The sequence below is a fragment of the Symphalangus syndactylus genome, chromosome 4 (assembly GCF_028878055.3).
Source record: "Symphalangus syndactylus isolate Jambi chromosome 4, NHGRI_mSymSyn1-v2.1_pri, whole genome shotgun sequence".
NCBI lineage: Eukaryota > Metazoa > Chordata > Mammalia > Primates > Hylobatidae > Symphalangus > Symphalangus syndactylus.
Window position 1 is genome coordinate 18,770,861 of NC_072426.2, and position 144,179 is coordinate 18,915,039.

General features: G+C 37.9%; 1 long non-coding RNA gene across 2 annotated transcripts; it reads left to right on the plus strand.

Annotated features, from left to right (window-relative positions):
• Positions 1 to 2,142: 2,142 nt before the first annotated feature.
• On the plus strand, positions 2,143 to 107,681 carry LOC134736449 (uncharacterized). 2 transcript variants are annotated; one of them, XR_010120454.1, is made up of 6 exons: positions 2,143 to 2,511; positions 3,050 to 3,286; positions 47,313 to 47,350; positions 101,447 to 101,540; positions 102,039 to 102,163; positions 107,609 to 107,681. It is a non-coding gene; the product is annotated as an uncharacterized lncRNA (long non-coding RNA). The 2 variants fall into 2 exon arrangements; XR_010120455.1 differs by lacking the exons at positions 2,143 to 2,511; positions 3,050 to 3,286 and adding an exon at positions 38,098 to 38,180.
• Positions 107,682 to 144,179: the final 36,498 nt, after the last annotated feature.

Sequence of the window (144,179 nt, forward strand, 5' to 3'; positions counted from 1 at the left end):
CAGGTGTGAGCCACTGTGCCCTGCTCAAATCCATGAACTTTTGAGAGTGGAGATGTATGTGACTTTCTTATCAGAAAGCTAAGACCTGTTCCATGTCTGAGTTTCACTGCTCATAATTTCTTTGAGTCATTTGCTGACATGATCCTGCTCACACACAGTGAAAGCCGCGTGGCACTGTGGAAGGAATCGTGGAGTGAGAGCCCAAAAACATAAGGTGTAGACTGTCTGGGCCCTGTGAGCAGCTAGTGATAGCCCAGACGCTGGAATTCCCTGCTTTATTTTATCTGTAAAACAATCTTAATAGTATCTACTTGTGTTAGCTTTCTATGGCTGATGTAACAAATAACTACACACTTTATTTTATTTTATTTTATTTTATTTTTTTGTGTGTTTAGGGAATCTTTTTTTTATTTTTTTCTTATTTTTTTATTATTATACTTTAGGTTTTAGGGTACATGTGCACAATGTGCAGGTTTGTTACATATGTATCCATGTGCCATGTTGGTTTGCTGAACCCATTAACTTGTCATTTAGCATTAGGTATATCTCCTAATGCTGTCCCTCCCCCCTCCCCCCACCCCACAACAGTCCCTGGAGTGTGATGTTCCCCTTCTTGTGTCCATGAGTTCTCCTTGTTCAATTCCCACCTATGAGTGAGAACATACGGTGTTTGGTTTTTTGTCCTTGCGATAGTTTACTGAGAATGATGGTTTCCAGTTTCATCCATGTCCCTACAAAGGACATGAACTCATCCATTTTTATGGCTGCATAGTATTCCATGGTGTATATGTGCCACATTTTCTTAATCCAGTCTATCGTTGTTGGACATTTGGGTTGGTTCCAAGTCTTTGCTATTGTGAATAGTGCCGCAATAAACATACGTGTGCATGTGTCTTTATAGCAGCGTGATTTATAATCCTTTGGGTATATACCCAGTAATGGGATGGCTGGGTCAAATGGTATTTCTAGTTCTAGATCCCTGAGGAATCGCCACACTGACTTCCACAATGGTTGAACTAGTTTACCGTCCCACCAACAGTGTAAAAGTGTTCCTGTTTCTCCACATCTTCTCCAGCACCTGTTGTTTCCTGACTTTTTAATGATGGCCATTCTAACTGGTGTGAGATGGTATCTCATTGTGGTTTTGATTTGCATTTCTCTGATGGCCAGTGATGATGAGCATTTTCTCATGTGTTTTTTGGCTGCATAAATATCTTCTTTTGAGAAGTATCTGTTCATGTCCTTCGCCCACCTTTTGATGGGGTTGTTTTTTTTCTTGTAAATTTGTTTGAGTTCATTGTAGATTCTAGATGCTAGGAATCCAACTTAGAAGGGATGTGACGGACCTCTTCAAGGAGAACTACAAACCACTGCTCAATGAAATCAAAGAGGATACAAACAAATGGAAGAACATTCCATGCTCATGGGTTGGAAGAATCAATATCGTGAAAATGGCCATACTGCCCAAGGTAATTTATAGATTCAATGCCATCCCCATCAAGCTACCAATGACTTTCTTCACAGAATTGGAAAAAACTACTTTAAAGTTCATATGGAACCAAAAAAGAGCCCGCATCGCCAAATCAATCCAAAGCCAAAAGAACAAAGCTGGAGGCATCACGCTACCTGACTTCAAACTATACTACAAGGCTACAGTAACCAAAACAGCATGGTACTGGTACCACAACAGAGACATAGATCAATGGAACAGAACAGAGCCCTCAGAAATAATGCCACATATCTACAACTATCTGATCTTTGACAAACCTGACAAAAACAAGCAATGGGGAAAGGATTCCCTATTTAATAAATGGTGTTGGGAAAACTGGCTAGCCACATGTAGAAAGCTGAAACTGCATCCCTTCCTTACACCTTATACAAAAATTAATTCAAGATGGAATAAAGACTTACATGTTAGACCTAAAACCATAAAAACCCTAGAAGAAAACCTAGGCAATTCCATTCAGGACATAGGCATGGGCAAGGACTTCATGTCTAAAACACCAAAAGCAATGGCAACAAAAGCCAAAATTGACAAATGGGATCTAGTTAAACTAAAAAGCCTCTGCACAGCAAAAGAAACTACCATCAGAGTGAACAGGCAACCTACAGAATGGGAGAAAATTTTCACAACCTACTCATCTGACAAAGGGCTAATATCCAGAATCTACTACACACTTTAAAACATGAATTTATTACAGTTTTGTAGGTCAGAAATCCAACAGAAGTTGCTTGAGGCTAAAATCAAGGTGTCCACCGGGCTGTGTTACTTTCTGGTTGTACTAAGAGAAAATCTGTTTCCTTGTCTTTTCCAGCTTCTAGAGCCTGCTCACATTCACTGATTTGGGGTCTCTTTCCTCCATTTTCAAAGCTAGCAATGTAGCTTTGATGATGCTTTTGTTGTTATATGTTTTTCTCTGACACTCCCTCTTCTATTTCCCTCTTTTTTGAATGATCCTTGTGATTACACTGGACCCATTGGATAATCCAAGATAATCTCTCTATTTTAAGGTGAGCTGATTAACAACTTCAATTTCCTCTGCAACCTTAATTTCCCTTTACCATGTAACCTAACATATTCATAGGTTCTGGGATTAGAATGTGAACATTTTGAGGAGTCATTGTTATGCCTTGAAAGTGGCTATGCCCACTTTAGTTGGTAAAGGAATCAAATATAAAGGTACATCATCATTATGAATTACCATAATATATACTATTGGCTGGGTAAAGTATTTTCATATGCTTCAAGATAACTTAAAAACTCATTGCAGTCAACATTTGATATGCTCCGGTTTTTGTTTTAATGTTAGCCATTTGGGGGATATTCAGTAGTATGTCATTATGATTTTAATTTGCGCTTTCCTGAAGACTAATGGGAATAAGCACCTTTAAATGTGTTCCTTGACCATTTATATATCTCATATTGCTAAAGGTATATCTAAAGCTTTTATTCATTTGAAAATTGCATTTTGTCTGCATTGTGTTGTATGAGTTTGTGGTGAATTTGCTATTGTGTCACCTTAACTAAACTGGATCTACTTTTTTCTAGGATTTCCCTCTCTGGTTGTTTTGAGCCTCAAAATTTATGCACGATTTGGAATGCAGACGTAAAGCAGCAACTATATTTTTTTTATTCATGGAAAGTTGGAGCAAGGCAGGTGGCACTGTTGCAGCTCACACACACTGTTGCTAATTTGCTGGTCACCCTGTGAGCATGAGGCGGCATCTGAGTTCATTACTCCACCAGCCAGACTTCCTCTTTACTTTGTGCTGAATCCTTGGCCAGGTACATGCTTATCTCCTGTAGTCAGTTGAATTTGTGTCTCCCCCAAAAAATATATGTTGGGATACTAGCCTTCAGTACCCCGGAATGTAATCTCATTTAGAGATAGATTCTTTATCGAGACAAAGGTAATCAAGTTAAAATGAATCATTAGAGTGGGCCCTAATCCAAATAAAGTGGTGTCCTTTTGAAAAGGGACAATGTGAACAAAGAGACACACACATTCACAGAGAATGCCATGTGAAGATGAAGGAAGAGATTAGGGTGATGTAGCAGATACCAAGGAATGCCAAAGATTGCCAGCAAACCACCAGAAGCTAAGCAAGAAGAATGGAAGAGGTTCTCCCTCACAGCTCTCAGGAGGAACCAACCCTGCTAACATCTTGATCTGAGATTTCTAGCCTCTAGAACCAAGACAATAAATTTCTATTTTAAGCTATCCAGTTTTTATCATGTTGCTCTGGCAACTCTAGCAAACTATTACATCTCCCTAATCACTGAAGTTGGAAGCTGCATTGAAGTTGGTGAGAGATTGGTAGTCTGTCCTTGGAGATTTCAGCCCATCCTTATAGGTGAGTTTCTTCTTGCTTCTCTCATATTGCATTTAATTTCTCTTCCTGACTGCTTTATTAGCAGATCTCAGACTCTAGTATCAGATGTAGGGACAACAGTTTCACAGAGACAGTCTCCCATAAATGTATGAGATCAAATCCATATAATGAAATCTGTCTATGTACATATGTATATATACATACACACGTATGTATGGAACTCTTAGTAGTTCTGTTTTATTAATCAAACCCTGATTGATACAGAGTTCTTTGTATATCTTTAATACTAGTCAGATACATGTTTTGGAAAGATTTACCCCCCAATCTGTGGATCACCTTTTCATTTTCATAATGGTGTTTTTGAATAGTAATAATTTTTAATTTTGATGAAGTAAAGTTTATTATTTAAAGTTTATGGATATATATATATACACATATACATGCACAGACACATATTTTGGTCTAGTGTAAACAAATCTTTACTCCAAAGTCACGAAGATATTCACACCCCCCCCCTTTTTTTTTTAGCATGGTAAGAGGTAGTGGTCAAGATTCTTCTTCTTTTCTTATGGAGATTCAGTTGTTCCAGACCATTTATTAACATTATCTTTCTTTCTTGAATTGCCTTAGTATTTTTGTTGAAAACCAATTGGCCATATATAGGTGGGCTTATGGCTGGACCTCATCTTGTTCCATTGATTTACTTCTCTATTCTTGGCCAAAGATCACATTGTAAAAACTACTACAGCTACTATGAAATCAGGGAGCGTAAATCCTACAACTTTGTTGTTTTTCAAAATTGTTTTGGCTATTCTAGATTCTTTGAATTTGTATATAAATTGTAAAGTGAGTTCAACAGTTAAAATGTGTTTCTTTGGGATTTTTTGGGATAGTTTAATAGTGTTGAATCTTCAAATATATGATCAGAGCATATATATACTTAAATTGTCTTCATTTACTTAGATCTTCTTTAAATGTTCTTAAGAAATAGTTTTTAGTTTTCAGTGTTTTCATTACATTTATTATTGTTTTTAGGCTATTGTAAATAGCATTTTGAAATATCATTTTCTTAGGCACGCTTTTACAGTGTTGGTAGGAGTGTAAATTGGTTCAACCATTGTGGAAGACAGTGTGGCAATTCCACAAGGACTCAGGACCAAAAATACAATTTGACCCAGAAATCCCATTACTGGGTATATACCCAAAGGATTGTAAATCATTCTACTATAAAGACACATGCACATGTATGTTTATTGCAGCATTATTTACAATAGCAAAGACTTGGAACCAACCCAAATACCTATCAGTGTTAGACTGGATAAAGAAAATGTGGCACATATACACCATGGAGTACTATGCAGCCATAAAAAGAATGAGTTCATGTCCTTTGCAGGGACATTGATGAAGCTGGAAACCGTCATCCTCTGCAAATTAACACAGTAACAGAAAACTAAACACCACATGCTCTTACTCATAAATGGGAGTTGAACAATGAGAACACCTGGACACAGGAAGGGGAATATCACACACCAGGGCCTGTCAGGAGGCTGGGGGGAAAGGGGAGGGAGAACATTAGGACAAACACCTAATGCATGCAGGGCTTGAAACCTAGATGATGGGTTGATAGGTGCAGCAAATCACCACGGAACGTGTATACCTATGTAACAAACCTGCACGCTCAGCATGTGTATCCTAGAACTTAAAGTAAAAAAAAAAAGAATATATATATATATATATATATATATAAAATAAAATATCATTTTCTAATTGTTTGTGGCTAGTATATAGAAATACAATCTATCTGGTCCTGGACTTTTTTTGGTTGGTAAGCTATTAATTGTTGCCTAAATTTCAGAGCCTGTTATTGGTCTATTCAGAGATTCAACTTCTTCCTGGTTTAGTCTTGGGAGAGTGTATGTGTGGAAGAATTTACCCATTTCTTCTAGATTTTCTAGTTTATTTGCGTAGAGGTGTTTACAGTATTCTCTGATGGTAGTTTGTATTTCTGTGGGATCAGTGGTGATATCCCCTTTGTCATTTTTTATTGCATCTATTTGACTCTTCTCTCTTTTCTTCTTTATTAGTCTTGCTAGCGGTCTATCAATTTTGTTGATCTTTTCAAAAAACCAGCTCCTGGATTCACTGATTTTTTTGAAGGTTTTTTTGTGTCTCTATGTCCTTCAGTTCTGCCCTGATCTTAGTTATTTCTTGCCTTCTGCTAGCTTTTGAATGTGTTTGCTCTTGCTTCTCTAGTTCTTTTAATTGTGATGTTAGGGTGTGAATTTTAGATCTTTCCTGCTTTGTCTTGTGGGCATTTAGTGCTATAAATTTCCCTCTACACACTGCTTTGAATGTGTCCCAGAGATTGTGGTATGTTGTGTCTTTGTTCTCGTTGGTTTCAAAGAACATCTTTATTTCTCTCTTCATTTAGTTATGTACCTAGTAGTCATTCAGGAGCAGGTTCTTCTGTTTCCATGTAGTTGAGTGGTTTTGAGTGAGTTTCTTAATCCTGAGTTCTAGTTTGATTGCACTGTGGTCTGAGAGACAGTTTGTTATAATTTCTGTTCTTTTACATTTGCTGAGGAGTGCTTTACTTCCAACTATGTGGTCAATTTTGGAATAGGTGTGGTGTGGTGCTGAAAAGAATGTATATTCTGTTGATTTGGGGTGGAGAGTTCTATAGATGTCTATTAGGTCTGCTTGGTGCAAAGCTGAGTTCAATTCCTGGATATGCTTGTTAACTTTCTGTCTCATTGATCTGTCTAATGTTGACAGTGGGGTGTTAAAATCTCCCATTATTATTGTGTGGGAGTCTAAGTCACTTTGTAGGTCTCTAAGAACTTGCTTTATGAATCTGGATGCTCCTGTATTGGGTGCATATATATTTAGGATCGTTAGTTCTTCTTGTTGAATTGATCCCTTTACTATTATGTAATGGCCTTCTTTGTCTCTTTTGATCTTTGTTGGTTTAAAGTCTGTTTTATCCACGACTAGGTTTGCAACACCTGCATTTTTTTGTTTTCTATTTGCTTGGTAGATCTTCCTCCATCCCTTTATTTTGAGCCTATGTGTGTCTCTGCATGTGAGATGGGTTTCCTGAATACAGCACACTGACGGGTCTTGATGCTTTATCCAGTTTGCCAGTCTGTGTCTTAATTGGAGCATTTAGCCCATTTACATTTAAGGTGAATATTGTTATGTGTGAATTTGATCCTGTCATTATGATGTTAGCTGGTTATTTTGCTTGTTAGTTGATGCAGGTTCTTCCTAGCCTCGATGGTCTTTACAATTTGGCATGTTTTTGCAGTGGCTGGTACCGGTTGTTCCTTTCCATGTTTAGTGCTTCCTTCAGGAGCTCTTTTAGGGCATCCCTGGTGGTGACAAAATCTCTCAGCATTTGCTTGTCTGTAGAGGATTTTATTTCTCCTTCACTTATGAAGCTTGGTTTGGCTGGATGTGAAATTCTGGGTTGAAAATTCTTTTCTTGAAGTATGTTGAATATTGTCCCCCACTCTCTTCTGGCTTGTAGAGTTTCTGCCGAGAGATCAGCTGTTAGTCTGATGGGCTTCCCTTTGTGGGTAACCTGACCTTTCTCTCTGGCTGCCCTTAACATTTTTTCCTTGATTTCACCTTTGGTGAATCTGACAATTATGTGTCTTGGAGTTGCTCTTCTTCAGGAGTATCTTTGTGGTGTTCTCTGTATTTCCTTAATTTGAATGTTGGCCTGCCTTACTAGATTGGGGAAGTTCTCCTGGATAATATCCTGCAGAGTGTTTTCCAGCTTGGCTCCATTCTCCCCATCGCTTTCAGGTACACCAATCAGATGTAGATTTGGTCTTTTCACATAGTCCCATATTTCTTGGAGGCTTTGTTCGTTTCCTTTTATTCTTTTTTTCTCTAAACTTCTCTTCACTCTTCATTTCATTCATTTCATCTTCCATCGCTGATACCCTTTCTTCCAGTTGATCCCATCAGTTACTGAGGCTTGTGCATTCGTCACGTAGTTGTCATGCCATGGTTTTCAGCTCCATCAGGTCCTTTAAGGACTTCTCTGCATTGGTTATTCTAGTTATCCATTTGTCTAATGTTTTTTCAAAATTTTTAACTTCTTTGCCATTGGTTTGAACTTCCTCCTTTAGATCGGAGTAGTTTGATCTTCTGAAGCCTTCCTCTCTGAACTCGTCAAAGTCATTCTCCCTCCAGCTTTGTTCCATTGCTGGTGAGGCGCTGCCTTCCTTTGGAGGAGGAGAGGCGCTCTGATTTTTAGAGTTTCCGGTTTTTCTGCTCTGTTTTTTCCCCATCTTTGTGGTTTTATCTACCTTTGGTCTTTGATGATGGTGACGTACAGATGGGTTTTTGGGTGGATGTCCTTTCTTTTTGTTAGTTTTCCTTCTAACAGTCAGGACCCTCAGCTGCAGGTCTGTTGGTGTTTACTGGAGGTCCACTCCAGACCCTGTTTGCCTGGGTATCAGCAGAGGTGGCTGCAGAATAGCGGATATTGGTGAACCACAAATGCTGCTGCCTGATCGTTCCTCTGGAAGTTTTGTCTCAGAGGAGTACTCGGCTGTGTGAGGTGTCAGTCAGCCCCTACTGGGGGTTGCCTCCTAGTTAGGCTACTCAGGTGTCAGGGAACCACTTGAGGAGTCAGTCTGCCTTTTCTCAGATCTCAAGCCGCATGCTGGGAGAACCACTACTCTCTTCAAAGCTGTCAGACAGGGACATTTAAGTCTGCAGAGGTTATTGCTGTCTTTTGTTTGTCTGTGCCCTGCCCCCAGAGGTGGAGCCTACAGAGGCAGGCAGGCCTCCTTGAGCTGTAAACCACAATGAGATACCATCTCACACCAGTTAGAATGGCCATCATTAAAAAGTCAGGAAACAACAGGTGCTGGAGAGGATGTGGAGAAATAGGAACACTTTTATGCTGTTGGTGGGATGGTAAACTAGTTCAACCATTGTGGAAGTCTGTGTGGTGATTCCTCAGGGATCTAGAACTAGAAATACCATTTGACCCAGCCATCCCATTACTGGGTATATACCCAAAGGATTATAAATCATGCTGCTATAAATACACATGCACATGTGTGTTTATTGCGGCACTATTCACAATAGCAAAGACTTGGAACCAACCCAAATGTCCAACAATGATAGACTGGATTAAGAAAATGTGGCACATAATACACCATGGAATACTATGCACCCATAAAAAAATGATGAGTTCAAGTCCTTTGTAGGGACATGGATGAAGCTGGAAACCATCATTCTCAGCAAACTATCACAAGGATAAAAAGCCAAACCCCACATGTTCTCACTCATAGGTGGGAATTGAACAATGAGAACACATGGACAGAGGAAGCGGAACTTCACACACCAGGGCCGTTTGTGGGGTGTGGGGAGGTGGGAGGGATAGCATTAGGAGATATACCTAATGCTAAATGACGAGTTAATGGGTGCAGCACACGAATATGGCACATGTATACATATGTAACAAACCTGCATGTTGTGCACATGTGCCCTGAAACTTAAAGTATAATAATAATAAAAAAAAGAGGCAAAAAAAAGAATGAAGTGAATGACCAACGAAAAATGCATTCTGTAAGGATACAGTGATGTGTTATTAGCTTAAATCCTCTACCCCTGTACACATATAACTGCTAGGAGAGGCCCTGTGGCCTCAGAACCCTTTTCATTCTAGTGTGAGAAATCCTGGGATGACGTTTGCACCATGGTTCGGAGAGCCCTGAGTACATAAAAGCCTCCCTCTCCTTTTATTCCTCTTAGCCTCCTGCATTTCTTTATCCCTTCTTTACATCAAAATATGAGCTAGGAGGGAGTTTCTGTAGTAAGCAGAGGCCCAGAAATTCCATACACAGCAAAGAAATAAAGTGGTGGAGAGGAAGGAGGGAGCTACCATTCATTGGATGTTTACCACGTGCCAAAGATTTATCTTTAGAATATGCATGTAAGGGATTATGAATCCCATTTTCACAGCAGAGGAAGGTGAAAATCAGAACAATTAAAGTCATTCATCCAATCCCTAGAAATGGTGGAGCCACAGTTTGGACTGAGGCCTAGTTGACACCAAACACCATGCCTTCCCCCACAGAGCTGGCTGTTTCTCATGATCCAGGTAGACAGAAAGGTCTGACAAAGTAGACACTGGGGCACCTGGATAGAAATAAAATGAATAAATAGGAACTATTTATTGGGCAGCCTTAAATATAAAATGTAAACAATAATGGCTAACATGTGCCAAGCATTGTCAAAGTATTATATTACTTTGAAACTCTGTGTGCCAAGCCTGAACTTATTCAATCCTCCCAATAATCCTAGGAGTGCATATTTTTGTTCATCCCATTTCCAGATGATGGACTTGAGGGCTCAGAGACGTCAATAAGTTAGCCCAAAGTTCCACAGCCAGCAAGTGGCACAGCTAGGAAGCAGCCCTGAGTAGCTGATTCAGAGCCTCCCCTGGCTCCGTCTCACGTCTTTTCAGCCTAACCTCAAAGAAGGAAACAAGAACTTGCCTGGGACAAAAACGCTTCAATGGCAGCCTCTTGGTTCATCATAAGAAAAGGCTATCTTTAAGAAAATCCCTTCAGGAACAGCAATGAAATAGCTCCATTTAAATAATACACCCATTAAAATAAAATATTATTTGTCCTCTAAAAAAAAAAAAGAAATACAGTTTATTTTTGTATACTGACCTTGTATCTTACAAGTTTGCTAAATTCACTTGTTTGTTCTAGTAGTTTTAGAAAATAGATTCCTACATAAAATACAGAATACTGACACTACCAAATACTGGTGAGGATGTGGAGCAGGAGGAAATCTCATTCATTGCTTATAGGAAGGCGAAATGGTACAGACTCTTTGGAAGAGTTTGGAAGTTCCTTATAAAGCTCAACATAGGCTTACAGTATTATCTAGCAATCATACCCCTAGGTATTTACCCCTAAAACTGCACATGAATGTCTATAGCAGCCTTATTGCTAATTGCCAGAAACTGATCAAGGTGTCTTCCATTTTGGTAAATGGATGAACAAATTGCGGTTCATACATACAGTGGAATACTACTCAGCAGTAAAAAGGAATGAGTTTGTCAAGCCATAAAAAGACATGGAGGAACCATAAAGGCACATTGCTTAATGAAGGAAGTCAATCCAAATTAGCTCTACACAATGTGATTTCAACTATATGATATCAGGGAAAAAGCAAAACTGTTGAGACAGCAAAATGAGCAGAGCTTTCTAGGGCTTTGGGAGGAGTGAGGGAGAGATGAATAGGTAGAGCACAATGTAGTTTCAAGGAGGTGAAAATGTTCTGTATGATACTGTAAATATGGATACTTGACATGATGAACTTGTCCAAATCCATTGAACTTACACAACACAAAGGGTGAAACTTAATGTGAACTGTAGACTAGTTAATAACGTATCAAGATGAGTTCAATTGTAACAAGTGGAGCACATAAATGGAAGATGTTAATAGGGAAACTGTGTGTAGGGGAGTGAGGGGGTATATGGGAACTTTCTACATTTGCTGCTCAATTTTTCTGTAAACTTAAAAGTGCTCTGACAAGGTCTATTAAAAAGGAGATTACTTAGGATTTTGAAATCTTAGTATACCATCATGTCATCTTTGAATAAATACTGTTTTATATCTTCCTTTGTAATCTGTATCTGTCTGTGTCTCACTATCTTTTCAGATTGTCTCCTGACCCTTGCTGAGACCTCTGTATACTGTCAAATAGTAGTGAAAGTGTACACATTTGTTTGTTTTTGATCTTAGGAGAAACATTTTATCTCCTTTACTGTGGCAATAATGTTAATTACATCGATAAGATTTTCTTATGTTAAACCAATCTTGCATTCCTGGAATGAATTTCACTGAACCATATCTTATTATTATTTTGTATATATTGCTAGGTTCAATTTGCTACTACTTTGTTGAGTATTTTTGTCTATGTTCTTAACGGTTTTGGTCTAATTTTTTGCTTATAATGTTCTTATAGTGTTTTGGATTCAGGGTTATGCTAACCTTATAAAACAAGTTGGAAGTATTCTTTCCTCCTAGGTAATCTGAAAAAGATTGTGTAATTTTGATATTATTTCATCCTTAAATATTTGATAGAATTCACCAGTGAAGTGATTCTGGCCTGAAGACTTTTTAGGAAGAAATTACAAATTCATTTACTTTACACAGTTTAGATTTTATGCTTCTTACGTCAAGTTTTTTTTAAAGGATTTTAATCTAGTTTCATCTAAGTTTCTTATATATTGGCATAAAGTTCTTCATAATATTCACTTGTTATCCTTTTATTGTCCGTAGAGTCAATTATAAAGTCCCTTCTTTCATTCTTAATAGAGTCATGTGGTGCAGTGTATGTAAGCTTTTTCCATTGGTGAGTGGTTGTTCTTATGTAAGTGGCCATTTTAATATGGGTCAACATGGCCATAAATAAATACTTCTCAGTTCCTATCTAAATCAAAAGCAAGATATTCGGCCAGGCACAATGCCTCACGCCTGTAATCCCAGCACTTTGGGAGGTGGAGGCAGGCGGATTACCTGAGGTAAGGAGTTTGAGACAGGCCTGCCCAACGTGGCGAAAATCCATCTCTACTAAAAACACAGAAATTAACCAGGTGTGGTGGTACACACCTGTAATCCCAGCTACTTGGGAGGCTGAGGCAAGAGAATTGCTCGAACCCAGGAGGCAGAGATTGCAGCAAGCCAAGATCGTACCACTGCACTACAGCCTGGGCAACAGAGTAAGACTGTCTCAAAAAAAAAAAAAAAAAAGCAAGATATTCAGTAAAGGTGAGGGTTGGAAGCTTTGGCAAATATAAGGTGGATTTGACAAGTACGGGAGCCATGTAATGCAGACCTCAGCAACATGGTGGCTGCAGGTGAGGAGAGGTCTCATTAAATTCTGTCACACCAAGCTTAAGAGAGTCTCAGGCCTAATGGTGGTACAACTGATGCAGGTTATTCTAGAACTATACAGCCTTTGGCTTTAGCAGTGTGTTTGGACCAAGTGGGGCCTGAAATGACAGTGGACCCCAGAAGGCTTAGTGAGTAGGTACAGCTGATGCAATGGGGAAGAGAGTTTTTCCATATGTAGGACTTTTAGATATTAGGACATACAAAGGTTATATGATGCTTGCTCTGTAAAAATCTACAGGTCAGAACTTAAAACTACAACTTGGTTTCATGTGTGGCTCAGAGCATTGATGTGTGTTTCTAACAGGCTGAGTTAGGCAGAGAAGACAGATGACTTAAAATTGGTTCCTCTTTATGTCATTTTCAATTGCACTCCTGGCCAACGAAGGATTATGTGGACAGACTAATTGCTTGTGCTGTTGTATGTGGCAGGTCAATAAGTCAATAAGCTTGTAGGGGATATTCTTCCCATCACTTAGTTGGCTCTGGGCTTGTTAATTATATAATCCCTGACTATGATTTTAGAATTTAACACAAATTATGGCTTCATTCATAAATGTAGCTTTTTTTTTTCATCCTTGACTCTGCTAGACCTTTATTTTCAGGCATGAGTCACATACCAGCCCTGTGTGTCCCCCAAGCTTGAAGAGTCACAAATTAGTTTTTTTTAAATCTCTTTTTTCCCCATAAGTTATTGGGTTACAGGTGGTATTTGGTTACATGAGTAAGTTCCTTAGTAGTGATTTGTGAGATTTTGGTGCACCCATCACCTGAGCAGTACATACTGCACCATATTTGTAGTCTTTTATCCATTGCCCCCTGCCACTCTTCCCCCTAAGTCCCCAAAGTCCATTGTATCATTCTTATGCCTTTGCATCCTCATAGCTTAGCTCCCACATATCAATGAGAACATATGATGTTTGGTTTTCCATTCCTGAGTTACTTCACTTAAATAATAGTCTCCAGTCTCATCGAGGTCAGTGCAAATGCTGTTAGTTCATTTCTTTTTATGGCTACGTAGTATTCTATCATATATATTTACCACAGTTTCTTTATCCATTCATTGATGGACATTTGGGTTGGTTCCATGATTTTGCTATTGTGAATTTTGCCACTATAAATGTGCATGTACAATTATCTTTTTTGAATAATGACTTCTTTTCCTCTGGGTAGATACCCAGTAGTGGGATTGCTGGATCAAATGGTAGTTCTACTTTTAGTTCCTTAAGGAATCTCCACACTGTTTTCCATAGTGGCTGTACTAGTTTACATTCCACCAGCAGTGTAGAAGTGTTCCCTGTTCACCACATCCACGCCAACATCTACTGTTTTTTGATTTTTTGACTATGGTCATCCTTGCGGGAGTAAAGTGGTATTGCATTGTGGTTTTGATTTGCATTTCCCTGATCATTAGTGATGTTGAACATTTTTTTCATACGTTTGTTGGCCATTTGTATATCTTCTTTTGAGAATTGACTGTTAATGTCTTTATCCCACTTTTGGATGGGATTGTTTGTCTTTTTTTCTTACTGATTTGTTTGAATTCATTGTAGATTCTGGATATTAGTTCTTTGTCAGAAGTATAGATTGTGAAGATTTTCTTCTACTCTTTGGGTTTTCTGTTTACTCTGCTGACTGTTCCTTTTGTCATGCAAAAGCTCTTTAGTTTAATTAGGTCCCAGCTATTTATCTTTGTTTTTATTGCATTTGCTTTTGGGTTCTTGGTCGTGAAATCTTTGCCTAAGCCAATGTCTAGAAGGGTTTTTCCAATGTTATCTTGTTATCTTCTAGAATTTTTATAGTTTCAGATCTTAAGTTTAAATCTTTAATCCATCTTGAGTTAATTTTCCTATAAGGTGAGAGATGATGATCCGGTTTCGTTCTCCTACATGTGGCTAGCCAATTATCCCAGCACCATTTGTTGAATAGGGTGTCCTTTCCCCATGTAATGTTTTTGTTTGCCTTGTTGAAGATCAGTTGGCTGTAAGTATTTGGGTTTATTTCTGGGTTCTCGAGTCTGTTCCATTGGTCTATGCACCTATTTTTATACCAGTACTACACTGTTTTGGTGACTATGGCCTTATAGTATATTTTGTCATCAGGTAGTGTGATGCCTCCAGATTTGTTCTTTTTGCTTAGTCTTGCTTTAGCTATGTGGGCTCCTTTTTGGTTTCATATTAATTTTAGAATTGTTTCTTCTAATTCTTTGAAGAATGATGGTGGTATTTTGATGGGGATTGCGTTGAATTTTTAGATTGCTTTTGGCAGTATGGTCATTTTCACAATATTGATTCTACTCATTCATGAGCATGGGATGTGTTTCCATTTGTTTGTGTCATCTATGATTTTCAGCAGTGTTTTGTAGTTTTCCTTATAGAGCTCTTTTGGTTGCTTGGTTAGGTATATTCATAAGTATTTTATTTTTTTGCAGCTATTGTAAAGGGGGTTGAGTTCTTGATTTGATTCTCTGCTTGGTCATTTTTGTATAGAAAAGCTACTGATTTGTTTACATTAGTCTTGTATCTGGAAACTTTGCTGAATTCTTTTATCAGTTCTAGGAGCTTTCTGGAGGAGTCCTTAGGGTTTTCAAGATAAATGATCATATCATCAACAAACAGTGACAGTTTGACTTCCTCTTTACCTATTTGGATGCCCTTTATTTCTTTCTGTTGTCACACTGCTCTGGCTAGGACTTCCAGTAATGTGGTGAAGAGGAGTGGTGAGAGTGGGCATCCTTGTCTTATTCCAGTTCTCAGAGGAAATGCTTTCAACTTTCCCCATTCAGTATTATGTTGGCTGTGGGTTTGTCATAGATGGCTTTTATTACATTAAGATATGTCCCTTGTATACCAATTTTGTTGAGAGTTTTAATCATAAATGGATGCTGGATTTTGTCGAATGCTTTTTCTGCATCTATTGAGATTATCATGTGATTTTTGTTTTTAATTCTGTTTATGTGATGTATCACATTTATTGACTTGTGTGTTAAACCATCCCTGCATTCCTATTATGAAACCTACTTGATCATGTTGGATTATCTTTTTGATATGTTATTGGATTCAGTTAGCTAGTAATTTGTTTAGGATTTTAATATCAATGTTCATCAAGGATATTGGTCTGCAGTTCTCTTTTTTGGTTATGTCCTTTCCTGATTTTGGTATTATGGTGATGCTGGCTTCATAAAATGAACTAGGAAGGGTTCCGTCTTTCTTTGTCTTATGGAATAGTGTCATAGTGTTGAAAGAACTGGTACAAATTCTTCTTTGAATGCCTGGTAGAATTCTGCTGTGAATCTGTCTGGTCCTGTACTCTTTTTTTTGTTGGTAGTTTTAAAATTACCATATCAGTCTTGCTGCTTATTATTGGTCTGTTCAGGGTATGTAATTTTTCCTGATTTAAGCTACGATAGTTTATGTGCATAAAGGTGTTCATAGTAGCCTTGGATGATCTTTTGTATTTCAGTGGTGTCAGTTGTAATATATCCTGTTTCATTTCTTAGTGAGGTTATTTGGATTTTCTCTCTTCTTTTTTGCTTAATGTTGCTGATGGTCTATCAATTTTATTTATCTTTTCAAAGAACCAGCTTTTTGTTTCATTTATCTTGTATGTTTTTTTTCAATTTCATTTAGTTCTGCTCTGATCTTGGTAATTTTCTTTCTTCTGCTGGTTTGGGTTTGGGTTTGGTTTGTTCTTTTTTCTCTAGTTCCTTGAGGTGTAAACTTAGAATGTCAGTTTGTGCTCTTTCAGTCTTTTTGATGTAGGCTCTTAGGGCTATGAACTTCCCTCTTAGCACTGCCTTTGCTGTATCCCAGAAGTTTTGATACATTGTGTCATTATTGTCATTCAGTTTGAAAAATTTTTAAATATTCATTTTGATTTCATTTTTGACCCAATGTTCATTCAGGAGCAGGTTACTTAATTTTTATATACTTGCATGGTTCTGAAGATTCCTTTTGGAGTTGATTTCCATTTTTATTCCACTATGGCCTGCGAGAGTGCTTGATATAATTTCAATTTTCTTAAATTTGTTGAAGCTTGTTTTATGGCCTATTACATGGTCTATCTTGCAGAAAGTTCCATGTCCTGTTGAATAGAATGTGTATTCTGCAGTTGTTGGATGAAATGTTCTGTGTAAATCTATTAAGTCCATTTGTTCCAAGGTATAATTTAAATCCATTGTTTGTTTGTTGACTTTCTGTCTTGATGACCTGTCTAGTGCTGCCAGTGAAGATAGGGCCTCAATCCCTTCTAACTTAAAGGGTTTCTCCTGAGAAATCTGATACTTTTTTTTTTCAAAATATATAGATTACCTGTTGCTTCTGTCTCACAGCTCATAAGATTCTTTCCTTCATCTTAACTTTGGATAACCTGATGACAATGTGCCTAGGTGAAGATCTTTTGCAGTGAATTTCCCAGGTGTTCTTTGTGCTTCTTGTATTTGGATGCCTAGGTCTGTAGAAAGGCTGGGGAAGTTTTCCTCTATTATTTCCCCAAATATGCTTTCCAAGCTTTTAGAATTCTCTTCTTCCTCAGGAACATGGATTATTCTTAAGTTTGGTGATTTAACATAATCCCAGACTTCCTGGAGACTTTGTTCATATTTTTCTTATTCTTTTTTCTTAGTCTTTCTTGGATTGGGTTAATTTGAAGACCTTGTCTTCGAGCTCTGAATTTCTTTCTTGTACTTGTTCAATTCTATTGCTGAGACTTTCCAGAGCATTTCACATTTCCAAAATTGTGTCCAGAGTTTCCTGCATTTTTGATTGTTTTTTCTTTATGCTATCTATTTCCTTGAATATTTCTCCCTTCACTTCTTGTATCATTTTTTTGGATTTCTTTGCATTGGGGTTTGCCTTTCTCTGGCCCCTCCCTGATTAGCTTAATAACTAACCTCCTGAACACCTTTTCAGGTAAATCAGGAATTTCTTCTTGGTTTGGATCAATTGCTGGTGAACTAGTGTGATTTTTGGGGGGTGTTGAAGAACCTTGTTTTATTATATTACCAGGTTGGTTTTCTGGTTCCTTCTCATTTGGATAGGCTCTGTCAGAGGGAAGGTCTAGGGCTGAAGACTTGTTCAGATTCTTTTGTCCCATGGGGTGTTCCCTTGATGTAGTACTCTCCCCCTTTTCCTATGAATGTGGTTTCCTGTGAGCCAAACTGCAGTGATTGTTGTCTCTCTTCTGGGTCTAGTCACCCAGAGAGTTTACCTGGCTCTAGGCTGGTACTGGGGGTTGTCTGCACAGAGTCCTGTGATATGAACTGTCTATAGGTCTCTCAGCTGCAGATACCAGTGTCTGTTTCAGTAGAGGTGGCTGGGGGGGTGCAATGGACTCTGTGAGGGTTCTCAGCTTTGATGGTTTAATGCTCTACTTTTGTGCTGGTTGGCCTGCTGCCAGGAGGTGGCACTTTCCAGAAAGCATCAGCTGTAGTAGTATAGAGAGGGACCGGAAGTGGTTGGGACCCTAGAACTCCCAAGATTATATTCCCTTTGTGTTCCACTACCAGGGTGCATAGGGAAGGACCATCAGGTGTGGGTGGGGGTAGGCGTGTCTGAGCTTAGACTCTCCTTGGGTGGGTCTTGCTGTGGCTGCTGTGGGGGATGGGGGTGAGATTCCTAGGTTACTGGAGTTGGGTACCTAGGGTGATTGTGGCTGCCTCTGATGAGTCATGCAGGTTGTTGGGGAAGTTGGGGAAAACCCAGCTTCCATGCAAACTGAAGGGCTGGTCTCACTCCCACCATGCTCTCCCCAACAGCCCTGAGTCTGTTTCCAGGCGGCGGGCAAGAAGGGCTTGAAAACTTCCTCCAGGCTACCTGCCTTCCAGCTGCTAAAGAAAAGGGGTTGGTTTTTCCACTGCCTGTGGAGTCTGCACACTGGATTTGCACCTTCCCTTGATTTCTGGCCATTGGGCTTCTTACCTTGTTCAAATTGTTACAAAGTTCAGCTAGAGACTTTCTTCTCCCTGTGGAATTTTATCCCCCTGCTCCTCTGGTCACCCTCCAGATGGATTCCTGTTGTGCCAGGCAGGAATGGCCTGCTAGAGGATGCAGTGAGCTCCCAGGACCTTTCTGCTGCTTCCTCTACGCATGTATTTTGCTCGTCTCTCTAAACTGACTCAGTTCCAGGTAAAGTCAGAAACTTCTCCCACAAACCTTCAGCTTCTCCAATGTGGGTGTGTGTTCCGGAGACGAGGGTCTCCCTTTCCAGCTTCCGCAGTTGGGGCACTCACGGTATTTGGGGTGTTTCCCAGGTCCTGCAGAAGCAGTCTGCTTCCTTCAGAGGGTCTATGGGTCCTCTCGGGATTGATGGTTTGTTCTTGCAGTCAATCTAGAGCTAAAATTTACAATGCAAACTTCCACAGGCTGCTCTGAACAGAGCTGCAATCTAGTCCTGCCTCCCATCCTCCGTGATTGCCTGTATCTCTCCAAGTGTAACTTTTTGTAAAAAGCAAATGAGCAATATCAAGGCTTTTGGTTTTTATGAAGATAATGAATCAACCAAGGTTGTTGGCTTGCTTCCTCAAATAAACTTTGGAGAAATGGTAGAATCAAAGAACAGAAATGGATTCAAGGAACTGACAACAACAAAACTCCACGAAGAAACCCTTGGAGATACTGAAGTCTGTTCTCACCTACTATGCATATGCTTATGGAAGGTAGATGGCTGCAGCCCAGAGTAGAATATGTCAGTAGGATAACTTGTTGGAATAATGCAATGGATAAGATAAGCAATAGCTTAGAAATATGTGGAAGATGATTGTCCAACCTAAAGAAATGTGGTGAAATAGATTCCACAGGACTAAGCAAATTCATAGCAAGGGGCTGAAATTTCACCGTAGGGCTCAATGCACTTGCTCACAAGAGTATAGTCATGGAGCTGAGAAACACAGGACTCAAAGGAGAAGTAGAAATGAAGAGGTTTTGAATGTGTAAGAAAAGTCACTTCACATCAGACCCAGTGACTACGGGTGACATCGTTGCAAATTTCTAAACTTTGCAAGAAGACAGTAATATCTCAAATACTAGTTCTCTGAGACAGGTGAATTTTCTCTACATCTATACTACATATAGAGTTATTATTATTATGAGAATTAAATGAGAAGATGAAATGAAAGTGCTAAGCCCAGAACTAGGAAAATAGTGAGTGCTCAATAAATATTGGTTATCATTTAAAATTAGATTCAAGATCAATCTAATGTGTAGGGTACTCCTTGAGTGGCTAATTGAACTTACTTGATAAAATCTCTGTTTTGCTGCTCATTTCCTTCAATACGACTATCAAAAGAAAAGGTGTTATGATGCAGGAAAAAATAAATAATGCCTATGAAAATGATGTATACTTGCATGAACATCAATGAGTTGACAAGCAGAAGTACCCAGGAAATCCTGTGGGGGGAATAAACATAAATGATCTTTTTGGAGAGTATTAGAGGTTGCTGGGTGTGATACATAGAACATGTATGATGTCTTCTTGAAATAGGCTACATAAATGCACAGAGGCAAAGGGTAATGAAGACAGGGCTTTTCCTTATGTGAACATGTATTGGTTGGCTTATTCAGTTAAAATCAGACACTACTTTAACAATTTATTTTGTAAAAGGTAAAGAGAGTAATAAAGTGAATTGCTTTGCTAGTACTAATTCTGGCTAAAAAAGGGTCATTAATTGGTGAAATGGGAGTGATTAAAACTTTGGGATAAAACAGCTTTTTATTATGTCAAGTTAGAAAAAGACAGAAAAGTAGAGAGAGTGCTATAACAAACATCCAAGTATTGGATCGTTGGATCACTTGGATTTAATAATTGCTTACATTTTGCAAAAAATTAGTTCTCTCTTTGGTTTTCTAATACCGCCAAATGCCAATATGAAAAATAGGAAGTTAGCAATAACACTTCGATAACTCAAAAATGAAGGAATGGAGCTATTATCAGGATACTACTTCCTTCTCGTAATTTCATATCATACCTGATGTTTATTTTTGAAATTCCATTGCCTATTGTGGGTGGATTCCTTTTCAAGTTTTTCATAAGTAATCTACATCTGTGTAATTTCCCCCTTTGAAACAAGTGGGTGGCCATTTATTCTCAATGGGATGCACTATTTTCAATACTGAAAATAGATCATTTCAATGAAATATTTTAGCTCTGAGGACTCATTACAGAGAAAAGAATAGCAATCAATAATATAATTTTATTGAGATGGAAAGTAATGATTCTGGGAAATATCTATATATACAATAAAATGCTCCATTTCAAAATATATATTGAATTTGTAAATAAAATAATACTTCATCTTTATATACTGCTCTTCCTTCTAAGAGCTAAAAAATTCTTTCAAATTTATTTATTTATTGCCATCATAACTCTATGACGTAGACAAGAAGGTATAGATATAATTTAATCATTAACATTTTAAGGGGAAAATGTATCTTTTGAAATTTTATTTGAAAGTTGAGAGGATGTATCTTATGGCTCTTGCTAAGAATTGTGAAGATCATAAATATATTGAAGCATATAAATATAAATTTATAGTGCATGTATCCATTTTTTCTTGAAAATTTATATATTGATGCTTATAACCCATAAAGTAGAAAAAAAGAAACATATAAAAATGCAATATGTTTTGTTTTATGACTATAGATGGTGTGATATGTCACTATATCTCTGAAAGCCATGAGTTTGTCTGTGGTAAATCCTGAAATCATAAAATCAGCTTAACTATATCCCTGGATGGAAAGTGATTAATAGAGAAGAATGTTGCAGGCTTGAAGAAGCCCTGTTAGATAACAAATAAGAAAAATCATTAATGTTGTTTAAGATAATACTCTACTAGGTTTCTGACAATTTAAACCCTGTGTATATAATTCTCGTTACAACGTTTGAAATAGTATCTTTCATTGAATAATATATTCCAAAGTATTATTAGTGGTAACCTATTCTTGTAGGGATTGTAGAGCATTTTATTTTTCTATTTATATTTCCTAATATTTTAAAAAGTTTTTTAATATTAAGAAAGACAGCAAATACATGTTTTTCCAAAGAAAGAATGTCTTTGTGAATTCTTAGAAATTTATTTGTAAGAAGAATTCAACCCTGAATACTATATTTACCAAACCATGGCATTAGAGAAAATAAAGATTCTTTGATGTACTTTTAAGTTATTGCTGTTATAATTCTTGCATGTTTAAGGATTTAGGATTATGATCTATTAATCATTATTTGGTAAGCATTCCTTATGGAATTAACACTTTAATATGTATTACGGGACAAAAAGATGATAAATTCTGAAATTTTCATGTAATGAGCACAAATAGTCTTTATAGAAAAAACATGCACAGTAAAAATTAGAGAACTATCAAAAGCTGAATTGCGTCACTGACAGTGCAGAGAACAGAAACTAGGCAGGAGCAGCCTGTGATTTGATGAAGATGAGATTTGAGCTTGGCTTTGAAAGAAGTATAATTAAGGAGCCTTGGAAGTCAGGGCATAGAGGAAATAATTTTTTTATGTACTAGGCAATAGGGATTAATATCATCTGGATTAAGCAAATTATAGGGGAAATTCTGTTAGGAGAATTAGTCTACATGTTCTCTGCTAAATAAGGAAAAATAGGAAAAGGAGGCTAGCTATCCCTGATTTGCCATCTCTTTTTATTCCTATAGGGAAAGAACCATGGCATTTTTGGTAGGGTACAGGGCCATCCATTGCCCAGCCTTCCTTTCACTTAAGAGTGGCCCTGAGGTTATGTTGTAGCCAGGGGTGAGTGAAAATGGCACGTGATATTTCCGAAGACATGTCCTTAAGGGAAGAGGCTGTATTGCTTATCCCCACTTCCTCCATCCCGCTGCTGTCATGGGAGAGAGAAACTGTCTTCTCTCTAAATGTACGTTAGCTTGAGTTTCTATTTTCATGCAGCTGAACCTGTATCTTAACTAGTATACAATTTGGTATATGAAATGGAGTACTGCACATAATGGGAACTTAAATAGCTGCATTTGTTTGATGGTTTCAAGTATAGAGACACTGCAGAATGTAAGGGGAGGCATTTTTATTAATGGTGTGGCAAGGCTGTAGACAATATGCCTCTGATAACTGGACAGGCAGATTATGGGCCAAGTGAGCCAATAACTCCAGGGGAAATGGTGAAAAAAAATCAATGTCTGTTGGCTACTCCTTTTGTAGAAGGCCCCACAAGAGAGAGGAGAAGTCAAGCAAGTTCATAAGCAGAAATAGAGGGAATACAGCTCAGCTGAGGGACTCTGTGTCTAAGGCAATATTAGATGACTGGGAGTCTAGTAATTTGGGGCTTATAGTACTGAAAAAGTCAACTGATTCTGTAATCCAAATATAAGGAATTATAGAACTGTCGGCTTTAGCAGGAGATAAGAATAGACCCACAAACCTCTTCAAGCACCTTCGTTAGACTATGGGAACTGGTGTACCTGCAAAGATGAAATTAAGGATGTTGCCTTGCCACCCAAGCCTGCTGCCTCAGTTGACTTTCAGGAGCTGCCAGTTACTCCAGAGAGTGTTCTAGCCATAGGACAGAGGATAGTAAGTAAAATGTCAGTCTTAAAGTCTAAAAACGATGTGCTGATGAATCTTCAGCTGTACTTAACTCTTGAAATCTAAAAGACTAGAAGCCTCGTATGATTTTGAGGGAATATTATTGCCAAACAACCCATACATCAGGCCTGCAAAAACTTGAGATTTTGTGACCTTGAAAGCAATTTGGAAATCTGTAAACCTACATTAGTGGGAAGTAGGTTGTGAAAGCTGTGTAGTCCCACTTCAGAGGTATCTAAGGAGGATAATGGTAAAAAAAGACACCCTTCCCCACCCCGAAAACCAGAGGCCTCTGAGGAAAGTGGACAAGCAGACAGCAAAACTGAGGTCTTCTAGCTTGGCTAGTAGAGACAGTTGTGAGAGCTCTGGGAGTTTTCACTATATGGCCCAGTGGTATATGATAATTGAGTAGCTTTTATTGTGATTGTGCTCTACCTACTCCACCATTGGGTATGCTGCATAAGTTAACTTGCCTTATTATTATTATTTTTTGTAAATGACTAGACCATATCAGGATTTGATGTAAAGGAGTACACATCACTGAAAAAGTTTCCAACTGATGCAGTAATTGGATATAGCCGTGAGATAGTATCCTTTGGGTTTTGGTTTGTATGTTGCATATTTTAGAAGAAGTGTGCCACACCATTCAGGCCTCACTTTAAGAGAACTTCTCCAGCAAAGAGTGTAATCACTGGCAACCTGAACTTCAGTACCTTCGAGATCCATCAAAGTGTTCTAGCAGAGGACATGCTCTCCCTGACTCTCTGGGCAACTCTAGCCAATGATTGAGCATTGTTGGGGTTCTAGGTACTGGTCACTGCTGCCCAAGATGGGACAATTTTTGCTCTGTAGCTCCCTCTTGGACTGGTTGAGTGTTTTTCCTTTAAAAGAAGTACCACAATCTGGGTTCTTCCTACTCAAGACTCCTTCTTCCTTCTTTTCTTTTCACAGGTGTCAAACTTACATTGAGGTCTGAAGGTTTTTTCAACCAACTCCTCTCCCTGTCCCCTTTATCTTTCACAGGCATCCACATCCAATATATCTCTCACACTTCTAAGTCTGCCTTGACCACTGCTTCTTACAGGTCCTGAACCCACACAGGTGTATTGTTCACTGTAGAGTCAAGTAATATGCCAGTATTATATTTCCTTTTGTGTGAGGTACAAAGTAACCATCCCTGTGCCATCTAATGGAGAATGTTCCTTGTATCAAGTTCAAATATTCTCCTTTTTACACTTCACCAAATGCTTTGTTTATCCTCAAGTTTTTCTAGACTCCCAGCATTATTTTTTATTTGTTCTCATTTTCTCTCTGAACTTCCCACACAAAACATTCTGTTCTCTGGCCCCAATCTTTACTAGCACTCTCTAGAACAGCTGTGTGGATGTCATCCTGGAATTTTGCTTCATTCTTCTCTTAGGTTGGGTATCACTGTTTCTGAGGACATTATGCTTTCTTCCTTTGTTTTGATGGAATACTTGCCTATTTTCTTGAGATACATTTTTATATCTAAGAAATGGTGCATTTAAGTAAACTTCTGAGTTCTTGCATGTTAAAAAACATTTTTGTGATGTTCTTTTTGGTGGTTATAAGGTTAGTTATAGAAATCTGGGTTGAAAATAATTTTTTCCTGGGAACTTTGATGACCTTTCTCCATTGCCTTTCCACATTCTGTGTTCTGATGAGAAAGCTAACGTCTTTGACTCTTATTCCTTTGCAAGTGAGCTGTATTTTCTCCTTGGCAGTTATTTGGGTCTTCTCTTTATCCTTAGGCATATAACATTTTTTTCCAGGACACATTTAAGTGCTGGACATAGAATGAGTTCTTTTAGTCTGAAGACTGGATCCATCTTAGGGAAATTATCTATTAGCATTTCTGTGATAATCTTTCCCCTCTTCTTTTTTTCTGTAATTTGTATTTGGATGTAAAACCTCTTGGAGTAGCCCTTTGGATCTTTTGTCTTTTCTGTCATTTTTAAGTTTCCTTGTATTGTAATTTGGGAGATTTGTTTAGATTTATTTTCTAAGTTTTCTATTAAATTTTTATTTTGGCAAACATTTTAATTTCCAAAGGTTTTTTTTATTGTAATTCAATAATTCCTCCTTCATGCCATGTTATAGTTATTTTATGAATGCGGTATTTTTAAAAAATTTAATTATTTTAGAGGAAAATAAGTCACATTCAAGAGAATGTGATATACATATATAATAATGTATATGCATATAATAAATGTATAACAAAATGAATACCCATGCACCTCTCGCCTTGGTTAAACAGCATAAAAGCTCCTGTGTTCTCCCTCTTCATCATGTGCCCCTGCCCTCCAGAGGTAACACCTACACTGAAGGTTGTGATAATCATTCCTTTGTTATTAAAAATAGTTTTACCACCTATGTATGTATTACTAAATTATTATTTAGTTTTTCCTTCCCTTAAACTTTATAGATTTGTAATGCATTTTTTAGTGAATTGCTCATCTGATTTATTGAAATTGCTCATTTACTAATAGCCTCTATCCTGTGATATTTGTAGTTGATGGCTTATACCTTAAAAAAGCATTATCATCATTTTAATGAAGCCTCAGGAGGTAAAGGAGATAAACATATGTGTTCCACTTGTCTTATTACATTAGAAGGCCAGATGAGATTTTAAAAAATTAATCTGTGAATCATGTTATTTCATTAATTCATACTTGGTCTTATTAGCATATAGGTATTTATTAAATGTGTATATCTAATACTAACAATTTAAAAATATTTTGTAATTTAAAATCTTCACTAAATGCTTTTATGGAATTAGTGGATTAACTGGGCTTTGGGATCAGTCAAACCCAGGTTAAAATCCCTACTCCACTACCTTTTAGTCAATAGATATTGGGCAAATCACTTAGTTTCTAAAATCTCCTATTTCCTTCTCTGTAAATGAAGGTAATAATACCTACCCCAAACTGTTATTTGACGGTTAAATGAGATAGTGTATGTGAAGGACTTAACCTACCATTCAGCATGTGGGAAGTAATAAATGTAAGTCTTGCTTTTATCCCTGATTAAAGAAGAGTGACTGTTTTTTATGTCCTACTACATTTCACAAACAGGGCTAGGTTCACAACCTGTGCAGTCACACAGGGACTCAGAAGGGCTCCATGCTTGACTAATTCTCTGCTGTCATTGTTTTGAAATTATTAATAATTTTATCTTTAAGTTTGTGTAAGTGAGGTCCAGTGGGCAATGCAGCATGTGCATAAGCAGAGGTGGTACATTTAGTATGTATGTCCACCTCTCTTTGCAGCCCCATTCACATAGAGTGTTCGCAATGATCCCTGAGCACATACTTCCAGTGAATGCATAGTGCATGGTGGTTCAGCGAGATTCAAACCAGTATAGAAGAAGTGTTATGTCTATGCCTAAGTGGGGGTGCTCATAGTCACAAGAGGCCACACTTCGTTTGAACCAGAACTTGCTTTGAATGCAGAAAGAAGGCAATGTCATCCCAAGAAACACAAATGACCACGGAAACTTATCATTTCCTTTTTTACTCATGTTGCTTCCCACTATTTGTCAACTACTTCTGCTGGAAGTAACATACAAAAGGAAATATTGGGTAACCCACAGTTCCTTTTCCTTTCAGTCCTTTCCTACTCATCAGCAAGCCAAAGGTAGAGAGTGTTGGTAGAATTTGCTGGCACTAAGAGATGAAATAAAACAATTGAGTTAGTTTTGAGCATCATTTACACTCCTCTGCTAAGAATGAAATACATATGTATGTCTGAGAAATTGGGTAATTTTGACTATCCTGTATACCAGTTAAATGTCCTTATATTTTAAAATTGCTATGGCCACAAAAAAGAATGAAACATGTATTTTGCAGTAACATGGATGGAGCCGGAGGCTATTATCCTAAGTGGAATAACTCAGAAACAGAAAACCCAAGACTGCATGTTCTCCCTTATAAGTGGGAGATAAACAATGGGTACACATGGACCTACAGAGGGAAATAATAGACACTGGGGACTCCAAGAGGGAGGAAAGTGGAAAGGGAGTGAGGAGTGAAACAGTACCTATTGCTACAATGTTCACTATTCAGGTGATGAGTACACTAGAAGTCCAAACCCCACTACTACAAAATATACCCATGTAATAAACCTGCACATGGGCCCCTGAATCTATTTTTTCAATTTAAAACATAAAAAAACAGAGTTTTTAAAACGTAGATTGCCACAAGTAACAAATAAAAGACACCACAAGACGTCGAGAGAGATCATGGAGGAAAGGAAACAGCTTTATGTTTTAGGACTTCAACAGCACTGTTTTTTCCCAGCATTTTAAACAAGAGGTCCTGTGCTTTCATTTTATGCTAGGCTTCACAAATTACACAGCAGGCCCTGCTCATAAGAACATTTAGTGAATAACAAAGTCTGCTTTTTATCAGCACAATCTGGAAAAATGATTGCCAGTAAGTTGGATTTGTAATTTTCTTTTATGACAGTTGGAGACAATATCATAGAATACAATCTAATCTTGCATTTAGGTAATTAATTGTTTCTGCTGAATTGGTGAGTACAGGGCCAAATAACCTTGCTTAAATGGGGAAAGTGGAAGAGAAAGAGACAGTAAATCTATCATTGTGTTTCAATAATTTCAGGAGAAAAAGTTATACACAAGATTGTGTGGAGAGCGTGCCAAATGGTGTTCCCTTTTGGGCTATTTTACCCCTTTACAAAATATTGTGTTTTAGTGTGTTTAGAAGCATCTACGATCCAGTGCCACCCTAGGCTTCTGCCATAGTCCTGCTAGGCTAATAGATATTTGGTGGCTGGAAACATGATGGGAGAGACAAAATAAATGGCTTTTTGCTTTTTTGTTTTTAATCCATGAGAAAGAATTCACATGAGCTTCATTTGCTAAAGACCAAGGAGTAGTAACATCAGTAGGTGACACTAGTGTGTAAAATTACATCCTTTTCTGTATTTTTTTTAAAATAGAGCTTGTTATGTTTTAAATAATTTTGACAGATAATATGCTATAAAAAGGGATAGCACCAAGATGAAAGCCATTGACAAGAGAATGACAAAAAAGATTAAGGATCCTATCAACAGGGCTGAAGGGAAGTTTCATGGAAGAGTTTGAAGAAAGTTTTTCTTGTGATAACATACTTCTGAAGAAAGCATAAGGGCGATGGATGGTTTCAGATTTTGAGCTTCAACACCCCACTGTGATATTTGATTGTGTGATATTTGTTCACAAAGACATCTAAATACTGCAGCAGTCTCTCTGTTTTGAATGCCTTAAAATGGTAGCTGCCATTAGGTGGCACTGCGTGTATGTTTGTGTAGACCAATTTTGTTTTAAAGGATATTCTTTATTGAGAATTAAGGACCTAACAAGAAGGATTAAGAAGTCATAGAAAACCAGTTTTGTTTAATATATATAGATAAATGCACACAAGTACTTCTTTGTGGAGACATTAGAGTGCTTTTAATATGTGAGGTTGGCATACAGATATAACATACAAAGGCAAAATATAACATACAAAGAAAGCAAGAAAGCACAATGTATTTGCCTTTTTAAGATGCCATTACTACCCTTTTACTTTTATTTCTTATTGACAGTTGTCATTTATTACAGTGTAATATTGCTGACCTGCTCTTCATCTTCACCCAGAGCCTGGAGTCTTTGGAGGGGTCTTTGCTCTATGAGACACTGCAGACATTTTCTTTCTAGCCTAACTGCTTTAATGACTTGTAGGTTATGTTAGAAGTAAATAAGAAATAGGGTGCTTTAGGAGTAAAAACTTCAGACTTATTTTTATTTTTATTTTTAATTTTGTGGATTCGTGATTGATATATATATTTATGGAGTACATAAGATACTTTGATACAGACATGCAATGTGGAATAATCACATCATGCAAAGTGGGGTATCCATCCCCTCAAGCATTTATCCCTTGTGTTACAAACAACCCAATTTTACTCTTTTAGTTATTTTAAAATGTACAATTAAATTATTATTGACTATAGTCACCCTATTGTCCTATCAAATAGTAGGTCTTACTCATTCTTTCTTTTTTTTTTGCAGTGGTCCCCAACAATTTTGGCATGAGGAAACTGTTACATGAAATTTTCCCATGGACTGGGAGTTGTGGGGATGGTTTTAGGACAAAACTATTCCACTTCAGATCGTCAGGCATTAGTTAGGTTCTCATAAGGAGCGCACAACCTAGATCCCTCGCATGTGCAGTTCACAATAGGGTTTGTGCTCCTATGAGAATCTAATGCCCAGCTGATCTGACAGGAGGCAGAGCTCAGGCAGTAATGCTTGCTTGTCCACTGCTCACCTCCTGCTATGTGGCCTGGGTCCTAACCAGTACCGGTCTGTGGCCATTTTGGAGAGGTGTGGTGGTTGGGTAACCCTGTATTTTTGTACCCATTAACCATCCCTACCTTTCCCCCTCTGCCACTCCACTACCCTTCCCAGCTTCTGGTAGCCATCCTTCTACTCTCCATCTCTATGAGTTCAATTGCTTTGATTTTTAGATCCCACAAATAAATGACAAAATATGAAGTTTGTCTTTCTGCCCTGGCTTATTTCAATAAAATACTGGCAAACTGAATCCAGCAGCCCATCAAAAATCTTATCCACCACGATCAAGTCAGCTTCATACCTGGGATGCAAGGCTGGTTCAACATACACAAATCAATAAGCGTAATCCATCATATAAACAGAAACAAAGACAAAAACCACGATTTTCTCAACACTTAGTTCAATGACCTCTGGTTCCATCCATGTTGTTGCGAATGACAGGATTTCATTCTTTTTAATAGCTGAATAGTACTGCATTGTGTAAATGTACCACATTTTCTTTATCCAATCATCTATTGATGAACATTTAGGTTGCTTCCAAATCTTGGCTACTGTGAACAGTGCTACAACAAGTGTGGGGGTGCAGACACCTCTTTGATATACTGATTTCCTTACTTTTGGGTATATACACACCAGTAGGATTGCTGGATCATATGATAGATATAGTTTTAGTTTTTTGAGGAACCTCTAAACTGTTCTCCATAGTGGTTGTACTAATTTACATTCCCACTAACAGTGTACCAGGATTCCCTTTACTCCACATCCTCGCCAGCCTTTGTTATTGCCTGTCTTTTAGATAAAAGCCATTTTAACTGAGATGAATTGATATCTCATTGTAGTTTTATGAATCCCTTGTCAGATGTGTGGTTTGTAAATATTTTCTCATTCTGTGGGTTGTCTGTTCAGTTTGTTGATAGTTTTCTTTGCTGCAAAGAAGCTTTTTAGCCTGATGTTATCCCATTTATCCATTTTTGCTTTGGTTGCCTGTGCTTATGGGGTATTACTCAAGAAATTTTTGCCCAGATCAATGTTCTGGAGAGTTTTCCCAATGTTTTCTTGTAGCAGTTTCCTAGTTTGAGGTTTTAGATTTAAGTCTTTAATGCATTTAAATTAGATTTTTGTATATGGAGAGAGATAGTGGTTGTATCGTCCGATCTCACGTCGCTATAAAGAACTACCTGAGAGTGGATAATTTATAAACAAAAGAGGATTAATTGACTCACAGTTCCACAGGCTGTACAGGAAGCATGGCTGGGGAGGTCTCAGGAAACTTACAATCATGGCAGAAGGTGAAGAGGAAGGAGGCATGCCTTACATGGCGGAAGCAGGAGGAAGAGAGAGGAGTGGGAGGTGCTACACACTTTTAAACAACCAGACCTCATGAGAACTTACTCATTATCATGAGAACAGCAAGGGGGAAGTCTTCCCCTAGGATCCAATCACCTCCCACCAGGCCCCTCCTCCAATATTGGGGATTAAAATTCAACATGAGATTTTAGTGGGGACATAAATCTAAACCATATTATTCCACCCTGGCCCCTCCCAAATCTCACATTCTTCTCACATTGCAAAATACAATCATCCCTTCTTAACAGTTTCCCAAGTATTAACTCACTTCAGTATTAACTCAAAAATCCACAGTCCAAAGTCTCATCTGAGACTGTAAAATAAAAAGCAAGTTAGTTACTTCCAACATACAATGCAGGTACAGGCATTGGGTAAATACACCTGTTCCAAAAGGGAGAAATTAGCCAAAACAAAGGGGCTACAGGCCCCATGCAAGTCTGAAACTCAGCAGGGCAGTCATTAAATCTTAAAGTTCCAAAATAGTCTTTGACTCCATGTCTCATATTCAGCACACACTGATGCTAGGAGTGGGATTCCAAGGCCTTGGGCATTTCCATCCCTGTGGCTTTGCAGGGTACTTGCACCCCTTGGCCACTTTTACAGGCTGGCATTGATTGCCTGCTTCTTTTCCAGGTGCGTGGTTCAAGCTGTTGGTTGATCTACTCTTCTGTGGTCTGGAGGATGGTGGCCATCTTCTCACAGCTCCACTAGGCAGTGTCCCAGTGAGGACTCTGTGTGGCAGCTCCAACCCTGCATTTCCCTTCCACACTGTCCTGGTAGATTCTCCATGAGAGTTCTGCCCCTGTAGCAGACTTCTGCCTGGACATCCAGGTGTTTCCTTACATCCTCTGAAATCTAGGCAGAGGCTCCCAAGCCTCAACTCTTGCCCTCTGCACACCTGCAGGATTAATACCATGTGGAAGCTGCCAGACTTACGGCTTGCACCCTTTGGAGCAGGAGCCAGAGATGTATCTGGGGCTCCTTTAGCCATGGGAGCTGGGGCAGCTGGGACTCAGGGAGCAGTGTCCTGAGGTTGTGCAAGGCAGTGGGGCCCTGGCCTTGGCCCACAAAACCTTTCTTCCCTCCTAGCCCTCCACGCCTGTGATGGCAGGAGCTGCTGCAAAGGTCTCTGAAATGCCTTTCAGGCATTTTTCCCATTGTCTTGGCTGTTAACATTAGGCTCCTCTTATGCAAATTTCTGTAGCCAGCTTGAATTCCTCCCCTGAAAATGGGTTTTTCTTTGCTACCACATGGCCAGGCTGCACATTTCCAAACTTTTATGCTCTGCTTTCCTTTTAAATGTAAGTTCCAGTTTCAGATCTTCTTTTTGCTCACATATATAAGCGTACACTGGTAAAAGCAGCCAGGGCACATCTTGAATGCTTTGCTACTTAGAAATTTCTTCTGCCAGATACACTAAATCATCTCTCTCAAGTTCTAAGTTCCACAGATCTCTAGAGTAGGGGCAGAATGCTTCCAGCCTCTTTGCTAATACATAACAAAAGTGACCTTTGCTCCGGTTCCTAAGAAGTTCTTCATCTCAATCTGAGACCATCTCAGCCTGGACTTTATTTTCCACATCACTATCAGCATTTTGGTCAAAACAATGTCACAAGTCTCTAAGAAGTTATAAACTTTCTCTCATCTTCCTGTCTTCTTCTGAGCCCTCCAATTCTTCCAACCTCTGCCCATTACTCAGTTCCAAAGTCACTTCCACATTTTCAGGTATCTTTATAGCCATACCCCACTTCTAAGTACCAATTTTATGTGTTAATCTGTTCTTGAATTGCTATAAAGAACCACCTGAGACTGGGTAATTTATAAATAAAAGAGGTTTGATTAACTCACAGTTCTATAGGCTATACAGGAAGCATGGCTGGGGAGAGCTCAGGAAATTTACAATCATGGTGGAAGGCAACGAAGAAGGAGGCACATCTTACTTGGCAGAAACAGGAGGAAGTGAGGGAGCGGGGAGGTTCCACATGCTTTTAAACAACCAGATCTCATGAGAACTCACTATCATGAGAACAGCAAGGGAAATTCCACCTCCATGATGGAACCACCTTCCACCAGGTCCGTCTTCCAACATAGGAGATTATAATTCAACATGAGATTTGGGCAGAGACACAAATTCAAACCATATCAGACGTCTAGTTTTATTATTTTGCATGTGGATAGTCTGTTTTCCCAGCACTATTTATTGGAGATACTGTTTTCCCTAGTATATATTCTTTATATCTCTGTCAAAAATTTGTTCACAGCAGGTGTATGGATTTGTTTGAGTTCTCTAGTCCGTTTCATTGGTCTATGTGTCTGTTTTTGTGCCAGTACCATGCTGTTTTCATCACTATAGCCCTGTAGTAAAATTTGAAGTGAAGTAATTTGATTCATCCAGTTTTGTTTTTTTTGCTCAGGATAGCTTTTGCTATTATGTTTTTGTTTGTTTGTAGTTCCATATAAATGTTAGGATTTTTTTTTTATTTCTGTGAGGAATGTCATTGGTATTTTGATAGAGCTTGCACTGAATCTTTAGCTTGCTTTGGGTAGTGTGGACATTTTAAAAATATTCATTCTTCTAATCCATGAACATGGAGTCTTTTTCCATTTTCTGTGTCCTCTTCAATTTCTTTCATCAGTATTTCATAGTTTTCATTGCAGAGATTTTTTACTTCTTCGGTTAATTCCTATGTATTTAATTTTATTTGTGGCTATTGTAAATGGGATAACTTTTTTGATTTATTTCTTGTATTGTTCACTGTTGGCATATAGAAATGCTGATTTTTGTATGTTGATTTTGTATCCTGCAACTTTACTACATTATTGGTTCTCATAGTATTTTTGTGGAGTCTTTAGGTTTTTCCAAATATAAGATATCATCTCCAAACAAGGTTATTTCGACTTCTTCCTTTCCAATTTGGATGCCATTTATTTCTTTCTGTTGTCTGATTGCTCCAGCTAGGGCTTCCAGTACTATGTCGAATAACTGTGGTGAAAGTGAGCATTCTTGTTGTGTTCCAGATCTTAGAGGAAGGCTTTCAGTTTTTCCCCATCCAGTATGATACTAGCTGTTGGTCTGTCATATATGGCTTTTATTATGTTTAGGAATGTTCCTTCTGTACCAAGTTTTTTGAGTATTTTTATCATGAAGGGATGTTGAATTTTTATCAAATGCTTTGTCAGCATCAATTAAAATGCTCACATGGATTTTGTTTTTCATTCTGTTGATATAATGTATCACATTAATTGATTTGCATATGTTGAACCATTCTTGCATCCCTGGTGTAAATTCGACTTGGTCATGATGAATGATCTTTCTAATGTATTGTTGAATTCAGTTTGCTGGTATTTTGTTGAGGATTGTTGCATCAGTATTAATCAGAAATGTTGACCTGTAGTTTTCTTACTTTTTTAAGGTGTTTTTGTCGGTTTTGATATGAGGATAATACTGGTCTCATAGGATGAGTTTGAAAGTATTCCTTTCTCGATATTTTGGAATAGTTTGAGTAGGGTTGGTATTTATTCTTTAAATGTTTGCTAGAATTCAGAATAAAGCCATTGGGTTCCAGGCCAAAAAGTTTACTGGGAGACTTTAAAAAATTGTTTCAATCTTATCACTTGTTATTTTTCTATTCATGGCTCAATCTTGGTATCCATGTGTCCGGTAATTTATCCACTTCTTCTAGATTTTCCAACTTACTGGCATACAGTTACTCATAGTAGCTACTAATGATCCTTTCAATTCCTCATATCAGTTGTAATGTCTTGTTTTTATCGCTAATTTCATTTATTATATTTGGATCTTCTCCCTGTTTTCTTCATTTGTCTGGCTAAACGTTTGTCCATTGTGTTCATCTTTTCAATAAACTACCTTTTTGTTTCACTGATCTTTTGTATTGTTTGCTTCATTTCAACTTTATTTATGCTCTGATCTTTATTATTTCTTTTCTTCTACTAGTTTTGGGTTTGGTTTGCTCTTACTTTTCTATTTTTCTAATTCTTTAAGATGCATCATTAAGTTGTTTATTTAAAAGTTGTTTCTTTTATGATGTAGATAGGCACTTATAGCTATAAAATTTCCTCTTAGTACCATTTTCACTGTATCCCGTAGGTTTTTGGTGTTGTTTGATTCCACTACCATTTGATTCAAGAAACATTTCAATTTCCTTCTTAATTTCTTCTGTGACCCACTGGTCATCCAGGCACATGTTGTATAATTTCCATCTGTTTGTATGGTTTTCAAAATTCCTCTTGTTAATTCATTTCTAGTTTTACTTCATTGTGGTCAGATAAGATGCTTGATATTATTTCATTTTTTGAATGTTTTAAGACTTGTTTTGCGATCTAACATTTGGTCTGCCCTTGAGGATGATCCATATGCTGAGAAGAAGAATGTGTATTCTGTAGCAATTGAATAAAATGTGCTGTAAATACTTTGGGAGGCCAAGGTGGGCAGATTGCTTGAGGTCAGGAGTTTGAGACAAGCCTGGCCAACGTGGCAAAACCCCGTCTGTATTAAAAATCCAATTTTTTTTTTTATTATACATCAAGTTTTAGGGTACATGTGCACAACGTGCAGGTTATTTATATATGTATGCATGTGCCATTTTGGTGTGCTGCACCCATTAACTCGTCATTTAACATTAGGTATATCTCCTAATGCTATCCCTCCCCTCTCTCCCCACCCCACAACAGGCCCTGGTGTGGGATGTTCCCCTTCCTGTCTCCATGTGTTCTCATTGTTCAATTCCCACCTATGAGTGAGAACATGCAGTGTTTGTTTTTTTTGTCCTTGTGATAGTTTACTGAGAATGATGGTTTCCAGCTTCATCCATGTCCTTACAAAGGACATGAACTCATCATTTTTTATGGCTTCATAGTATTCCATGGTGTATATGTGCCACATTTTCTTAATCCAGTCTATCATTGTTGGACATTTGGGTTGATTCCAAGTCTTTGCTGTTGTGAATAGTGCCACAATAAACATACATGTGCATGTGTCTTTATAGCAGCATGATTTATAATCCTTTGGGTATATACCCAGTAATGGGATGGCAGGGTCAAATGGTATTTCTAGTTCTAGATCCCTGAGGAATCACCACACCGGCTTCCACAACAGTTGAACTAGTTCACAGTACTGCCAACAGTGTAAAAGTGTTCCTATTTCTCCACATCCTCTCCAGCACCTGTTGTTTCCTGAGTTTTTAATGATGGCCATTCTAACTGGTGTGAGATAGTATCTCATTGTGGTTTTGATTTGTATTTCTCTGATGGCCAGTGATGATGACCATTTTTTCATGTGTGTTTTGGCTGCATAAATGTCTTCTTTGATGGGGTTGTTTTTTTTTTTCTTATACATTTGTTTGAGTTCATTGTAGATTCTGGATATTAGCCCTTTGTCAGATGAGTAGATTGCAAAATTTTTCTCCCATTCTGTAGGTTGCCTGTTCACTCTGATGGTAGTTTCTTTTCCTGTGCAGAAGCTCTTTAGTTTAATTAGATCCCATTTGTCAATTTTGGCTTTTGTTGCCATTGCTTTTGGTGTTTTAGACATGAAGTCCTTGCCCATGCCTATGTCCTGAATGGTATTGCCTAGGTTTTCTTCTAGCGTTTTTATGGTTTTAGATCTAACATTAAAGTCTTTAATCCATTTTGAATTAATTTTTGTATAAGGTGTAAGGAAGGGATCCAGTTTCAGCTTTCTACATATGGTTAGCCAGTTTTCCCAGCACCATTTATTAAATAGGGAATTGTTTCCCCATTTCTTGTTTTTGTCAGGTTTGTCAAAGATCAGATGGTTGTAGATATGCGGCATTATTTCTGAGGGCTCTGTTGTGTTCCATTGGTCTATATCTCTGTTTTGGTACCAGTACCATGCTGTTTTGGTTACTGTAGCCTTGTAGTATAGTTTGAAGTCAGGTAGTGTGATGCCTCCAGCTTTGTTCTTTTGGCTGAGGATTGACTTGGCAATACGGGCTCCTTTTTGGTTCCATATGAACTTTAAAGTAGATTTTTCCAATTCTGTGAAGAAAGTCATTGGTAGCTTGATGAGGATGGCATTGAATTTATAAATTACATTGGGCAGTATGGCCATTTTCACGATATTGATTCTTCCAACCCATGAGCATGGAATATTCTTCCATTTGTTTGTATCCTTTTTTATTTCATTGAGCAGTGGTTTGTAGTTCTCCTTGAAGAGGTCCTTCGTATCCCTTGTAAGTGGGATTCCTAGCTATTTTATTCTCTTTGAAGCAATCGTGAATGGGAGTTCACTGATGATTTGGCTCTCTGTTTGTGTGTTATTGGTGTATAAGAATGCTTGAAATTTTTGCACATTGATTTTGTATCCTGAGATGTTGCTGAATTTGCTTATCAGCTTAAGGAGATTTTGGGCTGAGATGATGGGGTTTTCTAGATATACAATCATGTCATCTGCAAACAGGGACAAATTGACTTCCTCTTTTCCTAATTGAATACCCTTTATTTCCTTCTCCTGCCTGATTGCCCTGGCCAGAACTTTCAACACTATGTTGAATAGGAGTGGTGAGAGAGGGCATCCCTGTCTTGTGCCAGTTTTCAAAGTGAATGCTTCCAGTTTTTGCCCATTCAGTATGATATTAGCTGTGGGTTTGTCATAAATAGCTCTTATTATTTTGAGATACGTCCCATCAATACCTAATTTACTGAGAGTTTTTAGCATGAAGGGCTGTTGAATTTTGTCAAAGGCCTTTTCTTCATCTATTGAGATAATCATGTGTTTTTTGTTGTTAGTTCTGTTTATATGCTGGATAAAGTTCATTGATTTGCATATGTTGATCCAGCCTTGCATCCCAGGGATGAAGCCCACTTGATCATGGTAGATAAGCTTTTTGATGGGCTGCTGGATTCAGTTTGCCAGTATTTTATTGAGGATTTTTGCATCGATGTTCATCAGGGATATTGGTCTAAAATTGTCTTTTTTTGTGTGTCTCTACCAGGCTTTGGTATCAGCATGATGCTTGCCTCATGAAATGAGTTAGGGAGGTTTCCCTCTTTTTCTATTGATTGGAATAGTTTCAGAAGGAATGGAACCAGCTCCTCTTTGTACCTCTGGTAAAATTCGGCTGTGAATCCATCAGGTCCTGGACTTTTTTTACTTGGTAAGCTATTAATTATTGCCTCAATTTCAGAGCCTGTTATTGGTCTATTGAGCGATTCAACTTCTTCCTGGTTTAGTCTTGGGAGGGTGTGTGTGTCGAGGAATTTATCCATTTCTTCTAGATTTTCTAGTTTATTTTCATAGAAGTGTTTATAGTATTCTCTGATGGTAGTTTGTATTTCTGCGGGATCAGTGGTGATATCCCCTTTATCATTTTTTATTGCATCTATTTGATTCTTCTCTCTTCTCTTCTTTATTCATCTTGCCAGCGGTCTATCAATTTTGTTGATCTATTCAAAAAAACAGCTTCTGGATTCATTGATTTTTTGAAGGGTTTTTTGTGTCTCTATGTCCTTCAGTTCTGCTCTGATCTTAGTTATTTCTTGCCTTCTGCTAGCTTTTGAATGTGTTTGCTTTTGCTTCTCTAGTTCTTTTAATTGTGATGTTAGGGTGTCAATTTTAGATGTTTCCTGCTGTGTCTTGTGGGCATTTAGTGCTATAAATTTCTCTCTACACACTGCTTTGAATATGTCCCAGAGATTGTGGTATGTTGTGTCTTTGTTCTCGTAGGTTTCAAAGAACATCTTTATTTCTGCCTGCATTTCGTTATGTACCCAGTAGTCATTCAGGAGCACGTTGTTCAATTTCCATGTAGTTGAGTGGTTTTGAGTGAGTTTCTTAATCCTGAGTTCTAGTTTGATTGCACTGTGGTCTGAGAGACTGTTATAATTTCTGTTCTTTTACATTTGCTGAGGAGTGCTTTACTTCCAACCATGTGGGCAGTTTTGTAATAGGTGTGGTGTCGTGCTGAAAAGAATGTATATTCTGTTGATTTGGGGTGGAGAGTTCTGTAGATGTCTATTAGGACTGCTTGGTGCAGAGCTGAGTTCATTTCCTGGATATCCTTGTTAACTTTCTGTCTCGTTGATCTGTCTAATGTTGACAGTGGGGGTGTTAAAGTCTCCCATTATTATTGTGTGGAAGCCTAAGTCTCTTTGTAGGTCTCTAAAGACTTGCTTTATGAATCTGGTTGCTCCTGTACTGGGGGCATATATATTTAGGATAGTTAGCTCTGCTTGTTGAATTGATCCCTTTACCATTATGTAATGGCCTTGTTTGCCTCTTTTGATCTTTGTTGGTTTAAAGTCTCTTTTATCAGACAGTAGGACTGCAATGCCTGCATTTTTTTGTTTTCTGTTTGCTTGGTAGATCTTCCTCCATCCCTTTATTTTGAGCCTATGTGTGTCTCTGCACATGAGATGGGTTTCCTGAATACAGCACACTGATAGGTGTGAATAGTGCCACTCTGTGTGAATACAGCACACTGATGGTTTTGTCCAATTTGGCAGTCTGTGTCTTTTAATTGGAGCATATAGCCCATTTACTTTTAAGGTGAATATTGTTATGTGTGAATTTGAACCTGTCATTATGATGTTAGCTGGTTATTTTGCTCGTTAGTTGATGCAGTTTCTTCCTAGCCTCGATGGTCTTTACAATTTGGCATGTTTTTGCAGTAGCTGGTACCGGTTGTTCCTTTCCACATTTAGTGCTTCCTTCAGGAGCTCTTGTAGGGGAGGCCTGGTGGTGACAAAATCTCTCAGCATTTGTTGTCTGTAAAGGATCTTATTTCTCCTTCACTTATGAAGCTTAATTTGTCTGGATATGAAATTCTGCGTTGAAAATTCTTTTGTTGAAGAATGTTGAATATTGGCCCCCACTCTCTTCTGGCTTGTAGAGTTTCTGCTGAGAGATCAGCTGTTAGTCTGATGGGCTTCCCTTTGTGGGTAACCCGACCTTTCTCTGAGGCTGCCCTTAACATTTTTTCCCTCATTTCAACTTTGCTGAATCTGACAATTATGTGTCTTGGAGTTGCTCTTCTCGAGGAGTATCTTTGTGGCATTCTCTGTATTTCATGAATCTGAATGTTGGCCTGCCTTGCTAGATTGGGGAAGTTCTCCTGGATGATATCCTGCAGAGTGTTTTCCAACTTGGTTCCATTCTCTCCGTCACTGTCAGCTACACGAGTCAGACATAGGTTTGGTCTTTTCACATAGTCCCATATTTCTTGGAGGCTTTGTTCATTTCTTTTTATTCTTTTTTCTCTAAACTTCTCTTCTCACTTCATTTCATTCATTTGGTCTCCCATCACTGATACATTTTCTTCCAGTTGATCGAGTTGGCTACTGAGGCTTGTGCATTCGTCATGTAGTTCTCGTGCCATGGTTTTCAGCTCCATCAGGTCTTTTAAGGACTTCTCTGCATTGGTTATGCTAGTTAGCCATTCATCTAACCTTTTTTCAAGGTTTTTAACTTCTTTGCCATGGGTTCAAACTCCCTCCTTTAGCTTGGAGTAATTTGATCATCTGAAGGCTTCTTCTGTCACCTCATCAAATTCATTCTCCATCCAGCTTTGTTCCATTGCTGTTGAGGAGCTGCATTCATTTGGAGGATGAGAGGCACTCTGATTTTTAGAATTTTCAGTTTTTCTGTTCTGTTTTTTCCCCATCTTTGTGGTTTTATCTACCTTTGGTCTTTGATAGTGGTGACGTACAGATGAGGTTTTGGTGTGGATGTCCTTTCTTTTTGTTAGTTTTCCTTCTAACAGTCAGGACCCTCAGCTGCAGGTCTGTTGGAGTTTGCTGGAGGTCCACTCCAGACCCTGTTTGCCTGGGTATCAGCAGCAGAGTCTGCAGAACAGTGGATATTGGTGAACAGCAAATGTTGCCGCCTGATCATTCCTCTGGAAGGTTTGTCTCAGAGGAGTACCCGGCCTTGTGAGGTGTCAATCTGCCCCTACTGGGGGGTGCCTTCCAGTTAGGCTGCTCGGGGGTCAGGGACCCACTTGAGGAGGCAGTCTGTCTGTTCTCAGATCTCCAGCTGCGTGCTGGGAGAACCACTACTGTCTTCAAAGCTGTCAGACAGGGACATTAAAGTCTGCAGACGTTTCTCCTGCCTTTTGTTTGGCTATGCCCTGCCTCTAGAGGTGGAGTCTACAGAGGCAGGCAGGCCTCCTTGAGCTGTGGTGGGCTCCACCCAGTTCGAGCTTCCCAGTCACTTTGTTTACCTATTGAAGCCTTGGCAATGGTGGGCATCCCTCCCCCAGCCTCGCTGTGGCCTTGCAGTTTGATCTCAGACTGCTTTGCTAGCAATGAGTGAGGCTGCGTGGGCGTTACAGCCTCCAAGCCAGATGTGGGATACAATATCCTGGTGTGCCGCTTGCTAAGACCATTGGAAAAGCACAGTATTAGGGTGGGAGTGACCCAATTTTCCAGGTGCCGTCTGTCACCCCTTTCCTTGGATAGGAAAGGGAATTCCCTAACCCCTTGTGCTTGTCAAGTGAGGTGATGCCTCACCCTGCTTTAGCTCATGCTCAGTACGCTGCTGCACCCACTGTCCTGCATCCACTCTCTGACAATCCCCAGTGAGATGAACTCGGTACCTCGGTTGTAAATGCAGAAATCATTCGTCTTCTGCATTGCTCATGCTGGGAGCTGTAGACTGGAGCTGTTCCTATTCCGGTATCAGTTGTTTCTTTCCATGTTTAGTCCTTCAGGAGCTCTTGTAAGGCAGGCCTGGTCATGACAAAATCTCTTAGCATTTCCTTGTCTGTAAAGGATTTTATTTCTCCTTCACTTTTGATGCTTAGTTTGGCTGGATATGAGATTCTGGGTTGAAAATTATTTTCTTTCAGAATGTTGAATATTGCCCCCCACTCTGTTCTGGCTTGTAAAGTTTCTTCAGAGACATCTGCTGTTAGTCTGATGGGCTTCCCTTTGTGGGTAACCCGACCTTTCCCTCTCTCTGCCCTTAACGCTTTTTTTTTTATTTCAACCGTGGCAAATCTGAGAGTTATGTGTCTTGGGGTTGCTCTTCTTGAGGAGTATCTTTGTGGCATTCTCTGTATTTCATGGATTGAATGTTGGCCTGCCTTGCTAGGTTGGGGAAGTTCTCCTGGATAATATCCTAAACAGTGTTTTCTGACTTATTTCCATTCTCCCCATCACTTTCCTGTACATCAATCGAATGTATCTTTGGTTATTTCACACAGTTACATATTTCTTGCAGACTTTGTTCATTTGTTTTCACCTTTTTTTTCTCTAATCTTGTCTTCTCGCTTTACTTCATTAATTTGATCTTCAGTCACTGATATCCTTTCGTCCACTTGATCAAATCGGCTATTGAAGCTTGTGCATGCATCAAGAAGTTCTTGTGCTGTGTTTTTCAGCTCCATCAGGTCATTTAAGGTTTTCTCTACACTGTTTATTCTAGTTAGCCATTTGTCTAACCTTTTTTGAATGTTTTTAGCTTCCTTGCAATGGGTTAGAACATGCTCCTTTAGCTCGGAGAAGTTTGTTATTACTGACCTTCTGATCCTACTTCTGTCAGTTTGTCAAACTCATTCTCCATCCAGTTTTGTTCCCTTGCTTGTGAGGAGCTGCGATCATTTGGGGGAGAAGAGGCACTCTGGTTTTTGGAATTTTCAGCTTTTACTCCAGTGTCTTCCCATCTTTGTGGTTTTATCTAAGTTTGGTCTTTGATGTTGGTGACCTATAGATGGAGTTTTGGTGTGGATGTCATTTTTGTTGATGTTGATGCTATTCCTTTCTGTTTATTAGTTTTCCTTCTAACAGTCAGACCCCTCAGCTGCAGGTCTGTTGGAGTTTGCTGGAGGTCCACTCCAGACCCTGTTTGCCTGGGTATCACCAGCAGAGGCTGCAGAACAGCAAATATTGCTGTCTGATCCTTCCTCTGGAAGCTTCGTCCCAGAGGGGCACTGACCTGTTTGAGGTGTCTGTTGGCCCTTACTGGGAGGTGTTTCCCAGTCAGGCTACATGGGGGTCAGGGACCTGCTTGAGGAGGCAGTCTGTCCATTCTTGGAGCCTGAATGCTGTGCTGAGAGAACCACTGCTCTCTTCAGTGCTGTCAGACAGGGACGTTTAAATCTGCAGAAGCTGTCTTCTGCCTTTTCTACTATGACCTGCCCCCAGAGGTGGAATCTATAGAGGCAGTAGGCCTTACTGAGCTTTGGTGGGCTCTGCCCAGTTCGTGCTTCCTGGCCTCTTTGTTTACCCTGTGAGCTACCCAAGCCTCAGCAATGGTGGACGCCCCTCCCCGCCGTCAAGGTGCAGTGCCACAGGTCAATCTCAGACTGCTGCACTAGCAGTGAGCAAGGCTCCATAGGCATGGGACCTGTTGAGCCAGGCACGGGAGAGTATCTCCTGGTCTGCTGGTTGCTAAGACTATGGGAAAAGTGCAGTATTTCATCAGGAGTACACTGTTCCTCCAGGTACAGTCTGTCATGGCTTCTCTTGGCTAGGAAAAGGAAATCCCCTGACCCCTTGTGCTTCCTGGGTGAGGCAACACCCCACTCTGCTTCAGCTCACCCTCTGTGGGCTGCTTCCACTGTCCAACCAGTCACAATGAGAAGAACCAGGTACCTCAGTTGGAAATGCAGAAATCACCCATCTTCTGCATCAGTCTTGCTGGGAGCTGCAGACCAGAGCTATTTCTATTCGGCCATCTTGGAAGCAACCCCAGTTTTTGTTATTTCTATTTATACTTTATTGTACTATGTCTTGAGAAGTTTTTGTAGTTATTACTTCTGACTGGTTTACCATTTGATGTTTCTACTTAAAAGTAGTTTACACCACAATTACAGTGTTATAATATTCTTATAATATTCTATGTTTTTCTTGTGTGCTTACTATTATCCGTGAGTTTTTACTTTCAGATAATTTCCAACTGCTCATTGTATTAGTCCATTCTCACACTGCTATGAAGAACTGCCTGGGACTGGGTAATTTATAGAGGAAATAAGTTCAATTGAGTCACAGTTTAGTATGGCTGGGGAGACCTCAGGAAACTCACAGTCATGGCAGAAGGTGAAGGGGAAGCAAGGCACCTCTTCCCAAGGCAGCAGAAAGGAGAACTGCTGAGTGAAGGGGGAAAAAAATCCTTAAAAACCATTAGATCTCATGAGAACTCACTCAGTATCATGAGAACAGCGTGGGAGATACCACCCCCATGATCTCACCACCACCTGTTCTCTCCCTCATATGTAGGGATTATTGGGATTATTTGGATTATAATTCAAGATGAGATTTTGTTGGGGACACAAACCCTAGCCATATTACTCATTACCAACCTTTCCTTTCAGTTTGAATAACTCCCTTTAGCATTTCTTGTAGGACAAATATGGTGTTGATGAAATCAACTTTTGTTTGTCTGGGAAGGTCTTTGTTTCTCCTCCATGCTTTAAGGATATTTTCATGGGATATATTATTATAGGGTAAGAGTTTGATTCCTTCAGAACTTTAAGTATGTCATGCCACTCTTTTCTGGTCTGTAAGGTTTCCACTGAAAAGTCTGCTGCTGGATGTATTGGAGCTCATTGTATATTGTTGCTTTCCTCTTGCTGCTTTTAGAATCTTCTCTTTATCCTTGACCTTTGGAAGTTTGATTACTAAATGCCTTGAGGTGACTTCTTTGGGTTAAATCTGCTTAGTGTTCTATAACCTTCTTGTACTTGAATGTTGACGTCTTTCTCTAGGTTTCTGAAGTTCTGTAATATTTTCCCTTTGAATAGCTTTCTACCACATCTCTTTCTCTACCTCCTTTTTGAGGCCATTAATTCTTAGATGTGCCCTTTTGGGGTTGTTTTCTAGATATTGTAGGTGTGCTTTATTGTTTTTTATTCATTTTTCTTTTTTCTCTTGTGACCATGTGTTTTTAAATGGCTTGTCTTCAAGCTCACTAATTATTTCTTCTGTTTGATGAACTCTGCTATTAAAAGACTCTGTTGCATTCTTCAGTTATGCCAATTGCATTTTTCATCTGCAGTACTTCTGCTTGATGCTTTTTCATCATTTTAATCTGTTTGTTAACTTTATCTGATAGAATTCTGAGTTTCTTCTCTGTGTTATCTTCAATTTATTTGGGTTTCCTCAAAATGGCTATTTTGAATCCTCTGTCTGAAGTGTTACATATCTCTGTTTTCTTGATGCCTTATTTAGTTCATTTGGTGTGGTCATGTTTTCATGGATGATCTTGAAGCTTTAGATGCTTGTTCCTGTCTAGGCATTGAAGAGTTAGGCATTTATTGTAGTCTTTGCAATCTAGACTTGTTTATGCCTGTCCATCTTGCGAATTATTTCCACGTATTCAAAGGGGCTCGGGCCTCAAGCACCAAAATGCTGTGTTTTTTGTAGACTAATAGAGGTACCACCCTGGTGGTCTTGGATGAGATCCAGAATACTCTGGATTACCAGGCAAAGACTCTTATACTTTTCCCTTACTTTCTCCCAAACAGAGTCTTTCTTTCTCTGTGTTTTGAGCTGCCTGGAACTGGGGGTGTGGTGATGTAAGCACCTTTGTGGCCACCACCACTGGGACTATGCTGTGTCAGACCTGATACCAGCCTAGCACTGGATCTTGACCAAGGCCCACTGTAACCATGACCTGGCTACCACCCATGTTCACTCAAGTCCCTAGCACTCTATAATTGTCAGGTGGCAAAGCCAACCAGGTTTATATCCTTTTCTTTAGAGTGGCAAGTTCTCCCACACCCTAAGCAGTTCCAGAGATGCTGTCTAGGATTCAGGGATTGGAGTCAATAACCTTAGAAATTTACCTGACATTCTGTTCTACTGCTGCTAAGCTGATACTCAAACTAGAATACTATGTTCTTCCTGCTTTTCCATCCCCTTTCCACAGGCAGAGGAGCCTCTCCCAGTGGCCACCACTACCACTGTTCCACATTGGGTTTTGCTAGGCCACTGCTGCTGTTCATTTAAAGTGCAAGGGCTCTTCAGTCAGCTTGTGGTGAATGCTGCTAGGCCTGGGACTCCATTTCAGGGCAGTGGGTTCTGCTGTGGCCCAGAGAAGGTCTAGAAATGCTGTCCAAGAGCCTATGCCTGGACCCAGGGACCCCAAGAGCCTGCTTTTTGCTCTACCCCACTTGGCTGAGCTGGTACCTAAGGTGTTAGACAAAGTCCCCTTTACTTTTCCTTCTGCTTTTCTTAAATAGAAGGAGATTTTCACCATATCCACCGCAGCTGGGAGTGTGCTAGGTCACATCTCAGAGCCCAAGGCCCATGACATACTACCTGGGTATCAGTGCTGGTTATTCAGTGTCCAAGGGCTTTTTAATCGGCAGGTAATAAATTTTGCCAGGACTGAATCCTTCCCTTCAAGGCAGAAGTTTCTTTTATGCCTTGGGATGTGTCTAGAAATGGTATCTATGAGCTTAACCCTGGAACAGGGGCCTCATGACTCTGCTGGGTGCTCTGTCATACTGTTGCTGAGCTGCTATCCAAAATGCAGGACAAAGTTGTCTTTACTCTTTGATCTTAAGCAGAAGGAAGGGATCACCTTCATTGCTGTGAGCTGCACTGCCTGTGATTGGGGGATGAATGGCTCAAGCACTCCCTTAGCTGCCCTAGCTGGTGTCTCCCTAGGTCAAATACAACCTTATTTTACTGGCTCTGAGCCCATCCCAGCACTAGGAGTTTCCTAGGAGTTGCACTTTTTGTGTCCTAGACTGCCTTTCAAGGTTACCTAGAACCCCAGAGCACTTCGGCCCATGGTGGCAAAGCTGCCAAGAAACTCAAATTTTGACCTCTGGGATGGGCACATTCCCCTCTGGCTAGGTCTGGTCCAAATGCTTGCTTCATGCATGGGTGCTGGCTAAGCCCAGCATGGCTTTGCTCTCTGCTGTGAGAGGGCATCCCTGAGTTCAATGTAAAGTGCTCCTGTCACTGTGCTCTCCCTTCCCCAACTGCCTAGATTCTGTGCTGCATGGCTACTGCTGGAGGATGAAGACGGGGTGGCATCAGCAATTCAAGGCTGTCTGCTACCCTCTTCAATGCCTCTTTCAGTGATATGAAGTTAAAACCAGGTACTGCGTGTGTTCACTTGATTTTTGGTTCTTGTGATGGTGCTTTTCTTTGTACAGACAGTTGTCAAAATTTGGTGTTCCTGCCGAGGGAACAAATGGTGTAGGCTTCAATTCTTTCATCTTGCTCCATTCTCTGAGGCTTTTTAATTGTTAAATTAATAACTTATCATCTTTTGTATCTTTAAAAATCTCTTAAGTTATGGAAATAAAGTTACCCTCTTTACTTATTTTTCACAGGTGAATACTGAAGCTTCAAAAGAAAGAAGATAGGCAAGGTTTGTACATCTTTTACATTGGTAGTTGTATAAAATGAAAGAGAATTCATGCTGAATACATATTGACTCCTGGTAAGCATCACTTTATTTTCCTAATTGCTCATGGAGTCTTTTATTCATAGGAGTAATAGTACTAGCAATACTACTAATAATGACAAACACAATTTTTGGTGCTTACTATGTGCCAGGCATTATTAATCCACAGAATTTTTGCAACTATCCTATTTGGTAGTTACCATTATTCCTATTTACAGACAAAGAAAATGAAGCACACATATGTTAAGAAATATGACAAGGTTATGCATCTATTAAGTGGTTAATTTAGGATTTCAACTCGTTGTCTAGTACCACTACACTATATATCAATGCATTCTAAACTTTTATTTATAATGAATTTTGTAATTTAGAATCAATTTTTTCATGCAATTATGTGACCTTGCCATACGATGATACTGCATTTGGATTTAAGTCTTCGTCTTCTGGTTTTAATGCATATTTTGAAAGCTAGAAGAAGAGCTAAAATATTTTGTTTAAAAATTTGTCAAGATATGGAGAATTTATTACATGCTATCTGGGTTCTGAGGAAATTTAGGGTTTCCTTATTGGTTATTATACTAGAAATCAATTTATATTTACTGCTATCATGACATTGAATTCAACTGCATTGAAATGCCAGGCAGGAAGATTTTTGCCTCTTGCTTTTTTATAAAGCAGGAGTTTACACAATTTTATGTGATTGATACTCATGAGCAGTAAGAGAGCCTGAAGACAGGACTTACAAACATTATAACCTAACAGTACTTTTGAGAGAAGGCTGCCTTCTGGAAACCTACCAAAAATGCTGAATAACACAGGAATCAAGGATGGAAAACATGGAGAGCTTCAATAAGTGTTTGTTGATTTGATGTTATTTGATTCTAAATTATTCAAAGATGATCATTCTTGTGCCACTTTGGTTCTCTATTGCGATGCTTTTCTTTTCATGGTTAGCAGGTCTCCTCTGATTCCTTCATGCATTTGTAGAAACCATATTATAGATATTCATGATGAATCCCTAGAAAGAGATGATGAAATAGTACTGACTAAATGGCCTTTTCATTACAGTAACATAACATATATATTCAAGTAGAAATAATCAGAATTCATCAAACCATGGCAATGAATAATTTATTATGTTGCCAGAACATAAGAAATTTTGCGACTAAAGAATAAAGGTAATTCTCAATGCTAGTAATACAGTATCCAGTATTGTTAACAAATAAGTTTTGCAGCTAATTAAGGATTCATTTATGAAGCAAATTTCCCAGCATTGTTTGTAAAGGAATTTGCCATAGTAACTACTTTTCATACATGCACAGCAACAGAATTTACTTTCCTATGAATTTATTTTATAAATATAATTCTTTTTTTTTTTTTTTTTTTTTTGACGGAGTCTCGCTCTGTCGCCCAGGCTGGAGTGCAGTGGCGCAGTCTCGGCTCACTGCAAGCTCCGCCTCCCGGGTTCACGCCATTCTCCCGTCTCAGCCTCTCCGAGTAGCTGGGACTACAGGCGCCTGCCACCACACCCAGCTAATTTTTTGTAGTTTTAGTAGAGACGGGGTTTCACCGTGGTCTCGATCTCCTGACCTCGTGATCCGCCCGCCTCGGCCTCCCAAAGTGCTGGGATTACAAGCGTGAGCCACCGCTCCCGGCCAATATAATTCTTTCAATGAGCAAAAGACATAGATAATTACCAACAGAAAAAATTTTACAAAAGATAATGTACATATGGCAAATTTTCTTCTTTTTGCCAGAAATCAAAACTGCAAATAGAAAAGATCCATTTTTATCTGTCAAATTGGTGATGAAAATGAATCTTATTTTATTACTATTCTTTTAAAAATTATTTTTTATTTTTTGTAGAGACAGGGTCTCACTGTGTTGCCTAGGCTTGTCTTGAATCCCTGGGCTCAGATGATCCTCCTGTCTAGATCTCCCAAAGCGCTGAGATTACAGGCATGAGCCACTGCACCCAGTCAAAAATGAATTTTATTCAGTAATAGATGGTGTAGCAAAATGAGCACTGACATCATCTTGAATGGAAGTCAAGTCATATAATTTTTCTAGGAGGCAACTTAACCATATACATGTATCAAAAATCTTAAAATGTTTGTACACTTTGCCACACCAATCCCACTTATAGGATTATACTTAGACAATATTGCATACATATGAATAAAAGGATAATTGTATAAAAATTATCTATAACAATTCCAAATTGAGAAAAAACAACTTCAGTGTCCAACAGTGAAGATTTATTATTAAATTATGGTGACTGCTTAAAGCCAAAATGAAAACCAAAAAACTACAGGAGAGAAACATTTAATGACATGGAAAGATGTTTACACATATTTTTAAATAAAAACACCAAACTACATTATAATGTGTATATATTATAATATTTTTTGTGAAAAAATATTGTAAAGTAATAGTGGAAGAATATATATCAAATGACTAACTGAGTTTGTCTCTGGATGGTGAACTTATAGGTGATTTACATTTTCTTCTTTATACTTTTCTAATTTTTCAAAGTTGTTCAGTGAACATGCATTCTATTTGTAATATGTGAAATACATTGACAGTTATATTTTTCCCAGAAGAAAGAAATATAACACTACATTGTTATTACCCTATGTCTGGGTCAGTTCGGACTGCTATAATTAATTATCACAGGCTGGATGTTTTAAATAGCAAAGATTTATTTTTCACAGTTCTAGAGGCTAGGAAGTCCATGATCAAAGTGCTTGTAGATCTAATGTGTGGTGAGAGCTGGCTTCCTGATTTGCAGATGTCTGCCTTCTCATTATATTCTCACATGGCAGAGAGCAGAGAGAGAAATAGTAAGTTCTTGTATCTCCTTAACTCCACATCTAAATAAGAAAATAGCACATATCAGATTTTCTTTTCTATTGAGAACAACTAGAAATGCTGAATAAATATTTGCTTGAAAGCATTTGAGAGCTTGAAGGCAATGGGGCTTGAAGGCCAAGATTCCTGAGATAGGAAATGCATTGAGATAATCCCAATATTCTGCAATGCCTTTTCCTTGAGAGATTTGCTTATTTGGAACCAGCAGTTTAGAAGTTGAGACTGAGCAGAAAATTGTGGTTAGGAGACTAGGAAGTGGAGCAGAACTTTGAATTATTTCTATTGTAATAAATTTACATTAAAAAAATGAGCAGAAGCCTTGGTAAACCTCCGAGGCTTTCATATGGGAGGGACTATATTCTATGAGTCATGGGAAACTAGAAATAAACCATCACAAAGTTGGAAACTCTCTTTTAAAAGCGATTAATCCTGTCTGATTAAGGCAATCGGCTTCTACTCTTTCTAACAGAAGTATGACTAAATACTCTTTGGAAGCAGATAACATCTTCTAAGGCTTCGATTTATTGTGCGACTTTTCTTTCAAAACACTCGCTTTTCAATAAAAAACTTACCCATATCAAAGAAAAGACCAGGCACACATGTACACACACACGCACACACACACAGACATACACACATGAGAAAAACACATAAAAACAAAAAATATTGAGTGAATCAGACGTGGACTTATAAGTATCTGTGATTAATACATGCAAGATAGAAAGGATGAGATGAAAAATTTAAACTAAAAGTAGTAAAAAATAAACAATAATAAAATGAAAATGATATAACTAAAAAAAACCTAAAATCGAGAACTTAATAGAGTTTAACAAGTTAGACACATCTGAAGAATTAATGAATTGGAAGATGATTCAGCAGAAAATGTCAACTGAATCATGGAAAGGAAGAATGAGGAAAAATATGACAACAATTATCAGAGATATATAAAATACAATTAAAAGGTCTAAAATATGTGTCATTGGAATCTCAAAAAGAGAAGTGTAAAATAATAGGGCAGATAAAGTATTCGATGAGAAATTGAGAGTTCCTTCAAACTGAAAGACAATAATCCACAACTTTAGGAAGAATCACAAACTCCCAAAAGTATGAACACTAAAAAAGCCATACTACATTCATTATTATGAAACTGTTGATAACCAAAGACAAAAAAAAAAAAAATTAAAAGCAGCCAGGGGTAAAAAGAATGTCTTAAAATATATATGTAGATTTAAGGTATGTATTAGTTAATTTTCACACTGCTGATTAAGACAATCCTGAGACTGAGAAAAAAAAGAGGTTGAATTGCACTTACTGTTCCATATGGCTGGGGAGGCCTCAGAATCATGGCAGGAAGTGAAAGGCACTTCTTACATGATAGTGGCAAGAGAAAAATGAGGCAGAAACAAAAGCAGAAACACCTGATAAACCCATTAGATCTTGTGAGACTTACTCACTATCACAAGAATAGCATGGGAAAGACCCAGTCCCATGATTAAATTGCCTCCCCCTGGGTGCCTCCCACAACACGTGGGAATTCTGGGAGATGCAATTCAACTGGAGAGTTCGGTGGGGACACAGCCAAACCATATCAAGGTACATGACAATAATTAACATAAAGGAGTTGTTTGCATTGTCCAGGAAGTAGTGAAAGTACTTATGTATATTAGTAAAGGCTGCATGAAGTAGTCTCCATGGTAGCCAGTTAGAAAATGTAGACAAACATAAAAAATAAAAACTAACAAAGAGGAAAATGAAATAATAAAATAGTTGATTAATTGAAAAGAAGGCGAGAAAGGAGAGACAATAGACAAGGTGGGACAAATAATAAGATGATAGGTTTAAGTTCAGATATATTAGTGATATATTAAACATAAATGGTCTAAAATTTTCAAGTGAAAGGCAATGATTGTCAGGATCATATTTTTAGAAAATCAACTATATGCTGCTTTTAAAAGGCTGACTCTAAACAAAGACAAAATTTGAATGTAGAAAATGGAATAATAAATGGCACATAAAATTTAGCAAAAGAAAGCTAATGTCTGACAAGGTAGATTTTATGGCAAAAATATTATCAGGAATAAGGGTAGAATGTTTTCTAATGATAAAATGGTCAAATAGAAAGATAGAACACTTCTAAGTTTGTATGTGCCTAAAATAACATAGCATCAAAACCAATAAAACAAAAATGACATATCTAATGGCAATATACAAATTGTGGGAAATTCCAATTATCAGTAATTAGTAAAGCATGGACACAGAAAATCAGGCTATAAAGGTTCTGATTAACGTGATTAAGACACTTGACTTAAATGACATATACAGATCACTATAATGAACTACAACTGAATGCACATTTTTATAATTATAAACTATCTACCAAATGGATCATATACTAGTATATAAATTACAACAAATGTCAAAAGATTTAAATAATACACAATGTTTCTTTGATTATAAGAGAATTAATATAAAAATAAATTTCAAAAGATAATACAAACATCACCACATATCGATGTTCCTTGACTTATGATGGAATATGTCCTGATAAACTCATAAGTCAAAAATGTACTTAATACCCTAATAAACCTATCGTAAGGTCAAAACATTGTATATTAAACTACCATAAGCCAGAGACCATCTATTTTTGCAAATTAAACAATATACCTTAAAAAGTTTTTAAATTGAGACACAATTCACTCAACATTCATTATTGTAAAATGCACAATATAGTGATTTTTAGTTTACTTACATGTTGTACAAACATCACCACTATTTCATTCCAGACATTTTCATCACCTCAAAAAAGAAACCTGGTAATTATTAGCAGTTAGTCTCAATCTCACCTTCTCCAGATCCCATGGCAACTAATCTACTTTTTTTTTCTGTGAATTTGCCTATTCTGGAAATTTCATAGAAATGGATTTATACAATATGTGGTCTTTTGTGTCTGATGTCCATCACTTGGCATGTTTTCAAGGTTATTCATTTTGCCATGTCATAGTATTTCATTCCTGTTTATGTCTGAATAATATTACATTGTACAAATATTTTATTTATTCATTAATTAATGAAGAGTTAGTTGTTACCCCTGTGACTATTACAAATAATGCAGCTATAAATTTTAGCCTAGAAAATTATGCATGAACATATGTTTTTGATTATCTGGGTTATATTCCTAAGAGTGAAATTGCTGAGTCATATGATGCCTTTGTGTTTAACTTTTTGAGAAAATGCCAATTTGTTTTCCACAAAGTTTACACCATTTTACAATCCCATGAGTAAGGCATGAATGTTTCAGTTTCTCTACTTCCTCACCAATGCTCTTTTTTTTCATGATTGTATCTTATTGTAGCCATCTTAGTGGGTGTGAGATAACTAAATGAAGATTTTTTTATTCCCTTTACAAATTTTTAAGTGTTACAGTACAGTATTGTTAACTATGTGCACACTGTTGTGCAGCAAATTTCTAGAGCTGTTTCATCTTGCAAGATTGAAATTCAATACCCATTAAATAGCAACTCTTCATTTTCCCTTCCCTATAACCCCTGGCAACCATCATTCTACTTTCTGCTTCTATGAGTTTGACTCCTTTAGATACCTCATATAAGTAGAAGCATGCAATATTTGTCCTAATATGACTAGCTATTTCACTTAGCATAACCTTAAGGTTCATCCATGTTGTAGATATGACAGGATTTTCTGTATATACTACATATTCATTATCTATGCATCTGTTGATGGGCATTTAGGTTGTCTCCACATATTGGCTATTATGAATAGTGCTGCAATGAACATGAGAATGCAGACATCTTTTTGAGATCCTGTATTCAATTCTTTTGGATAAATATCTAAAACTAGGACTGCTGGATCACTTGCTGTTCTATTTTTAATTTTTTACAGAACCACCATACTGTTTTCTATAGCAGTTGTATAATTTTACATTTACACTGATGATATACAAGACTTCCAATTTCCTCATAACTTCACTAACACTTCTTGTCATATGATATATTTTGGTAGCATAGGCTATATACACAGGCTAGCACATGAAATGTGTGGTACCTACCTGCTTCTGTGTGATGCTGTGGTGCTGCTGCTGTGGAAAGCAGGAACATTTGAGAACTGTATGTCTGGGGCTGTGACTGGCAACCTTGCATACAACTACCACCAATACCAATGTGCAGTGCTCAGGACCCAGAGAGTTATCCCACGACTGCTACTGGCATCACTTATACCACGTTGACTTCTCAGGGACATGGGAACCCATTTACCCACCCAGCCCACTGCAGCCACTACAGACCAAGAATTGGCCTACCTTATCCCACTAACACAAGTGCCAGCATCTGCTACCCTCAGGCCCAAGAGTAAGCATGCTCAGATATGGACCCACCTGCCATCCCTGCCCCCAGAAAAACTTCACCATAGCCTCCACTAATAATTAGAGTCTTAACCACCTAGGAAACCACAGATATTACTCATACTGTTTACAGCCAAAGAAATCATATAGAGGCTACATTGCTATATGCACCCAGAATCAAAGCTGAAGAGTCCTATACAACCAACACCATTAATACATCTCCAGGAGAAAGTCCTCTCATGAAAGCAAATTTAAAAAATTGCAAGAAGTGACTATTACACCAGACATACAGATATTAACTGAAGGACAAGGAAACATGAAAAAGGAAGGAAAAATGGCACCTTCAAAGGAACACAAAAATTCTCCAGCAACAGATTACAATCAAAAAGAAATTCACAAATTCTTAGAAAAAGAATTTAAATTTATGTTACTAAGAAGCTCAGTGAAGTTCAAGATAATTCCAAAAAAAAATAAAGAAATCACAAAAACAATTTAGAATATGAATAGAAATTTACCAGAGTAATAGGTATCACATAAAGGAACCAAAACAGAAATTCTGGAAGTGAGGAACTCCTTGAATACTTGAAACCTTCAATAATAAACTCAATAAAGCAGAAGAAAGAATCTCTGAACTTTAAGACAGGGCTTTTGAAATAACCCATGCAGAAAAAATAAAGAGAATAAAAAAAGAATGAATAAAACCTTTGTGATATATGGGATACCATAAGTGACCAAATATAGAAATTATCATTATCCCAAAGCCAAAGAGAGAGAAAAGGGGTTCAAAAACTCATTTAACAAAATAACACGAAAACTACCCATGTCTAGCAGGATATATAGACATCCAGATACAGGAGACCCAGTGATACACAAGCAGATACAATGCAAAAAGGTCTTCTTCATGGGACATTATAATGAAACTGTTTAAATTCAATGGCAAAAAGAGAAATTCGACAGAGTGGAAGAGAATGGAGTTTAGTCACTTATAAAGGAGCCCCCATTAGACTAATGGCAGACTTCTCAGCAGAACGCTTACCAGCCAAGAGAGAATGGTATGATATATTAAGTGACAAAAGAAAAAAGCTTCCAGCAAAGGATACTATGTCCAGGAAAACTATTCTTCATCAACGAAGGAGAAATAAAGTGTTTCTCAGATAAGCAAATGCAGAGGGAATTTATCACCACTAGACTGGCCTGATAAGAAATGCTCAAGGGAGTGCTAAACCTGAAAGAATGATAATTATCATCATTAACATACACAAAAATAGAAAACACACTCGTAAAGCAAGTATACAAATGATGAAGAAAAAAGTCTCAAATGATACCACCACAGAAAAGCAGTAAGCCTCAAGGACAGTCAATAAGATAAAAAGAAAGGAACAAAGGATATACAAAACAAGAAGAAAATAATTAACAATATGACAGGAACAAAACCTCACATATCAATAATAACCTTCATTCATAAATGGATTAAATTCTCCACTTAAATAATATAATTTGGCTGAATGAATTTAAAAAAGAACATGACCCAATTATATATTGCCTACAACATATACACTTTACCTATAAAAACACAAATAGCTTGAAAGTAAAGGGATGAAAAAAATTACCCACACAAATGGAAACCAAAAGCAAGCAGGGGTGACTATCTTAATAAGATAAAACATACTTTTAAATAAAAACAATAAAATAGGGCAAATAAGGTCATTATATAATGGTAAAGGGATCACTCCAGCAAGAGAATGTAACAATTCTAAATATGTATGCACCCAACGCTGGAGTACTCAGATTCATAAGCAAATATTACTGAATATAAAGAAATAAAGACTCCACTATAGTAAAAAAGGGGCCTTCAAAACCCACTATGATCATTAGGTAGATAATCTAGACAGAAAGTCAAGAAAGACACATTGGACTTAAACTGGACTTTATATCAAATGAACCTAGTAAACATTTATAGAAGGTTTTATCTGATAACTCCAGCATACGCATTCTTCTCATCAGCACATGGAACATTCCCCAGGATGGACCATATGTTAGGCCCCAAAATAACTCCCAACTAATTTTTAAAAATTTGAAATTATGTCAAGTTATCTTTTCAAACCACAGTTGAATAAAACTAGAGATCAATACCAAGAGGAATCTTGGAAACTATAAAAATACAAGGAAACTAAACATGCTCCAGAATGACCACTACGTCAATAAAGAAATTAAGATGGAAATTGAAAAATTTATTGGAACAAGTGAAAATAGAAGCACAACATGCCAAAACCTATTTTACACAGCAAAAGCAGTTTTAAGAGAGATGTTCACAGCCACAACACCTACAGCAATAAACCAGAAAGATTTCAAATAAGCAATCTATTGATGCAGAGACACTATAGAAAAAGAAATAAAAGGCATCCAAATTGGAAAAGAGGAAGTGAAATTGTCCCTCTTTGGAGATGATCTTATCTTTAGAAAACTAAAAGTTGTTGGCACAAAACTCTTAGAACTGAACAACAAATTCAGTGAAGTTACAGGATAAAAAATTAACATACAAAATTGGTAGCATTTCTTTTTTTGTTTTTGTTTTTTCGTATTAGCAACTTTTTATTGAATAGCACTGCTCCTAGCAGTGCACCCAGATTCAGCAGAATATGGGCTCTTGGCAACTGTGTTTATACTCACTAATACCCACTTACAATTGCATGCAAATTAAGGGGTGGGTTAATGCAAATTGAGGGTTCAGTTATTTAGAACTTTTTTTAAATTTTTTTTTAATACTTTAAGTTCTAGAGTACATGTGCACAACGTGCAGATTTGTTACATATGTATATATGTGCCATGTTGGTATGCTGCACCCATTAACTTGTCATTTACATTAGGTATATCTCCTAATCCTATCCTTCCCCCCTCCCCCCAACTCCACAACAGGCCCAAGTGTATGATGTTCCCCTTCCTGTGTGCAAGTGTTCTCATTGTTCAATTCCCACCTATGAGTGAGAACATGTGGTGTTTGGTTTTTTGTCCTTGTGATTGTTTGCTGAGAATGATGGTTTCCAGCTTCAACCATGTCCTTATAAAGAACATGAACTCATCCTTTTTTATGGCTGCATAGTATTCTGTGGTGTATATGTGCCACATTTTCTTAATCCAGTCTATCATTGATGGACATTTGGGTTGGTTCCAAGTCTTTGCTATTGTGAATAATGCCGCAATAAACATACCTATGCATGTGTCTTTACAGCAGCATGATTTATAATCCTTTGAGTATATACCCAGTAATGGGATGGCTGGGTCAAATGGTATTTCTAGTCCTAGATACTTGAGGAATTGCCACACTGACTTCCACAGTGGTTGAAATAGTTTACAGTCCCACAAACAGTGTAAAAGTGTTCCTATTTCTCTACATCCTCTCCAGCACCTGTTGTTTCCTGACTTTTGAATGATGGCCATTCTAACTGGTGTGAGATGGTATCTCATTGTGGTTTGGATTTGCATTTCTCTGATGGCCAGGGATGATAAGCATATTTTCATGTGACTTTTGGATGCATAAATGTCTTCTTTTGAGAAGTGTCTGTTCATATCCTTTGCCCGCTTGTTGATGGGGTTTTTTTTTTGTTCTTGTAAATTTGTTGGAGTTCATTGTAGATTCTGGATATTAGCCCTTTGTCAGATAAGTAGATTGCAAAAATTTTCTCCTGTTCTGTATGATGCCTGTTCATTCTGATGATAGTTTCTTTTCCTGTGCAGAAGCTGTTTAGTTTAATTAGATCCCATTTGTCAATTTTGGCTTTTGTTGCCATTGCTTTTGGTGTTTTAGACATGAAGTCCTTGCCCATGCCTATGTCCTGAATGGTATTGCCTAGGTTTTCTTCTAGGATTTTTATGGTTTTAGGTCTAACATTTAAGTCTTTAATCCATCTTGAATTAATTTTTGTATAAAGTGTAAGGAAGGGATCCAGTTTCAGCTTTCTACATATGGCTAGCCAGTTTTCCCAGCACCACCATTTATTAAATAGGGAATCCTTTCCCCATTTCTCATTTTTGTCAGTTTTGTCAAAGATCAGATAGTTGTAAATGTGTGGTATTATTTCTGAAGTCTCTATTCTGTTCCATTGGTCTATATCTCTGTTTTAGTACCAGTACCATGCTGTTTTGGTTACTAAAGCCTTGTAGTATAGTTTGAAGTCAGGTAGTGTGAGGCCTCTAGCTTTGTTCTTTTGGCTTAGGATTGACTTGGCAATGGGGGCTGTTTTTTGGTTCCATATGAACTTTAAAGTAGTTTTTTCCAATTCTGTGAAGAAAGTCATTGGTAGCTTGATGGGGATGGCATTGTATCTATAAATTACCTTGGGTAGTATGGCCATTTTCACGATATTCGGTCTTCCTATCCATGAGCATGGAATGTTCTTCCATTTGTTTGTGTCCTCTTTTATTTCGATGAGCAGTGGTTTGTATTTCTCCTTGAAACAGTCCTTCACATCCCTTGTAAGTTGGATTCATAGGTATTTTATTCTCTTTGTAGCAATTGTGAATGGGAGTTCACTCATGACTTAGCTCTCTGTTTGTCTGTTATTGGTGTATCAGAATGCTTGTGAATTTTGTACATTGATTTGGTATCCTGAGACTTTGCTGAAGTTGCTTATCTGCTCAAGGAGATTTTGGGCGGAGACGATGGGGTTTTCTAAAAGATCAACAAAATTGATAGACCGCTGGCAAGACTAATGAAGAAGAAAAGAGAGAAGAATCAAACAGATGCAATAATAAATGATAAATGGTATATCACCACCGATCCTACAGAAATGAAAACTACCATCAGAGAATAATATAAACACCTGTATGCAAATAAACTAGAAAATTTGGAGGAAATGGATAAATTCCTTGACACATACACCCTCCCAAGACTAAACCAGGAAGAAGTTGAATCTCTGAATAGAACAATAACAGGCTCTGAAATGGAGGCAATAATTAATAGCTTACAAACCAAAAGAAGTCCAGGAGAAGACGGATTCACAGTCGAATTCCACCAGAGGTACAAGGAGGAGCTGGTACTATTCCTTCTGAAACTATTCCAATCAATAGAAAAAGAGGGAATCCTCCCTAACTCATTTTGTGAGGCCAGCATCATCCTGATACCAAAGCCTGGCAGAGACACCACAAAAAATGAGAATTTTAGACCAATATCCCTGATGAACATAGATGCAAAAATCCTCAGTAAAATACTGGCAAACCGAATCCAGCAGCACATCAAAAAGCTTATCCAGCATGATCAAGTGGGCTTCATCCCTGGGATGTAAGGCTTGTTCAACATATACAAATCAATAAATGTAATCCAACATATAAACAGAACCAATGACAAAAACCAGATGATTATCTCAATAGATGCAGAAAAGGCCTTTGGCAAAATTCAACAACTCTTCATGCTAAAAACTCAATAAATTAGGTATTGATGGGACGTATCTCAAAATAATAAGTCTTATCTTTAACAAACCCACAGCCAATATCATACTGAATGGGCAAAAACTGGAAGCATTTCCTTTGAACACTGGCACAAGACAGGGATGCCCTCTCTCACCATTCCTATTCAACATAGTGTTGGAATTCTGGCTAGGGCAATCAGGGAGGAGAAGGAAATAAAGTGTATTCAATTAGGAAAAGAGGAAGTCAAATTGTCCCTGTTTGCAGATGACATGATTGTATATCAAGAAAACCCCATCGTCTCAGCCCCAAATCTCCTTAAGCAGATAGGTATTTTCAGCAAAGTCTCAGGATACCAAATCCATGTGCAAAAATCGCAAGCATTCTTATACACCAATAACAGACAAACAACCAAATCATGAGTGAACTTCCATTCACAATTGCTTCAAAGAAAATAAAATACCTAGGAATCCAACTTACAAGGGATGTGAAGGACTGTTTCAAGGAGAACTACAAACCACTGCTCAATGAAATAAAAGAGGATACAAAGAAATGGAAGAACATTCCATGCTCATGGGTAGGAAGAATCAATATGAAAATGGCCATACTGCCCAAAGTAATTTGTAGATTCAATGCCATCCCCATCAAGCTACCAATGACTTTCTTCACAGAATTGGAAAAAACTACTTTAAAGTTCATATGGAACCAAAAAAGAGCCCGCATTGCCAAGACAGTCCTATGCCAAAAGCAGAAAGCTGGAGGCATCACGCTACCTGACTTCAAACTATACTACAAGGCTACAGTAACCAAAATAGCATGGTTCTGGTACCAAAACAGAGATATAGACCAATGAAACAGAACAGAGACCTCAGAAATAATGCCACATATCTACAACTAACTGATCTTTGACAAACCTGACAAAAACCAGAAATAGGGAAAAGATTCCCTATTTAATAAATGGTGCTGGGAAAACTGGCTAGCCATATGTAGAAAGCTGAAACTGGATCCCTTCCTTACACTTTATACAAAAGTCAATTCAAGATGGATTAAAGACTTAAATGTTCTTGCAGTGAGCTGAGATCGTGCCAGTGCACTCCAACCTGGGGTACACAGTGAGACTCCATCTCAAAAAAAAAAATACTTAAATGTTTGACCTAAAACCATAAAAATGCTAGAGGAAAACCTAGGCAATACCATTCAGGTCATAGGCATGGGCAAGGACTTCATGTCTAAAACACCAAAAGCGATGGCAACAAAAGCCAAAATTGACAAATGGGATCTAATTATACTAAAGAGCTTCTGCACAGCGAAAGAAACTACCATCAGAGTGAACAGGCAACCTACAGAATGGGAGAAAATTTTTTGCAGTCTACTCGTCTGACAAGGGGCTAATATCCAGAATCTACAATGAACTCCAACAAATTTGCAAGAAAAAACAAACAACCACATCAACAAGTGGGGGAAGGATATGAACAGACACTTCTCGAAAGAAGACATTTATGCAGCCAACAGACACATGAAAAAATGCTCATCATCCCGGCCATCAGAGAAATGGAAATCCAAACCATAATGAGATACCATCTCACACCAGTTAGAATGGCGATGATTAAAAAGTCAGGAAACAACAGGTGCTGGAGAGGATGTGGAGAAATAGGAACACTTTTACACTGTTGGTGGGAATGTAAACTAGTTCAACCATTGTGGAAGTCAGTGTGGTGATTCCTCAGGGATCTAGGACTAGAAATACCATTTGACCCAGCTATCCTATTACTGGGTATATACCCAAAGGATTATAAATTATGCTGCTATAAAGACACATGCACAGGTATGTTTATTGCAGCACTATTCACATTAGCAAAGACTTGGAACCAACCCAAGTGTCCAAGAATGATAGACTGGATTAAGAAAATGTGGCACATATACACCACAGAATACTATGCAGCCATAAAAAAGGATGAGTTCATGTCCTTTGTAGGATATGGATGTAGCTGGAAACCATCATTCTCAGCTAACTATCACAAGGACAGAAAACCAAACACCGCATGTTCTCACTCATAGGTGGGAGTTCAACAATGAGAAAACATGGACACAGGAAGGGGAATATCACACACCAGGGCCTGTTGTGGGGTGGAGGGAGGGGGGAGGGATAGCAATAGGAGATACATCTAATGTTAAATGACGAGTTAATGGGTGCAGCACACCAAGATGGCACATGTATACATATGTAACAAACCTGCACATTGTGCACATGTACCCTACAACTTAAAGTATAATAATAAAAAAAAAGAATGTTCAGTATTGGTCCCCACTCTCTTCTGGCTTGTAAAGTTTCTGCTGAGAGATCCGCTGTTAGTCTGATGGGCTTCCCTTTGTGCGTAACCCGACCTTTCTCTCTGGCTCCACTTATCATTTTTTCCTTCATTTCAACTTTGTTGAATCTGACAATTATGTCTTGGAGTTGCTCTTCTCGAGGTATATCTTTGTGGCATTCTCTGTGTTTCCTGAATTTGAATGTTGGCATGCCTTGCTAGGTTGGTGAAGTTCTGCTGGATACTATCCTCATGAGTGTTTTCCTACTTGGTTCCATTCTCCCCGTCACTTTCAGGTACACCAATCAGATGCAGGTTTGGTCTTTTCACATAGCCCCATATTTCTTGGGGGCTTTTTTCATTTTTTTTTACTCTTGTTTCTCTAAACTTCTCTTTTCACTTCATTTCATTCATTTGATCTTCAATCACTGATACCCTTCTTGCAGTTGATCGAATTGGCTACTGAAGCTTTTGCATTCCTCATGTAATTCTTGTGCCATGGTTTTCAGATCCATGAGGTCCTTTAAGGACTTCTCTACACTGGTTATTCTAGTTAGCCATTCGTCTACTCTTTTTTCAAGGTTTTTACCTTCTTTGCTATGGTTTCAAACTTCCTCCTTTATCTCGGAGAAGTTTGCTGGAGGTCCATTCCAGACCTGTTTGCCTGGGTGTCACCAGCGGAGGCTGTAGAACAGCAAATATTTCAGAATGGCAAATGTTGCTGCCTGATCCTTCCTCTGGAAGCTTCATCTCAGAGGGGCACTCAGCTGTATGAGGTATCAGTTGGCCCCTTTTGGGAGGTGTCTCCCAGTTAGGCTACTCCGGGGCCAGGGACCCACTTCAGGAGGCCGTCTGTCCATTCTCAGATCTCAAACTCCATGCTGAGAGAACGACTATTCTCTTCAAAGTTGTCAGACAGGGACATTTAAGTCTGCAGAATTTTCTGCTGCTTTTTCTTCAGCTATGCCCTGCCCCCCAAGGTGGAGTCTACAGAGGTAGGCAGGTCTCCTTGAGCGGTGGGCTTCACCCAGTTTGAGCTTCCAGGCTGCTTTGTTTACCTACTCAATCCTCAGCAATGGTGGGCGCCCCTCTCCTAGCCGCTGCTGTCTTGCAGTTTGATCTCAGACTGCTGTGGTAGCAATGAGCGAGGTTCTGTGGGCTTGAGACCCTCCAAGCCAGGCGTGGGATATAATCTCCAGATGTGCCATTTGCTAAGACCCTCGGAAAAGCGCAGTATTAGGGTGGGAGTGACCCGATTTTCCAGGTGCCATCTGTCATAGCTTCCCTTGACTAGGAAAGGGAATTCCCTGACCCTTTGCACTTCCTGGGTGAGGCAATGCCTCGCCCTGTTTTGACTCATGCTCAGTGGGCTGCACCCACTGTCCTTCACCCACTGTTCGACAAGCCCCAGTGAGATGAACCCGGTACCTCAGTTGGAAATGCAGAAATCACTCATCTTCTGTGTCGCTCATGCTGGGAGCTATAGACTGGAGCTGTTCCTATCTGGCTACCTTGGAGCTGCCTCCCAAAATTAGTAGCATTTCTAATAGCCAAAAGAGAAATCAAGAAGGCAATCTCATTTATAATATCTTCAAAAAATTACTAGGAATAAATTTAGCTAAGAAATTTAGTCACGAATGTGAATGATCTCTGGAAGGAAAATTTCAAACAACTGGTAAGAGAAATTTAAGAGTACACAAACAAATAGACATCCATGCTTATGGATCAGAAGAATTAATGTCATTAAAATGACTATACTGCCTAAAGCAATCTATAGATTCAATGCAATCCCTATCAAAATATGCAATGCCATTCTTCACAGAAATATAAAAAAAGTATAAGACTCATATAGATCCAAAATAAAGCCCAAATAGCTAATGAAATTCTCAGCAAAAATAACAAAGCTGGAGGCATCACACTACTTGAATTCAAAACATATTACATGGCCTATAGTAATGAAAACAATATGTTATTGGTATAAAAATAGGCACCTAGAGCAATGGAATGGAATAAAGAACCCAGAAATAAATACACATATTTGCAGACAACTGATTTTCAACAAAGTCACCATGTACATACACTGGGGAAAGAATACTGTCTTCAATAAATAATGCTGGGAAAACTAGATAATCATATTCAGAAGAATTAGACTGGAGCTCTACCTTTCACCATATACAAAAGTCAACTCAAAAGGGATTAAATGTAAGACCCCAAACTATAAAACTGCTAGAAATAAACAGGAAAACTCCTAGGGCATTAGTCTAGGGAAAAATTTTATGGCTAACACCTTAAAAGCACAGAAAACAACAGCAACAACAAGACAGACAAATGGCACTATATCAAACTAAATAGCTTCTGCATAGCAAAACAAATAACAGAGTGAAGAGACAATCTCTTGAATGGGGTAAAATATTTGAAAACTACTCATCCAGCAGGGGACTAATATCCACAATATCCAAGGAATTCAAACTACTCAACAATAAAATAACAATTACGTTAAAAAATGGGCAAAGGACAAGAGTAGACATTCCTAAAAAGAAGATATACAAGTGAAAAAATGCTCAATATCACTTATTATGAGGCAATGCAAATCAAAATCACAATGAATTATCATCTGATCCCAGTTAGAATGGCGGTTATTAATCAGATAACAACAACAACAGATGTTGACAAGAATATGAAGAAAAGGAAACTCTTATACACTGTTGGTGGGAATGTAAATTGGTAAAACTGGTATGAAAAAGATTATGAAGATTTTTCAAAAAAGTAAAAATAGAACTACCATATGATCTAGCAATCCCAATATGGGGTATCTATTCAAAGGAAAAGGAATCAGTATATCAAAGGGATACTTGGACTCACATGTTTATCACAGCACTAATTACAATAGCAAAGATATGGAATTAACCTAAGTGTCCATCAATGGTGAAACGGATAAAGAAAATATATTATAGAATATAAATATAAATAAAATATAGTATTGGCAATAGAATACTATTGCCCATAATGAAGAATTAAATCATGTCATTTGAAACAACATGGATGAAATAAGCTTGACACTGAAAGACAATGCATGTCCTCACTCATATGTGGGAGCTAATAAACTTGATCTCATGGACATATGGAACAGAGTGATTGATACCAGAGACTGGGAAAGGTGAGTAGGTAGAAGGTGGACATGAAGAAAGGTTAGTTATGGGTACAAACATATAGGTAGATAGCAGACATAAGTTCCAATGTTTGATAGACGACTAGGGTGACTATATTTAGCAACAATTTATGGATATTTCAAAGTAATTAGAAGAGAGGAATTGAAATCATATCCCAACATATAAAAATAATAAACATTCAAGGGGATAGATACCCCAGTTACACATTCTATGCATATAATAAACACAGGTGCCCCATAAATATGTGAATTTTATATATCAATAAAAGAAAAAAAAGATGGTATGAACAACTTTATGTTAACCAATTTTTTTTTTCAAGTATAGGTGTACATGTGCAGGTTCGTTATGTAGATGAACTTGTGTCATGGGGGTTTCTTGTACAGATTATTTAATCACCCATTAGTTACTTTTCCAGATCCTTGAACTCCTCTCATCCTCCACCTTCAGGTAGGACCCAGTGTCTGTTGTTCCCCTCTATGTGTCCAGGTGTTCTCATCAGAGCCCCCACTTATAAGTGAGAACATGAGGTATTTGGTTTTCTTTTCCTACATTAGTTAGCTAAGGATCATGGCCTCCAGCTCCTTCTGTGTTCACGTGAAAGGACATGATCTCGTTATTTTCGGGGACTGCATAGCATTCCATTGTGCATATGTACAACATTTTCTTTATCCAGTCTACCGTTGATGGACATTTAGGTTGATTCCATGTCTTTGCTATTGTGAGTATTGCTGCAGTGAACATACAGGTGCATGTGTATTTATGGTAAAATGATATATATTCCTTTGGGCATATACTTAGTACTGGGATTACTGGGTCAAATGGTAGTTGTATTTTTAGCTCTTTGGAGTATCACCACACTGCTTTCCACAATGGTTAAACTAATTTGCACTCCCACCAACAGTATATAAGTATTCCTTTTTCCCACAACCTCACCAGCATGTTATTATTATTATTTTTTTACTTTTTAATAATAGCCATTCTAACTGGTGTAAGATAGTATCTCATTGTGGTTTTGATTTACATTTCTCTAATGATCAGTGATGTAGAGTGTATTTTCATATGCTCATTGGCTGAATGTATGTCATCTTTTGAAAAGTGTCTGTTCATGTCCTTTGCCAGCTTCTTAATGAGGTTGTTTGTTTTTTTCTTGTAAATTTGTTTAACTTCCTTATAGATGCTTGATATTAGACCTTTGTCAGATGCGTAGTTTGCAAATTTTTCTCCTATTCGGTAGGCTGTTTATTGAGTTTCCTTTGCTGTGCAGAAGCTCTTTAGTTTAATTAGGTCCTATTTGCCAATTATTCCTTTTGTTGTAATTGCTTTTGGTGTCTTCCTCATAAAATCTTTGCCAGTTCCTATGTCTCGGATGGTATTGCCTAGGTTGTTTTCCAGGGTTTTCAAAGTTTTTGGTTTTACACTTAAGTTTTTAGTCCCTCTTGAGTTGATTTTTGTATATAATTTAAGGAAGAGGTCCATTTTCAATCTTCTGCATATGGTAGCCAGTTATCCCAGCAACCTTTATTAAATAAAGTTCTTTCCCCATTGCTTGTTTTTGTCAGCTTTGTCAAAGATTGAATGGTTGTAGCTGTGCAGCCTTGTTTCTGGGTTCCCTATTCTGTTCCATTGGTCCACGTGTCTGCTTTTGTTCCAGTACCAAGCTGTTTTGGCTACTGTAGCCCTGTAGTATAGTTTAAATTTGTATAGTGAGATGCCTCTAGCTTCGTTCTTTTTGCTTAGGAGTGCCTTGGATATTTTGGCTTTTTTTGGTTTCATACGAATTTTAAAATAGATTTTTCTAGCTCTGTGAAGAATGTCACTGGTAGTTTAATAGGGATAGCATGTAATCTATAAATTGCTTTGGGTAGTATGGCCGTTTTAATGATATTGATTCTTCCTATCCATGATCATGGAATGGAATGCTTTTCCATGTGTTTGTTTCATCTCTGATTTCTTTGAGCATTATTTTATTGTTCTCCTTGTAGAGATCTTTTTCCTTCCTAGTTATCTACATTCCTAGGTATTTTATTCTTTTTGTGACAGTTGTGAATGTGATTGCATTTCTGATTTGGTGTTCAGCTTGGCTGTTGTTGATGTATAGTAATGCTAGTGATTTTTGTACATTGATTTTATATCCCTGAGACTTTGATGAAATTGTTTATTAGGTGAAGGAGATTTTGGGCTGAGACTGTGGAATTTTCTCTGTATAGAATCATGTCATCTGCAAACAGAAATAGTTGGACTTTTTCTCTTTGTATTTGGATGCCCAAGAGAAAGAGATTTCTTTCTCTTGCCTGATTGCTCTGATGAGGACTTCCATTACTATGTTGAAGAGGAGTGGTGAGAGAGGACATTATTTTCTTGTGCTGGTTTTCAAGGGGGATGCTTCCAGCTTTTGTCCATTCAGTATGATGTTGGCTGTAGGTTTGTCATGTGTGGCTTTTATAATATGTTCCTTCAATACCTAGCTTATTAACTGTTTTTAACATGAAGGGATGTTGAATTTATTGAAAGCCTTTTCTGCGTCTTGAAATATACATGTGGTTTTTGTCTAGTTCTGTTTATGTGATGAATCACCTTAATGATTTGCATATGTTGAACCAATCTTGCATCCCAAAGATAAATCCTACTTGATCAAAGTGGATAAGCTTTTTGATATGGTGCTGGATTCAGTTTGCCCATATTTTGTTGAGGAGTTTTGCATTGATGATTATCACGGGTATTGGCCTGAGGTTTTCTTGTGTGTGTGTGTGTGTGTCTCTGCCAGGTTTTGGTATTAGGGTGATGCTGGCCTCATAGAATGAGTTAGAGTGGAGTTTCTTCTCCTCAATCTTTTAGAATAGTTTCAGTAGGAATGATACCAGCTCTTCTTTGTACATGTGGTAGAATTTGGCTGTGAATCCATCTGGTCCTGGTCTTTTTGTGGTTGGTAGGCTACTTATTATTGATTCTATTTTAAAGTTCATTATTGGTGTGTTCGGCAATTTAGTTTCTTTCTGGTTCAGTTGGGAGGGTGTATATATTCAGAAATGTATCAGTTTTTCCTAGATTTTCTAGTTTGTGTGCATGTAGATGTTCATAGTAGTCTCTGATGGTTATTTCTGTGGGGTCAGTGTTTATATCCTCTTTGTCATTTCTCATTTTGTTTATTTAGATCTTCTCTCCTTTCGTCTCTATTAGTCTAGCTAGTGGTCTATTATGATTTTTTTTTCAATAAACCAACCCTTGGATTTGTTATCTTCTGAATGGTTTTTCATGTCTCCATCTCCTTCAATTCAAGTCTGATTTTGGTTATATCTTATCTTCTGCTAGTTTGGGGTTGGTTTGCTCTTGCTTCTCTAGTTCTTTTTGTTGCAATGTTAGCTTGGCAAATTGAAATCTTTCTAGCATTTTTATATGGACATTTAGTACTATAAATTTCCTGCTTAACACTGCCTTAGCAGTTTCCCAGTAATTCTGGTATGATGTGTCTTTGTTCTCATTAGTTTCAAATAACTTCTTGATTTCTGTCTTAATTTTATTATTTATCTAAAAGTCATTCTGGAGTAGATTACTTAATTTTTACAAAGTTGTACAATTTTGAGCAATTTTCTTGGTTGTGATTTCTATTTTTATTGTCCTGTGGTTCGAGAGAGTGTTTGTTATGATTTCAGTTCTTTTGTGTTTGCTGAGGATTGCTTAATGTCCAATTGAGTGGTTTATTTTATATTATGTGCCATGTGGCAATGAGAAAAATGTGTATTCTGTTGTTTTGGGGTAAAGAGTTCTGTAGATGTCTATCAGGTTCATTTGATCCAATGATGAATTTAGGCACTGAATATTTTTGTTAATTTTCTGCCTCAATGATCTAATACTGTCAGTGGAGCGTTGAAGTCTCCCACTATTATTGTGTGGGAGTCTAAGTCTCTTTGTAGGTCTTTAAGAAATTCCTTTATGAATCTAGTGCTCCTGTGTTGGGTACATTCATATTTAGGATAGTTAGGCTTTCTTGTTGAATTGAACTCTTTACCATTACATAATGCCCTCACCTTATTTGATCTTTGTTATTTTAAAGTTCCCAGGGTTGCTCACTCACTCACTGCTTCCCTGGGCAGGGGAGGCGCCTATGACTCTGTGTCACTCTGGATGGTCATCCTGCCTTGCTTATCTCCATTCTCCATGGGTCGAGTTGTTTCCTTGGTAAATCCCAGTGCATGTACTTGGATGTTCCAGTTGAAAGTGCTATATTTATTCATTTATTCTATTTCTCTCTGTGAGAGTGGCACTAGCTGCTTCTAGTTGGCCATCTTGTGACCAGCCTCCTCACCAGTTTGAAAAGGAAGATAAAATGGATGCATCCTGAGAATAAAACTCACAACATGTCAAACCTGACATAGGAAAAAATAAGAAATCTATTAACATTTAAATTCATAAGAACAAAGCTTCCCATTTCTTAGAGAAAACTTCGTATGCAGATGGCTTTACCAGTCAATTCTAATAAACATTTAAGGCAGAAATACCATTAATCTTACAGACATTTTTTTCAGGTAATAGAAAAAATAAGAGAGTACTATTTGTTTTATGAAGCTAGCATAAACTTAACATTAAAACCAGGATGATGGTGTTACATGAAAGAAAAATTACAGGCTAATCACTCTCATGAGTACGGGTGTAAAAATTGTATTAAAAAAATCAAATTGAATCCAGCAATCTATAAACAGGATAATACATGAAAAAACCTGCAACTTATTGTAGGAAAACAAAACTGGTTTAACATCTAAAAGAAATCACTATAATTCTATCAATCAATAGAGTTCATTACATTAACAGATGAAAGGAGAGAAACAATATGATAATCTCAACAGAGGAATGGAAAGCATTTCATATAATTTATGATGAAATATGTAAGAAAACTAGAAATAGCAGGCAATTTCCTTAATTTGAATATTTACAATAGATCTAAAGCAAATAGCACACCTAATGATAGAATATTGAAAGATTTCTCTCCTCACCCCTAGCCTGGGAAAATGTTGCTTTTACTGATTAAATTAAACATTGCAAACATTTAATAGAGAACTTAGCCTAGTCAGTGCAAGATGGAAAGAAAAAGAAGATATAACTGAAAAGTTTTCAACAGGAAATATAAAAATTTTCTTTCACAAATTACATGCTTGTATAATGAGAGAGTGCAGCATAAATAACAGATAAATTATTCAAGCTAATAGGTGAAATTAGCAAGGTTACTAGATATAAAAAGCCTACCTTTTTATAACTTCCATATTTTAGCAACAATAAATTAAGGCACAAAGTTAAATTAAACTGTATCTTTTTTTTTTTTGTGAGACGGAGTCTCGCTCTGTCACCCAGGCTGGAGTGCAGAGGCGCTATCTTAGCTCACTGCAAGCTCTGCCTCCCGGGTTCACGCCATTCTCCTGCCTCAGCCTCCCGAGCAGCTGGCACTACAGGCCTGCCACCACGCCTGGCTAATTTTTTGTATTTTTAGTAGAGATGGGGTTTCACCGTGTTAGCCTGGATGGTCTCGATCTCCTGACCTCATGATCCACCCACCTTGGCCTCCTAAAATGCTGGAATTACAGGCATGAGCCACCGCGCCTGGCCAAACTATATCTTTTACAATAGCACCAAAAGATATAAAATGTCTAGGAATATATATAAAAAAGAATTTAAGGGATCAACACGAAAATCTACACAGTATCTTCAAAGAAATTAAAGATAACCTAAATTAATGAAGGAAGACTCTATATTTATGGCTTAGGTGACCCTTTTCTTTAAAGTTATCTCATCTCAAATTGATATATTGAATCTATAGATTCAGTTTGACCCCAGGAGGTATTTTCATAGAAATTGACAAACTATTTCTAAAACATATGGGAATTAAATATTCAAGAATAGCCAAGAAAATTTTTTAAAAGTAAAAATTTCATGAACTTACATAACAGAAACAAAGACTTGTTGTAAGGGTACAGTAATTCAGACAGTTTGATCTTTGCACAAATCTAGGTAAATAGATCAGTACAACTGATTGGAAGGGTGAGTAACAAATTTATTCCTATAATAAGTTTATTTGATTTATAAAGTGACACTGTAGAACAGTAGGCAAAGGCAGAGTCTTTTCACCAGAGTTGCAAGGCCAGTTGTTTATCTATGAGAAAAATACATCTTGACCTCTATTTTCCACTGTATTAAAAAATTAGCTTCTGAGGACTGTAGATTGAAATGTGAAGGAAAATAAAAATGCTTCTAGAAGAAAACTTGAGAGAATATACATTCGAATTTTGTCAGCTAGGTTTTCTTAAGCAGAAAACGAAAAACAGAAACCAAAAAGGAAAAAAATACCACATTAAAATCAAGAACTTTTGTTTTAAAAAGATAGCATAGAGAGAGAGAGTGTGAGAGAGAGAGAGAGAGAGAGAAAGAGAGGAACAGTAAGTCACAGAAGATTAGAGGAACATCTTTCTAATGTGTACATTGTATTTGCTAGGACTGCCCTAAAAAAGCCCCCACAGACTGGTGGCTTTAAATAACAGAAGTTTATTTTCTCATAGTTTTGGAGGCTAGAAGGCTAAGATCAAGGTGTCAGTAGGGTTGGTTTCTCCTGTAGACTTTCATTTTGGCTTGCAGATGGCTGCCTCTCACTGTGTCCTCACACAACCTTTTCTCGGGGCACAAGCATTTGTGGTATTTTCCTCTTCTTGTAAGGACACCAGCCATACTGGACTAGGACACTATCCTAAAGGCCTCATTTAACCTTAATTACTTCTTTAAAGGCCCTTTCTCCAAATACAGTCACATTCTAAGGTACTGAGATTAGGACTTTAATATATGAATTTTGAGGGACACAATTGAGTTCAGAACATATATCTAACAAAGGACTTGTTTCCAGTCTGTATTAGGAACTCTTTAAAGCCAATACGAAAGTGATACAAAACCCAATAGAAAAACAGGCAAAAGACTTTAACCGCACTTCACAAAAGAGGAAATTTGGGGGTCATTAATATTTGAATAGGTGCTCAACATTATTACTCATCAGTGAAATAAAAATTTAAATCACATCAAGAAACCCTATATACACGCTATAGTGGTTACACACTGACAACAACAAGAGTTGGCAAAAATGATGACCAGCTAAAAATCTCAGACACTGCTGGCAAGAGAGTGAATTAATACAATCATTTTGGAAGACTGGCAATATTAACTATGATTGGACATAAGCATATACAAAGATTCTACAGTTCTACTCTTAGGTATATAACCAACAGAAACACATACTTATCTACACCCAAAGACATACACAGAACCATTCCATATTTGAAATGATCTAAGTATACAGCAAGCAATAGTATAATGGATAATTATATGCTGGCAGATTTGTACTATGGATTCTAAATGGCTATAAAAATGGCTGAACTGTGGATATAGAATAGCACGGATGAATCTCAGAAACAAAACATTTATTAAAAGAGTTAAAAGAATTCTTTTGTATACTTCCATTTGGTTAAAGTTCAAAAACTAATCTATGGTGATAGAAGTGAGGTAATGGCCAAGTTTGGGGAAAGGGAGATGAACTGATATCTAAACCCCAGGGGTGGGAGCAGTGCTTCAGGGTGCTGATAATGTTCTATTACTAGAACTTGGTGATGGTTACATGGGTGGGTTTACTGTGTGAAAATTCAATGTGCTGTCCATGTGATTCTCTGTATGTATGTAATACTTCAATCAATGGCTTATCAAAAAGTAAATTCCCTGAAAACAATGAAATATTAAGACTTACACATCAACACATGGTGGAAAGACATGCTTTTGGGCAAGGAATCCTTGATTGTGTCTCTCAAATCATATCATCCAAGTCCTTTCTTTTCTACCTATCTTCAGATGCTCCTGATATAGGCTCTATGAATGTCATATTCTGTTAATTTCACTTCCTTTGCAGGGATGCATTAGGGAAGCTGCTAATTGGTCTATTGTCAGCTAAGAGAATGTTATGTACTATTATGTAATGTATTAAAACCATGAAATGTGATTGTTTGCAAAGAAGAGCAGCAAAATTGATTAAAACCATAAGTTTGATATGGAGATTTAATAAACTTACCTTATAGGTAGGTGGCAAAAGTTTTTGAGCTCTGATTTTCACTGCTGTATAAACTGGATGTTGACAATTTATATATTCTTTAATGTTACTCAGGACCTGTGGTTAGACTTAGAGAATTCCTGTCTATGGCTTCATGTTTTTACTTTTTTCTCTATGCAACACACTTCTGTAAAAGTCAAGATGTTAATATAGGAGACAGAAGTTATTTACATTTTGTAGGTCTAGTGGGAAAAATATTTTGTGTTCTGATCACACGTGAATGCCAAATACCTATGAGGCTAGAACTAAATGCATTATACTTCTCAGTAGAAAAGAGAGAGACCAGCAATAACATTTATCACATATAAAGAGTAGTAGTCGGTATTTTATTTTGGGCTTATTAGCTCATTTAGTTTTCCCAGGCAACCTACAAAGCAGATATCATTGTCACCAATTTACACACACACACACACACACACACACACACACACACACACACCAACTTTGAAACTCAGAGAATCTAAGTTATTTCCCAAGATTACACAGCTAGTTAGTGGCAGATAGGAAATCTGAATCCCTGTAAGTCTGGCTCCAAGCTGAAGTTTCTTTGATACTGCACACCATTGAATTTTTTTTCATTTTATCTTTCACCATCTATCCATCCATTCAATAGGTGTTTGTTGAATAAACAGTGAATGTGAGAAAGAAAAAAGTTATCTGAGCAATGAGAGCTCCTTTACATTTTCAGTCCCAAAGAGGTATTTAAAATGTAACAAATCTCACTCCCCATTGAACTGAGTACCATTACCTCTTGAAACCACTTGCTGTGTGAGCATTTTGTGGCTACTAATACCAAGTAGCCATAAAATACCATACTCTTACCACCATAACTCTTACCCTGTAATTTAACAATGTATAGCCAATTGCTAATCAAGGTTACTTCTGTAAACCAGTGAGAATTCCTGATGAAGTACTTTTATAGTTTCCCCCTCTGCTGATTTGCCTTGTTTTTCATTAAAAATTTGAGTCCCTCCTTTGTATGCCAGAGCACTTCCCAAGGCACTTTGGAAGTGTGTCCCAGGCCACAGTCCTCAATCTTGTCCCAAATAAACTATGTTAATTTTGCTTCAGCTTCTTCCTTTTAGCTCAACAAATAAATGATACTAATCTAAAAATCTGATGAACCATTCAGATTATACTAACTAGCTATATTTGAGGCATGTGGTTCTCTCTTTTCATCATGATATACAGATTTCTCCTTTTACTGCATCTTGTAAATTACTTGGATTTTATTTATTTTCTCTGCATTTTTTGTGTGTCTGTATTGAATTTCTGTTTAGATCACTGTTGACTTATGAGGAGATTCAATGAAGTATAAGCTATTTGCGTACTTTGGGTATTAAAAATGGTGTTACATTTTCCTGAAGCTATTTCAGGTCTGTGAGTGTTAATGAAATATCAATATAATGATTATTTTGGAGTTTATGGGGAATTCTTGTACTTGTGTGACCAGAGAAACAAAATGTGTATGTTTATGGTGCTGGGATTCTAATTTTAGATGAACTGGTTTTCTCATCTATCTTTTTTAAAACTTTAAAAACAGTGTGTTCACAAAAGACAAATGAATCACAAGAGTAATTACACGTACTTGGGTAAATATCTTGAAATTCCATTAAATTGGTGGACACTAGGTTAATTGTATATTCTGTTAGTTTAGCAGCATTTAGTTTCAATGCTTTCATTTTGTTAGTCTATTGGCATGAAGGTCAAGATGTTAGACTTCTATTATTTGCAATTGAAAGAGACTCAAATATCTATTGCTAGGAAAGCAAGCTCTTTTTTAGTAATTGAGATAAAGACTAGTATCAAATATAATTATAACATGACTAGGAAATGAGAACTAAGCCATTATTTCAAAATATTGCTGTTGCTGAAAAGTATGTATAGAATTTCTTTTATACAATTTCCTTCCAAGCCAGCTAATCAATTCACACAGGAATTAATTTCAGTATATCTAGCTTTTGACTTACCTCCACTTCTGAAGAGTCTAAATTTAGTATATATTGGAGGGATGGTGAGCATCTTTATTAAAAATAAATCTCCCCAGGTAGTTTTGATGAGTAGACATGTTTGGATGTGTTCTATATGGTATTGAGGATTTATGCTCAATCAGTCATGTAAATTTTGCCATTGGGCTCTGTTTTTTTCTGTAATGGGCCCAGCTTAGCTGCACCTGTCCTCTCTAATTACCAGATTAAGGCGGCAGTAGTTAGGCTGGGCACACATGAGTCTGGTAAAATCTGTTCAGTAGGGGTTTTAATAGTATTGTTAGAATTTTTTGACTTGGGAGCACTTTCTTGGGGCAAAGGGCTTTACACTTAAGCCAGGAAAGTAGAGGATGGGGCAAACTCGTATTGAAGTGGCTCATAGAAACATGGAAAAATATTCTCCAACACTCAATGAAGTAGGGATGCCCAAGTTGTCCTGGCATGTGATGGAGGTATATTATACGAGGCACCATGGCTGCCCTTTCAATGGGCTACTTGCAGTCAATGACTGCATGACAGGAATTTTTTTTTTATTCTTTTTTTTTATTATTATACTTTAGGTTTTAGGGTACATGTGCACAATGTGCAGGTTTGTTACATATGTATCCATGTGCCATGTTGTTTTGCTGCACCCATTAACTCGTCATTTAGCATTAGGTATATCTCCTAATGCTGTCCCTCCCCCCTCCCCCCACCCAACAACAGTCCCTGGAGTGTGATGTTCCCCTTCCTGTGTCCATGAGTTCTCACTGTTCAGTTCCCATCTATGAGTGAGAACATGCGGTGTTTGGTTTTTTGTCCTTGCGATAGTTTACTGAGAATGATGGTTTCCAGGTTCATCCATGTCCCTACAAAGGACATGAACTCATCGTTTTTTATGGCTGCATAGTATTCCATGGTGTATATGTGCCACGTTTTCTTAATCCAGTCTATCATTGTTGGACATTTGGGTTGGTTCCAACTTGTTGCTATTGTGAATAGTGCCGCAATAAACATACGTGTGCATGTGTCTTTATAGCAGCATGATTTGTAGTCCTTTGGGTATATACCCAGTAGTGGGATGGCTGGGTCAAATGGTATTTCTAGTTCTAGATCCCTGAGGAATCGCCACACTGACTTCCACAATGGTTGAACTAGTTTACAGTCCCACCAACAGTGTAAAAGTGTTCCTATTCCTCTGCATCCTCTCCAGCACCTGTTGTTTCCTGACTTTTCATTGATGGCCATTCTAACTGGTGTGAGATGGTATCTCACTGTGGTTTTGATTTGCATTTCTCTGACGGCCAGTGATGATGAGCATTTTTTCATGTGTTTTTTGGCTGTATAAATGTCTTCTTTTGAGAAGTGTCTGTTCATGTCCTTCACCCACTTTTTGATGGGGTTGTTTGTTTTTTTCTTGTAAATTTGTTTGTGTTCATTGTAGATTCTGGATATTAGCCCTTTGTCAGATGAGTAGCTTGCAAAAATTTTCTCCCATTCTGTAAGTTGCCTGTTCACTCTGATGGTAGTTTCTTTTGCTGTGCAGAAGCTCTTTAGTTTAATTAGATCCCATTTGTCAATTTTGGCTTTTGTTGCCATTGCTTTTGGTGTTTTAGACATGAAGTCCTTGCCCATGCCTATGTCCTGAATGGTATTGCCTAGGTTTTCTTGTAGGATTTTAATGGTTTTAGGTCTAACATTTAAGTCTTTAATCCATCTTGAATTAATTTTTGTATAAGGTGTAAAGAAGGGATCCAGTTTCAGCTTTCTACATATGGCTAGTCAGTTTTCCCAGCACCATTTATTAAATAGGGAATCCTTTCCGCATTTCTTGTTTTTGTCAGGTTTGTCAAAGATCAGATAGTTGTAGATATGCGGCATTATTTCTGAGGGCTCTGTTCTGTTCCATTGATCTATGTCTCTGTTGTGGTACCAGTACCATGCTGTTTTGGTTACTGTAGCCTTGTAGTATAGTTTAAAGTCAGGTAGCGTGATGCCTCCAGCTTTGTTCTTTTGGCTTAGGATTGACTTGGCAATGTGGGCTCTTTTTTGGTTCCATATGAACTTTAAAGTAGTTTTTTCCAATTCTGTGAAGAAAGTCATTGGTAGCTTGATGGGGATGGCATTGAATCAATAAATTACCTTGAGCAGTATGGCCATTTTCACGATATTGATTCTTCCAACCCATGAGTATGGAATGTTCTTCCATTTGTTTGTATCCTCTTTTATTTCATTGAGCAGTGGTTTGTAGTTCTCCTTGAAGAGGTCCTTCACATCCCTTGTAAGTTGGATTCCTAAGTATTTGATTCTCTTTGAAGCAATTGTGAATGGGAGTTCACTCATAATTTGGCTCTCTGTTTGTCTGTTATTGGTGTATAAGAATGCTTGTGATTTTTGCACATTGATTTTGTATCCTGAGACTTTCCTGAAATTGCTGATCAGCTTAAGGAGATTTTGGGCTGAGACGATGGGGTTTTCTAAGTATACAATCATGTCATCTGCAAACAAGGACAATTTGACGTCCTCTTTTCCTAATTGAATACCTTTTATTTCCTTCTCCTGTCTGATTACCCTGGCCAGAACTTCCAACATTATGTTGAATAGGAGTAGTGAGAGAGGGCATCCCTGTCTTGTACCATATTTCAAAGGGAATGCTTCCAGTTTTTGCCCATTCAGTATGATATTGGCTGTGGGTTTGTCATAAATAGCTCTCATTATTTTGAGATACATCCCATCAATACCTAATATATTGAGAGTTTTTAGCATGAAGTGTTGTTGAATTTTTGTCAAAGGCCTTTTCTGCATCTATTGAGATAATTCTGTGGTTTTTGTCTTTGATTCTGTTTATATGCTGGATTACGTTTATTGATTTTCATATGTTGAACCAACCTTGCATCCAAGGGATGAATCCCACTTGATCATGGTGGATAAGCTTTTTGATGTGCTGCTGGATTCATTTTGCCAGTATTTTATTGAGGAGTTTTGCATTGATGTTCATCAGGGATATTGGTGTGTTGGTCTAAAATTCTCTTTTTTGGTTATGTCTCTGCCAGGCTTTGGTGTCAGGATGATGCTGGCCTCATAGAATGAGTTAGGGAGGATTCACTCTTTCTGTTCATTGGAATAGTTTCAGAAGGAATGGTACCAGCTCCTCCTTGTACCTCTGGTAGAATTCAGCTGTGAATCCATCTGGTCCTGGACTTTCTTTGGTTTGTAAGCTATTAATTATTGCCTCAATTTCAGAGCCTGTTATTGGTCTATTGAGTGATTCAGCTTCTTCCTGGTTTAGTCTTGGGAGGGTTGAGGAATTTATCCATTTCTTCTAGTTTTTCAAGTATATTTTCATAAAGGTGTTTATAGCATTCTCTGATGGTAGTTTGTATTTCTGTGGGATTGGTGGTGATAGCTCCTTTATCACTTTTTATTGCATCTATTTGATTCTTCTCTCTTTTCTTCTGTATTCATCTTGCTAGTGGTGTATTGGTTTTTTTTTTTTTTTTTTTGATATTTTCAAAAAACCAGCTCCTGGATTCACTGATTTTTTGAGGGATTTTTTGTGTCTCTGTGTCCTTCAGTTCTGCTCTGATGTTAATTATTTCTTGCCTTCTGTTAGCTTTTGAATGTGATTGCTCTTGCTTCTCTAGTTCTTTTAATTGTGATGTTAGGGTGTCAATTTTTGATCTTTCCTGCTTTCTCTTGTGGGCATTTAGTGATACAAATTTCCCTCTACACACTGCTTTGAATGTGTCCCAGAGATATTGGTATGTTGTGTCTTTGTTCTCACTGGTTTCAAAGAACTTTATTTCTGCCTTCATTTCATTATGTACCCAGTAGTCATTCAGGAGCAGGTTGTTCAGTTTCCATGTAGTTGAGCAGTTTTGAGTGAGTTTCTTTATCCTGAGTTCTAGTTTGATTGCACCATGGTCTGAGAGACAGTTTGTTTTAATTTCTGTTCTTTTACATTTGCTGAGGAGTGCTTTACTTCCAACTGTGTGGTCAATTTTGGAATAAGTGCAGTGTGGTGCTGAGAAGAATGTATATTCTGTTGATTTGGGGTGGAGAGTTCTTTAGATGTCTATTAGGTCCACTTTGTGCAGAGCTGAGTTCAATTCCTGGATATCCTTGTTAACCTTCTGTCTCGTTGATCTGTCTGATGTTGACAGTGGGGTGTTGAAGTCTCCCATTATTATTGTATGAGAGCCTAAGTCTCTTTGTAGGTCTCTAAGGACTTGCTTTATGAATCTGGGTGCTCCTGTATTGGGTGCATATATATTTAGGATAGTTAGCTCTTCTTGTTGAATTGATCCCTTTCCCATTATGTAATGGCCTTCTTTGTCTCTTTTATCTTTGTTGGTTTAAAGTTTGTTTTATCAGAGACTAGGCTTGCAACCCCTGCCTTTTTTTGTTTTCCATTTGCTTGGTAGATCTTCCTCCATCCCTTTATTTTGAGCCTTTGTGTGTCTCTGCACATGAGATGGGTTTCTTGAATACAGCACACTGATGGGTCTTGACTCTTTATCCAATTTGCCAGTCTGTGTTTTTTAATTGGGGCATTTTGCCCATTTACATTTAAGGTGAATATTGTTATGTGTGAATTTGATCCTGTCATTATGATGTTAGCTGGTTATTTTCCTCGTTAGTTGAAGTAGTTTCTTCCTAGCCTCGATGGTCTTTACAATTTGGCATGTTTTTGCAGTGGCTGGTACCAGTTGTTCCTTTCCATGTTTAGTGCTTCCTTCAGGAGCTCTTGTAGGGGAGGCCTGGTGGTGACAAAATCTCTCAGCATTTGTTGTCTGTAAAGGATTTTATTTCTCCTTCATTTATGAAGCTTAGTTTGGCTGGATATGAAATTCTGGGTTGAAAACTCTTTTCTCAAAGAATGTTGAATATTGGCCCCCACTCTCTTCTGGCTTGTAGAGCTTCTGCCGAGAGATCAGCTGTTAGTCTGATGGGCTTCCTTTTGTGGGTAACCCGACCTTTCTCTGGCTCCCCTTAACATTTTTTCCTTCATTTCAACTTTAGTGAATCTGAGTTATGTGTCTTGGAGTTGCTTTTCTCGAGGTTTATCTTTGTGGCATTCTCTGTTTTTCCTGAATCTGAATATTGGCTTGTCTTGCTATATTGGGGAAGTTCTCCTGGATAATATCCTGCAGAGTGTTTTCCAGCTTGGTTCCCTTCTCCCTGTCACTTTCATGTACACCAATCAGACATAGATTTGGTCTTTTCACATAGTCCCATATTTCTTGAAGGCTTTGTTCATTTCTTTTTATTCTTTGTTCTCTAAATTTCTCTTCTCACTTCATTTCATTCATTTGATCTTCCATCACTGATACCCTTTCTTCCAGTTGTCGAATCGGCTACTGAGGCTTGTGCATTCGTCATGTAGTTCTCTTGCCATGGTTTTCAGCTCCATGAGATTCTTTAAGGACTTCTCTGCATTGGTTATTCTAGTTAGCCATTCATCTAATCTTTTTTCAAGGTTTTTAACTTCTTTGACATTGGTTCGAACTTCCTCCTTTAGCTCGCAGAAGTTTGATTGTCTGAAGCCTTCTTCTCTCAACTCGTCAAAGTCATTCTCCATCCCACTTTGTTCCATTGCTGGTGAGGAGCTGCCTTTTTTTGGAGGAGGAGAGGCATTCTGATTTTTAGAATTTTCAATTTTTCTGCTTTGTTTTTTCCCCATCTTTGTGGTTTTATCTACTTTTGGTCTTTGATGATGGTGATGTACAGATGGGGTTTTGGTGTGGATGTCCTTTCTGTTTTTTAGTTTTCCTTCTAACAGTCAGGACCCTGAGCTGCAGGCCTGTTGCAGTTTGCTGGACGTCCACTCCAGACCCTGTTTGCCTGGGTATCAGCAGTGGAGGCTGCAGAACAGTGAATATTGGTGAACAGCAAATGTTGCTGCCTGATCATTCCCCTGGAAGTTTTGTCTCAGAGGAGTACCCAGCCATGTGAGGTGTCAGTCTGCCCCTACTGGGGGGTGCCTCCCAGTTAGGCTACTCAGGGTTCAGGGACCCACTTGAGGAGACAGTCTGTCCATTCTCAGATCTCAAGCTGCATGCTGGGAGAACTTCTTCTGTCTTCCAATCTGTCAGACAGGGACATTTAAGTCTGCTGAGGTTTCTGCTGTCTTTTGTTTGGCTATGCCCTGCCCCCAGAGGTGGAGTCTACAGAGGCAGGTAGGCCTTCTTGAGCTGTGGTGGGCTCCACCCAGTTCGAGCTTCCAGGCTGCTTTGTTCACCTACTCAAGCCTCAGCAATGGCGGCTGCCCCACCCCCAGCCTCGCTGCCACCTTGCAGTTTGATCTGAGACTGCTGTGCTAGCAATGAGCGAGGCTCCGTGGGCATAGGATCCTCCCAGCCAGGCGTAGGATATAATCTCCTGGTGTGTCGTTTGCTAATACCATCAGAAAAGTGCAGTATTATGGTGAGAGTGACCCGATTTTCCAGGTGCCATCTGTCACCGCTTTCCTTGGCTAGGAAAGGGTATTCTCTGACCCCTTGCACTTCCCAGGTGAGGCGATTCCTCATCCTGCTTCAGCTCACTGCCCTGCTTCAGCTCATGCTCAGTGCACTGCACCCACTCTCCTGCACCCACTGTCTGACAATCCCCAGTGAGATGAACCTGGTACCTCTGTTGGAAATGCAGAAATCATTTGTCTTCTATGTTGCTCACGCTGGGAGCCAGAGACTGGAGCTGTTCCTATTCGGCCATCCTCACATCTGTTTTTATTTACAAAATGTATGACGAACTGAAATTACAAATGTATGACTAATTAAAATCCTTGCTGTCATAAAAAGATTTTGACTAATGCATTAGTATCTTACAAATAATCTGTCATATTTTTTACCAAATATACTTCCTATGGAAGCAAACATAGCACTTTACATTTTGACTTGATAGAGAGCAACCCAGTAAAGATATTCTTTAGCATTAAATTTATGAATTCTAGGCGGTCTCTTACAAAACCTCATGGAGGAGCAAGCACTCCAGAAATGTTGCTGGTGAATGCCTTACTTTATGCTGAGCTTTTCAGAGAGTTTGTACACAAATCTGGCATAGAAGAATCCTGTTTTCACTAGATGTGGAACAGTTACTAGCAAATTCTAGGAAGAAAATAACTTTAATAACAGTAGATCACAGTGGGACTTTTCTCTAGGATGAAATTAAATATACAAAATCAGGAGGATACTTATGAGTTCTTGATACTATTTTTCATAGTTGTATAAATTTTCCTGTCCTTACAATGACCAAGAAGTGTCTTCTTAGGCAATTTTGAAGTTAAGATTTTATTATTGATCTTTGTAGAGAGAACTAGCTCAACTTTTCTATTTTCCTGCCAGTGCCTCTATAATTGGGTGAAATCACATTTCTTCCCTCACAACCACAGTATGTAATAGGATTTGAGGATAAAACACATTGGAGGAATATTGACAGCTACTATCAACTTTCTTAGGTTGCTAATGACCAGAGTTTGAAGAATTGTTTTTAATGTCTGTTAAAGAAAACCAATCAAAATTCTATTTTTTGATATTAAAATTAGAACAAGGGAAAGGACACTTTGCAGAGTTGAGTTTCTCCTACAGAAACGATTATGACACATATACATTGTATTTTGATGACAACCACATTTTCAACCTTTAATGAGATTGTTGTACTGAGCAAAATATAATTTAAAGATAAACTACCTTTCACCTTTTACACCCAAGTAATTAACTCCCAGTGACTTGGGTGAAACTTAGGTCCCCAGGAGAGCTGCTAGCAAGAATTTTAAGATGGCCTTTAACCTTTTACACCCATGTAATTAACTCCCAGTGACTTGGGTGAAACTTAGATCCCCAGGAGACCTGCTGGCAAGACTTTTAAGATGGCCATTGGTAGGAGCATTCACAGACTCCCTGCTTTGGTAGACATTTTGGATGTTGTTTAGTAATATCGATGAAAGAGACAGTAGCGTCCTAATCCTTCTGGGACCCACTTCTCTAGAAGCATGACTGACATTTACACTTCCCTTCCCACCTATGGTGCTTGGGAATCCTTTTTTTCAGGGAGATTATCAACCTATACCAATTTGTTTCATTTTCACAGCATGCTGAGTTATCTCTCAGGGCAATTCTCAGATCTTGCTTATAGTTCTACATGGCAAAAAGTCAAAGAATATATGACCAACTAGGTTACTCTTATAATTCATTAGTGTATTACAATTGTAATATGCTTATAATAGTTTGAATTAGCCAATTCTCTATCCTTAGGCACCTGCTATGAGTCTGAAACTCTGCTAAGCCTTTCACAGATTTAGCACTATTTAATGGGTATGACACAATGAAAGTATTCTTTTTTTTTCCCCACAGGAAGGGAATTGAAATATTCAGAGATGTTAACTTGCCTAACTGAGATTACATAGCATTTAAACTAGCAGAGCCATATTTTCCTGACTGCAAAGCCCATGCTCTAGCTCAGTGTATTCCAATGCCCATCATATCAGGGTTCCAGCTGCCCTAGAAACAACTCCTTCCCCCAACTGCTGCCCTTGAGAGTGAGACCGAAGGGTCTATTATCTGGGCAGCATACTAGTTACTTGGCTCAAACCCAATATGCATATATTTTCACCTAAACAATGCCATTATAGTTACTTTTATACTGAATTAATTCTCCTACTTTAGCATTAATGCATGTGCAAGACTGATGCCATTGCCAGGGTTGGAGAAGAAACCTAGACCCCCTAAACTTCTCATTGCCCTCTAGCTACTTCCCTTGTGTCACATCCTCTTGCTCTGCCCTCCTCTCCCTAAAGTTCATACATTTTTATTCATCCATTAGAACTAACACATTTACAGTGTATGCATCCCAACAAGGTGTTCAGATGGAGCTGCTTGAATGAATCTTTTCAAAGTTTTAACTACCTGATATCTCCTACCTTATGAGGGATACTTATTAAACAAAATTAATTTCTACATGTTACAATTTCAGCCAATAGGGGGCAAACAATTTGGGTATGGCCACTCAGCATTCTGCATGTATGAGCTTTGGGGACAGACAGGGAAAGAAGCCTTAATAGTTTGTGCATCTCTATAGCCGTAACCTGGCTAGGAGGTGACACTTAAATAAAGAACTGTTGGGATTAGGCAACTGAATCTATTAGCTTCAAAGCTTTCTGCCCATTGAATTTCCTACTTTCCCCCCAACAGCTAACTACTGAAATATTTTGTTGGGCTGTACGTCAAAGTATTAATTATTTATGGTCATTAAAGTCACCTACTTGTAAATCATGTCCAACTGTATTGCAGCACAAAATCAATTATACCCATTTTAAAGAACTGGTTTAATTCATCTGCCAGGAAGTCCTCGTTAATAGCAGCTCTACATTCTCTTCCCCAGATACTTAGGCTTCATGTCTTGTAGCATACATAAAATGCCCAAAGTTCTGCTTGGAATCTTGAGTCATTAGAGAAAATAATGCACCAGGAACAGCATCAAATCATGCTTAGCTACTGGGAAATTACAGAAGTATCTTGGTAGAATTATAGTAGCATGACCTTTGAAAACAGTCAGAACTGGGTTTAACCCCAGTTTTAAATTTATTAGGCAGCATATAATCCTGGACATATTTCTTAACCTTGGATTTCTCCCCTAAAAGGTGAAGATAATAATAAATTGCTTCCAGTAATGTGTGTTTAAATAGCTTAATAAATATAAATTCTCCTACAGGCTGTTAATACCTAGGGTTGTGGGGCTGATCAGAACTGCCTTTGGCAGACACAGGAACTGCTTATACATTCATTCATTCATTCATTCATTCACTTTACAAATGTTTGAATACTAGGCACCACCAGGTAGAGGGCTTAATTGAGAAAGGACCTTAACAGACTCCAAGGCTAATTGAATTTTAGTATTGCTTATTATTTGCTGGCATTTCTCTTTGTTCACACTTGTGTGGTAAATAACTAGCAGATCTGTCTTTGAGCTTGAATGTTCTATCTAAATTTCTCTTTCCTGTGGGTGAGACATCCTATCTTGGGCTTATTAATAAAATATTAATAAATAAGGGAAGCTTTTCCTTAACAGAGAAAAAAACATTGTATTGCATGTGTTCTCCTTAAGACCAGAAACTTTAGAGCAGAATTCATTGTATTACAAGCACTTAATAACCAGTCTTTTAATTTCATTCTGTGGATGTATGTTGAGATGAGACAAGAGACTTTGGCATTGAAGGGCCCAAGTCATGATTCCTTTCTCTGTCTTCCACAATCTTGTGTTGATTTTCTAATCTTAGAAAGCCATTTTCTTAATGGGATAAACAGATTTGGAGAAATTAGGTGGCTTTAAGTGTGAAACTACAGAGTCAGGGCAAAATCTGGCTCGCAGGGTCTATTAGATTCAAAGTTGGGAAATTCTTATGTTTTAATTATAATTGAGTCAGAAGTACTTTGATAATTACTACCAGGATGCATGCATATTTGTATGTAAGATCAGAAATGTGTCCCTATAAAACTCCTTAATACACTTCACTAGAAAACACTCTTCATTCCCCATCCTGCACCACCCCCTGAAAAAAATACATCCCAGACCTGTGGATAAAGAAATTTAAGAAGTGACTGCTGACAGTATATTATTCAGGCTCGTTGCACAGCTGGATAACACAATCAGAACTGAAAGGGCCAGAGGGATTAAGAAAAAAAAAAGGCAACCATAATTACTGGGGGAAAAAAGGTAGCTCACTATCACTTGGGCTGCCTTAAGCTGGTAGGGGGTATCTATGTGCCTTTGGCTCCAGATAAAACAATTAATCAATGTTTATCTTTGATACAAGGAATTATAAAAAACTAAGACAAAATTGCCTTGTAGCACCATGAGGCTGCAAACTGGAGGTTTTAAGTTTCATTCACCTCAGCAGTTATTCACTGAGTACCTACTTTTTCCTAGCCAATATTAAGTCCTGGTGATACAAAAATAATTGGACACAAATCCTGTCCTAGAAGGATTCACAGTGATAGTTTGGGAAGGAAGTCAAGACAGGTGAGCACTGGCTTAAGACAGGTATCCTAAGGGAGTTATATGGAAGGTATTGGAGAAACAGAGGAGATTCGGTGCTCAACTTCTCCAGTAGGACAGAGAAGGTCTCATAGTAGAGGGGTCATTTGAGTTAAATCTGAAAAGCTTTGAGTCAGGGGTTCCCAAGAGTAAAAAGCGGGGAAGAACATTTCAGTCAGAGGGAAGAGCTTTCACAGAGAATTGTGACAGATTATGTGCAATAAATAGCAAGTGGTGGAACATGGTGGAAGTCAGGAGCACTTGGGGGGATGATGGAGAATAAGGCTGCAAGACAGGCATGCAGATTTAGGAGATTCTCTTAGTTCATACTGCTATAACTGGGTGTTTACATAGCTGGGTGGCATGTAAACAACAGGCGTCTATTTTTTACAGTTCTGGAGGCTGGAAGTCTGAGATCAGGATGCCAGTATGGTTGGGTTCTAGTGAGGTCCTCTTCTGGGTTGGAGACTGCCATCTTTTTTGGTGCATTCTCACATGGCAGAAAATGCACTAGAGCTCTCCCTGGGGCCTCTTAAGAAGGCACTAATCCCACTCATGAGGGCTTCATCCTCATGACCATATCACCTCCCAAAAGCTCCGCCTCCTAATACCATCACACTGGGGGGTTAGAATTTCAGTATACAAATTTTGGGGAGATACACATATTCAGTTCATTACAGAGATTTACCATCATTTAAAACTGAGCTGGGCTTTTTCATTCCCCAAATACAGAATATTCATTAAAAAATAACTCATGATTTCAGATTTGTTCCCTAAACAAAATAATTTGAAAGTATAGATAGTATACTAATTGTGTTTAGCTAAAAGAGATCTTCCCCTGCCCATTGCAAATTCATTTTAATTAATTTAATTCTATTCAGAATACAATTATTATTTGTGGTGCAGCTGCACAGAATTTTGAAAATTTTCTGACTAGGAAGCCAAAAGTAAAAGGAAGAAAAAATTTCTACTGCTCTGGATTGGATAGTCTACAGGAGAAGGCAAATAAATGTAAACTCCAATTCAAGGAAGGCCTGAGAAGTGCAATTTTAGATGCTAATGGATCACAGAGCAGGAGGCAGAATGACCTTGCCACATGGGTGGAGTTGAGATTCAGTGACACTGCTCTTGGAGGACATGGGGTGGGAGCTGAGTCTTGGAACATGAGGAGATTTTTCAAGAGGCACATGAGTGATGAAACATGAGAAAATCATCTGTGCTGAGAGAGCCTTATGAGCTCTCTCAGCAAACATGAAAGTGGAGAAATGCAGGGTAGATTCAGAAATATGAAGCATTATGGTGGTGCTGGAAAATAGGTGATGTGATTGTGGGAGATGAGTGGAGAAATCTTGAAGAGCCGTGTGTATCATTCATTTATCCCACTCATTCATTGTTTCACAAACATTTACAGAGCTCCCAGATTGTATAGGGCATTCCAGCCTTAGATGCAATAAGACATGGTCCTTGCCCTTAAGAAACAATACAAATAAGAAGACACAGAAGGTTTCTGAACAGGAGAGGTACTCCACACAATCCCTTCAGCTGCTGCTTCTAGTTAAAATCATTCATTGTCCTCTCCTCCACTACTCTTGTCATCATTCTTATCTATTGCAAAATTCATGTAGATGATCCTTCCTACACAGCCTACTCTCTCAGTTTCTTGGCTTCCTTGTTGCACAGTTCATCTAGTTGTTCAGAGTAAAAACTTTGGATTGATCTTTATTTCTTTATCTCATATGCCATATTAAAGCTCCAGCAAATTCTAAAGCTTTATATTAATATATCCTGAATCCTGAATATATTAATGTATCCTAAGCATTTTCATCCCCTCTGGCTCTTCCTCCCTAATTGAATCACTTTCATTTCTTGCCTAAACCACTGCATCTGGGGTCTCTGCTTCAACTGGCCTCTTCAAGTCTTTTCTTAATTTTGTAGTCAAAGGGATTCTTCTAAAATATTAAGTCAAGTGGTCTTACTCCTTTGCTCAATATCTTCTCAAGGCTTCCAATCACATGTAGAACAAGACACAAAGTCCTTACCATTCGGTATGATCTTCCATCATGCAAGCTTCCCTCCAATCCATAAACATTCTCAAATCTCTCCTACTTTAAAAAGAAGCCCTCCTTCAACTTTACTTCCTCCTTGAAACGCATCTCAATTATTTTTTTCCTTTTAGCACTAAACCTGCAAAATGTTTACTTCACTTATTGATGCATTGCTTCTCCTCAATCCTGTACGATGCAAAGAAGATGCTTGAGACTGGAAATAACATTATGAACAAGATGGCCAAGGTCTTTTAGGAGCTCAGTTCTTTTGAAAGAGACAGACAAATGGAAAAATAGATGCATAATATAATGTCATGTAGCTAAGTGCTTTGAGGAAAATAAAATTAGACAAAGGTATAGACAAAGATGGTGGCCAATATTTTAGAAAGGTCATCTAGGAAGGCCTTTTTGAGAAGGTAATGTTTTGGCAGAATTAAAAACATTCAAAGATGTGCAGGGTAAGCCATGCGAATGTGTAGGAGAACACCATTCCAGAAAGGAAAGTTCAAATATTTTGATGTGATAACATGCTGGTTATGTTCAAAAAAGCAGCAAGAAAGCCAATGTACCTACAGCCCAGTAAGCAATGGGGAGAGTATTAGAAGATGGGGGTAGAGTATTAGAGGCAGAAGAAAGTCTATGCAGGGCTTTAAATATCCATTGTAGTTTCTTCCACACTCTGCTGAAATGAACAATTAATGTACCTGTCTCCTCCACTTGTCCACAGCATCCTCGAGGGCCTGTGCTGTGTTTCATTTGTCTTTATAACCTGACACCATCTAGCTTGAATCCTGGCACAGAGTACGTGCTCATTAAATGGTTGTTGAATTGAAACTGTACCAAGGTGAATAAGACACAGTCTTTGCCATCAAGTTGCCTGCTGGCTATTTGGGGAGACAGATGTATAAATTGATAATTTTGCCATAGTGTGATAAGAGCTATAACAGTTACATAAAAAAAGTGCAGCTGGAGTCCAGTGTCAGGCACAGATAACATGATGAAGCAATGGAGCAGTCATTGTGCTTTTTTCCCTGGTGAATTCGAGCAGAATTTATGTCCATTTAGGAAAGGAAGAGTATTGACTGCAAAGACATTAGATTGTAAAGTTAGAAAGCTCTTAGGAACCCTCGGGTGGGAAGTTGCTATGTAACAGTGAAACATTAACCTCTGAGCTGCATCTGGCAAGCCTGGTTTTCATGTGCCTAACGAACATCACTCAATCTGTTGACACCTATAAAATTTCCTCCTTGGGAGAAAAAATTCGCTTCCTTAATGTTCCTTTTACATTATTTTGCAGAGAGTATTTTTCTAAGTAGTAAAGGTCAAAGTGATTAAATAAGACAACTGATGGGTCTAACAATAATTAAAATGAACAAACTCTTTACCCCCTTATGGTTAGAGATGTTAATTGTTGTGTATTTTTTGTTGTTGTTGAAATTACTGTACAGTAACTGTACAGTGTTATTAAGTACTTCATAGTAACTTAAGCCAATCTGTCTTCACCCTAGTCATGTTGATCCATCTGAGCTGACACAATTTGTGGGGGAAAGTGTTCACTGAATATATTGTGCCGCCAACCCTAGTTCAATGAAAACACATGACTTGCAAGTTGGATCAATGTGTATTAGAATCTCCTTTTTGCTTCCAATAAACTGGATAGTCTTGTGAAACTAACATGAAGCCTTTTAGGTTTGTTTTCTTTCCTGTGGAGTAACAATACTTGCAACATTTAGTATGCAGGGTTGTTTTGAGAATGAAATAAGATAACATGTAAGTGATTAACACAATGTTTGGGAAATAATATATTTTTAATAAGCGCATGTTTGTTTTTATTTTCCTGTAGCTACAAATTTTCCACCCTGAATTTTCCTAAATAAATATTTCAAGTTTCTTTTAGATTTTACAGTCAATAATTTACTGGTTTTTTTGCTCCACACTGCATATTTCTATAATGACAATGCTATAAGAACTAACATTTATTGGGTAAATATCATGTCAAACACTATGTAAAATGATTAACCTAAACAATCTCATTTCTTTCTACTTTATTTAGGTCTATTTTACATATGAAGAAAATGAGATGTAGAGAGACTAAGTAATTTGTCCAATGCAAAACTAGTAAATTTCAAGGTCAACATTCAAACCCTCAGAGTTTGACTCCAAAGCTGTGCCCATAAAAGCTGCCTCCTACTGCACTCCAGCCTAGGTGACAGAGTGAACGGCTGTCTCAAAAAAAAAAAAAAAAAAAAAAAAACCACACAAGAAAAAAAGAAAAACAAAACAAAACAAAATATTCATTTTCTGTCTCTTCTCTTCTCCTAGTACTTTGAGCTATACTTTAGACTACTTAAGCATAAAGAATATTATGTAGAAACAAAAAATATACATACCTTATCATCATTATAGCTTTAAGTCAGAGTCAAACAGCAAGAGCCGAAAGGAAAGGACATCGCTATAGGGAGGACATTGGTCTCAGTGTCCACTGGGAATGAGAGAGTCACCAGAAATCTTAGCTAGAGGAGCGGTCATGATGGTTTCTTTCACTTCAAAACCTCTCTCATGGTTAAGTGACCAGGTCTGGTGGTTGGCCATAGGTCCTGGGTATTAAGCTTCTGAAAGTTTGCTAAGCACCGATAATCATTGTTTTCTCATCAAATTAAATTGCTGGTTTTATGTATGACAATGTATTCACGAAGCAGTAGAATCCATCTTGGTTCATCTTTACCTAAGTGGGATTTTGGAGTCTGGAGTAGAGTTGTTTTCTAGATAACTAGTCGCTTGGCAATGGCTTTAAACACAGGGACTATTATGGACAAATTAGATTGCACAATACTGAAATGTTTTATTCAAATGCTATTTTCTCTTAATTAAAAAAAGAATCAAAGTTGAGAGAGGAATCACCATTATCCACCACTGTTTACACCAGCAAGTCATTAGGAAATCTATTGGGCATTCTGTGGGGTTGTTGTCCCTAACTGTGACCTTCCAACCCATGCAGCACAGTCAGGCTTGATGATTGTAAGACTTGCACTATGGTCTTAAGGATCCTTATGTGAAAGACTCAGGCTTGCAAGGCACATCAAATAAAAGCCTTCAAACACAATGCCCTAAGCTTCAACTCCATTCTCAGAAATGTGTCCCTTCGTTGATATGTGATTAGATGTTATTTATCTCTTCAGGTTGTGGCTTGAATTTTGACGCAGGAAAGGATGAATAAGTTCATTTTATGCTTTTGAAATTAAGAAACTTTGAATTGACTACATGGTAATTTATGCAAAATAGACTAACAAACCACTGATTTTTTTTTTTTTGTCTATTTCCCTTTTACTTTGCTATCTCATCCTAAACCTGCCCCCAGTCTCTCCTCTCAGCAGCAAGGCTTGCTTTTTAATAGGAGCAGGATCTTCTGAGCCTGTAGGTTTTATATATACTTATAGAAAAATTTTTAATGGAATAAAATTGAAACTGGGATTGATTTTTTAAACATCATTTTTAAAACATCATTATGCTACTGTTCTCTTCCGTCTGTTCCTACTGATTATCATTGATGTAAGGCTAGTATATGCTAGTGCTCAGCACAATGTTAAGGGGGATAAGTATAATACCAATTTATAGATAAAAAACCTGAATTTAAATGTCAAAGGACTTGTCCAAAATCATGTAGGTAGTGAAGCAAAAGTCAGCTTCATCTTGGTATAACTCCTAACTAATGAGTTTGCTTTTACAAGCTCTGTTTTTCTTCAGTTTTGCCAACACAGAAAGTTTGTTGCTACAAGGTGTTTTTAAAAACTTACCAAATAAATAAATCTTGGAAAAAATGTTTTATTCATCCTACTAGGGACTTAATCTACCAAATCAGTGAATAAATATCTCTCAGATTGATGAAAACAGTACGCTTACATTTTTGTGGTGTTTACTGAGCAAGTATCCACCTTCATGAATAAAAATACCTTTTGTTCTTTAGTTCCATCTCAAGTTAACAAATTGTTGGAAAGCAGTGCAGTCCGTGAGGAACACTTAGTGTTGGGTGGGCATTTTGAAATGTGAGGTAAGGCAAATTTGCCAATAGTCAGCATAAATGCTTGATTCTCTGGCTACATCTCTCCCTCCTCAGTCAAGTCACATTTAAAAGGAAACATTTCTGAATTGTTTTTACTAATGGTTGAATGATAGCATGACCACATCATCTTCCCAGCTGTAGGCTTACTACTTCTGACCATGTTGGGAATAAGACACAATGAAGAAAGAAATTGATACTGCTAGAGGAGATCCTCAAATGCTGGTAGGACCTTGACTGCAGCTGGTGTCCAGGTTCTTGACACCATCTGAAAGAAGGAATTCAAGGACAAGTTTGGATATACTGAAAGTATGAGGATTTGTTACAAAGTGAAAAGTACACACGGAAGCAAAAACAGTGTGGGCATCCTCAAGAGAAAGTCCTGCCACAAGATTTGAAGTTTCTATCTTTATGGGTTTCTTTAACCAAGAGGTGTAATATTCATTAAGATTTCTGGAAAAGGGGAAGATTTCCCAGAACTGTGGTGCCACCCATATTTACACCAAATATTCGTATTCCTGGAACTGTCATGGCACTAGTAGGTATGTGATTTAGTATGTTAATGAGTGCATAATAAGGTCCTAGGAGAAACCCAGCACCATGTTGAGTTCAGTCAGTCTTAGTCAGCTTGGCTCACACTGTGGTTTTTCAGTCTTACTAGCCCCTATCTTATTGAGCTATTTCAACAGTTTCCTTTCGCTAATTGTGTGAAACTACTGAGACAGCCAGCAGGGAGGGCATCCCTGGAGAAGCTCCAACCAGCCTGCCCACTGAGGTAGAGCCTCAGGAAGTTCTCACCCTTTGGAGCAAGGAGGAGCCTGGGCCCTCCTTTTCCTGGGTGGAACCTGGGATTCAAGCTGCAGTTAGGAAGCGTTCTAGCAGGGACTCTGGCCTTGTGAGAGTCCCTGTTTCCCCCTTTCACCCAATGAAACTCTGCTTTACTCACCCTTCAAACCATCTGCAAGCCTAAATTTTCATGGCCATGGGACAGACAAGGACCCTGTCTTTAACTGAAGTAAGGAAAAGTCCCACAACATTTTTGGCACCCAACATGGTGCTTGAGAAGCCAGTCAAGGAAACTTATTTTAAGCTATTTATGGCCTTTAATAAATAAGCAAGGTATGTTCCTATGACCAAGATTTGGAGTATGTTTGTTTCTCTGCCTGGTTCCTCTAGAGTTTGGAAACTGTCTGTGAGTATTTTTATGACAATTTAGTTATTTGCATCAGTGTAATAGGAATCCATTTTTCTTTTGCAGCAGCACACAATTAGAGAAAGTGGTTGTTTTGCCAAGGCTTTACTGGAAGAGTATGCTTCCCTTTGGGGAGTCAAGCTCAACTTGCAGAGCTGATAGAAGCCTAATGGGGAATCTGGCCACATACTCTTGTCTATGCAGTCCCTGTATAGGGTTCCTGACCTGTGGTCAGTAAAGAATGTCACTTTCTTTTTCTTTTTTTAATTATATTTTAAGTTCTAGGGTATATGTGCACAATGTGCAGGTTTGTTACATATGTATACATGTGCCATGTTTGTTTGCTGCACACATTAACTTGTCATTTACATTAGGTATTTCTCCTAATGCTATCCTTCCCCCATCCCCCCATCCCACAACAGGCACCAGTGTGTAATGTTGCCCGCCCTGTGTCCAAGTGTTCTCATTGTTCAATTCCCACCTATGAGTGAAAACATGTGGTGTTTGTTTTTCTGTCCTTGTGATAGTTTGCTGAGAATGATGGTTTCCAGCTTCATCCATGTCCCTACAAAGGACATGAACTCATCCTTTTTTATGGCTGCGTAGTATTCCATGGTGTATATGTGCCACATTTTCTTAATTCAGTCTATCATTGATGGACATTTGGGTTGGTTCCAAGTCTTTGCTATTGTGTATAGTGCCTCAGTAAACATACGTGTGCATGTGTCTTTATAGCAGCATGATTTATAGTCCTTTGGGTATATACCCAGTAATGGGATGGCTGGGTCAAATGGTATTTCTAGTTCTAGATCCCTGAGGAATCGCCACATTGACTTCCACAATGGTTGAACAAGTTTACATTCCCACCAACAGTGTAAAAGCGTTCCTATTTCTCCACATCCTCTCTAGCACCTGTTGTTTCCTGACTTTATAATGATCACTATTCTAACTGGTGTGAGGTGGTATCTGATTGTGGTTTTGATTTGCATTTCTCTGATGACTGTGGTTTTGATTTGCATTTCTCTGATGACCAGTGATGATGAGCATTTTTTCATGTGTCTGTTGGCTCCATAAATGTCTTCTTTTAAAAAGTGTCTGTTCATATCCTTTGCCCACTTTTTGATGGACTTGTTTGTTTTTTTCTTGTAAATTTGTTGGAGTTCATTGTAGATTCTGGATATTAGCCCTTTGTCAGATGAGTAGATTGCAAAAATTTTCTCCCATTCTGTAGGTTGCCTGCTCACTCTAATGGTAATTTCTTTTGCTATGCAGAAGCTCTTTAGTTTAATTAGATCCCATTTGTCAATTTTGGCTTTTGTTGCCATTGCTTTTGGTGTTTTAGTCATGAAGTCTTTGGCCATGCCTATGTCTTGAATGGTATTGCCTAGGTTTTCTTCTAGGGTTTTTATGGTTTTAGGTCTAACATTTAAGTCTTTAATCCATCTTGAATTAATTTTTGTATAAGGTGTAAGGAAGGGATCCAATTTCAGCTTTCTACATATGGCTAGCCAGTTCTCCCAGCACCATTTATTAAATAGGGAATCCTGTCCTCATTTCTTGTTTTTGTCAGGTTTGTCAAAGAACAGATGGTTGTAGGTGTGTGATGTTATTTCTGAGGCCTCTCTTCTGTTCCATTGGTCTATATCTCTGTTTTGGTACCAGTATGCTGTTTTGGTTACTGTAGCCTTGTAGTATAGTTTGAAGTCAGGTAGTGTGATGCCTCCAGCTTTGTTCTTTTTGCTTAGGATTGTCTTGGCAATGTGGCCTCTCTTTTGGTTCCATATGAACTTTAAAGTAGTTTTTTCCATTTCTGTGAAGAAAGTCATTGGTAGCCTCTTGATGGGGATGGCATTGAATCTATAAATTACCTTGGGCAGTATGGCCATTTTCATGATTTTGCTTCTTCCTATCCATGAGCATGGAATGTTTTTCCATTTGTTTGTGTCCTCTTTTATTTTGTTGAGCAGTCGTTTGTAGTTCTCCTTGAAGAGGTCTTTCATATCCCTTGTAAGTTGGATTCCTAGGTATTTTATTCTCTTTGTAGCAACTGTGAATGGGAGTTCACTCATGATTTGGCTCTCTGTCTGTTAGTGGTGTATAGGAATGCTTGTGATTTTTGCACATTGATTTTGTATCCTGAGACTTTGCTGAAGTTGCTTATCAGCTTAAGGAGATTTTGGGCTGAGATGCTGGGGTTTTCTAAGTATACCATCATGTCATCTGCAAACAGAGACAATTTGACTTCCTCTTTTCCTAATTCAATACACTTTATTTCTTGCTCTTGCCTGATTGCCCTGGTCAGAACTTCCAACACTATTTTGAATGGGAGTGATGAGGGAGGCCATCCCTGTCTTGTGCCAGTTTTCACAGGGAATGCTTCCAGTTGTTGCCGATTTAGTATGATACTGGCTCTGGGTTTGCCATAAATAGCTCTTATTATTTTGAGATATGTTCCATCAATACCTAGTTTATTGACAATTTTTAGCATGAAGGGCTGTTGAATTTTGTCAGAGGCTTTTTCCGCATCTATTGGGATAATCATGTGGCTTTTGTCTTTGATTCTGTTTATGTGATGGATTACGTTTATTGATTTGCATATGTTGAACCAGCCTTGGATCCCAGGGATGAAGCCAAGTTGATCTTGGTAGATAAGCTTTTTGATGTTCTGCTGGATTCAGTTTGCCAGTATTTTATTGAGGATTTTCGCATTGATGTTCATCAGGGATATTGGTCTAAAACTCTCTTTTTTCTTGTGTCTCTTCCAGCCTTTGGTATCAGGATGATGCTCGCCTCATGAAATGAGTTATGGAGGCTTCCCTCTTTTTCTATTGATTGGAATAGTTTCAGAAGCAATGGTACCAGCTGCTCTTTGTACCTCTGGTAGAATTCAGCTGTGAATCCATCTGGTCCTGGACTTTTTTTGCTTAGTAAGCTATTAATTATTGCCTCAATTTCAGAGCCTGTTATTGGTCTATTGAGCAATTCAACTTCCTGGTTTAGTCTTGGGAGGGTGTATGTGTCCAGGAATTTATCCATTTCTTTTAGATTTTCTAGTTTGTTTGCATAGAGATGTCTATAGTATTCTCTGATGGTAGTTTGTATTTCTGTGGGATTGGTGGTGATACCCCTTTATCATTTTTTATTGAGTCGATTTGATTCTTCCCTCTCTTATTCTTTATTAGTCTTGCTAGTGGTCTATCAATTTTGTTGATCTTTTCAAAAACACAGCTCCTGGATTAATTGATTTTTTGAAAGTTTTTTTATGTCTGTATCTCCTTCAGTTCTGCTCTTATTCTTCCCTTCTGCTAGCTTTTGGATGTGTTTGCTGTTGCTTCTCTAGTTCTTTTAATTGTGATGTTAGGGTGTCAATTTTTGATCTTTCCTGCTTTCTCTTGTGGGCATTTAGTGCTATAAATTTCCCTCTACACACTGCTTTGAATGTGTCCCAGAGATTGTACTACATTGTGTCTTTGTTCTCTCTGGTTTCAAAGAATATCTTTATTTCTGCTTTCATGTCGTTATTTACCCAGTAGTCATTCAGGAGCAGGTTGTTCAGTTTACATGTAGTTGTGCAGTTTTTTTTTTTTTTTTTTTTTTGAGAGGGAGTCTTGCTTTGTCACTTATGCTGGAATGCACTGGCGCGATCTCCGCTCACTGCAAGCTCTGCCTCCCTGGTTCAGGCCATTCTCCTGCCTCAGCCTCCCAAGTTGCTGGGACTACAGGGGCCTGCCACCACGCCCAGCTAATTTTTTTTATTTTTGTTAGAGACAGGGTTTCACCATCGTCTCGATTACCTGAACTCATGATCCGTCCGCGTCAGCCTCCCAAAGTGCTGGGATTACAGGCGTGAGTCACCACGTCTGGCCTAGTTGTGCAGTTTTGAGTGAGTTTCTTAATCCTGAGTTCTAATTTGATTGCACTGTGGTCTGAGAGACAGTTTGCTGTGATTTCTGTTCTTTTACATTTGCTGCGGAGGGATTTACTTCCAACTATGTGGTCAGTTTTGGAATAAGTGTGATGTGGTGCTGAGACGAATGTATATTCTATTGATTTGCAGTGGAGAGTTCAGTAGATGTCTATTAGGTCTGCTTGGTGCAGAGCTGAGTTCAAGTCCTGGATATCCTTGTTAATCTTTTGTCTCGTTGATCTGTCTGATATTGACAGCTGGGTATTAAATTCTCCCATTATTGCATGGGAGTCTAAGTCTCTTTTTAGTTTTCTCAGGACTTGCTTTATGAATCTGGATGCTCCTGTATTGAGTACATATATATTTTGAATAGTTAGCTCTTCTGGTTGAATTGATCCCTTTACCATTATGTAATGCCCTTCTTTGTCTCTTTTGATCTTTCTTGGTTTAACATCTGTTTTATCAGAGACTAGGATTGCAACCCCTGCTTGTTTTGGTTTCCATTTGCTTGGTAGATCTTCCAGCATCCCATTGCTTGGTAGATCTTCCTGCATCCCTTTATTTTGAGCCTATATGTGTCTCTGCATGTGAGATGGGTCTCCTGAATGCAGCACACTGATGGGTCTTGAGTGTTTCCAATTTGCCAGTCTGTGTCTTTTAATTGGGGCATTTAGCCCATTTAAATTTAAGGTTAATATTGTTATGTGTGAATTTGATCCTGTCATTATGTTGTTAGCTGGTTATTTTGCCTGTTAGTTGATACAGTTTCTTCCTAGCATTGATGGTCTTTACAATTTGGCATGTTTTTGCCATGGCTGGTAGTAGTTGTTCCTTTTCATGTTTAGTGCTTCCTTCAGGAGCTCTTGTAAGGCAGGCCTGGTAGTCACAAAATCTTTCAGCATTTTCTTGTCTGTAAAGGATTTTATTTCTCCTTCACTTATGAAGCTTAGTTTGGCTGGATATGAAATTCTAGATTGAAAATGCTTTTCTTTAAGAATGTTGAATATTGGCCCCCACTGTCTTCTGGCTTATAGGGTTTCTGCCGAGAGATCTGCTGTTAATCTGATGGGCTTCCCTTTTTGGGTAGCCCAACCTTTCTCTCTGGCTGCCCTTAGCATTTTTCCTTCAGTTCAACCTTGGTGAATCTGACAATTATGTATCTTGGGGTTGCTCTTCTTGAGGAATACCTTTGTGGTGTTCTCTGTATTTCCTGAATTTGAATGTTGGCCTGCCTTGCTAGGTTGGGGAAGTTCTCCAGGATAATATCCTGCAGAGTGTTTTCCATCTTGGTTCCATTCTCCCCATCACTTTCAGGTACACCAATCAGACATAGATTTGGTCTTTTCACATAGTCCCAAATTTGTTGGAGGCTTTGTTCTTTTTACTCTTTTTTCTCTAAACTTCTCTTCTCACTTGATTTCATTAATTTATTCTTCAATCACTGATACTCTTCCTTCCACTTGATCGAATCGGCTCATGAAGCTTGTGCATGCATCATGTAGTTCTCATGCCATGGTTTTCAGCTCCATTAGGTCATTTAAGGTCTTCTCTACACTGTTTATTCTAGTTACCCATTCTTCTAGTCTTTTTTCAAGGTTTTTAGCTTCCTTGCGATGGGTTTGAACATCCTCCTTTAACTCGGAGTAGTTTGTTACTACTGACTTTCTGAAGCCTACTTCTGTGTACTCGTCAAAGTCATTCTCTGTCCTGCTTTGTTCCATTGCTGGCAAGGAGCTGCGATCCTTTGGAGGAGAAGGCATGCTGTGGTTTTTAGAATTTTCAGTTTTTCTGCTCTGGTTTCTCCCCATCTTTGTGGTTTTATCAAGCTTTGGTCTGTGATGATGGTGACCTACAGATGGGGTTTTGGTGTGGTGTCCTTTTTATTGATGTTGATGCTATTCCTTTCTGTTTGTTAGTTTTCCTTCTAACGGTCAGGTCCCTCAGCTGCAGGTCTGTTGGAGTTTGCTGGAGGTCCACTCCAGTCCCTGTTTGCCTGGGTATCACCAGCAGAGGCTGCAGAACAGCCAATATTGCAGAACAGCAAATATTGCTGCCTGATCCTTCCTCTGGAAGCTTCATCTCAGAGGAGCACCCAGTTGTTTGAGGTGTCAGTCAGCCCCTACTCAGAGGTGTCTCCAAGGTAGGCTACACGGGGTTCAGGGACCCCCTTGAGGAGGCAGTCTATCTGTTCTCAGAGCTCAAACGCCATGCTGGGAGAACCACTGCTCTCTTCAGAGCTGTCAGACAGGGACGTTTAAGTCTGCAGAAGTTTTTGCTGCCTTTTATTCAGCTATGCCCTGCCCCCAGAGGTGGAGTCTCCAGAGGCAGGTGGGCTTAGTTGAGCTGCGGTGGGCTCCACCCAGTTCGAGCTTCCCTGGCGGCTTTGTTTACCTACTCAAGCCTCAGCACTGGATGATGCCCCTTCCCCAGCAAGGCTTGCGGTCTTGAAATTCAATCTCAGACTAGCAGTGAGCAAGGCTCCGTGGGAGTGGGACCTGCTGAGCCATGCTCAGGATATAATCTCCTGGTGTGCCGTTTGCTATGACCATTTGAAAAGTGCAGTGTTTAGTTGGCAGTGTCCCAGTTTTTCCGGTACAGTCTGTCATGGCTTCCCTTGGCTAGGAAAGGGAAATCTGCTGACCTCTTCTACTTCCTGGTTGAGGCGATGCCCTGACCTGCTTTGGCTTGCCCTCCGTGGGCTGCACCCACTTTCCAACCAATCCCAATGAGATCAACCAGGTACCTCAGTGGAAATGCTGAAATCACCTGTCTTCTGCCTCGATCACGCTGGGAGCTGCAGACTATTCCTATTCGGCCATCTTGGAACCCACCTCAACAATGTCACTTTCTAACAGGTTCAGGAGCTCCAAGTTTATCTTGAGATCCTAAGATCACCCAACTCACAGTTATTTGAGGATAATCTCATGGCTGGGCTCAGCTTTAAAATGTCTTATCTGAGATTCCTTGTGGAACAGACTTCCATTAAAGCCAGTCCTAAAGGCCTATATAGAAATAGTTATTCTTGCTGCACTTTATGCAAATTAGTGTATAAAATCTTTAGCAAGGAATAAGGCAAAAGTCTATTTTGCAAACCACTCAGTCCTATGATGATTTGTTTTTTTAACAAACATGAGGACTAGAGAGACAGAAATCATGTTTCAAAACTTATATAGTTGTCACTAAATTCTAAACTCACTAGTTGTTTTTAACTTTCACCTACATTTAAGACTAACCCTGTTTGTTTCTGTGAACCAACCAGCAATCTCTGACTGAAGCTCAGAAAGAACAAGAGAGATGGGTAATGTAAAAATCTGAATCAGTATTCTAGTTCTGAGTAATTATCCTGCAAATCCTGCCAAGTGATATAATAAATAGGGAATAAATAGGATGCCTATCACTCAAAGGTTTCCTTTTTGGGAAAGTAAGACCAAGGGAGCTAACTAAAGTCAAGTACCATGCACCCAAATCCTGGCAAGCATAACTATAGTCACCAGTTATCTCAGTGTGTCACAAGACATTATTTTCTCTCCCTTATTGGAGGAGGACTCGATTCCACAGTTTCACATTAGCATTTGGCTTATCATAAGGAGTCTGTGCAATGCCCCTGAGACACATTTTTCTTCCAGACTCAATTCCAAGCCTTGAGCCAACGTCCTGGGGAAGAAAACTGTATCTAAGGGATCCAGAGGCAGACAACAGAAGTTAAAAGGCACAGTGCAGGTGAGTATGGCTGATTCCTGCTGATTAAGCCAACCCCAAGCTTCCTGTTTTATGGATAAAGGCCACCTTAATATCCATGGGATAAATGAGGTCTAGAGAACTCCAAGGCTACTGACAGCATGGGAGATAGGACATACATGGGTAAGAGTGGATGATTATCACCCCACCCCCTAAGCCCCCCTGCTTCATAGGTGCAAGCCACTTTTACACCCATGGCAGTGCCTGCCAAGGTCAACAGGACTTGGGGACGCAAGGACAGAAGAGGGAAAGAGGATGCTCCTCCCTCTCTCCCTCGTGTACCTGTTATCTGCAAGGAAGAGAAGGGAACCAGAGATACCTGCTCCCCTTTTTCTGGATGGATAGCCATTCATCTTCAGTCTGTACCCCTTTTGAATGCAACCCGAACCCCTGGGACTCCTTTGAAAAGTGCCTTTTTTTTTTTTTCTTTCTCCTCCTCATTCCTTTCTTCAGTTAGGTAATTATGTCTCCGTCCTACAGGTCACTCCCCTCAGATGCATCCTCCAAACTGGAAAGTGCTAATTTCCCAAACCATAAACTGGTTGGCTTAATTAAGATTGGGCTGAGGTGAAGGGAACCCAGAAGCCCAACATGTCGGCAAAAGGGTAAAGTTTTTTTACCAGTTGGGCTTTCAGCCTCCCTCTTGTGCAAACTTGTGAAAGGCCTTGGAATTTTTGAGCTGTCCTTACCCCTCTCCTTGTTTCGTTTTGATACATGTTTTCTAATAACCTGGTTCATCTGTTGTTGCCTTCAGGGCATCAAACTGCAAACTGTCATGCAACTGGAGCATCTGATGATGCTTCTTTCTGCTGGGAACCCTTAAATAGGCCTCTGAGAAAGCTCTGACTACCATTTCCCCAAAACTGTGTCCCTGTCAGCAGGAAGCAGTTAAGATCGGTCTTTGTCCTTACCCTTAATCTAATGGGAGTTAGACATACTTCTTTACAGGGGGGAATGAGATAGCCAGGTGGGAGGGAGGGTCCCTGGAGAAACTTCAACCAGCCTGCCCACTGGGGTGGAGCCTTGGGAAGTCCTCACCCTTTGCAGCCAGGAGGAACCCGGCCCCTCCTTTTCCTGGGTGGAACCTGGGATTCAAGCTGCAGGCAGGAGGCATTCTAGCCGGGACTCTGGCCTTGCAAGAGTCCATTTTTCCCCCTTTACTTCCTTTTCATCCAATACAACCCTGCTTTACTCACCCTTCAAACCATCTGCAAGCCTAAATTTTCATGGCCACGGGACAGACAAGTACCTTGTCTTTAGCTGAACTAAGGAAAAGTCCTGCAACACTACTGCCTAGAATTTTCTATTCCTTTGCAACCACCCTGTATTATTCCTGTCTCAAAATCCTGTCTTTTGCAGCAACATGGATGACACTGGAGGCTCTTAAGTGAAACAACTCAAACAGAGAAAAGACAAATACCACATGTTCTCATTTATAAGTGGGAGCTCAGTAATGTGTACACATGGCCATAGAGCATGAAATGATAGACAATGAAGTCTCTGAAGGGAGTGATTAGAGGATAGTGGATGATGAGAAATTACTTAGTGTGTACAATGCACATTATTCAGGTGATGGATACACTAAAAGCCCTGACTTTACCAATAGGCAATATATCTTTGAACAAAGTTACCCTCGTACATTATAAATTTATACACATAATAATAAAAAGATACAATGATTTGGAAACTTTTCCTGGGAACTCTGTTTCCAACTTTGTTATTATAATTTTGCAAATCTAAGATAGAAATACTAAAGTGGAAAACACAGAAAAATAGGGCAGGCAGGTTGGGTGGGGTAAAATCAATTTATTTAACATAACTAGCATTTCTATAAGCTGAACTTCATGAGTTAGCAATTTTGTTGCCAATAATTCACAAAAATAAAAAGAATCCTAGGAGAAGACTTACATAGAGCATAAGAAAATATGTATCCAAAATAATGTACATCTTAAAATGAAAGAAAATTGATTTGATTGAATTTGTGGTGTTTTATATACTAGGTTTTTGTTTCTGCTGAGTTAAAGCCTTTTCTTTCTGGAGCATTGTATACTTTGGATATCATTATAATAAAGGATATTACAGTCATAGATATGAATAACAAGTTTACGTGGCAATTAAAATCCAAATGATAAGGAACACATTAGGATTAACTGGTATATGTTAACTATATATAGGTGACTTGGGTTGGGAGAAGTTAAAAGTATTGAAAGGATCTCAGTAATTATTTATTCAGAAAGATAAATTTTTTTTGTATCAAAGGAAAAAGATGTCTTTGACCTAATGGGTCATAGCAAAGGCCTGGTTTAATCAGCTGTAATTAGAATGATCTGCATTGAAATGCTTTAGATCTAGGAAAAAATATGTCCAATTATTTTTCTATAGTAAACACTTCATGGAAGTAGAAGTATTTTTCAAGCATATTACCTCAATGATTGCTTTTGTTTCTAAGATCGAATTTTGGCTGCAGATCATAGAACACTTGTAATTTCAATTTTATTCCTAGCTCCCGAAATACTGAGTTAGAAATGCAAAGAAAAACCATGGATTTGGCAGTGCCACATAATACAGCAAGTTTGAGACCATTTGTTTGGCACTAAATTGAGTAGAGGAGAAATAACAAGCCCGCCCTGTACTGAATGAACTAGTACTTCTGCCTTTCAAAATCATCAAAGCAAAATTACCAAAGCCTCAATTTCTTATCTTCTGGTGGTTTCTTTCTTTTGTTGAATTCATTTTCTCTTTCACACAGTATTGCAATATAAGTCAAATTGAAAAAAGTATGTGAAAATTCTTTGAAGATTATGAAACATTATACAATTGCATACTTAATACACAACACCTAGATTTAAAATATAACTTCTCACTCTGAAAATCTTTATAGCAATTTTTTTTTTTGAGACAGGGTCTTGCTTTATCACCTAGGCTGGAATGCTGTGGCATGATCTCAGCTCACTGCAACCTCCACGTCCTGGGCTCAAGTGACCCTCCTGCCTTAGCCTCCAGAGTAGCTGGTATTACGGATGCCCACCACCATGCCTGGCTAATTTTTGTAGTTTTAGTAAACATGGGGTTTTGCCATATCAACCAGGCTGGTCTTGAAATCCTGACCTCAAGTGATCTGCCTGCTTTGGCCTCCCAAAGTGCTGGGATTAAGGCATGGGCCACCGTGCCTGGCCCTTTATAACAATTTTAAAGAAGTTTTTGTAGATCTACATTTGTCTTCCAGTTCTACATTTTTGCAGTTGTAAGAATTTGGCCTGAATGTAATTACTAATGGCTAATTTTTGAGTAAAGCATCATAGAAGATAAGAGAATAACTCACAGGTAGAAAAGATTTCTACTCTCAAGCCACTTTAATGAGTATAATGTTACAATGAAGCTGAGTCCTGCCTCAGATAGAAGAGAAGCTGTGACTGGTCAGTAATGTCTGCAGAGGAGTTGAGTGGCATGGGGAAAGTGGTGTACAGATCTTATAATTGTTCTTTGTAAAATAACCATTGGAAAAAGAAGTCTCAGATTCAGTGCAAGTGTCTGTCCACAACTGAAAGTAAGAGTGTACCCGATATTGCATTTCAGCCAGCTATACTTTCCTACAGCTCTTACTATGGGGTAAACCCTGTCCCTCACAAGCTTTACTTCTCAACTCATGCTCTGATCTACAGATATTTAGTTTCATAGAATGTAATTCCTGCTGGCCTCTACTAGAACACAAGAGTATATTTGAAGTAGAGTTCCAGATGCTTTTAAGCAGAATTATCTCAACATATATTTTAATTAGAAATTAGAAACGAAAGGTACCAAATATTAGGTCAGAAATTTCCTAAGAAAAATGTAGTCCTTTAAGTTAATAGCATCAGAATGTGTAGATACCCTTCCATTTAATATGTGCCTGAAGGATAGCGCACATTCACAGGTAGGGCACTTTCGCTGAGGACCAGATCTTCAGTGTGCTCAGAGCTTGCAGGAGACATCACTGATGCTGATGTGGACTTTGCTCCATGCTTGCCTGCCTGGACTATTCACAACCTCTCTGCTCAAACCTCCCCACCTACTGGAAAAGGAAGACACATGAGTTCTTTTCACCTCTGGGTTACCTTCTTTTCTGTTTTCTTTGTCCCCTGGCATGTCAGCTTCCTTCTGTCCTCTCTCTCACTCTTTCTTCTCCATTTTGAGGGTATATGGGGATTCTTTTACTTAGTCTTTTGTGAGCCTCTTTCCACTCGTGTCTTTTAACCATATGTCTCATACAGTCCTTCCCCCAACCTTCCCACTGCTGCTAAATTATTTAGCACAAAGATAAATATCAGTTCAAACCAAGATAGTTTTTAAAGTAATGGAACTCAATTAATGAAGATTTTTAAAGGAAAAAAAAAACCCTTTAAAGTAATTCTGTCAGGATTATTCTTTTATTGAAAAGATTTCAATCAGTCAACTGCTGTTTCACATTTCTTTGTTTGTCTCAAACTGCAAATTAGTTTTTTAATTGTTCGTGGAATGCAAATAAAGTAACAATCCTTTCCTACCAGATGTGCTGGATAGGCATGAGGGCACAATCATTTTCCTAGCCAATATTTTCATCAAGGACCTATTCAGAATCTTAGAATTACTTCCTATTTCCGGCATAATTGAACTGCAAAACATTGCTGGTTGCAGGTTTTTGTTTTTAAGTGTTCTTAGAGGCCTGGAGACTAGGATGCTAGGAATATTACAAAGAGCCTTAAATTGCGGCTTGACCTTGTATTGAAAGGCAAAAACTGTATTTACATTCTATTACAGGGGACTTCATGATTTGCACATTTGAATAAGAATCAAGATAGATATGCTGCCATGTCCCAATAAGACAGCACTTTGCCAGATAATTTCTGTTCAAGTGCCTGAGCCCCAAGGGTTCAGCAGGAACAGCCATGTAGAAATTGAGCAAAGTAGAGTTTCATAGTTTCATAGAATGTAACTATGAAATGGAGATGGCTTCCTTTTTAAGATTTTCTTTACTCACCCCATTGCAACCTAAGTGTTGTTTAATTACATAAGAAAAATACAAATATTGTAAATAAATTTTAAAATGGTGAAAAATCATGGATTATCACCCCCTGTCTTTTGTTGAAGTAAATGAGAGACCATGCAGTGTAATGGAATGGTAATTGTACTGTAAATCTGGAGTCCAGGAGTGTGACTTTTCTTGTTCCTCACCGAAGAGCACAAGTTCATCATGTGTAAAATGGGGAGGATTCAGAAAATGATCTCTAAGGTCCTTACCACTCCTAAGTTGGTATGTCTGTGAAAGATAATGGTGTCCGATGTTGCCTCAGAGGAAACCAGAAATTTATTTGTTCTTTTTCCTTCTCAATCTTTCTTCCTTTGCCCCTTTCCTTTTTTCTTCCTGTCTGTTTCATATTGACCTGCTTTTTTGGTTGACAAACTTTGGTCATCCAGTCACTTCTTAATTGATAGCTATTTCAGAGATTGTAGCAAAGGGACTATTTGGCTTCCTATCTATGCAAAATCCATTCTGCCTGATGACACTGCGTCGTTGACTTACTGATTGCCTATTTCTTCTGGAAATTTTCTCATTTTTCAGTTTCCGTATTACTGAAATATCCCGTTCTTCCTTCTTCATATAACTGGCTCTACTTATTGTTGTTACTTTTATGGTACTTAATTAATGTCTCACATTCAAGTTATTTTTATATTTGCTTGGGCTGGCTTATAAGGTACTGCATTGCAAGCTCTGTGCTTAAATTGCTTCATGCTTTCTCAGAGTCTAGGTATCATAATTATAATTAGAAATAATATAATTTTATCTGTTACATAATGTATTTTATATGCTTAACATATCTGTTTATAGTATTTTTAATAATATAATTTTATTTGTTATAGTATATATAATTTAATAATATAAAATAATATATTTTAAAAATAAAATAATATATTTTATAAAAATATATTTTTATCCATTATATATGATTTAATATATTTTGTCTGTTAATAATATATTTTATCTGTTCCATTTCTTGTTCCTAATTATGTATACTTATATTTTCACTTTACAGAAAACAAGTAAACCAACTTGCTGGAAGTATGTATGTTTCATATTTTGAATAAAATTTGGATTATTTATCAGAACTATTTTGTTTCTTTCATTATTCATTCATTAAAAAAATCTTTAGGACTTTGTTTTTCCTGTCTTGTTTTTCTTGTATTTCTATTTCTTAGCTTTTTGTTTTTCTATATTATGAATGGAGTATTTGATTTATATTCATGCTTTCATTGTTGAACAGTGAAGACTTGAAGCTCAGTACATGCTTTGAGCTCAGAATGGCTGTCTCCATTTGTATCATGAAGCTGTAGCTTTCTAAGGAATGTAGACTGCAATTAATGTTGCAGGGATGTAGGTGTATATATCTTTCAGAATTTGGGACTAAGCATTATAATTTCCACATAACCACAGAAAGCTTAAATTTAATTTTTTGATGTTTCAATTAAAAAATTCAAAATAAATTACACCTTATCTTGTCTTTAACATTTTTTTTTGATGCGGGATTATCTACATTTCTTCATTTATCAATGTAAGTGAATAGCTACAACCCCCTACTCTGAAAAATGAGGAATTTAGGTCATTATATTACTTTCTCGTTACTCCTCCAACTCCGTCCCAAACTGCTACTCTCTCAATCAGTCACATATTTATTTTTCAGTTATTTTATTGATTGCCTATATCAGTACATGATAGAATTAACCGTCTGTTTCTTAACTATAGGCAGACTCTCTTGACTGCCCTATTAGATGAAAGAATGAGTACATGTATGGTGCTCACCACCCCTCCCAACTTTTCCACCTACCACCACCATCCTCCTTATTATGACTTTTATTTATTTATGCTTGTATCATTTATATCTTATTCTATAATTCTTTCATGCTTTCTCTATAGATTTATTATAAATATTTTACTAAAAAAGATGTCAAACTGTTGAGTATATAGATATTATTTACTAAGGAATGAGGAAGAGTTTTGAAACCATGGGGGGAGAGGTAATCTTATTTTACTAAGTTTGGCTTCTTGAATGAGAACCATGATTTATAAAACTTGAGGCATGGAGGTAAACATATTATTTAAATTATCTAATATGATATTTATTCATCTTCTCACCACAATGATTCAGATTTTTCACCGTGCTTTTTGTTATAGGGAATTCATTCTCTTCTTCAAGACCGTCTTCTCAAAGGTTTTGATATGCAATTCTGTATGGACCATGTTCCTTCTCATCCTGATATACACTCATTTTTCTAAGATTTCATTGTAATTCTGGGTTTGTTATGCTACTTTTTTTCATCTCAGTTCCTATGTTATCTTCTTTCTTCTGTTCCTTGTTTTAATTTTGCTAAAGAATATGTTTTAATAATTATTTGGGGAAAGTCTGCGAATTTTCTGAGTCCTTGAAAGTTTGAAAATGTTACTATTTTACTAGTGTATTTGGGTAGCAGCTTGGCTAGGCTCCAAATTATTTATTTTTCTTGGCTCAAAATTCTTTTTTTATCCTCAAAACTTTGATGGCATTTTCCTAGTTTCTTCTAGTACCCAGTATTATTGATGAGAAATATTTTGCTATCCTGAGCCTCAGCACTTTGAAAATCATCCATGTTTTTTCTTTCTGAAATCTTGTCTAATTTTTCTTTTTGTTCTTGGGGGTGCAGAAATTTCTAGAGCCTCTGCATAAGAAAACTTCATTGAAAAGATTTAAAACAATTTACAGACTTTACTTTTTAGAATACTTTTAGATTTATGGAAAAATTGAGCACATAGTACAGAGAGTTCCCATATACACCCACCCCATATACTCTATTTCTTCTATTAGAAACATGTTATATTACTATGTTATATTTGTTATGTTTAATGAATCAATACTGGTACCTTATTATTAACTAAAGTTCATAGTTTATTTGTCTCTCATTTCTTATTAACTGACTTTTTTTTTCTGCTCAAGATCTCATCTAGGTTATCACATTTAGTTGTCGTGTCTTAGACTCCTCTTGGCTGTGAGTTTCTCAAACTTTCCTTGTTTTCGATGACTTTGGCAGTTTTTCGGAGTACAGGTCAGGTATATTGTAGCATGCCCATTTTTTGGATTAAAACAATTTCCTCATGAATAGACTGGGGTTATAAGATTTGGGGAGGAAGATCACAGAAGTAAAGTGTCATTTTCTTCACATCATATCAAATGCACATAGTGTCAACATGATTTATGACTGCTGACCTGGATTTTGATAATCTGACTGAAACTGTTTTTTCAGGTTTCTCCACTTTAAAGTTATTATTTTGTCCACTTTTTTGCACTACACTCTTTGCAAGGAGGATAGCCTATTGCTAAGGGATGCAGAGTTTTGCTCCCCCTCATTTAGGGTACCTACATAGATTTATTTGGAATTTTTCTGCAAGGTAATTTTGTCTCTTCTCCTCATTTATTAATTTATTTAATCATATATATATACACACATACACATATATATTAGTATAGCCTCATAATTTTTTTTATACTCTGGTTTATAATCCAATGCTACTTTATTTTGTTGTTCAAATTGTTCCAGCTTTGGCCATTGGAAAATCTTTCAATTGGCTTCTGTGCCTGCTTGACATACCCCATCAACGTAGTTTGCTTTTTTATTTTTCCTGAGGACTTTGTTACTTTCTGTCACCACCAGAACTCACTTTGTATACTTCCTGCTACAGTCCTAGAATCAGCAATTTCTCTGGGAACCTAAACTAGTTCAACCATTGTGGAAGACAGTGTGGTGATTCCTCAGGGATCTAGAACTAGAAATACCATTTGACCCAGCCATCCCATTACTGGGTATATACCCAAAGGATTATAAATCATGCTGCTATAAAGACACAGGCACACGTATGTTTATTGCAGCACTATTCACAATAGCAAAGACTTGGAACCAACCCAAATGTCCATCAATGATAGACTGGATTAAGAAAATGTGGCACATATACACCGTGGAATACTATGCAGCCATAAAAAAGGATGAGTTCATGTCCTTTGTAGGGACATGGATGAAACCGGAAACCATCATTCTCAGTAAACTATCGCAAGGACAGAAAACCAACACCACATATTCTCACTCATAGGTGGTAATGGAACAATGAGAACTTGTTGGCACAGGGTGGGGAACATCTCACACCTGGTGTAGAACACACACCGGGGCCTGTCATTTGGTGGGGGGGATGGTGGAGGGATAGAATTAGGAGATATACCTAATGTAAATGAGGAGTTAATGGGTGCAGCACACCAACATGGCACATGTATACATATGTAACAAACCTACGCGTTGTGCACATGTACCCTAGAACTTAAAGTGTATATATGTATAAAAAGAAACCATGGTTCCTTTTATTGAAAATGGCACAAGAACAAAGATTTGGGTGTTAGCTGTGATGATTGATACCGAGTGTCATTGCTTCTAGGGCCTCTCTGCTGATAGACTATAGAAATACATGTGTGCATACTAAAACATGTGTATACACTCATATATATATTCCCATATGTAACCATCTATATTTATACAAATAAAAGCAGAGTTTTTATTGATGGCTGCAATTCTAACACATTACCACCTGAATCATCATAGCCTCCTTCCCTTACTATCCGTGAATCCTTGCTTCAGCAGCAAGAAGGCCGGATCCCACCAGCTACTATCCATTTACCTAATTGTTCAATTCCAATTACATGTATAACATTATCAGAATTATTGACCTATACATCTGTGGTATACTGCACCTTTTCCCCTACTGCTTTGGTGAGGTTATTTTCTGCACTTGTAATAGATTGATGTGTTGCATTCTGCATTTCATCTTGAATTATTCTTACTGAAAGAGGGATGTTGAAGACCCCAAATGTAATAGTGGATTTGTTTATTTCTCCTTGCAGCTCTGTCAGTTTTTGCTTATGTATTTTGATGGTCAGTTGTTGCTGCATGCACATTAAAGATTATTATGGAAATTTTTCGTTGTTTTGAAGTCTATTCTCTCTGAAATTAATGCTGCTATTCCAGGTTGTTTTGATTAGGGTTAGTGATGTATATCTTTCTCTATCTCTTTTTGTTTTACTTGTTTCTGACTTTATGTTTAAAGTGGGTTTCTTGTAGACAATGGATAGTTTGGTCTTGTTCTTGTTTTTGTTTTTTTAAAACCTACTCTGACTCTGACACCCCCCTGGTTTTAAATCGGTAATAATTTAGACTGTTCACATTTTAAGTGGCTTTTTAAATATATGTGGATTAATATCTATGATGTTTGTAATATTTCTTCTATTTGTTTCACTTTTTCTTTGTTATTTATTTATTTAAACTTTTCTTCTTTTTCTTTTTCTGCCATCTTTGGTTTTAATTGAGCCTTTTATATAATTTTATTTCATTTTTTAGTTCATCATTTATACTTTTAAAATTTTTTAGTGATTGCTCTAAAGTTAGCAGTACACATTATAAAGTAATCTAAGTCCATTTTCAAATAGCACCATAGCAATAGCTCTTTACATATTAGGGCTGATTCTAGAAGTCATTTAAAAAAAATTCTTTTAAAAATGTTTTCATTTTTCTTCTTGGCGATCCCTTTCAATTTAAAAATTTGTGTTGTATTTTTCTCAGTTTGAAAAATTGTGCCGATTTTTTTGTTATTTCCTTCCTTCTGTTTTTTATGTTTTTCCCTTGTGGAACTTTTCTTAGATGAAAACTGAACCTCCATGACTGATCCTCTAGGTTGCTTACCTGTGTGTGTGTGTGTGTGTGTGTGTGTGTGTGTGTGTGTGTGTGTGTTTGTGTGTCTGTGTGTGTGTGTGTGTTGGTCTTGGCCATCTCTGAAAGAGCAAACTACAAGACCTGCAGACATGGTCAGGCCACCTGGACTGGCAAGGTTTATTTTAGAGTATGGAGGCAGGGAGAAGACAATAAGACTACATGTCCTTTGGTCACTTTTCTGCCCACCTCCTCCAATGAAAAGAAAATCTTGCCAATAGCAAAGTAAGAAGGGCCTTCCTATGGTGATAGCTCTGAGAGTTTTATTTAGATTACTTCATCTTTAAATAGGCTGTTTCTCTGGCATCAGCATGGTGGCAAAACACTATTTCAAGCCTGAGAGTAGGGAAGAACAATGTGGTGACGACACATACAGGGATCCTTCAGACAGTTCATGATTTACATTCCTCTGTTTCTGCCTCTTCTGTTAATTTATATTTCCATGCCCTCTGACTGAAGGTGCTAAGTACATATCTCAGGGATTTGTTGTGAAGATTAAGTGGTACAGTAATGGAAAACCCATGCCATGTTGCCTGGCAGCTAGTAAGTACTCAACTGCTGGAAATGGTGAATGTACAGATATACTCCATGCAAGGGAAGGAAAATTAGGTGCCATCTCTTGAAGAGAGGAGTATCAGACAATTTATGGATATATGAAAACCACTACACTATTTCTAACAGCTTTTTTTAGGAATTCCTTAGGATTTTTTATGTACATGATCCTATAATATGCAAATAAGGAGAAATATTCCCCCTCTTCCAATCTGTATGCCTTTTGTTTTATTGCCTTGCCTTATTATACAACCTAAGACCTCCAGTAAAATTATTTTAGAAATATTGAAGTTAATTTACTATGAAGCACCTGAAGCACGAAACTTTCACTATTTGCTTTTTTTTTTTTGAGACTGAGTCTTTCTTCCTGTCATCAGGCTGGAGTGCAGTGGCACAATCTCTGCTCACTGCAACCTCCGCCTCCCAGGTTCAAGGAATTCTAGTGCCTCAGCCTCCTGAGTAGCTGTGACAACAGGTGTGCACCACCACGCCTGGCTAATTTTTGTATTATCAGTAGAGATGGGGTTTCACCATGTTGGTCAGGCTGGTCTCGAACTCTGGCCTCAAGTGATCCACCTACCTTGGCCTCCCAGGTGCTGGGATTATAGGCGTGAGCCACCATGCCCAGCCTATTTGTGTTTTTTAAAATAAAATGTCACGTGTTGTGAATATGCCAGGTTTTATTATTTTATTTCTCTCTCCTAGGAATAATGAGTAAACATTCCATTGCTCTGTGATGGAAGTAATTAATAAAAATTTCCCTATACTGACTGCTTAGGGGAATTTTGTACTTTAATTGTTCATTCATTCTTTCCCAAGTATACCCTTCCTCTAGTTTATTAATTTAGCAATTCATTCAACAACAATGAAAATTTGTATAATCAACTCTATGTCAAAGACAGTACTGGTACTGGGTATACAGCACAACCAATACCAAGAATATCCTTTTTCTCACAAAACTCAAAATCTATCACAAGAAGCAGACATTAAGCCAATAATTATAAAAATACAATAGTAGTCACTGGTGTGAAAACCTCTGTTGCTCTGAGAATGTATCAAGGGCTAATAAATGGCCTCAGCAGAGGGGGTTTAAAATGTCTCCTTAACTCTATGCATCCTGGTCGACCAAAGGTACTTCGAGAAATAAGTCATTGCTGGAGAAAACTAACCTTAACTTAAGATTGTAAAAGTCTAATTAATATTACTCAGTGTTTAATCCCTTTTTGGTAATAAAGCATGACAAGTAATATTTTAGTTAATACATATTTTTCTGCATACATTCCCTAATTACATTTTCTTCCAGTTTAAAGCATTTTTACTTAAGCACAGAATAAAGTGAATTTTATTGACTTCCAAGTGACCATTACATCGCAGGGGATTTATCTTTTGTTGTTCTGTTACTTGAGAAATTTTAATTTCATAATTGGTAGGTGTGATTTATTTCTAAAACAGACTAGCAAATTTGTCAGAGGGAAGAATATTATTCCTTCTTAATAAACTGGGGAACTGAGACATCTAGAGGTTAGAATTAGTTAAGGAGTCTTTTTTATGTATAGATATAGATTTGATTATTTCTATTTCTCCATCAGGTTATGCTGAATAACCAGAAACACCTCTATTTCTGAACATACTTATCTGAATTTACCTTAAATTAGAAATTTTAATTGGTATTAGCATAATGAGGTTTATGGATATTTGATTCTCTAAAGTTAATGTTCTGCCATTTACAACAAGAAAATTTGAAGCATTTTCATATTATGGAGAAATTAAAACTTTTAATTTAGAATCTCTTTCTTGGTTTTAAAGAAATTTTGTGAAGCTAAAGCATTACTGAATTGAAGTGGAAACAAATGAATAGTATTTGATTTATTTTTATAGTGCCTACTGGTGTGCCATGAATAATGACAATGTTTACAACTGAGAGCACATTTAATGCATGTGTCATGCTGGGATTGGATAGAAGTGCTAACACTAAATAATTGCCTTCTTGTAAACTTGTGCCTTGATAATAGAGCATATTTTTAAAAAGTACATGATGACCACATGATTTTGTGTAAAAGTAGCTCATTAAGAAAACAAAAGACAACTTCAGTATGGGTCTGAGTTAAAGAAAATGACGCAGTAAAAGCTCTGATGGGCCATAAAAGATAATGTTGGATCACAAAGACTTCCTTCCTTCTTTCCTTACTGATCAGTGCTGTCCGAGAAGCATTAAAGTATGTCCTAAGATGCTTATGCTCTAAAAGATTGTAACTACTGAAGGATACTTACACTTTGGTTAGAAAGAGATAGCTCAAGGTTATTCTAAGTAAAATATTTTATGTGCCACCTAATTTGCCAAAGCTAATAAATATAAAATATATTTATCTATCCACGTATTTTGAGTCTCAGATTTAGCACCAATATGTGCCCTCCATTTAATAAAGTTTTCAGAGAAGAATCTTCAAATAACTCTCAAAAGATATACTATGGCATCATTCTTAATTAGAGCACTTTAGCAAAAAAACATGGATATGAGTCCCTTACCCATCATTATTGTCAAGGATCAGGTAGTAAAAGGCATATGTACTTTCCGTAGACATTGGTTAAAGGTAAGAGAAGTGGGGGTTGGGAGGAGGGAGATAGCACCAACAATTATTGAGTGTCTGCTATATTCCAGGCTCTTAAATAAGAATAGTGACTAATAATAGTTAAACAATCATTGTGCTAAGTGATTCATGTAGTTGATTTTATTTCATTCCCCATGACATAGCTATAAAGAAAATGCTATTATTTCCAATTTACATGTGGGTTAAAATGATACCTTGCAAGGTTAATTAAATTTACTGGCTTAAAATGCGGATATCTGACTCCCGAGCTCTTAACCACTGTGTCAGTTTACATGTGATTGCATATTCCTTCCTAATTATACACTTTATGAGGTAGATATTATTATTACCATTTTTAAGATTTGCAAACAGAAACTGAGGAGATAACTTTTCAAAGACCATGTGGCTCATAAGCGTGTTATTTCATTCTAAATCTAAATCTATAAATTTAAGGTAGGTTGTATAATATGGAGGGAAAACACAGGTATTAAGAAGCATGTTTGAAAGCATATATTACAGAGAAATCTAGATAAAATAATCACAGAGAAGAGGTGTTTGAGGGTAAATATCTTCATATTCCAAGACAGTGGCAAGTAGAGAATAACGTAGGAAGAGTTGTTATTTCTTTTCCATCTCCCTAAGAACTTCCTTTCAAGCATGAAGAAATTCCAATGGGATCAGTTCACTTTCTAGATGCAATTTTGACCATGGTTACTAGTAGGTGGAATTACCGTTTCTTATACAAGTTCTTGTATCTATGCATAGTTATCTGTCTTCTATGCATTTTGATGGATAACTGTATTCGGGGCCTCCTCACAGTTGAGTATGTTGGTTTTTGCATCTAGTTCCTATTCTTTTCAGCCATCAGCAAGTAGTAACAAAGATGCAAGTGTTGGATTCAGACTCGAAGGAAGGTAGGGTACTGCAGTTTGAACTCGAACCTAAGCTACATGCTCAATCCAAGATTTACTAGAGCCCTATACTAATCTTATCAGACACAGACTTAAATATTATTAAAATGTTACTTCTTCTTCTATATCGCTGATGTCTTTGGACTAATCTCTATCAGAAACCTCTAGACAGAGTGAGGGTGAAGGTGGATTAGGAATATAGACAGTGCAGAATTTTACTATTCCTGTGTCCCTGGCTAAAATAACAAATCAGTAGCAAAAACCCAATATTAACTCTAGTAAAATTAATTCTTTTGACAGCTATGTTAGAAAAGGAGGGTCCAACTGATGAAATAGGTCTTATAACAGTATAAATATGTTGGAAAGTATTGATTAGTTTTTTAGCAGATTTCAATGAATTTGTATTTTAATTCTTGGAGAAAGAACTGCAAGTTATATGTTGGTATAAATATTGACCTAGTTAACTATTGTCATTGCATTGATTAGGTATGTTTCAAGAAATTCCAACAAACAAATATTTAAAGGAATTTTCAAATTAACATGAGAATATTCCTATTTGTGTTGGTTCTGAGGACAGAAGAAGGATTGGTAAGCAGAAATGCAAGAGGCATATTTTTGGGCCCAATAAGAGAAAAATGAAGAAAACAATGGATGGAGTTGCATGAAAAGCATTGCCAGTTGGATTTCCTAGGAGCAGCCTCTGGGACACAGTTTAGTGTTCAGGGAATTATTTGAAAAGTGCCCATGGAATGCATGTGGAAAGCAGGAGAACTAAGTAGAATTCTGCAGATTTTTAACTACAATGGAAGCCCAGTGGCCCCTCAAAATTGTCTTCAGTTGGGTCAATCATTGGCTGTGCGTATTCTGGAGGTGCATGTCTCTGGGTGAGGCAGGCCTTTGCAGCTGAGGCAATCCCCAGAGAAGACTGTTTACTACTAGCACACCAGGAGCTGGCAATGAGTCCTCCATGAAGGGTGTCCAGTGGCATATCATAATGTTCACCACTGATAGTTACTCATGACTGGTTATGTTCAAATATATCCTTGATGATCACTTACTAGAAAAGCTGGAGAATAAATTTTTATATTGAGGACAGGCATTGGTGTCTGTCTGATCTGTCTGATGTTGACAGTGGGGTGTTAAAGTCTCCCATTATTATTGTGTGGGAGCCTAAGTGTCTTTGTAGGTCTCTAAAGACTTGCTTTATGAATCTGGATGCTCCTGTATTGGGTGCATATATATTTAGGATAGTTAGCTCTTCTTGTTGAATTGATCCCTTTACCATTATGTAATGGCCTTCTTTGTCTCTTTTGATCTTTGTTGGTTAAAATCTGTTTTATCCGAGACTAGAATTGCAACCCCTGCCTTTTTTTGTTTTCCATTTGCTTGATAAATCTTCCTCCATCCCTTTATGTTGAGCCTGTGTGTGTCTCTGCACTTGAGATGGGTTTCCTGAATACAGCACACTGACGGGTCTGGACTCTTTATCCAATTTGCCAGTCTGTGTCTTTTAATTGGAGCATTTAGCCCATTTACTTTTAAGGTTAATATTGTTATGTGTGAATTTGATCCTGTCATTATGATGTTAGCTGGTTATTTTTCTCGTTAGTTGATGCAGTTTCTTCCTAGCCTCGATGGTCTTTACAGTTTGGCATGTTTTTGCAGTGGCTGGTACTGTTTGTTCTTTTCCATGTTTAGTGCTTCCTTCAGGAGCTCTTTTAGGGCAGGCCTGGTGGTGACAAAATCTCTCAGCATTTGCTTCTCTGCGAAGTATTTTATTTCTCCTTCACTTATGAAGCTTAGTTTGGCTGGATATGAAATTCTGGGTTGAAAATTCTTTTCTTGAAAAATGTTGAATATTGTCCCCCACTCTCTTCTGGCTTGTAGAGTTTCTGCCGAGAGATCAGCTGTTAGTCTGATGGGCTTCCCTTTGTGGGTAACCCGACCTTTCTCTCTGGCCGCCCTTAACATTTTTTCCTTCATTTCAACTTTGGTGAATCTGACAATTATGTGTCTTGGAGTTGCTCTTCTCTTCGAGTATCTTTGTGGCGTTCTCTGTATTTCATGAATGTGAATGTTGGCTTGCCTTACTAGATTGGGGAAGTTCTCCTGGATAATATTCTGCAGAGTGTTTTCCAACTTGGTTCCATTCTCCCCGCCGCTTTCATGTACACCAATTAGACGTAGATTTGGTCTTTTCACATAGTCCCATATTTCTTGGAGGCTTTGTTCGTTTCTTTTTATTCTTTTTTCTTTAAACTTCTCTTCACTCTTCATTTCATTCACTTTGTCTTCCATTGTTGATACCCTTTCTTCCAGTTGATCGCATTGGCTACTGAGGCTTGTGCATTCATCATGTAGTTCTCGTGCCATGGTTTTCAGCTCCATCAGGTCCTTTAAGGACTTCTCTGCATTGGTTATTCTAGATAGCCATTCGTCTAATTTTTTTTCAAGGTTTTTAACTTCTTTGCCATTGGTTCAAACTTCCTCCTTTAGCTCAGAGTAGTTTGATCTTCTGAAGCCTTCTTCTCTCAACTCATCAAAGTCATTCTCCCTCCAACTTTGTTCCATTGCTGTTGAGGAGCTGCGTTTCTTTGGAGGAGGAGAGGCGCTCTGATTTTTAGAGTTTCCGGTTTTTCTGCTCTGTTTTTTCCCCATCTTTGTGGTTTTATCTACCTTTGGTCTTTGATGATGGTGACGTACAGATGGGGTTTTGGTGTGGATGTTCTTTTTGTTAATGTTGATGCTATTCCTTTCTGTTTGTTAGTTTTCCTTCTAACAGTCAGGACCCTCAGCTGCAGGTCTGTTGGAGTTTGCTGGAGGTCCACTCCAGACCCTGTTTGCTTGGGTATCAGCAGCGGTGGCTGCAAAACAGTGAATATTGGTGAACTGCAAGTGCTGCTGCCTGATCGTTCCTCTGAAAGTTTTGTCTCAGAGGAGTACCTGGCCATGTGAAGTGTCAGTCTGCCCTTACTGGGGGGTGCCTCCCAGTTAGGCTACACGGGGGTCAGGGACCCACTTGAGGCAGTCTGCCCATTCTGAGGTCTCAAGTTGCATGCTGGGAGAACCACTACTCTCTTCAAAGCTGTCAGAGAGGGACATTTAAGTCTGCAGAGGTTACTGCTGCCTTTTGTTTGTGTTTGTCCTGTCCCCAGAGGTGGAGCCTATAGAGGCAGGCAGGCCTCCTTGAGCTGTGGTGGTCTCCACCCAGTTCAAGCTTCCCGGCCACTTTGTTTACCTACTCAAGCCTTGGCAATGGTGGGTGCCCCTCCCCCAGCCTTGCTGCCGGCTTGCAGTTTGATCTCAAACTACTGTGCTAGCAATGAGCAAGGCTCCATGGGCTTAGGACCCTCCATGCCAGGTGCGGGATATAATCTCCTGGTTTGCCATTTGTGAAGCCTCTTGGAAAAGCACAGTATTAGGGTGGGAGTGACCTGATTTTCCAGTTGCCACCTGTCACCGCTTTCTTTGACTAGGGAAGAGAATTCCCTGATCCCTTGCGCTTCCAGGGTGAGGTGATCCCTGGCCCTGCTTCAGCTCACACACAGTGTGCTGCACCCACTGTCCTGCACCCACTGTCCGGCACTCCCCAGTGAGATGAACCCAGTACCTCAGTTGGAAATGCAGAAATTACCCATCTTCTGCATCGCTCACACTGGGAGCTATAGACTGGACCTGCTCCTAGTTGGCCATCTTGGCTCCACCCTCAAGAGCAAACAAATTTAAAAGCTAGTAGAAGACAAGAAATAACTAAAATCAGAGCAGTACTGAAGGATATAGAGACATGAAAAGCTCTTCAAAACTCAATGAATCAGGGAGCTGGTTTTTTTTTGAAAAGATTAACAAAATAGATAGACTGCTAGCCAGACTAATAAAGAAGAAAAGAGAGAATAATCAAATAGACACAATAAAAATTGATAAAGGGGATATCACCACTGATCCCATAGAAATACAGACTACCATTAGAGAATACTATAAACACCTCTATGCAAATAAACTAGAAAATATAGAAGAAACAGGTAACTTCCTGGACACATACACTACACGAAGAAGTTGAATCCCTGAATAGGCCAATAACAAGGTCAGAAATTGAGGCAGTAATTTCCATCCTGCCAACCAAAAAAAAAAAAGACAAAAGACCCCAAGACCAGATGGATTCACAGCCAAATTCTACCAGAAGTACAAAGAAGGGCTGGTACCATTCCTTCTGAAACTATTCCAAACAATAGAAAAAGAGGGACTCCTCCCTAACTCACTTTTTGAGGCCAGCATTATCCTGATTCCAAAACCTGGCAGAGACACAACAAAAAAAGAAAATTTCAGGCCAATATCCCTGATGAACATCCATACAAAAATCTTCAATAAAATGCTGGCAAATCAAATCCAGTAGCACATCAAAAAGCTTATTCACCACGATAAAGTTGGCTTCATCCCTGGCATGCAAGGCTGGTTCAACATATGCAAATCAGTAAACATAATCTATCACATAAGCAGAACTAATGACAAAAACCACATGATTATTTCAATAGATGCAGAAAAGGCCTTCAATAAAATTTAACACCCTTCATGCTAAAAACTCTCAATAAACTAAGTATTGGTGGAATATATCTGAAAATAACAAGGGCTATTTATCACAAACGTGTAGCCAACATCATACCGTACAGGCAGAATCTGGAAGCATTCCCTTTGAGAACCAGCACAAGACAAGGATGCCCTCTCTCACTACTCCTATGCAACATAGTATTGGAAGTTCTGGCCAGGGCAATCAGGCAAGAGAAAGAAATAAAAGGTATTAAAATAGGAAGAGAGGAAGTCTCTGTTTGTAGATGACATGATTGTATACCCTATCATCTCAGTCCCAAATCTCCTTAAGCTGATAAGCAACTTCAACAAAGTCTCAGGATACAAAATCAGTGTGCAAAAATCAGAAGCATTCCTATATACCAATAACAGACAAAGAGCCAAATCATGAGTGAACTCCCATTAATTGCTACAAAGAGAATAAAATACCTAGGAATCCAACTTACAAGGGATGTGAAGGACCTCTTCAAGGAGAACTACAAACCACTGCTCAAGGAAATCAGGAGACACAAACAAATGGAAAAACATTCCATGCTCGTGGATAGGAAGAATCAATATTGTGAAAATGGCCATACTGCCCAAGGTAATTTATAAATCCAATGCTATCCCCATCAAGTTACCACTGACTTTCTTCACAGAATTGGAAAAAACTACTTTAAATTTCATATGGAACCAAAAAAGAGCCCACATAGCCAAGACAATCCTAAGCAAAAAGAACAAAGCTGGAGGCATCACGCTACCTGATTTCAAACTATACTACAATACTACAGTAACCAAAACAGCATGGTACTGGTACCAAAACAGATATATAGACCACTGGAACAGAACAGAGGCCTCAGAAATAACACCACACATCTACAACCATCTGATCTTTGACAAACCTGACAATAACAAGAAATGGGGAAAGGATTCACTATTTAATAAATGGTGCAGGGAAAACTGGCTAGCTATATGCAGAAAACTGAAACTGGATCCCTTCCTTACACCTTATACAAAAATCAATTCAAGATGGATCAAAGACTTAATAGTAAGACCTAGGACCATAAAAATCCTAGAAGAAAACCTGGAAACCTGGGCAATATCATTCAGAAAATAGGCACGGGCAAAGACTTCATGTCTAAAACACCAAAAGCAATGGCAACAAAAGCCAAAATAGACAAATGGGATCTAATTAAACTAAAGAGCTTCTGCACAGCAAAAGAAACTATCATCAGAGTGAACAGGCAGCCTACAGAATAGGAGAAAATTTTTGTCATCTATCCATCTGACAAAGGACTAATACTCAGAGTCTACAAAGAAGTTAAACAATTTTACAGGAAAAAAGCAAATAGCCCCATCAAAAAAAGGGCAAAGGATATGAACAGACACTTCTCAAAAGAAGACATTTATGCAGCCAACAGACATATGAAAAAATGCTCATCATCACTGGTTATTAGAGATGCAAATCAGGTTTCTTCCAAGATGGCCAAATAGTAACAGCTCTGGTCTGTAGCTCCCAGCGAGATGGGTGATTTCTGCATTTCCAACTGAGTCTTAGCAACCGGCAGACCAGGAGTTTCCCTCCCGTGCCTGGCTTGGAGGGTCCCATGCCCATGGAGCCTTGCTCACTGCTAATGCAGCACTCTGAGATCGACCTGCGACACTGCAGCCTGGCAGGAGGGGAGTGACGTCCACCATTGCTGAGGCTTGAGTAGGTAAACAAAGCAGCCAGGAAGCTTGAACTGGGCAGAGCCCACCACAGCTCAGCAAGGCCTACTGCCTCTCTAGACTCTACCTCTGTGGGCAGAGCATAGCTGAATAAAAGGCAGCAGACAACTTCTGCAGACTTAAATGTCCCTGTCTGACAGCTCTGAAGAGAGCAGTGGTTCTCCCAGCACAGCGTTCAAGCTCTAAGAATGGACAGACTGCCTCCTCAAGTGGGTCTCTGACCCCCATGTAGCCTTACTGGGAGACACCTCCCAATAGGGGCTGACAGACACGTTATACAGGCAGGTGCCCCTCTGGGACGAAGCTTCCAGAGGAAGGATCATGCAGCAATATTTGCTGTTCTGCAGCCTCTGCTGGTGATACCCAGGTGAACAGAGTATGGAGTGGACTTCCAGAAAATTCCAACAGACCTGCAGCTGAGGGGCCTGACTGTTAGAAGGAAAACTAACAAACAGAAAGGAATAGCATCAACATTAACAAAAAGGACATCCACACCAAGACCCCATCTGTAGGTCACCAACTTCAAAGACCAAAGGTAGATAAAACCACAAAGATAGGGAGAAACCAGAGCAGAAAAGCTGAAACTTCCAAAAACCAGAGTGGCTCTTCTCCTCCAAAAGACTGCAGCTCCTCACCAGCAATGGAACAAAACTGAATGGAAAATGTGTTTGACAAGTTGACAAAAGTAGGCCTCAGAAGGTCGGTAGTAACAAACTTCTCTGAGCTAAAGGAGCATGTTCTAACTCATTGCAAGGAAGCTAAAAACTTTGAAAAAAGGTTAGATGAACGTCTAACTAGAATAAGCAGTGCAGAGAAGACCTTAAATGACCTGAAACTTCATGCTAAAAACTCTCAATAAACTTAGTATTGGTGGAACATATCTCAAAATAACAAGGGCAATTTATCACAAACGTGATACATAGCTGAAAACCACAGCACGAGAACTTCGTGATGCATGCACAGGCTTCAGTAGCTGATTCAATCAAGTGGAAGAAAGGATATCAGTGATTGAAGATCAAATTAATGAAATAAAGCTAGAAGACAAGATTAGAGAAAAAAGAGTGGAAAGAAATGAACAAAGCCTCCAAGAAATATGGGACTATGTGAAAAGACCAAATCTATGTTTGATTGGTGTACTGGAAAGTGACGGGGAGAATGGAACCAAGTTGGAAAACACTCTTTGGGATATTATCCAGGAGAACTTCCCCAACCTAGCAAGGCAGGCCAACATTCAAATTCAGGAAATACAGAGAACACCGCAAAGATACTCCTCGAGAAGAGCAACCCCAAGGCACATAATTGTCAGATTCACTAAGGTTGAAATGAAGGAAAAAATATTAAGGGCAGCCAGAGAGAAAGGTCAGGTTACCCACAAAGGGAAGCCCATCAGACTAACAGCTGATCTCTCAGCAGAAACCCTACAAGCCAGAAGAGAGTGGGGGCCAATATTCAACATTTTTCAAGAAAAGAATTTTCAACCCAGAATTTCATATCCAGCCAAACTAAGCCTCATAAGTGAAGAAGAAATAAAATCCTTTACAGACAAGGAAATGCTGAGTGATTTTGTCACCACCAGGCCTGCCTTACAAGAGCTCCTGAAGGAAGCACTAAACATGGAAGGGAACAGCTGGTACCAGCCACTGCAAAAACATGCCAAATCATAAAGACCATCGATGCTATGAAGAAACTGCATCAATCAATGTGCAAAATAACCAGCTAACTTCATAATGACAGGATCAAATTCACACATAAAAATATTAACCTTAAAAGTAAATGGGCTAAATGCCCCAATTAAAAGACACAGACTGGCAAATTGGATAGTCAATACCCATCAGTGTGCTGTATTGGGGAGAACCATCTCATGTGCAGAGACATACATAGGCTCAAAATAAAGAAATGCAAATCAAAACCACAATGAGACACCATCTCACACCAGTTAGAATGGCGATCATTAAAAAGTCAGGAAACAACAGATGCTGGAAAGGTTGTGGAAAAATAGGAACACTTTTACACTGTTGGTGGGAGTGTAAATTAGTTCAACTATTGTAGAAGACAGTGTGGCGAATCCTCAGGGATCTAGAACTAGAAATACCATTTGACCCAGCAATCCCATTACTGGGCATATACCCAAAGGATTATAAGTCATTCTACGATAAAGACACAGGCACGTGTTTGCTTATTGCAGCACTATTCACAATAGCAAAGATTTGGAACCAACCCAAATGTTCATCAGTGATAGAATGGATTAAGAAAATGTGGCACATATACACCATGGAATACTATGCAGCCATAAAAAGATGAGTTTATGTCCTTTGCAGGGACATGGATTAAGCTGGAAACCATCATTCTCAGCAAACTGTCACAAGATCAGAAAACCAAACACCACATGTTCTCACTTGTAAGTGGGAGCTGAACAATGAGAACACATGGACATAGGGAGAGGAACATCACACACCAAGGCCTGCGGGGAGTGTGGGGCTAGGGGAGGAATAACATTAGGAGAATACCGAATGTAGGTGACAGGTTCATGGGTGCAGCAAACCAGCATGGCATGTGTATACTTATGTAACAAAACTGCACATTCTGCACATGTAACCCAGAACTTAAAATATAAATAATTATAATAGTAAAGTAAAAAAGTTACTTTAAATAAGCTAAATTAATTATTGAAGAAATAAATTTTTAAGAATGAATTTAGCGTAGCCTAAGTGTACAGCATTTATAAAGTCTACAGTAATATACAGTAATTTCCTAGGCCTTCACATTTACCCACCACTCACTCATTGACTCACTCAGAGCAACTTCCTGTCAACTCTATTCATGGTAAGTGCTTTTATATAGGTGTACCATTCTTGACTTTTATACCACATATTTTTCTGTACCTTTTCTGTGGTTAGATACATTAAGATACATGAAGACTTACCACTGTGTTACAATACCCTATGATAATCAATGTAGCAACATGTTGTACACATTTTTAGCCTAGGAGCAAAAGGCCATATCATGTAGCCTAGGTGTATAGTAGGCTATGCTTGTAGGTTTGTGTAAGTATACTCTATGATGTTCCCATAATGACACATTTCTCAGAATGTATCCCTATCATTAAGTGATGCACAACTGTAATTAATACAGTTCTTTAATTCATAGTTGAGCACATTTTTAAACTCACAGGCAAATTTTTTTTGGGGGAGGATAGCTCATCTTGTTTTAATTAATTTCTAAAAGCTCTTTATATTATAAAAGTTTTATTATTTCAATTTTGGGCACAAATATATTTTCAGTGGATGTAGTCTATTCTGTATCCTCAAGTTTTAAAAGATTCATTTATTTATTCTTTTTTAGTCCCAGTCCAATACTCTTATCTTTTCAGGAATATATCTCTTATTTATTTATTCATAGCATTTTTCAGACTTATACAATACATGAACTTTAATGTGAAATTGAGCAAAAAGGCTGGCTATGGGAGGCTGAAGTCACAGAAGGACAAGAGACTCCAAAATTCACATGACATATCAGTGCCTTGTGGGTAAGGTGTGACTACTAGATGAATTTATGAACAACTCTTGCATATTTTCTTTGGAGGAAAAAGATTGTTTATAAGTTAAATACAATGAAAATGACCAACTTAGGCCAAGACTGTCAAGAAAATAACTTGGTCTTATTGGCTCATTTTGCTGGCCCATATAAATGAAAGTTAGAATTAAGATTTTCAAAAAATATACACATTTTAAAGGCTTTAGATAAATATTACCAAATTTATCTTTATAAAATTGTTTTATTAAATTGTAATTTCCCCGTTAGAGTGTTCATTTAAGTTTAGATTCTGAATCTAGAAAAATGAAAATCATAATAGTACAAATTTTACAGGGTTTTTTTATAGCCCTATAATCCACGTTAAACACTAAACCTTGTAGAAAGTTAATGATTAACAAATGTTAGTCATTAGGGCTAAGATAATGTTTTGAAAATGATTAGACTAAAATCTTAAAGAACTTTCATATGTAAAATATATACAAATCGTAGCACACCTAATAAAAACAGGAGGAAGAATTGGGAACCTTGCCTGTTTGGTTTGACTCTTGGCCCCATGGCTATACTAATGTAGCTCCTGTTACCTCTAAGAAAGTATAGGCATCTGACAAATACAGCAAGAAAACCAGTAAGTTGAGAGACCTATAAAGCCAGTGAGGGCAACTCAGTTTGTAAAAGAGGTTTGGATGAAGTGAGGTAGAGTGTTTCCTCCCAGAGAACAGCAACCAGGGCTATCGTTTCTATTTACAAAATAAGATTAGTCAAAATAAAACTGTGACTTGGTTCCTACCCAGAGGGTGACATATAAGGAATTATATTTGTTTTGTAAGGGAATTTTATCATATTTATGTGTAATTTTATTTTTCATGTATTAATATTTATTCCTATATTCATTAACATTTATTGAGCATTTAATTAGTGTTGACTCTTGCTTTCAAGACACTTCCTGGCTGACGTCACCACCCCCTTGAATGGTGGGGGTGTCAGGGCTCATAAACAGGGCAGGTCTTGGTTTTGACTTTGGGGAGGGCAGTTTCATGGTGATGCTGTTTTCACTTATTTCTTTACTAATTAATTTAACCAGTATTTTTTTAATCATCTACTATACATGTAAGTCACTGACAGTCACTGTTATGTTATAACTAGAGTGTTATAACTGCACCCTTAAATAATTGAGACCAAAAAAAAGTGAGTACAATGTTAGCATAGAGATTTTTATGGGAGTAGTATGAGAATAAAAAGGAGTGGCAACAAACTAAATTTAGGGAAGTGAATAAACTGATAAAACATCCTTTCAAAAGGAGGTGACATTTGAAATAAATATTACAGGGTGTGACTTGACCAATCATGATGAGCAGAAAAGAAATTCAAGGTAGAGGCAAAAGAGTGTGAAAGCTATGGTGGTCTCAGAGAATGTGGGCATTACTAGAATTGCAAGTAGGTCAGCATAGTGGAAACTGTGATTGACTATCAAACATCATGACATATCAGGTCATATCTGGTTCAGGGATGGGCACATTCACAGTGATCCGGGCCAATGAGACCCAACAAGAAATTTGTTGGTGAGTTCTGAGAATAAAGTCTCTTACTCTTAGAACAAACTATGGGAAGCTTCCTTCTGTCTCCTGCTGGATGAAAAGGAAGATTCATTTAGCCTCTATTGCTACTGGAAGCCATTATGCAATTTCAGAGGAACCAATCTTAGGATCAATCTAACATTTAGTAGAGCTTACAAGTGAAGAGACTGCAGGTTCTTCATTTAATCATTGAAGCACTTTATCAACCAACTCTAAAGCCCATTTCAGGCTGTCTAGTTTCCAACTTTGAAAACACTTGACCTGTGAGTTAACAAGTTAGTTGTAAAAACAAGAAAAATACATAACACAAGGACAATACATAGACATCAATGCAGAGCAGATGTTGCTACATGGTCAATTGTAGCAACTGGGGCTTATTCTTAAGTGAGCCAATGCATTTCCTTGTTTTCACATCTGAAACCATCTTACTTTCCACTGGAGTGAAGGGCCAGGGTTGTGTAATCCTCAAATAGTAATCTGCAAAGGGAGGTAGAGGTTGTATTGGGAAGACTGTGCCCATACTGAGGAGTTTGAAGTTGAAATTGAAAGCGATGAGGAGCTATTTATTGGGAAATTGTAAGTAATGGAGTAAAGCCTCTTGTCCTCCCTGTGGGAAAAATTAGAGAAGTATTTTCCTAACTGTTCATAATTTTCAAGGCTAGAGTTAGTTCTTTTCAGTACAATCTAGAAAAAGTCTTGGATTGATTACTTGTGGGATTCAGTTAAATTTTAGCCAGGGAAAAAATATTTCCCCAGGCTTTTTTGTGGGAAATAAGAAGACAGGTATTTCATTCTCCTAGTTATGCCTGGTTCCAGGGTGAATTATTTAATTAAGTAACTTAGAAAACACCAACCCTGTAGAGCAGGCCCTGACCATGCCCGCATTCTCTCTCTGTTGATGACACAAGTGACCATGTAGTAACATCTGCCCTGCATTGATGGCTATGTGTTGTTCTCGTGTTATGTATGTTTTTTGTTTTCACAACTGGCTTGTTAACTCCTAGATCAAGTGTTTTTAAAGTTGGTTCCCTAGACTACCTGGATCAGAACCACCTGAGGTGCTTGGGTGTTTAACAAGCTTCTCAGTAATCTGTTTGGAATTTGTAAAGTACCAGAGATGCTGAGTATGTACTTGCAAATCCAAAGGGAATAAACATCAGTAATGTATAAGTTTTTGCTATTTCTTCCAGGACCCAAATGTACGACTTTTTTTTTTTTTTTTTTTTTTTTTTGAGACAGTCTCGCTCAGTCGCCCAGGCTGGAGTGCAGTGGCTCAATCTCCGCTCACTGCAATCTCTGCCTCGTGGGTTCACGCCATTCTCCTGCCTCAGCCTCCCAAGTAGCTGGGACTACAGGCGCCTGCCACCACGCCCAGCTAATTTTTTTGTATTTTTTTAGTAGAGACGGGGTTTCACCATGTTAGCCAGGATGGTCGCGATCTCCTGACCTCCTGATCCGCCCTCTTTGGCCTCCCAAAGTGCTGGGATTACAGGCGTGAGCCACCGCACCTGGCCCCAAATGTAAGACTTTTAAGAAGAAATAGAAGAGTCAGTGTTAGAATCTTATTTTTCCTAAGTATGTCTATTCATTTTCATGTGTTTTATTCTAGAAAAATCCATGGGTTACATTTTCCAATGATCAAAGTTATTTGAAGTTAAAGGTAAAATATATAATTTGACTTTTATTCTTAAATTTTTCACTTCATTGATCTTATTTATAATAGCACATACAAGTAGTAGGTAAAAGTCAAATCAGTGGCTCAATATCATGTTAGTTTTAGTTATTGAAAGTAAGAGAGAGAAAAGACTTGGTGAACTGGGTCTTCTGGCTTGAGATCATAACTTTTTTGCTTGATTTGATTCATTGCTTTAAGTTAGAGAAGTCCCACAAAATATACTCAATTTCCTTTACTACAAAATTGCTATAACATGTATTATCACCTGGGTAGGTGTAACAAATGAATTTTATCATGCAATAACATGCTTTGAAATGATGAGAAGAAGGCTTTAAATCAGTGAAGATGATATTTGGTTTTGATCTCTGAAAGCTGCAGACATGTTACAAATTATTTAGTTTTATACATGCTATATATATATATGTACACACATACATATGCGATATTTTATTCTACACAATTCCTGCTATAGCACAGAGATCTTCAGATATTAATGGAAGTTTTTGTGTCTGAAATATACCTTTTCCTTTTACTTTATTGTTAAGTGCTCTAAATTGTTATTTTTCTAGATCTCATTTCCTTTGAAATGTAAGCTTTCTGAACAAAGTTTATAAACTTCTTAAAAAATCAGACTTAGATTTTATTACTAAAGCATGTTCTTTTATATTGTATTAATAAGGGATAAGTAGGGTATTTTGAATACTTAATTATGATTGTGAATGAAAGCTTTCCAAACTTTTCTTTCTTTTGCCTTCTATCCTATCTGCTTTTCTCTTCATTCTTGTTTTCTGTAACTGAAATTGCATTTTACCTCAAAACTTCCAGTCTAGTCACTTGATTCTATTTCTGTCAGCAAGTCACTCTATTCATTATTTCTCTTCTTTCTATGCTGCAACAATAATTTCTTCTCTTTGCTCTAATCAAGTCTAGTCACGTTTTCAGCCCTTCTGTCGTTTTCAGCTTTCCCTCTCATCCAAGAGCATTTCCACTGCCTGGCATTACAGGCAGAGCATACATTTCTCTGAATTTTGTGAGACGACCTGCAAAGAGACAGTTACGGACCACAGACCTTGGATAATCTATGGAATTTTTCTAGCTAGTTATTTCTATGGATTAGTTGTCTAGTAAAACAGCTAATTGTTTGTGTTTCAGCTAATTAAACAATTCTGGCCAGTTGATTAGAATCACTGATTAATTGAGAGCACCAAAGCCCAAGCTGTTATCTAAGTAGGCAAGCATTTGTGTGTTTCTTGCTAATAAACCTTCGATCTTTCTCTTGTGACATTGCCTCCACCTTTCTATCAAATTCAATTCAAGTCAACAAATATTTGAATACCTGTCATCTACATGTTAACTGGAGTGTGTGTGTGTGTGTGTGTGTGTGTGTGTGTATGTATGTTAAGTGGAATATCATGCCTATCCACAAGATGCTTACCAGTGGGGTTTGATAGACAGCCATGAGGCAGCAATGGAGGTTGTATTTACTATCTACTCTTTGAATATTTCTGCAGTTCTCAAAGAGAAACCCAAATAATACTGCCAAAAAATTAAACTCGGGATCTCAGTATGCATGATGAGATTAATTTGGATGCTATTCAGCGTCACAGTGTTTATTCACTGAGCTGGTGAATTTCTTTCAACGCCAAAAGCAGTCTCTCAAGTTATGCATTTATATTCACTCTTTTACCTTATAATTTACATAATTTCCTTGAGTAAAATAATTATTCTAATGATAAAAGCCACTATTGATGGAGCATTTATATGTGCCACAAATAGTGGTGAGCTTTTTCTTTATTCTCAACTTGTTAATCACCTACTATGTGCCAAGCAATGAAAATAAAGAATGAATTAGATAGCCTGACTCTGAGGAACTTATATTCTGATTGGGGAAAGTAGGCAGTCAATAACAACAAATGAGATAGTTGAAGATTATGGTAATTAGTATTCAAGGTAATGGCATAATTAATAATGTGGGATCACCACTTTAAATAGAGTGGCATGGAAATACATATATAAGGAGATACATTTCAGAGATTCTTCAGGAAAGAACAGGAGAAGTTCATGTGCAGGGCTCAGAGAAGGGTTTACAGCTCCAGAGAAGAATGTATACCACAACCTTGCAATGGGGAAGGACTTGCTAGGTTTGAGGAACTGACAGGAGGATGGTGAATGAGTGAAGGGGCAGAATTGTGAAGATGAAATTCATAGATCTGGAGGAAATGAATCATGCTGAATGATATTGACCATGTTAAAAAGTCTGTTTTTTTTTTCCTTAAAGAACAATAAGAAGAGCTCATAACAGAATTTTAAGGAGAAAGATGTGATTTGTTTAAATGTTTTAAAAGGATCACTCTGGAGAATGGACTGGAGTTGGAAATATGTGGATTTAGGGAGATCTGTTTATGCATCTGTAAAATGATTGTGGTCTTAATGAAGATGGGCACAGAAAAGATAGTTTGAAGTGGAAAGGATCGAGATATGGTTAGAGGAAGAAAAATAGGACCTCATGATGAATTGCATATGAGAGTGAGGGATGAGAAAAATGAGAAATCAAGGATAACATCCATTATTTTAATCCTTAGAATAACTTATGAGGTAGGTTTTATTATAATCTGTATTTTACAGATAAGGAAACTGAGGCACTAAGAAGCGAGAATCCCTGTCCAAGGTTATATACCAAGTGGTGTATGACCACTTCATACCAAGTGTTGGCATGAAGACTGAACTCAAGCAGATAATTGTACAGCACATAGTGACCACCATATGTACTGAGAAATGTGTTTCATATCTTTCCAAGTGTGATAACTGATTTTAAGATTTTCATTTCAACATATTCTCATTTTATCTTGAATTAGAGACCCTGAATAGCTCCAAATTGCAATGTTTTTCTAATAATTTAGAACCAACTGTTAAATAAATTATCTAGTTGCAGATTTATCTTAAAATCTAACTTCCAGTATATTTTATGAAGTCCATACGGATTCAGCCTGATATATATTTAATGCCTCTAATATGCAGTAAAAATGATACAAATAACAATGACCTTCAAGTATAATAAAATACTGAAGTTCTTGCTAAATGATCAATGACAGGCTATGTTTGGTTTAGAAGTATTTTATTCTTAATTTTTATTTCATTGTGTTCTAGGACTTTCAAATTGGTAATCAATTGGCATAGTCCTCATGAACACAGTTCAATCCTCTTATTACAATCCTTCAAGTATTCTTGCTTCCTTAGAGACCAGGAATAAGTGGGAGTTACTCAAATTTCATATTTTCAAGGAATCAAAAAAATTTCAAAAGCATGTACCATGCCTTAGACACCCAGACAGTTACAAAAGTAAATAGGATAGAAGTTCTTTCTAGAGAAAAGAAGAAGAATGAGTTCTAGTGTTGGTGTAGGGTATGGATGTGGGGGAAAGATCCTCCCTACCCACCACTGTCTCTTAGACAGCCTGCTTGCCTTTGTAAGAAGATAGTTTTATCAGGACTTGGTTGACAAGAGAACAATAAATTCCACTGAGGTAGGGAAATGCTTAGTGGAAAAATCCTGCTTAGGAATCACTGGGTTTGGATTATACCTACTTGCCTTCCCCTATTGTTTGTAATTTTAAATACATGTATATTAAAGCCTGAGGCCAGAGTATGTAGCACTATGTGACCCAATTACATATAGATGTATTTTGTTCGGTGAAAACGTTTTGGGTGTGGGATAAGTAGGGAGGCTGGTTCTTAAAAGAGGCCAGATGGGATTTATTTTTCAAAGTGAAGGTAAAATTTAAGAATAGGGTATTTGTATACTATTGTCTAACCTGGCAGAGACTACATCAAGCAAGCATCACAGTTTTAAGGGCATTATGGACAGAAGAATACTAAGTTATAATGCTGCTTTTTCTCAGATAATAAGTATATCCCATTCCTCATTTTTCCATGCTCTGTTAAATTTTATATTTCAAGTTAATCTTAGAATATCCTCCAATGACCTGTTTAAAAGAATAAGCAAATCATTTCAGTGGGATAAAACATACACCATTTTTCTTGTAGAATAGGTTACATTTCTTGGGAAATCTATGCCACAATTTCAGGTTTAAAAGGGCCACGTGATTCAAGAAATCCTACAGCCTTTCCTTTGTTCTATTTGCCAATTTCAAAATATGGCCTTTAATACTGAATACCTGAATATACAATTCTGGAGAAACCTATTTACAAAATTTGTTTTGAATGCAAGTGCAAATATGGCTTCTCAAACATAAATCTCTCTTCAGTTTAGTGACACAGCAGTCTCCCTAAGCAATTTATTGTTTGCTTCATCAAATGGATAAAACAATAAATAAATGCTTCACCCACATGATCATAAGATTTAGCACTTCAGTACATTTAGTATTATTGATTTTACCATGTAGGCTTTTATTCCTAATCTTTCTTTATCACCAAAATTTATTTAATAAAACTAGGTAGTGGAGGAAGGAGAAAACTAGCTGATGAATATCTGAATACCTGATTTTTGTTTTTCAGTGTTTGAACTTTTAATTTGTCATGGTTCTCATTTCTTTTTATACTTAGATTATAGAATTATATATGAATATGCTTTTGGCTCTTATACCATTAATGTTACATGTAATCAAAAGTAATTAAATTTTCAAAATTAGTAAAACCACTCAGTTAAGCAATGTAAGCATACATTAGCTGATAATCATTTACAATGCCAATTGCATCCTGAGACTGTTATTGACATGTCAGCAGAGCATATGATAGAGTTGTTTTTCTGCCAGTACTAATCCAGCAACAATGTAAAGTTCCCAATGCAGATGGGATTGTATTTGTAGAATGGAGCAATTCCCACAAGAGATTTTCGCCATACTAACAGTCGCTAGGACTTCCTCAGTTTTCTCCTGTGCCAGGTGGCAGTAGCCACCAACAGCATTTGGGTACTCTGCCCCACCACCTCCCTCCTTTCCTGTGGGGACATCCAATAAAGATGAGAAAGATGTGCTTTGGGCACCCATAAATTAGGGACAACAAAATGTGATATTCTGGAAGAAATGTCAAGTCAAAAAAAATACTGGGAAATCTCAGTATTTCTTCACATTTATTTGTATGGTCTATTAATTAATATAAGTATCATACCATTTGGCTGTGCTTTGATGTTTGTCAGCGACTAGAGTCACTAATTTCTTTCTCTTTTAATAGAAGATACTTATAATTGCAGATTACCTTCACTTTTTTGCAGATGATCAAAATTTAGTTGATAAATGGCAGTGGTTTTCAACTACCATATACACTGGCATGTCATATTCAGGTGTAATATGTATGGTAGGTAGTTTATTATAAATCATAGGTAAAATATTAAAGTTTGTAAGTAATCTAAGTTCATAAATAATCTACTTTTTAATACATTAGAATGAATTCACATTTATCTTTAAAACAACACTGCTCTTTGTTTGCATGTATTCTAATGTTCTATTTCGACAGAGAAAGAACCTAAGCTACCAATCATTATGCATAGGAATGCTATGGAAGTGAAAGGGTCATGGATCTGCATTGGAAAGTTTGTTAGTGGATTGAATGGAGTGCCATATACAATATACTCTGTATCTAACATGTGGACGTAACATTTTGTTCCTTTTCTCAACAAATGTGACCCAGATGTTTCTATAGACTCCTATTGTTTGCTAGAGTATTAATGGAAGGAAAATTAGTTCTCTGTGGAGGTGCCGGTCCAACCCAGAGGTTAAATTGTGCATCCATTTGTAGATGTGTAAAGGAAGTTTGGTGTGGTTCCCATACGTATCTGCCATAGGAAAAAGTGTACTTCTTTGGCTTGCAACTGTCTACAACAAAGAATCAAAATAATCATTTATTTATTTTTTTCACTGAAGTAGTATCTACATCATCTTTTCTTTTCTATATTTCTGGAATAATTCCCCCTTTGGTCCTTCTGCCTTACTTGTACCAAGTCACCCAAATAAAACTAAGAACCTTTACCCAGTTTTCCACCCTTAGATTTTTATTATGTGTGCTTATTCCTTGAGGTTGAGTGCAGTTATGGCAGGTTGAAGGAATTAAGTTGGAATTGAAACTTGGGTGATACAATAGGAAATATATCTAAATGATGTATATTTATATAAAATAACATGCTGATGGGTTTAAGGATTTATTTGGATAAAGTCTGGCCACCTTATTCTTTTGTGTTTTACGTCTAGTCTTCTCAAACAATTAGTATTTATCAGTGCCTGCTATGTGTGAAGAACTCTAGTATCTGTTGAACAAAAAGAGCTATCCCGAGGGACTCAGCATGTTGATATTTCTTCAACCTAAGGAAGACTACTACCAAAAATATTATTAATTCTGATGCAAGAGTTCAATAAATAAAAATGTACATTTGATATGAACTATGCTTCATAGAGATTTAGTTCTGATACTGAATGTGTTTTATGGTTTAACTGTAATTTCTAACACATTGCAATTTGGGAGATAGAGCTAGAATAAGGCTTCAGCATCTGGCCATATTGGATTCTCTTATGATGAAATATCCAGGCCCTTTATGAACCATAATATTTAATTCATTGCACGGCTCATAAGAAGTAGGGGGGGAAAAACAAACTCCTCTCTCTACGCAACAAAATAAAACAGAAAAAACATCCAATAAGATGTAACTGGAGGCCGGGCGCTGTGGCTCACGCCTGTAATCCCAACATTTTGGGAAGCCGAGGTGGGTGGATCACTTGAGGTCAGGAGTTTGAGACAAGCCTGGCCTACATGGTGCAACCCAGTCTCTACTAAAAATACAAAAATTAGCCGGGTGTGGTGGCCCGCACCTGTAATCCCAGCTACTCGGGAGGCTAAGGCACTAGAGTCGCTTGAACCCGTGAGGCGGAGGTTGCAGTGGGCCCAGATCGCGCCACTGCAATCCAACCTGGGCAACAGAGCGACCCTCCGTCTCAAAAAACAAAACAAAACACAAACAAACAAACAAAAAAACAAACAAAAAAACAGTTGGCCGGGCGCAGTGGCTCACTGGCTCACGCCTGGAATCCCAGCACTTTGGGAGGCCAAAGCAGGCGGATCACCGCTGCACTCCAGCCTGGGCAAAGAAAAAAAAAAAAAAAATAGAGCTACATGGAGATGGTGTTTTGGCATAGCGACCGCTCAGGCACATGTGGAGCCCAGGGAACTTCATATACCCGGGTTTTCGGGAAAAGTGGCTGCAAGGCTGGCACAGCGGGAGGTTAGACCTCCGTACATACCCCTGGGAAAGGGGCTGAATCCAGGGAGCTGAGCAGCAATGGTCTGTAGGCCCGGCTTCCAAGGCACCTTTGGCTTCGAACTCCAGCCAGCCAGCCAGCAGCATTATATCTCCCTGATGAGCTCCTGAAAGGGAGGAGCGGCAGTCACGTTTGCTGTTTCGCAGCCTTAGCTGTTGGTGCCTTCGGTACAGCTGCCCTATGGGAAAAGCGGCCAGACTGCGCTTTTTTACGCGGGTCCCTGACCCCGCTTCTCTTCACTGGGCGGGGCCTCCAGACCTGGGTCACCAGCCACCCTGGCGGTGTTTTCCAGATGGCTGTAGTTCGGAGCCTCCGTGGGACGGAGCTACCAGGGAGAGCGATGGGTTGTAATTGCTGTTTCACAGCCTTAGCTTGGTTGCCGTCAGGCTGCAGGGAATCCGCGGCAGCTAGAGACTGGCGCCGTCTCCCAGCAGCAGCTGTGCAGAGAAGCGACCAGACGGCTTTCTCTTGCAGGTCCCGATTCCCATTCTCTTCGCTGGGCAAAATCTCCCTCTTGAGGCCTATAGCCATCCCCAGCGGTGTTTTCTGGCTGGCAGCACTTTCAAACCCCCCAGCCACGTGATGGAGCTCCCGGGAGGAGCCGGCTACCATCTTTCCTGTTTCGCAGTCTTAGCTGTCGTTGCCTTTGGGATTTGGAGAGTCTGAAGGAACTGGGGGCTGGAGAGGACCCCTAGTAGAGCCCAGAAATAAAGCCACACACCTACAACCGTCTGATCTTTGACAAAGCTGACAAAAACAAGCAATGAGGAAAGGACTACCTATTTAATAAATGGTGCTGGGATAACTGGCTAGCTATATACAGAAGATTGATACTGGACCCTTTCCTTACACCATATACAAAAATGAACTCAAGATGGATTAAAGACTGAAAAGTAAAACCCAAAACTATAAAAACCTTGGAAACCTAGGCAATACCATTAGATTTCATGACGAAGATGCCAAAGCTATTGGAACAAAAGCAAAAATTGACAAATGGAATCTAATTAAACTTAAGAGCTTCTGAACAGCAAAGAAACTATCAACGGAGTAGACTCCCTACAGAATGGGAGAAAATATTTGTAAATTATGCATCTGACAAAGATCCAATATGCAGAAAACCTACAGAATGAGAGAACACTTTTGCAAACTAGCATTCAACAAAGGTCTAATATCCAGCATGTATAAGGAACAGAAACAAATTTACAAGAAAAAACAACCCCATTAAAAAGTGGGCAAAGGACATGAACAGACACTTCTCAGATGACATACATGTGGCCAAGAAGTATTTAAAAAAACTCAGTATCACTCATTAGACAAATGCAAATCAAAACCACAATGAGATACTATCTAACACCAGTGAGAATGGCTATTCTTAAAAAGTTAAAAAATGTAACAGAAGCCAATGAGGTTGTGAAGAAAAGGATCACTTATTCACTATTGGTGGGAGTGTAAATTAGTTCAACCATTGTAGAAAGCAGTGTGGTGATTTCTCAAAGAGCTAACAATAAAACTACCATTCGACTCAGCAATCCCATTACTGGGTATATACACAAAGGAATATAAATCATTCTATCATAAAGACACATCCACATGTATGTTCACTGCAGTAATATTCACAATAGCAAAGACATGGAATCAACTTAAATGCCCGTTAATGACAGACTGCGTAAAGGAAATGTGGTCCATACACATCACGGAATACTGTATAGTCACAAAAAAGAACAAGATAATGTCCTTTGCGGGAACATGGGAGAAACTGGAAGCCATTATTTTTAGCAAACTAATGCAGGAACAGAAAACCAAATACTGCATATTCTCATTAATAAGGGGGAGCTAAGTGATGGGAGTGCATAGCTACATAGAGGAGAGCAACACAAACTGGGGCCCACCTGAACGTAGAGGGTGTGAGGAAAGGATGGGAAAATATAACTGTTGGTTACTAGGCTTAATATTTGGGTGATGAAATAACTGTACAACAAATCCCTGTGACATGAGTTTACCTACATAAGAAACCTGCACATGTACCCTGAACCTAAAATAAAAGTTAATGAAAAAAGATAATAAAAGATGGAATTATGATAATAAGCAAGCAACAAAAACTATTCAAAATGACCTGGAAATTTTTAACAAGAATTAAACAGAACTTTTAGACATAAAATGTAATTATTTATTTTAATTTTTTTTTGGATACAGGGTCTTGCCCTATTGCCCAGTTTGGAGTGCAGTGGCATGATCATGGCTCACTGCAGCCTTGGCCTTCTGGTTTCAAACTGTCCTCTTGCCTCAGTTTCTCAAGTAGCTGGGACTACAGGTGCATGCCACCATGCCTGGGCTAATTTTAAAAATTTTTTGGTAGAGGTGATTTGTCTCAAACTCCTGGGCTCAAATGATCCTCCAACCTAGCAAAGCGTTGGGACTATAGGCATGAGCCACCATGCCTTGCCATAAAGTTGTTTTAAAGATATGAGTAGAAATCTTTCCCTAAGTGATAAAGAATATCAACAAAATTCCTGTACCAAACATCAGTGAAAACATTAGAAGTATTTACTTTACAGTCAGGAATGGACAATGATGTCTAATATTATTTTAATTCAATATTGTAATAGCCTAGACAAAGAAGACATATAAATAAATTATTTAGAATCTGTAAAGAAAGAACTATAACTATTATTATTATATAAGATGGTAATACAGAAAACCAAAAGTATTTACAGATGAATTACTGGCATTAATGACAGTAATAAGGTAGAAGGATATAAAATTAAAATACAAGAATCAATGATTATTTTAAACAGCAACAGTTGGAAGAAGTTATTTGCAAAAAGATACCATTGATAATAACATAAAAGCATGACACCTAGAAAAATGTCTATCAAAATCTTATTATTAAGAGTTTATTAAATAACCTTAAGTAAGACACAAATAAAAGAAAAAAAACACAACATACTCATAGATAGGAAGACTCAATAATGTTCTTCCTAACTTTGTTCTATGGCCTGAGTGGGATTACATTCAAAATGTCACCAGAACTTTTTTTTAAGGAACTTGACAAGTTGGTTTTAAAATTTAAATGAAAACATAAAGGCTCAAGCATAACCAAAACTTTCCTGAAGAAGAAACAGATATAGGAATTTGTCTTACTGAATATAATAATAAAAAGCTCCGTGAATTAAGGCAATATGATATTGACAAAGGGATAAATAAATTTACCAGTGGATCAGAGTAGAGTGCTCAGAAACAGACACATTGATATATAAAATTTTCATTGTATGAAGGTATTTCCTTTTCTTTCGTTTCAGAGGTTAATTTTAGTCTCTAACTTGATCTTCAGTGGAATGTATACAACTGTATAAAATATAGCTATGATGGCACTTTTAGAATATCAAAAGATGTCTTAAATCATCTTATCAATGTCTTAAAAAGAACTTACTATTTCTGGAAAATTGAACAGAATTGGTGATAGAGTACATCTCATTTTTCTTCTGTGGTCCTGGTATTAGTACTATAGGCATAAAATTTCTTCTGTGATAGGACATGGATTTGGGTCTGGCTATCAGTGAGTATAGGCGTACATTTCATGCAAACAAAAAGTAGCTCTGCTGTAGGGCTTGCAGTGGATGTTGGTGCCCCACCCTAATCTCCTTAGCCGAGAGGATGAGCCATGCCCTGATGCTGTGTTTCCCAGCCAGAGCCCAGCCCCCTTTTATCCAGGTGAAAAACTGTGGAGCCATCAGACTCCCAAGCTTATCTGAAACCACATCTTTGCTGATCTTCTTTCCTAGCCCCAGCCACTTCCTTCCTCAATAAATCTCTCATGCAAATATTACTGACTGAAGCTCTCCTTCTAGGGAATCTATTCCAGGGTAAGATTTGAGGCAGTAGCACTCCTCTGAGACTTTTTCCACCTTAGTTCTTCTTACCTCTCTGCCCTGATAAATAGATCACTCTGGGCACAATGAAGAAGCTTTCTATTTGCTTTTGAGCCTTTTTGTCTTTTTGATATCCATGACAGGTGGAAACTTATGTAAATTATTTCTTACACTTTTGTCTGGTCTCAGGACAATTCAATCATTCTTTTTTTTTTTTTTTTTTTTTTTTGAGACGGAGTCTCGCTCTGTCGCCCAGGCTGGCCCGCCACCGCGCCCGGCTAATGTTTTGTATTTTTAGTAGAGACGGGGTTTCACCATCAATCATTCTTTTTGTAGCAGTGTTGATTTCTGTGACTTGAGTTGGTTAATTGGAAATATTTTTGCTTTTCTAACGTTCCCCTTCCAGATTTTTCATCAGTAATTTCCAGATGTTTAGATTGATGATATTGAGAATCAGAAATATCCCTTAAGATGAGAGCAGTCTTATTCAACCCCAAGGCAGGTGAATGTTAGGAGATTGAAGGCTGCTGCCAACACTTACAGATGAGAAATCTTTGTATCTGCCTCCTGTGGAAAAAGAGAAATGGACCCAGAGTGATTCTATTTCTCCTTCCAAATCTTGAGCAAGGGCTTCCTATTGGCAGAACTCTAAAGGCATTTAGAATACTGAGAGCAGGGGAGTTCAGGAGATGCTGTTCCTTGGCTTCTAGCCTCTGTGATACAGAGAAGAGCCTAAAAGAGATTGTCAGTGTGATGGTTTGGTGGTGGGGGGGGGAGGAGGAAAATGCAACTTGCCAAAAGAACCCAATATTTAGCAAAACCTTCCCTTTCATTCTGATAAGTGTGTTTAACCAAAAATGAATATGTCTTTTTCTAGGAACTAGAAAGAGGGAATAGTTTGGCATATTGAATATGCTTGATTTAAGTTGACATTAATATTAGATAGCAACTCTCTGGCTTAAATGATGAAAATACTGAGATATACATTAAAAAACACACCCAAAGCTAATTTAAGGCATAGATTGCTTTTTCATAAAGAGGAATTATACAATTTTATAAGCTATTAGATTGTTATGCTTATTTAGATTTAAAAAGACGTGTACTTTAAAACAATTGGAAACATAGATGGTGCCGTTTGAGACTGATTTGGCATTTGGTCCATAGGAAGAAGTTTGTGATAATAAAAACAATTTAATTGTCAGAGCCACATGGTTAGATGTGAATAGAGTTCAGGTAGGACTCTTGAAAAAATGAATTCCAGAAATAAAAATTAAACAAAACAAAACAATAAAACTAAGGTAAAAGCATTTTTATGACAGGATATCTTGTTTTCCTGTTAATGAAATATGAGCATATTTTAAAGTTGACATGAGTTTTGGCAAAAAATGAAAATCAAAGCTTTCTTCTACATGTGTATTCACTCAATGATATCACCCAAAGTACAGACACATTCTGTCACATACGTTTATCATCAGTTACAAATGCATTTGATCTCTTTCGACTCCTTAAGCTTTGTAAGTTCAGTAATGTGGGTACATATGTCAAAGTTCAGAACAATGGATATAACTGTTCTTGAGCTGAGCCGTAAGTTGCCTATTATAATTCACATAGAGTGTCTCTTCGTGGCACATATGTGCCTCTATTTTATTGATCTCGCCTCACCTACATCTTAAACACCTATTCCCAATGTGTCTTTCTTCTTATTTCTAGGGGTTGAACATCTCTGGATTTCTCAGGAAGTGTTTATATCCCTTCTTTGGGAGCCTCTCTTTCTCCTTCGTGTCAATTCAACTGTCCCCTTGTTTTCTTAAACTGTCCTCTGCCATCTTTGAGGTGAGGTTTCACCTATTATCTTTCTGTCCTTTGGTCTAGTTTATTGGCCATCTTTTATTTTTTAAAATTCTGCTGGATATGACTGGACAGGACTTCAGGTATAAGCAAATGGAAGTGGGGGTAAAGGCAAGTGACCATCACTGATCTCCCTTAGGCTCAAGCATTGATAAGATAATCAGAACTTCTTCTGGTGAGTGTGAATAAAGGCTTTTGGAAATTAAACTCTTATTTAAGAGAACTCAGGATTTAGGAAAAGACCTGCTGAGTCAGACTTAGGCTTCTCACTCCCAAGTCTCATCAAAGTTATTGTAAATTTGCCAAACCTAAAGAAAAATGGGAGGAAGCATCATATGAATGGAGCCTGGTGGAGTCACCTTGCAAAGAGTCAAACTTTCTGGCATCTCATACTTAGCCATATCCTATTTGGTTGTGTGTGTGGGGGGGGAGGGGAGGGGTATGTGCATACGCATGCATACCTTGGGGCATGATTAAAACTTGCATAAGCGTTTGGGAATTTGAGAGCAGAGGAGACCTGTGAACAAGGCACTCCAGAATAGGTGTGACATGATGGTATGTTCAGGGACCTATTCATTACATATCTGCTGAGGGTGCTGTTCACACTGTCTTTCATGTGAATGTTACTTCCAAGTGTGTGCTATGCTGTGGTATCAGGCAGGTAGCCCGAGGTAGGCCTGATCTTGGGACAAAAAAATTTATTAGCATAAAATGATATCAGGTATCATAAAAATAATGGATGGAAATAAAAACTATTCTACATGTAAAATATATAATATATATATTTGATACAAAATTATATTTACCATAAATATTATAGGCCAAAATATGGAAATCCTTAATATAATGCACACCCATGACTAAATTAAATGAAAAATCCCAGAAGAAAAATGAGTAAATGAAAAGGGAAATAGATATAAGGACGATTTTAACATCAGTTGTAGTAACAGTTAAGCAAATTAATAAAATGGTATGCTTTATCTGGCAAATAAAACCATCAAGATTTAAAGTAATGATACTCAGTACTGGGAAAGGCATAGTACCTTGAGTACCCTCATTCATCATCACTGGGACTACGACTTTGGACCCATACATTTTTCATCGTGGACTGTATCCCTGTTTAGCATTCGGAATAATCAATGCTTAATATGAATCTGTTGAATAAATGAGTTTTTATATAAATATCTTTTGTAAAATGTATAAAGAACCTTGAAATTTGGTAACATTTTCCTTTAAATCCAGTTTTTAGAAGTGGATCTTGATGTAAAAAAATTTTTGTGTATTCTTTAAGAGTGAAGTTGTTGTTATTCTAATTAATTTTTCTCAAAAAGTAATGTAGAAGAAAGCAAACGCAGAAGATTGTGATTCTCAGTGAATTCATGCCATTTGCTAAAGTTACCGAATAAAATTAGTGATAGCACAGACAGTGAGTTAGTTCATCATTACTGTGCTGATGTGTATATTATGACTTAAGGAAGTAAATTCAATTTTCTACAGCAAACATATTCTAATAAATACAATTTGCTATAACAAACATATAGTGGGTAAATTCAATTTCTTAAAACAAACACGTAAAACCAGATTTGCAAGATTTAGAGTTTTAAGGCCAACTGTTTTATTCAATAGGTTATAACAAAGAAACTTTCTACTTAAAAACAGAGTATTACAGAAACTCTTTTTTGCCCATCTCAACAAACCATCCAGACAAATTCAATTTTATGATGACA